General features: G+C 44.4%; 1 protein-coding gene across 2 annotated transcripts; it reads left to right on the top strand.

Annotated features, from left to right (window-relative positions):
• The first annotated feature begins 36,045 nt into the window (after window positions 1–36,045).
• Window positions 36,046–112,231, top strand: GASK1A (golgi associated kinase 1A). 2 transcript variants are annotated; one of them, XM_024244858.3, is made up of 5 exons: window positions 36,046–36,404; window positions 85,861–87,147; window positions 106,270–106,392; window positions 108,182–108,285; window positions 108,928–111,610. In XM_024244858.3, the coding sequence occupies exons 1-5, from the start codon at window positions 36,402–36,404 to the stop codon at window positions 109,136–109,138; spliced, it is 1,728 nt and encodes a 575-aa protein (XP_024100626.3). In that variant the 5' UTR covers window positions 36,046–36,401; the 3' UTR covers window positions 109,139–111,610. The 2 variants fall into 2 exon arrangements, with proteins under 2 accessions (XP_024100626.3, XP_054408175.2); XM_054552200.2 differs by lacking the exon at window positions 36,046–36,404 and adding an exon at window positions 53,792–54,880 and having other exon boundaries at window positions 108,928–112,231.
• Window positions 112,232–123,584: the final 11,353 nt, after the last annotated feature.

Here is a 123,584-nt window from a genome sequence, read left to right as displayed (position 1 = left end):
ACATAATGTTTTCAAGGTTAATCCATTTTGTAACATGTATCAGTATAGTAGTATACAAGTTATAATGCAAATATGTTTTTTCATGGGTACATACTCTAGATAGATACTTGTTGGGTCTTACAGTAACTCTTTGTATAACATTTCAAGGAATGCCAAAACTTTTTCTGAAGTGGCTATACCAATTTACATTCCCTCCAGCAATGTATGAGGGATCCTAATTCTTCACATCCTCACCAACACTTAATATTGTCTACCTTTTTGGCTGTAGGCATCCTGGTGATGTGAAGTGCTGTCTCATTGTAGTTTTTATTTGCATTTCTCCAGTGGCTAATGATACTGAGAGTTTTTCAATGTGCTTACTGGCCATTTATGTATCCTCTTTGGAGAAATGTCTTTTCCAACTCTGCACATTTTAAAATTGGTAACTTTTCCTTTTATTTTTGTGTTTTAAGAGTTCTGACATCTGGATACTAAACCCATATCAGATACATGGTTTACAAATATTTCATCCCATTTTGTGAATTGTCTTTTCACTTTCCTAATACTGTCCTTTGAAGCACAACAGTTTTGAATTTTGATGAATTTCTTTATATATTCTATATACAAGATTATGTCATCTGCAAATAGAGTTTTACAAAGTCTTCCTTTCTAATCTGAATGCCTTTTACTTTTTTTCTTGCCTAATTACTCTGGCTAGAACCTTTAGCACAATGTTGGATACAAGTTGCAAGAGTGGACATTCTTGTCTTATTCTTAATCTTACGGGGAAAGCATTCAGTCTTTTACCAGTAAGTATGATGTTAGCTATGATTTTCTTATAAATGCTCTTTATCAAGTTGCCAATTTGTTGAGTTTTTGTCGTGGAAGAGTGTTAAAGTTTATGAAATGATATTCTGTGACTGATAAATTTGGTTCTTCCCCGTATTAATATGGTATACATTACATTGATTGATTTTGGCGTGTTGAACCCCACCCTCCATTCCTTGGATAAATCATAGTCAGTGATGTACAATCCTTATACTGCTGGATTTCATTGGCTAGTCTTTGGCAAAGACTTAGTGACATTATGATTCATGAGTGAAGTTATTTTGGGTGGTGGGTTAGAAATGCATTCTCCAAATCCAATACTATTTTCTCTAACTATTGTATGTATATTATCTTTCCCAAGTAAGTTACAGGCTTTCTGACAGCAGGAATAATATAATACTTTTCTCATTTATGCCATAACACTTTATACAGAGTTATTTGATATTTTTTGTTGTTTTTCACTTAATTAAGAGATTCTCTCCTAACTTTATGCCTCCCAATTATGTCTCCATTCTTTCCCTACTGTATATGAGCCCTCTGTTTCATGTTCCCATCCTTATTTGTTGTCGGTATTTTTACACTACTACTCATTCCCGTGGCCCATGACCTTCCCTTTTTGATTCCTCCTATCTTCTTAGCTGCCTTTTCATCTTGAACTCTCTTTGGACTTCTAAACTCTGATAAAGCTTTCTCTTCCCTCTTGGGATTCAGGACTTTTCTTTATCTCACTTTATTCCCTAAATGCTCTAAAGGCATTTCAGGTGTGGTGGCTCACATCCATAACCCCTGCTACTTGGAAGGCTGTGGTGGGAGGATTGCTTGAAGGTAGGAGTTTGAGACCAGACTGGGCAACATAGTAAGACCCCCATCTCTGAAAACATACCATTAGCCAGGTGTGGTGTTACATGCCTGTAGTTCCAGCTACTCAGGAGGCTAAGGCAGGAGGATTGCTTGAGCCCAGGAGTTCAAGGCTTCAGTGGGCTGTGATCACCCTACTATACTCAGTCCTGGGTGACAGAGTGAGACCTTGTCTCTTTAAAGAAGAGCATTTTATAAGGACGCGAAAGCTGTGTAATAATAGGACATATTAATCTCACTTGCTGATTAGTTCAGGCAAACTATGGCCCATGGGCCAAAATCTGACCTACCACCAGTCTTTTTGTGTATGGCCTGTGAAATCAGAATGGTTGAATTTTTTAGTGGCTGAAGGAAATCAAAAGAAGAAGAATATTTTGTAACACATGAAAATTATTTGAAATTCAAATTTCAGTATCTATAAGTGAAGTTTTATTGAAATACAGTTATGTTCATTTGTTATGTATTATCTATGGCTGCATTCACATTACAATGATAGGGTTGAGTACTTGCAACAGAAATTATATGGCCTGAAGAGCCTAAAACATTTACTATCTAGTTGTTTACAAGAAATGTTTGCTAACTTCTGGTATACTTCTCTGGCATTGCTGAGAGGTGGTATTTGTATGTATTTCTTCTTCTCTAATCAGGTGGAAAAACCTCTGCTGAGAATGAGTATCTGACATCAAAACAAATAATTTATGATAAACACAAATCTTGTGGCATGGTATCAGGTGAATATCTGAGAGAGGGACCTGATATTAAAGATAATTTGCAGATCAGAGGGTAAGTTAGACATAAAAGAAATTTCACAAGGGATGAAATGAATAAAAATGAGAAAGATTCTGTGAAGGAGATAATCAGTAATGAGAAACTTCATATAGAAAATACAAGCCATTAACAGAAGAAATCAGAAAGAAATATTAGTGTTAGTTCTCAGCATGAAACACATCTGCAAGGACCAGGTATACAGATTTTCTATAAATTTGATGTGTGGGACAAACATTGCAGTCACAGTTCAGACTTTTTTCAACGTCAGGAAAACTACACTAGAGTTCCCCCAAATGCCGTCTCCACTTCTCTCCTCCTTTCTGTGATCTTTCCTGGACTTACATAGGCCCTTTGCCCTTTGTAAATTTCATACTGCCTTTTACATTCAGTCTTAAATGAACCCTCCTCCACTTTGCATTGTTACCTTTCTGTAGATGGCCACAGCACATTTGCTGCTCAATTTTACACGCTGTGGTGGACGTAGGTTTCTGTTTTTGTCTGTTGTAGCAAGGGCAAGAAGCAACGATTAGGTGAAAACAGGTCAGGAAATATGAATATATTTCCACTGTAAATGAATATAGAGCGTGACCATTTGAGTACATTATAAGAATGACAGAAATGAGTGATTTCACTCAACTCAGGAAGAGAAGGATTCAAATAGAAACTGAAGATATTGCTGCCAGAAATGGACTTTTTAGAGAGGTGTTTATGCCTTGACCTCATAGGAGGCTGTAACATAGTAGTAAATGGGAACTGGTCCTCAGTTTTACTTTTTCAGGGTTGATTTCATCTGGGGTGCCACATTGAAAGAATACTAGCCACTGAGTTCATTTGACATTTCACAGGAGACTGAATTGTTAAACAAAAAGTCAGTTTATGGCTGGGCATGGTGGCTCAGACCTGTAATCCCAGCACTTTGGGAGGCTGAGGCAGGAGGATCACTGGAGACCAGGAGTTCAAGACCAGCTTGGGCAACATAGTAAGACCCCCATCTCTACAAAAAATTAAAAAATGAGATGGGTGTGGTGGTGCACACCTGTAGTCCTAGCTACTCAGGAGGCTGAGGCAAGAGTAGCACTTGAGCCCAGGGGTTTGAGGCTGCACTGAGCCGTCGTCGTCATGCCATTGCTCTCTAGCTTAGGTGACAGAGCAAGACCTTGTCTCCAAAAAGTCAGTTTGTTATTTTCCATATGGGAACTTCTTTTCTAGGTCCAAAGGAATAATTTGCTGTCTACTTTTCATGTGTCTGTCTTTTCTTCCCTCCATAACTGGGTCAAGCAGTGTTATTTATGAAAAAGGTGTATAAGCTTATGTAGGTTGACTGCTTCCAGATGACATTTTCAGGAATAGGGTGATGAATTACCTCCATTTCCCTTGTCTCCCCTTTGCAAATGTTACCCTTTGTTGTAGGCAAAGGTTATGCTTTGCAAAGGTTACCCTTTGTTACAGTCAAAGGTTACCCTTTGTTACAGTCAAAGGCTATGCTTGGCCAGAAGCTACAGTTTAGAAAAATGTAAGCGAGCTAGATGTTGATGACTTTGAGCCAGAATAGTCACAACCTATTTAGAGACCGTTTTATCCAAGGTTAGAAAGTATGAACTCAGAACAAGGTCTTGTAGCTGAAAGCAGCATTGTCACTTAGAGAAATGGTCTAGAGGAGACATACTGTGAGCTGAGAAAAGAAAGAACCTCAGTTAATGGAGTCCACAGATTTATTTAAACAGCAAAGAGGTTTGGGAACCCCAGGATGAGGAGCATCAATCCAGAGAGCAAGAAGAAACATCCCTGGAGGGCCAGGCTGTGGTATTTATGGCCTGAGTGCATTATTGGTAACTACATTGCAGATGATGGATGATGGGTAATGCATCTATGGACTGTTTCTAGATATCTGGCAAAAAGGAAACTTGTCCTTGAGATCTGTTCATAAGATTGAGAGGTTACCAGGCCAAGAAGAAGATAAAGGAGACTGAGTACTCACATGAAACAGTCTCACCCACCTGTATATTAAGCTCAGACCAACTGGATTATGTTAATCTCATTTATTTGTAATTACCAGCCTGCATGGAACTCCTTGTGTCTGGGGCATATTGGGCCATCCAGACATAGTAGGGAGCTGAAAATATTTAGCATGACGTCAATTGAGGGTTACTCTAAGAATTAATGTTGAAGAGGTGAACAGCATTTAAATTACTAAGAAGCTGGTATGCCATGCTAATGAGATTGACTTTATTCTTGCCAGGGGAAGCTGATCAGGAGTTTAAAGCAGGGCTATACATATAGTCGATCTGCTTTCTAGCAAGGTCATTGACGGCATGGGAAGAATTAAGGGTTGGTAAAATAGGAGCCAGGCAAAATAGATAGACCAGCAGTTCCGAGTTCCGACCAGCAGTTGCAAAATGGGAGTCTGTGGACTAGGGAAAGTCCATGATAAAATTTCCACTAATTTGAAGTTAGAAAATGAAGGAAATGTGGTAGAAATCTATGTATATATGAGGTGTATATGTATACATAAGATGACCCACAGTTCTTGGAAACTTACACATTGTCATTATTTCTCTTTTTGGCATAAAAATTATCTTTTATGAAGTAATCATGAGCCTTGTATGCTTTTGTTATAGTTATGCATTGGTTTTTGATGCCCTTTATTGGAAAATAAGATGATGGCCATGCCATATTTCTGTTCCTTCTGTCCACCGTTCATGTTTTAAAAACTGTTTTGTGAAATAAAAAAGATAGCTAACCAGTCTTGTATTAGTCAGGATTCTCCAGAGGGACAGAACTAATAGGATATATGTATACTTGAAAGGGAGTTTATTAGGGAGAATTGGCTCACACAATCACAAAGCAAAGTCTCATAGTAGGCAGTCTGCCAGCTGGAGAAGAAAGAAGCCAGTAGTGGCTTAGTCTGAGTCTGAAAACCTCAAAAGCAGAGAAATCGACAGTGCAGCCTTCATTCTGTGGCCAAAGGCCCAAGAGCCCCCAGCAAACCACTGGTGTAAGTCCAAGAGTCTAAAGGCCAAAGAACCTAGAGTCTGATGTTCAAGGGCAGGAGGAACAGAGGGAAGCATCTAGCACAGGAGAAAGAAGAAAGCCAGAAGACTCAGCAAGCAAAGATCCCACCTTCTCCCGCCTGGTTTGTTTTAGCTGTGCTGGCAGCCAGTTGGATGGTGCTCACCCACATTGAGAGTGGGTCTTCCTGTCCCAGTCTACTGACTCAAATGTCAGACTCCGCTGGCAACACCTTCACAGACACACCCAGAAACAATACTTTACCAGCTGTGTAGGCATCCTTCAATCCAATCAAGTTGACACCTAATATTAGCTATCACAAGTCTGCTAAGTTTTTCTGGATCATCTTTGGAAAATTGAGTGGGGGTTAAACCAGGATTTTCCATACTGCCTCTGGTTAAGGATTAGTCTCCCACTCCCCCTACCAATCTTTCAGAGATAAATAAATGCTTCTGTTGCACATGACTAACACATAGCTCATGCCTCATGTAACTCATTGAATGGGTCCCAAACTGGTGTAGACCTTGTGTGAAATGAGATCACTGATCATATGCTTGGATGTCCTGGCAATGTAAAATGCTATATAAATTTTTAAACATTTATTCTCAATTCCTGTAGTTAGAGACCAGTGAGAAAGAGTCCACAGATGGACATTAGCCCACAAACCACCGTTTGAATTGTAGGGCATTACACTGTCTTATGGATCATATCAGGAGTCTGTCAGGTTAGCGGGTTGAACAATTGAAAAGAATTTGTTGGCCCTACAGTCAGAGTACGTTGGGGCAAAAGGCACTGCTTTTCCTGGGATCTTGGGAGCTAAAGGGAACTCCATTAAGCCCTGGAGAGATAAGTAGTGTGATTGGACAAGAACTTGGGAGTGTAAAATTCTCAGAGGGATGACTGGAACCATCAAGAACCCTTCTTAAATAACGTGGTGTTGTTTTTTTTTCTTTTTTTGTTTTGATACTGAGTCTTGCTTTGTCGCCCAGGCTGGAGTACGGTGGCGCAATCTCCGCTCACTGCAACCTCTGCCTCCTGGGTTCAAGCGATTCTCCTGCCTCAGCCTTCCAAGTAGCTGGGATTACAGGCGCCCGCCATCATGTCCCACTAATTATTGTATTTTTAGTAGAGATAGGGTTTTACCATGTTGGCCAGGCTGGTCTTGAACTCCTGACCTCAGGTGATCCACCCACCTCAGCCTCCCAAAGTGCAGGGATTACAGGTGTGAGCCACCGCACCCAGCCTTAAATAAGGGTTTTTATCGTATAATTGTGTTTTATGTCAACTATAATTTGTATTTCCCAGGTTGTTGCACTATAGTAAAGATAGGCTCTTAAATGAATTTGGAACATGTTGTGTAGGGGCTGCTGTGAAAAAAGTCTACAGAGTGAATTAAGGCAAAGTTGGCTAGGAGTCAAGCTTAGAAATCTCCAGTTTGGGACCCCTGCTCTCCGCTGGAGTGTCCAATTTGGTTTCATGGCAAAATCTTGATGTCTAGTTGTGATAGCATCAGTAGCTCTGCCTGCTGCTGGCAACCTTGAGTATCCTTAATGGGGTAGAGTGCACAATAGGCAAATGGTGGTGGGAAGCAGGTTGTAGAGAATGTTCAGAGTAAATTGTTGGCATGGCCTGCCGTTTGCTACTGAGACCCAGATGTTTTGACACCTCCCTTATGTGAGCAGTGGGCCTGTTATAAGGAACAGGGCTGTCCAGAAAGTCCTCTTCTCAATAATAGAAATAACACATAGTTACACTACCATTAATTACATTCTTACCATGAACCAGGTCCTGCGATATAGACTTTATATGCTTTATCTCAGTCCTACAATAAGTGTGAGGTAAGGGGTTATTATTGTCAGCATTTTACAGATGCATACTGAGTATGAGTGGTCAGAATTCAAACCCAGAGAGTGATGCCAGGATCCACATGCTATTGTGATTGCACCACCTTTCTCACTCAGGTGCCCCTATTGGTGCTTTGTAACCTAAGCTAGGATCTTTGAGGTCAGGGATCCCTAGCTTCTCTTTCCTACTTCTGTCCCTGCAGCGCTGAAAGATATCCCAAGATCCTGCTCCCACAGATGTACGGGCTGTAGCCAGCTACAGTCTCTGTCTATCTTCCCATGCTCAGGGTTGGAAGTGGCTGAAGGTCTTGCTCCTGAGCCTCGCTGGTGAGAGGTCAGAAACTGAAAGAAAAAATGGGGGTGAGAGAGAGAGGGCTTGGGGAGAACAATTGCAGCCTTGATCACAGCTTGAGGTGGGGAAGAGGGTTAGCGTCCAGCCATGTTCGTTGGGAATGGATGGTACATAAATGAATGTATGTGTGAGGATCACATTGTATATGTAGCAGAGTCAACTGTTGAGATACGCAGGTGTGCGAAGTAGGTGGTAACCACTTGGACTTGCTAAAACTTGAATTAATTTTAAGCAATACACTTGGATCTCAGTTTCATTTGATTATGACACTGGTATTTTGTAGGCTGAGACTACATAATTCATAGTGTGTTCATGTATTATGAATTTTTTTTTTTTGAGACAGAGTCTCACTCTGTCGCCCAGGCTGGAGTGCAGTGGCCTAATCTTGGCTCACTGCAAACTCCGCCTCCTGGGTTCACGCCATTCTCCTGCCTCAGCCTCCCGACTAGCTGGGACTACAGGCGCCCGCCACCACGCCCGGCTAATTTTTTATATTTTTAGTAGAGACGGGGTTTCACCGTGTTAGCCAGGATGGTCTCAATCTCCTGACCTCGTGGTCGGCCCGCCTTAGCCTCCCAAAGTGCTGGGATTACAGGCGTGAGCCACTGTGCCCGGCCCTCATGTATTATGAATCTTATAGGACAATGAAAAATTTATCACAGTATTGTACCAATAAATTATAACTACTTTAAGCAAAATTTAAAGAAAAATATACCTCCATACCTCCAATTCTGATACTCCAGTAGATCCCCATTTTTATTTCTCTATGTCCATTGCTGACCCTTGTTCATATGTATACATAATTGAATCATAACAGATAAAATGTTATGTGTCGTTTTCTTTTTATTACTATTATCTTAAGCATCCTCCCTTTCCCCCAATTCTGTATACCCTCTAATTACTGTTTGTGATGACCCTTCTTTATTACTCTTGTGAGTACGCTTCTTTATTCCCTTTCCAAATTGTGAATTGTTTTAGGGTAGAAACTGTGTCCTTTTTTTTGTTGTTTTTTTAGACAGAGTCTCGCTCTTTCGCCCAGGCTGGAGTTGGAGTGCAGTGGCGTGATCTCGGCTCACTGCAGCCTCGACCTCCCAGGCTCAAGCAGTCATCCCACTTCAGCCTCTCCAGTAGCTGGGACTACAGGCATGCACCACCACACCTGGCTTAATTTTTGTATTTTTTGCAGAGATGAGATTTTGCCTTGTTGCCCAGGCTGGTCTTGAACTCCTGAGCTCAAGCAATCCACCCATCTTGACTTCCAAGGTACTGGGATTGCAGGCATGAGCCACTGTGCCCAGGCAAGACTGTGTCTTAATCACATTCCCCACCCTGATATCCATCCAGTTGGTGTTAGTTCATTTTTATTAAAATGCATTGATGGGCATTAGGACGTTTCTGTCTGTGAGCTGTTGTAAATAGTGTTGTGGTTAACAATGTCATGAATATGCTGTTTTTTCCCTTTCTTTTGAATGATTTGCTTGAAATAAATTCCCAGGAATGAGATTAACCAAATCCAAAAATATAATTATTTTAAGTTTTAAAAACATGCTGCAATATTGCCTTTTTAAAAGATTGTACCAATTTACTCTGCTATTAGAAATGTATGAATACAGTACTTAATTTCAATCTTATGAACAGTAAATATTGTAATTTAAAATTAAAAAATTTAATTGGTATAATTGTTTTTATTTCTATTTCTTTACTGTAATTAGTGAGGTTGAATTTTTTGTTAGTTTACTAATTTTAATTCCACTGTGAAAAATTTCTCTTTGTGTCATGTGCCTTTTAATATAGTAAATTCTTAATGTTACTCCTGAGAATTTGAGATCTTTAATGCAATATATAAAAACCCATTGTTGGCCAGGTGTGGTGGCTCACGCCTGTAATCCCAGCACTTTGGAAGGCCAAGGTGGGTTGATCACCTGAGGTCAGGAGTTCAAGACCAGCCTGGCCAACATGGTGAAACCCTGTCTCTACTAATAATACACACACACACACACACACACACACAATTAGCTGGGCCTGTAACCCCAGCTACTTAGGAGGCCAAGGCAGGAGAATCGTTTGAACCAAGAGGCGGAGGTGGCCATGAGCCGAGATTGCGCCACTGCACTCCAGCCTGGGTGACAGAGCAAGACTCCATCTAAAAACAAAACAAAACAAAACAAAACACCCATTGTTAATCAATCTTCAGAAAAGTGATACCTACTCATTTCTACTTTATGCTATATTTAGTAAATATAACTTGATTTAAAAGCATCTAACCACCTGGAATTTTTTTTAAATACCTAAACGTATTCCCATAAGTAAATAAGTATTCTGAGACCCATTGATTTATGATGGCCCTCATAATCATGTGTTTAAATTCTAACATAAAATAGGATTGATTTCCAGGCTTTCTATTTTGCTCCATTAATCACTGAATCTTTTTTTTTTTTCTTCACAGCAGTATGTTAAACTATTATTAGTTGCTTAGAGATTCTTTTAGTTTCTGGTGGACTATTTTCCATTCGTTGAGTATATTTCAAGTACATTTGTTTCAACATTCTCTGTAGTTTCTTAAATATTTAAAATACTTCATAATTTTAAAGTATAGGAATACATACCATGTAACTATCACCCAGATTTAAAAAATGTTAATCTGGTATGCACTTATTTATTTTTCCACACTCTTTTTCTTTTTTCCAAATACTTAAACATTTTTAGAGGACTTTTAGGTTCACAGCAAAATGGAGAGGAAAATACAGAAATTTTCTATATACCTGTTACTCCAATGCATGCATAGCTTCCCCAGTTATTAACATCTCTTACCCGAGGATACACTTACTACAATTGATGACCCTACATTGACACATCATTATCACCCAATGTCTATAGTTTACCTTAGTGTTCGCTCAGCTCTGTTGCCCCACCTGGAGTGCAGTGGCACGATCTCGGCTCACTGCAACCTCCGCCTCCTGGGTTCAAGTGATTCTTCCGCTTCAGCCTCCCCAGGAGCTGGGACTACAGGCATGCACCACCATGCCTGGCGAATTTTTTGTATTTTAGTAGAGATGGGGTTTCACCAAGTTGCCCAGGCTGGTCTTGAACTCCTGAGCTCAGGCAATCCACCCACCTCAGCACCCCAAAGTGCTGGGATTACAGGTGTGAGCCATCGCGTCCAGCCTTGTTATAATTATTACTATTATATATATGTATAAATTTTAGTACCATACAGAATATTTTCACTACCCTAAAAAAAATCCTCTGTCCATACACATTTCTCATGGTTATATTGAGCTCATCAAATCTTAACATTGAAAAAGTGAGAGGGAACATTTTGTAAAAGCATGAATATGAAGCATTATTGCGAAGTTCTTTTTCTCCCAATTTTACTGACTGACTTCTCCTTTACTTCATCTTTTGTTGAAGCCAAGAATCATGTTGATTACTGTGGGGATAGATCTTCACTGAGGAAAGAGCACAAAGACCCTGCCTCACCATTATGAAGCTCAAAGAGCACTTGCCAGTTGTGAGGTCAAATTTGTGACCCGAAAAAACTAGTGTCTTCTTCCTTCCAAATAGAGGTAGATTTATAAAGTAGGTTGGAGGGAGAGTTTGGGGAAAGTGATCCCTGCTACCTCTCTCCCTTGCTGGATAATTCAGGGGAAGAAGTGAGATGGGAGACCTAATCCTATGAGGTCCTCAGGTGAGGTGACTGAACTGAGGGCCAAGTTCCCACATCTCTGGAGTTTGCTTATTATGAGCATCAGAACCAACAGGCTATGCTTCTGCAAAGATGTTGGGAAAGAATGGCAGGAGAGGCCATTTTTTTCTTTTTAGTGGTTGTTGTTGTTGTTGTTTGAGATGGAGTCTTGCTCAGTCGCAAGGCTGGAGTGCAGTGGCACGATCTCGGCTCATTGCAACCTCCGCCTCTCAGGTTCAAGTGATTCTCCTGCCTCAGCCTCCTGAACAGCTGGGATTACAGGCACCCGCCATCACGCCTAGCTAATTTCTGTATTTTTTGTAGAGACGGAGTTTCACCATGTTGGCCAGGCTGGTCTCGAGCTCCTGACCTCAGGTGATCCACCCGCCTCAGCCTCCCAAAGTGCTGGGATTACAGGCATGAACTACCGTGCCCAGCTATGAGAGACCATTCTTTGCCTGCCATGTCTTAGCCATGATTGTTTCTGCTAAGTGGAGTTTGGCATGGTGGGGGGTTATGGTGTTTCCAGTAGGCATAAGGTAGGCTATGGAAATGGGATCCTAAAGTGGTTTGGAAGACCCACAGACTTCTCTGTAGTGAGAGGAATCTATTAGAGCTGTTGGGGTAGTGAGAACAAGTGGCTTGCCTCAGTAGGATTGCCTATGCCAAGAAACCGCTCAGATCTGATTGGGACATGAGTCTAATAAGCCACACCATGAAAGAATCTGCATTGCAGGCTATATTAGTCTGTTTTCACACTGCTGATAAAGACATACCTGAGACTGAGTAATTTATAAAGAAAAGAGGTTTAGTGGAGTCACAGTTACATGTGGCTGGGGAGGCCTCACAATCATGGCAGAAGGCTAAAGGAACATCTTACATGGCAGCAGGCAAGAGAAAATGAGGACCAAGCAAAAGGGTTTTCCCCTTATAACACCATGAGATCTTGTGAGACTTATTCACTACAATGAGAACAGTATGGGAAAAACTGCCCCCATAATTAAATTATCTCCCACTGGGTCCCTCCCATAACACGTGGGAATTATGGGAGCTACAATTCAAGACGAGATTTGGGTGGGGACACAGCCAAATCATATCACAGGCCATCTATGTGAAGGAGCCAGCCACCAGACCAACAACTTGAAGGAAGGGGAAGCCCTGGAATACAGTTTGAGCTGGAGAGTTATTGAGATGATACATAAAACAATTTCTTGACAGCAACATATTTACTGGATTAGACTTTAATAAAGTTTTTTTTTTGCTCCAGGCAGACTGAGATCTCAGAAGTGTCTGTGCGGTTATAACAAAAATGGTAGTATACTTTTACTGAGTTTTGTAGCACAATGGGAACTGAAACAACATTAATAGCAATGCTAGGAAGTGAGTTACGTTTTTATGAACTTCACCCCCAAAGTTGCAGCTAATAGAGATGTAATAGACCAGTTCTGTGTTTTAAAATACCATTTAGAATGTTTCAGCTTAAGATGATGAGTTGAGCACAGACATCCAACTCTCTAACTCCCCACCCTTGTGGCCTGATGTTGACCTGAAAGAATAAAAGACTACATAAAGAGAAGAGAGTGAATCTCAACATACCACTTGTCTGAATCTGTTAATGCTGCTATAACCTGAGACTGGGTAATTTATAAAGAACAGAAATTTTATTTCTCATAATCATGGAGGCTGGGAAGTCCAATTAAGGCACTGGAAGGTTTGGTATCTGGTGAGGGTGTGCTCTTTGCTTCAAAGATAGCACCTTGAACACTGCATCCTCTGGAGGGGAGAAATGCTGTGTACTCAGAAGGTGGAAGGGCAAAAGGGAACCAAACTTCTTCCATCAAGCCTCTTTGTAATAGCATTAATCAATTCCCTCATGACCTGCACACCTCTCAAAAGACGCCACCCCAACATTGTTGCTTTGGGGGTTAAATTTCCAACACGTGAATTTGTGGGACACATTCAGACCATAGCACCACCTTATTGCTTCTAATTGATGACTTTCTTCAGGCTGGTGTAGATGGGTCTGACTGAAGTCTTTGAGAAAGACTCAAGACCTTTACTGAGAAAGCTTACAGTAATTAGAGTATATCCACACAAGATTTTACTAATGTCCCTGAGTTTGGAGGCACTAGATAGGGCATGCTAAGTGACTGTGGAGGAATCAAATGAGAATGTCAATATTTGTTGCAAAAGCCCAGTAGCAATAGAAGCTCTGCTGAACAAAGCCTAAGAAGGATAGGTCTTTTCTCTAACATGGAGGAATAGTAAAAGGAAAGAAACTACATACAACAAGGCCTAAGGTCAGTATGTGGTGGATCAGTGGCATCAAATATAAGAGAAACCACTGTGCTTCCTCAGTGATAGTTTTTGCCAAATTCTTTTTTTCCTGGGAGTGGGCCAGATTTCTTTGTATGCTTTGTAATCTTTTGTTGTTGTTGAGAACAAGACATTCTGAATATTAACTCCAGAGTGGTAACTCTGGAAATTTGATTCTTTTACTACTTAAGAATTGTTTATTTTTGCTTGTTGAGTGCTGCAGCCATCCATTTGTGACTTTTCTGAACTATTTTTGCAAGATGTGTATTCCGTATTTGTGGTCACTGAAGTTTCTCATCCATTATCGGTGGTCAGCCAGTCACCAAAACAAGACTGCCCACGCCCCCCGACCCCCGGGCAGTCTGTCCCTTCATTGAGCACTAACCTGGTTGTTTTAAGTATCTGATCAGGTTCCAGATTTCTGAATTAGTTGATTCCAATTGCTCTTTCCAGCCCAGTGGTTGCTTTGGTGGAGAGACCAACTCCTAGAGCTTCCTATGCCGCCATTTGGTGTGGTCACTTGTCCTCAATAATGTTTTACAGTTTTATGTGTTGCATTTTAAAGACCTTTTGATGGATTTATTCCTAGATAATTGACATTTTAATGCTATTATAAATTGCATTGTGATAGGAAGGATAATGCCTCCCCCTAAATATATCCATGCCCTAATCTCTAGAACCCATGGATATATTGCCTTATACATATTATACATGGCAAAATAGACTTTGCAGATGTGGTTAAGGTTGAGAATCTCGAGATGGGCAGATTATCCTGGATTATCTGCATGGGCCCAATCTAATCACCTGAGACCTTAAAACTTGAAATCCTTTCCTGACTATAGTCAGAAGGGTATGTGACTTCAGAAGAAGATGAAAGTGATGCAATGTTACTGGCTCTAAGAACGAAGGAAGGGAACCATAAGCCGGAAAAGGTAAGAAAATAGATCCTCCACTAGAGGCTCCAGAGATCAATACAGCCCTGCTGATACCTTGATTTTAGCCTGATGATATCTGTGTCAGACTTCTGATTTATTGAACTGTAAGATGATAAATTTGTCTATACATTTAAAAAAATTTTAAAGCAGTAAGTTTGTTATAATTTGTTATGGCAGTGACAGAAAATAAATACAAGTGGATTTTTAAAAATTTAATTTGGCCAATGTTACTGTTATGTAGAAATATAATTGGCATTTTTATATTGAGTTTATATCCATCTATCTTACTAAACTACTAATTCTCATAATTAATTTGTAGATTACTTTAGACTTATATCATTTTAAATAATCACAGTTTTGTTTCTGTCTTTGAAGTCCTCATACTTTTTATTTATTTCTCTTATTAAACTAGCTAGAACCTCTGTTACCATGCTGAATAGCAGTGATGATAGTGGGCTTTCTTGCCTTATTCCCAATCTCAATAATTTCATTATTAAGTATGATCTTTACTGTAACTTTTTATTATTATTATACTTTAAGTTCTAGGATACATGTGCACAACATGCAGGTTTGATACATAGGTATACATGTGCCATGTTGGTTTGCTGCACCCATCAACTCGTCATTTACATTAGGAATTTCTCCTAATGCTCTCCCTCCCCCCACCCTACTATAACTTTTGATAGATATTCTTTACAAGATGAAGGGGAATCCCTCTGTTTCTAGTTTTAGCAAGGTTTTTTCCTTTCTTTTCCTTCCTTCCTTCCTTCTCTTTTCTCTTTTCTTTCTTTTTTTTGAGACAGAGTCTTATTCTGTAGCCCAGGCTGGAGTGCAGTGGTACAATCACAGCTCACTGCAGCTTCAGTCTCCCAGGCTTCAGTCTCCCAGGCTCAAGCAGTCCTCCTGCCCCAGTCTCCCAAAAGTTGGAACTATAGATACGTGTCACCATGACCAGCTAATTTTTTTTTTTATTTTTAGTAGAGATGAAGTCTCACTGTGTTTGTTGTCCAGGTTGGTCTTGAACTCCTGAGCCCAAGCGATCCTTCCTCCTTGGCCTCCCAAAGTGCTGGGATTAGAGGTGTGATCCACTGTGCCCAGCCAGTAAGGTTTTTTCCTTAATTTATAATTAGGAAAGAGAAGAAGGCTGAATTTTATCAAATGCTCTTTTGAAATCTATTGCGATGAACATAGGATTTTTATCCTTTAATCTATTAATGTAGCCAATTACATTGATTGATTTGTTATGTTAAATCTTTCATCCTTGAAATAAACTAATATTTGTAATGATATATTAGCTCCCTCTCCCCTTTTTAAAATTTGATGTTTGATTTACTATTTGTAAATATGTATACTATATAGTATTATATAGCAAACTTCCCTGTATTTACTACTTTACCTGCATCTCCAAATTTTGTTGCCTGCATAACAAATATGTATACTATATTGTATACTGTAGAATATTTTGGCATCCATGCTCACGAATGATATTGGGCTCTAAATTTTCTTTTTATACTGTCCTCATTGGGTTTTGTGCTATCAAGATTGTGATAGCCTCATACAGTGAGTTGGGGAGGATATACCTTTTTCTTTCATTCTCTGGAAGACTTTATATAACATTAGCATTGTTTTTTCCATATTAATTTTGTGGAAGCCCACAAAATTGAATGCTTCTGGGCGTGGAGATTTCTTTGTAGGAAGATTTTAATTACAGATGCAGTCTACTTCATAGGATGATTTCAGATTTAAAAAATTTTTTTTCTGTTGTATTTTTTCTGAAAAAATTTTCATTTCCTGTTAAAATTGTAAATGTAGTGGCATAAAGTTATTCGTATCATCTTATTTTATTTTTAATTATTATAGAATCTGCACTTATGTCTTTTTCATTGATGAAAAAGAGGTTATTTGTGACCTCTCATTTTTCTTGATCAGTTCTCATTAGAAGTTTATCCATGTTATTAGTCTTTTCAAAGGACTTTAAATTTAACTTTAATCTTCTTTATTGTGTGTTTGTTTTCCCTTTTGTTAATTTTTGCTCTCATCTTTACTGACTTCTTCCTTCTATCCTTTGTTTTTGCTTTTCTTTTTCTAACTTCTTGGGCTAGTGTTTAACTCTTTAGTTTTCCACCTTTTTATTTTTTAATATATGAGTTTAGGCTGTAAACTTCTCTGTATTTACTACTTTGCATCTCCAACTGTTATCTTCATTTTCATTCAGTTCCAAAAATTTTCTAATTTATATTATGAATATATTCTTTGATCCATTTGTTATTTAAAAGTGTATTTCTTAATTTCAAAATACATGAGGATTTTCTAGTTATTTTTTGTAACTGATTTCTAGCTTGGCTGAATACTTTTTAAATAGTATACTCTTATGATTTCAGTCTTTTGAAATATGTTGAGACTGTACAATGGACACTTAATTTTAAGAAATGTTCCATACTTTAAAACAACATATATATTTTGCAATTTTTGGTTGCAGTATTCTATAAAGATCCATCAGGCCAACTTTGTTTTGTATTCTTCAGATCTCTTATACCTTGATTAATATTTGTCTGGTTGTTCTATCTGTTATTTTAACTTCTCCTATTGCCTCTGGATGTGTCCGTGTTTCCTTGTTTGCTTGAACTTGGAGGCCATGTTTTCAAGTCTGCAGAGGGCCTAATGAGTTGGAGCTGGCATGACTGAAATGTCAGTGGAAGGGTAGGCTTCATGCACTGTCTGTGGTCCTGAAATGTGCTCAAGATCCATTTTTAATTTTTTCTCTTAACCTGGGGCAGCAGTGCTTCCTATGGATTCTTGCAGGAATTCTCAGACTGGTTAGGGGAAAGGTAACAAGTTGGGGAGAAAGGAGAGAGGAGAGAAACAGACAAGGGATCAGGAAAGCAGAGTTGCCAAAGGATTACCAGGGAGAAAAAAGAGAGGTTGTTATTTTGAAATGTTTTCAAATATTCCTGGTTGTCAAAAAGGAAATTATTACTTTTGTGGACAAAGTTTTGAGGGCTTTCCCCTATTGCTTCCCACAGTGCCCTCAAATGCTACCCTTGTGAAGATGGGTATTTTGTATCCCTCAAACACAACAGAAAGCTCAGCTTCTTGCTCTTTGAAGTCCAGAGGTGACCCTGCTCAGACTCCATGCACAGCATCCTGTTCTCTTTGACTAGAATTCCTCTCCCCAACCCCCCATTTATAGTCCATCTGGAGAACTACCCATCCTAAACACTCTTTTGGCTCAGAAGCCCTGGAGGCCTTAGCTCATCAACTCAGGCAAGTTGAATTCCTCTTTCTCCTCCAGGTATCAAGAGAAGCCTGCTAATTCCTTTCTCATAGCTCTGGTTATATTATTCATGTTCATAACTGTCTGTTGCCCACCTAGAGATACTTGCGGGCAGAGGACTGGTGTTCTAGTCATTTTTGTCACCCTAGCCCCATACGCAATTATTGGCACATAGGAGGTACTTAATACGTGTTGAATCAAGGAGTGAGTGAAATGATTTCTGAAGTCAGTGGATACATCATATATTGTACAGTTGAATCACTTTTATATTAGTTTGCTCAAAAACATTTATTAAGCTCGTTCTCCATGCCAAGCATCATGATTGGTGCTAAGATTACATCTTTGAATAAACTGTAGTCATATTGTTCAGGAAAACCCATAAGTAGATAGGCAGCCATATATGGTAGAAGACAGGAACTGTGGCAAGAAATATATTTTTATAAATCCCACACTGAGAGTTCAGCTGGCAGTAAATAAGAGTGGGGTGGGGTTTGTACAGGTTAAAGTCTATGAAATGCCATGGCAAGAGGTTGAATTAGAGCCTGATTATGAAGTTAGGAGGCCCAAAACACAGTGGGCACATATCCACAGATCTTGTTGAGGAACAGATGGAGGGATCAACTGTGTTCACTGTCCTTTATTTATCTTATTTCTCTCTCCACCCCTGTGAAGCCAAGACATAATACAGTAGCTAGGAAAGACTCACGGCTGAATCTGGGCATAGAACAACTTCCATATGGAATGCTGGCCACTTGGTGGTGCTATTTGCTTCTTCAAATTCTCGTTATTTAAAATATTTCTTTCTTGTACCATTGATTCTGGGATCAGCCTGGATGTGTCAAACCCTGCTTAGAGCTCAGTGCATTTCTTCCCTTTTATTCCTGCTGACGGGATTGCTGGCCATGACTGGTGAGAGGACTCAAGGAACCCATTACTATGAGTTCTCAGGATTCATCTTCAAATCTCAAATGACGTGGTCAGTTAAACCAAATTAAAAACAAACTCTTGTTAAAAGCAAGTTAAAAACAAGCTCTTGACCTCGAGAAGAAATGATTGGTATTAGGAAGACTGTTGAGCTGATACTGCCCTTCATTCATTCTCTACCCTGGTGCTTGGATACAGGAGCAAAGTAAGAAAATAATCACAGCTTTATTGAAGGCTCTGTGAGCAAGGCTTGGTGAGGATGGAAGAGAAAGGAGCTATCAGTTGATGAGAACCTACTAGGTGTTGAGCTCCTTACATTCATTGCCTATTTAAAACTTTCTAACGACTTCATGTGTAGGCATTGTCCTGATTTAAAAAAAAAATAGATGTGGAAACTGAATCTGGAGAAGGTGTGTAATTGTCCAAGGTTGCGCAGGCAAAGGGGCAAAATTCAGCTTTAAACCCAGGACTATTTCCACAGCTCCAAGTTCCCTTTCCTCATGGGATTTGTAAGATGGAGCCCCTGCCACTGTAGCATTTATAATTTACTTTGGAGAACAAGATTCCTGAAAGTATGTTTAATAAAAAAAAAGATGTCCAGCTATGTGCGGCGGCTCACACCTGTAATCCCAGCATTTTGAGAGGCAAAGGCGGGAGGATAGCTTGAGGCTGGGAGTTCGAGACTAACCTGGGCAACATGGCAAGACCCTGTCTCTAAAAAACAAAATTAGCCTGGTGTGGTGGCATGCACCTGTAGTCCAAGCTACTCAGGAGGCTAAGGTGGGAGGATCACTTGAGCCCAGGAGTTTGAGGCTGCAGTGAGCCATGATGACACCACTGCACTCCAGTGCAGAATGCAGGCTGCAGAATGAGACCCTGTCACAAAAAAAGAAAAGAAAAAAGACGCCAACAACTTAATATTAATGAAAGAGATATCTTTGCTGACATGTAAATGGTCACAATATATTGTTAAGTGAGAAAAAGCAAGCTTGAGACTAGCAAGGTAGTCTTTAGCGGAGGCAAATAGTGAGATTTATTGTACCCTCCACCCAGATCAAGGTAGCATAGAAGTCTTCCTCAAGTTTTCTTACAGTCAATCTCCTCCCAAGGGTTAGTTATCATTATGATTTATATTACTATAGGTTAGTGTTATCTATTCTACATATAAATAAAATCATTTAATATGTACTCTTTTATGTTTAGATGCTTTCACCACAATATATCTGTGAGATTTATCCATGTTGTGGTATGTAGCAGAGGCTTTTTAAAATTGCTGAATACTCTTCCATTGACTGAATATACCACAAGTTGATGGATATTTGGTTGGTTTTAGGTTTGGGATTATTGTGAATAAAGCTAGTATGGACATCCTTTTATATGCCTTTGGGATAACTTATTCAGTACTCCTTTTTGGAGAGAGATATATATGTATATGTAAATATATACATATACATTATATATATATGTATGCTAAACATATGTCTACGCTATAATAAAACAATTCCATTCACATATATATGTATTTGTGTATATGTAAATATATAGCCTGTATGAAAAAGCAAACTTGAGACTAGCATAATTAATTTGGTCATAATACACACTTTTTTTGGTCATAATATACACATACATAATATACACATACATATATATGGGAGTGGAACTGTTATAGGGTAGGCAATTGCATTTTTTACATACTGAAGTTTTATGACAACCCTGCATTGAGCAAGCCTATCAGCGCCATTTTTCCAGCATCATGTTCTCACTTTGTATCTCTGTATCACATTTTGGTAATTCTTGCAATACTTTAAAGTCCTTCATTGTTATTACATCTGTTATTGCAATCTGTGATCAATGATCTTAGTTGTTAGTATTGTAATAGTTTTGGAGCACCATGACCCTCATCCATATAAGACGGCAAACTTATTCAATAAATGTTGGGTGTGTTCTGACTGCTCCAGCAAGCAGCCATTTTCTCCATCACCCTCCCACTCCTCAGACCTTAATAATATTTAAATTAGGCCAACTAATAACTATACAATGGCCTCTAAATGTTCAGGTGAAAGGAAGAGTCACACATCTCTTACTTTTAATTAAAAGCTAGAAATGATTAAGCTTAGTGAAGATGGCATGTGAAAAGTCAAGACAGGCCAAAAGTTGGGCCCCTTGCCCCAAACAGCCAATTTGTGAATGCAAAGGAAAAGTTCTTGAAGGAAATTAGAAATGCTACCCTGGTGAATTCACGGAAGTGAAATAACTAAGTTTTAGTGGTCTGGATAGAGGATTAAACGAGACACAACATTCCCTTAAGCCAAAGCTGAATCCAGAGCAAGGTCCTAACTCTCTTCAGTTCTATGAAGGCTGAGAGATGAGGAAGCTGCAAAAGAACAGTTTAAAGCTAGCAGAGGTTGGTTTGTGAGATTTAAGGAACAAAACTGTCTTCATAACATAAAAGAGCAAGATGAAGCAGCAAGTGCTGACAGAGAAGCTGCAGTAAGTTATCCAGATCTAGCTGAGATAATTGATGAAGATGTCTACACTAAACAACAGATTTTCAATTCAGATGATACACCCTTATGTTGGAAGAAGAGGACTTTCATAGCTAGAAAGGAGAAATCAATGTCTAGCTTCAAAGCTTCAAAGTGCAGGCTGACTCTCTTAATGAGCTGATACAACAGATAACTTTAAGTTGAAACCAATGCTCATTTACCATTCAAAAAAAATCCTAGGGCCCTTCAGAATTAAGCAAAATCTGCTCTGCCTGTGCTCTATAAATGGAACAACAGCTAGATGACAGTAATCTGTTTACTGAATATTGTTTTACTGAATATTTTAAGCCGGTTTTGATATCTATTACTCAGAAAAAAAAGATTTCTTTCAAAATATTATTGCTCATTGACAATGAACCTAGTCACCCAGGAGCTCTGATGGAGATGCACAAGAAGATGAATTCATGTTGTTTTCATGCCTGCTGACAAAACGTCCATTCTGCAGCCCATGGACCAAGGAGTAATTTCAACTTTCAAGTCTTATTATTTCAGACATACATTTTGTAGGACCATAGCTGCCATAACGGTGATTCCTCTGATGGATTTGGACAAAGTAAATTGAAAACCTCCTGGAAAGGATTCACCATTCTAGATGCCATTAAGAACATTCGTGATTCATGGGAGGAGGTCAAAATATCAACATTAAGAAGAGTTTGGAAGAAGTTGATTCCAGCCCTCATGGATGATTTTGCAGGGGCTCAAGCCTTCAATGGAGGGAGTCACTGCAGATGTGGAGGAAATGGAGAAATAGAAGTAGACTCTGAAGATGTGACTGAATTGCTACAATCTCATGATTGAATTTGAATAGATAAGAAGTAGCTTCTTATGGATGAGCAAAGAAAGTGGTTTCTTGAAACAGAATCTCCTCCAATTTTGAAAAAGTTCTACTGTGGGTAAAATGTTATCCAACAGCATTGCATGCTACAGAGAAACCTTTTATGAAAGGAAGAATCAGTCAATGTGGCAAACTTCATAGTTGTCTTATTTTAAGAAATTGCTACAGCCATGCCAACCTCAGCAACCACCACCCTGATCAGTCAGCAGCCATCAACATTGAGGCAAGACCTTCCACCAGCAAAAAGATTATGACTCGTTGGAGTCTCAGATGATCATTAGTGTTTTTATCCATAAAGCATTTTACAATTAAGGTTATACATTGTTATTAGGTTGGTGCAAAAGTAATTCCAGTTTTTGTCATTACTTTTAGTGGTGCCAACCTATAATATTTTAGACATAATACTATTGCACATTTAATAAACTACACTGTGGTATAAACATAACTGCATTGTGCTGTTCGCTTTATTGCAGTGGTCTGGAACTGAAACTGCAGTATTTCTGAGGTAGGCCTGTTGTTTTAATGATTTATACTGTCCCTCGCAATGTTTGAGAGTTTTTAATTGCTCCACATTCTCCTTCTCATTAGTCATTTTAGTATCAACCATTCTGGTAGGGATAGAGTGGTAACTCATTTTAGTTTTCATTTATATTTGCCTAATGACTAATGATGTTGAGTACTGTTTTTTAATGCTTATTGGCCATTTGGATATTCTATATATGACATGCCTGTTCAAATTTTTGGCACCCCTTTTTCCCCCATGGAGCTGATTGTCTTTAAAAAAAAATGATTTGAACTTTTTAACATATTCTGGATAAAATCCTTCATCAGATATACATACTGTGAATATCCCAGTCTGTGGCTTGCCTCTTCGCTCTCCTAATTGTGTCTTTTGATGCAGAAAAAAACTATTTATTTTAATGAAGTTTAATTTAGCAATTTTTTCTTTCTGTTTCCTTTTTTTTTTTTTTTTGTTGGTACAGAGTTTCTCTGTGTCGCCCAGGCTTGAGTGCAGTGGCGCCATCTGGGCTCACTACAACCTCTGCCTCCTGGGTTCAAGTGATTTTCGTCCCTCAGCCTTCCGTGTAGCTGGGACTACAGGCACCCTCCACCATGCCTGGCTAATTTTTGTATTTTTAGTAGAGGCTAGTTGCGAACTCCTGAACTCAGGTGATCCGCCTCAGTTTCCCAAAGTGCTGGAATTACAGGCGTGGGCCACCATGCTTGGCCAAATTTAGCAGTCTTTTCTGATTAGTGCTTTTTGTGTCCTATTTAAGAAACCTTTGCCTACAGCAGGGTCATAAAGCTGTTTGCCTGTGTTTTCTTCTATAAGCACTATCATTTTACTTTTTACACTTAGGTCTATGGTTTGCCTCAATTTAATTTTTATTTATGGTGCTAAGGGGTGGACAAAGTTCATATTTTTCCCATTGGTCTATCGTAATTTTTGAAAGATTATAATTTTCCCATTGACTATATATATGCTGGCCTATTTCTGGACTTTCTATTATCTTTTTTGGTCTCTTTATTCTGTTGTCAATAGTACACTCGCTTTGTTTGTTTGAGACAGGGTCCCACTCTGTCACGCAGGCTGGAGTGCAGTGGTGTGTGATCTTGGCTCACTGCACCCTCTGCCTCCCTGGCTCAAGCAATCCTCCTGCCTCAGCCCCTGGAATAGCTGGTATTACAGATCCGTGCCACCACGCTCAGCTAATTTATATGTGTTTTTTGTTGAGATGGGGTTTTGCCATGTTTTCCAGGCTGGTCTCAAACTCCTGCACTCAAGCGATCTGCCTGCCTTGGCCTCCCAAAGTGCTGGGATTACAGGCGTGGGCCACCACACTTGGCCCACACTCTTAATTACAGAAGCTTTATAAGTCTTGATATTATAGGTCCTCCAAATTTGCTATTCCTCAAGATTATCTTAGATATTCTAGGTCATTTTCATTTTGATGTAAAATTTTGGAATCATTTTGTTAATTTTGATGTAAACTTATTGGGATTGAATTTACAGATCAGTTTGACAGACAATTGATATCTTTTTAATACGGAGTCTTCCTATCCATACATTTGCTATATAACTTCATTTATTTAGACCTTCTTTAATTTGTCAGAAAGCTTTTTTAATTTTCGGTGTAGAGATCTTGAACATATTTCACTATTTCTGAATATTTGATGTTAATATTATTGTACTGATACTTTTTACATTTTATTTTCAAATTTTTATTGCTAGTATATAGAAATACAATAGATTTTGTATATTGACTTTGTATCCAGTGACCTTGATAACTTCATTTATTTTTTCTGTTAGCTTATAGGTAATTTTGCATTTTTATGTAGAAAATAATATTTATATGAATAATGATATATTTATTTTTCCTTACTGACTTCTATATCTTTTATTTTTTGTTCTTACTTTTACATTGACTAAGCTCTTCAGTAAAACCTTGAGTAGAAGTGATACTGGATTCTTGTCTTAGCCCCAAACTCAAGAGAAAGAGTTCAATATTTCACCATTAAGTATAATGCTAGCTGTAGGTTCTTTATAGAAACTCTATAGCAGATTAAGGTGGTGCCCTCTTGTTTTTAGTCTGAGGAGAATTTTTTCTTTTTTATTGTGAATGGGTTTTGAATTTTATCGAAATCTATTAAAAGCGTATTTTTCTCTTTTATTCTATTAATATGGTGAATTACATTGATGATACTTTTATTCTTGGAATAAACTCTGCTTGTTAATGATTATATTACATTATATATAATATCTACATATATGTGTGTGTATACATATTGCTGGATTTATTTGTTCATATTTTAAGACTTTTGTGTCTATGTTCCTGAGAGATAAGGACTTATAATTTTTCCTCCTTGTAATGTTATTGTTAGGTTTTGGTATCAGGGTCTCATCAAATGAATTGGGAAGTGTTCCTACTTTTCTTTAGTCCTCTGATAAGGTTTGTATTATTTTTTTTCTTAAATATTTGGAAGAATTAACCAGAGAAACCACCTGGGACTAGAGTTTTCTTTGTGGGAAGGCTTTTAATTATGAATTCAATATCTTTAATTATATTCAAATTTTCTATTATTCTTTTGCTACTTTTGGTAAGTTGTGTTTTTCAAAGAATTTGTTCATTTCACCTAAATATCAAATTTATTGGCGTGAAGTTGTTCATAATATCTTTTTATGTTTTTAATGTCTGTTGTAATCACTCTGCCAGGTGGGAGGCACCATCTACCCACCCATGCATCCAAAATTGGATTGGGTATCAAAACTGATGGTGCCACACATGTACAAAGAGGATATGAGGGAATTTTTACTTGAATATTCTTTCTGGGGAGGGCAGGGCAGGCACCCAAGCCAGTCTGAAAGTAGGTTAAGAGAACAAGGTGGGGAGAGTGGCTTGAAGTTTAATTGTGATTATGGGGTGAGGGTTCCCACTGTGCCTGCAGGGGCTTACGTGGTTTCAACTTGCTGCTAGCACCAAGGGAGGAAGCCCACAGGTGTTCTAATAGGCTTGTCCAGGTGTGGGCAAGAGGGTAAGAGGGAGGGAGAGGTGGGAATCAAAAGTGTTGGCTGTCAAACGTCAATAGTGGAGTTAGACTATTACAGTGTCTGTAAGATCTGTAGTGGTGAGGAGATAATAAATCTATATTCACGGAAATAATACTTACCTAGTTGCCTGCACTTGGAACACAAGATAAATAGGTATGAAAATGAGATACTAATAACTCTTTGGGCTTGGCCAGCGAATTAGTCTTTAAATGTGATATATCTTTTCTGGTTATGCTGTGACTGTTTTGCAAGTGAGAACTAGTGTTAGAATTCCAGAAAAAATACAATTATTTATACTCTTCAGTTATAAATAAGTAATAAGCTTAAATAATATGTTTTATCTAAATTCTTATTGCTTGAAAAAGTGGAGAGAGAAATTTTGTATTTTCTTTGATAAGAGGCTTATAAATGGTAAATGGCTTGCCCACAGTACAGCTTTCTGAAACAGTAATTTTAGACCTAAGATTTTGAAACACAATGTCAGAAATGTATTTAAAACATTTAAATAATAATTTAATTATTTTAACATTAATTACACATGTATATAGTGGATTGGGGTGAAAAAATTTCATGCTAGCTGTGAGATAATGGTCATGTGCCTTGGGATCTGAATTTTCTCTGGTTTGTCAACAGGAAAAGAGTTTAAGAGCAACTGCATAAGGGATGCAATTTTTTTTTTTTTTTTTTTTTTGATGGAGTCTTTTATGCTGTCTCTTGGGCTGGAGTGCAATGGTGCAGTCTCGGCTCATTACAACTTCTGCTCCGCCTCCCAGGTTCAAGCGAGTCTCCTGCCTCAGCCTCCTGAGTAGCTGGGATTACAGGCACCTGCCACTGTGCCCAGCTAATTTTTGTATTTTTCAGTAGAGACAGGGTTTCGCCATGTTGGCCAGGCTGATTTCGAACTCCTGACCTCAGGAGATCCACCCACCTTGGCCTCCCAAAGTGCTGGGATTACACTCGCAAGCCACCACGCCTGGCCAGGGATGCAACTCTTTTTTTTTTTTTTTTTTTTTTTTGACAGAGTTTCGCTCTGTTGCCCAGGCTGGAGTGCAGTGGTGCGATCTTGCTCACTGCAACCTCCACTTTCCAGGTTCAAGCGATTCTCCTGCTTCAGCCTCCTGAGTAGCTGGGATTACAGGCGCCCGCCAGCACGCTTGGCTAATTTTTGTATTTTTAGTAGAGACAGGGTTTCACCATATTGGCCAGGCTGGTCTCGAACTCCTGACGTTGTGATCCGCCCGCCTTGGCAACTCTTAATCAAACAAGGTCCCAATCTTCCAGGAACAAAATAAGTGCCCAGGAGGCAGTAAAGAATAGTGGGATTAGCAGGCCCTAATTCATCCCCCTATAATTTGCTCTCTTTTCCTTAGAGTTCTCCAGTTTGCTCCTCCTTGCCAGTGTGTCTGATCTTTGGTTGACTCAGATATAATTCCTCTCTAGCCAAGGGAAGGACAAAAATCCATTTTCCTCTTTCCCCAAGTCCATAAGTAATGAAGTCTATATTTTTAGCCTCAGTTTATCTATCTATAAAAGGGAGAATATAATAAAACAGAAAATATAATAGCTACTTCATGGGGCTGTTATAAATATTTAAAAAAATTAAATGTACATGAAAATACCTTGCACTATACTTGGTACATTGTGGATGCTCAGTAAATGTATCAGTTGCTAGTTGAATCCATCTGTTCTGAAAGTGGATATGACTGATATATCCAGTGGGCTTCCTTTAATCTAGGGTGACCAACTGTCCTGGTTTGCTCAGTACTGTTCCAATTTAGCATTGAAAGTTCCACATCCCAGGAACCCCTGCTTGGGACATGAAAAGTTCCAGCTTTTGGTGCTGGTTGGGGAAGATTGGGGGAAAAGTAGATAAACCACATTGCTGCCCAAAAAATAGGGGCTGAAAGCAATACTAGTTTTAGTGTCAAATGGATAAGGTATAGATTATCTGCGTTTTGTAGTTGCTCTGGCTTATTTTTCCCTTGACCACTGATGTTGACAACCATGATTTGTGGTTCACAATAATGGAATATTCATTATAGCTTCACTCCAAGTGATGTGATTTAAGGGTCCATCTTAAGTGTGTTGCAATTGTGAGTGTTAACAGTCTGTTTTTTTATTTTGACTGTGGATCAGCTGTTGAACTTTGTATTGAGATAGTGCTGGATTAATTTTTAACATTGTGAATATTATGACCATGTTTTCTAAGAGTTCAGATATTGAAAATAAGAACTATTATTATACTATTGCAAGCATGACCCAGATATCACTGCAAAAAAAAAGACTAAATAATGTATTTTAATGATAGATGGAAGGACACATCCAACCAGATCAGGGAGGTGAATAACGGAAACAAAGCATACTGCACCCTATTATGAAAAGAATTTGGGATTGGGCATGGTGGAGAAGGAGATATGAAAATGCAGAGGAGACTGAATCTCACAAATCTAGGATAAGAAATTCAAATACTTCTAAATCAGTCAAAAGTATTTTATCCCTTCTCTTGCCCAAAAGACATCAATGCTCAGTGGAACATAGAGGCCACTGAATTAGCTTGGGCTTACCACATGAATGAACAAACATGCATTATTTTATTGTTCCTTTGATTGCTCCATGAAACTGAGTAAGGTTTTATTTCCTGATTATAGAAGTTGCAACTAAAAAGCCCTGTGGGAAAAAGAGGGGGAAACTCCTGTGTTAGCCCCCTAGAGTGTAGAGCTGATTTTGTCGAATCTTACCAATGATCATACTTTCTACCATACATTAAGTGATGTGTCAAATCATAGCAACAAAACATGTCCCTAGCTGTTAGGTACTTTGATTTGAAAAATGAGGTTTCAAATCATTTTCTTTATTTTTATTAAGATCTTAATAAAACTACAGAAAACACAAAAGATAATTGGTATTGTGTTCAAATACAAACTAGACTTTACTCAGCAATCTGCCTGTTCAGCAGACAGTGCAAATACAAATTTTGGCAAATTCCATTCAGTCTATAAATTTCTTAGCAAAAAAAGAAAGAAAGAAAACACCTTACCCACTAAATAACCTGCATATCTTATATACAATACTGCTAAAAAGGCATATAATTTGCTTACCTGACATTGAGCCTTTTATAATGAAAATTTTTGGCCTCTTAAAAGTTCCTCAAAACCTGCAGAAGCACTTAATAAGATTTTTGACTTTATAAAAGTGGAAAACACCTCTTTAGACGTGGCTGTCATTGTTGTCAGCCATAGAAAAGATATTAAAATGTTGGCCTGCCAAAAAATAATATTTTCCAAGTGTGGGACAAAAGGATTCCTGTTTTGGGCTGCCTTAACAAAATACCATAGACTGGATGGCTTAAAAAGAGAAGACTGGAAAGCAAAAGAGAAGCAGATAAGCTATAAGCCTGCCTTTCTTCATGGTCCAGGACATGTAACCCTCTTGCGCCCAAGGATCACCAAACACCTGCAAGTTAGCTCACTGCAACCTTGGTGTTATCAGTACTGCACAAAGCCCTCTTCAGCATAAACACTATTCTATAAAATCTCCAGCAAGTCCTTTTTCTTTGCAGGCAGCTCTTCTCATGTTGATTTGCTCATTGCTTTCTTGGAATGTATTTTCATACTTTGTCTAACAAATCTGCCTTTCTTTATTTACAACTGTCTTGGTGAATTCTTTTCCCCCTCCATGCCACGGGCCCAGCTAATCATTGCCCACCCATGACACAAGGGAAATTTATTTTCTCGTGGTTCTGGAGAATGGAAGTCCAAAATCAAGGTGACCGCAGGGGTAGTGTCTTGATGAGGGCTCCCCGGGGTTGCAGTCCATAACAATGTTCTTCTTCAATTTGGAAATATATTGAGGTTGAGAATGGAGAAAAGATTATAGAAACACATTTCTATGCTGTTTCTCCAAAACTGTTTGATGCTCTTTGAAGAGGCCAACAAGGAGCCTGACAAAGGATGAACTGACTACACTTGAGTCGTTCGATGGTTATGCATAGGTTGTTTCAAAAACTTATGCAGCAAAAAATGACTTCAGTTTTAGAAGATAATTTCAGAATTTCAAAAACTGTCACCAGCAAAGGGCAGCCAAGATGAACAGAATTTTTTTTTCAATTTCTTTATTAAAGACTGTAACTTATTTAGAATACAACTTTAATTTCAAAAGATCAAATTACCTTTGTGCTTGTTCTTCACATGATGCATTATTAGAATGCAAAGCCAAGCAATACTGCACAAGCACACACAATACTTCTGTTTGCTCACGTCTTATTGGTCAGAGTTAGTCCATGGCTAACCCCAACAACAGTGCAGTAAAGATATATGCTCTGCTCGCAGCAGGGGAAAGGGGAGTAAAATGGTTTGGCTGTGTCCCCACTCAAATCTCATCTGGAATTCCCACATGTTGTGGGAGGGACCCTGTGGAAGATAATTGAATCATGGGGGCAGGTCTTTCCCATGCTGTCTTCATGATAGTGAATAGTCTCACGAGATCTGATGGTTTTATCAGGGGGTTCCACTTTTGCATCCTTCTCATTTTCTCTTGCCACCATCATGTAAGAAGTGCCTTTCACCTCCCGCCATAATTCTGAGGCCTCCCCAGCCATGTGGAACTGTAAGTCCAATTAAACCTCTTTTTCTTCCCAGTCTCGGGTATGTCTTTATCAGCAGTATGAAAATGGACTAATACATTAAATTGGTACCAGTAGTGTGGGGTGCTGCTGAAAAGATACCTGAAAATGTGGAAGTGACTTTGGAACTGGGTAACAGGAAGAGGTTGGAACAGTTTAGAGGGCTCAGAAGAAGATAGGAAAATGTGGGAAAGTTTGGAACTTCCTAGAGATTTGTTGAATGGCTTTGCCCAAAGTGCTGATAGAGATATGGACAATAAGGTCCAGGCTGAGGTGGTCTCAGATGGAGATGAGGAACTTCTTGGGAACTGGAGCAAAGGTAACTTTTGTTATGTTTTAGCAAAGAGACTGGCAGCATTTTGCCCCTGCCCTAGAGATTTGTGGAACTTTGAACTTGAGAGAGATGATTTAGGGTATCTGGCAGAAGAAATTTCTAAGCAGCAAAGCATTCAAGAGGTGACTTGGGTGCTATTAAAGGCAGTTTCATAAGGGATGCAGAGCATAAAAGTTTGGAAAATTTGCAGCCTGATAATGGGAGAGAAAAGAAAATCCCATTTTCTGAGGAGAAACTCAAGCCAGCTGCAGAAATTTGCACAAGCAATGAGGAGCTGAATGTTAACCCCCAAGACAATGAAGAAAATGTCACCAGGGCATGTCAGAGGTCTTCACAGCAGCCCCTCCCATCACAGGCCCAGAGGCTTAGGAGGCAAAAGTGGTTTCGTGGGCTGGGCCCAGGGTCCCCATACTGTGTGCAGCCTAGGGACTCAGTGCACTGCATCCCAGTTGTTCCAGCCATGGCTGAAAGGGTCCAATGTAGAGCTTCGGCTGTGGCTTCTGAGGGTGCAAGCCCCAAGACTTGGCAGCTTCCATGTGGTGTTGAGCCTACAAGTGCACAGAAGTCACAAATTGGTGTTCAGGAACCTCCTCCTAGATTTCAGAGGATGTATGGAAATGCCTGGATGTCCAGGCAGAAGTTTGCTGCAGGGGTGGGGCCCTCTTGGAGAATCTCTGCTAGGGCAGTGTGGAAGGGAAATGTGGAGTGTGAACCCCCACCCAGAACCCCTACTAGGGCACTGCCTAATGGAGCTGTGAGAAGAGGGCCACCATCCTCCAGATCCCAGAATGGTAGATTCACCAACAGCTTGCATTGTGAACCTGGAAAAGCTGCAGACCACCCTATGCCAGCCTGTGAAAGCAGCCAGGAAGGGGGCTATACCCTGCAAAGCCACAGGGATGGAGCTGCCCAAGGCCATGGGAGCCCACCTCTTGCATCAACATGACCTGGATGTGAGACATGGAGTCAAGGAGATAATTTTGGAACTTCAAGATTTGACTTCCCTGCTGCATTTCAGATTTACATGGGGCCTGTAGCCCCTTTGTTTTGGCCAATTTCTCCCATTTGGAATGGCTGTATTTACCCAATTCCTGTACCCCCCTTGTATCTAGGAAATAACTAACTTGCTTTTGATTTTACAGGCTAATAGGTGGAAGGGACTTGTTTTGTCTCAGATGAGACATTGGACTGTGGACTTTTGAGTTAATGCTGAAATGAGTTAAGACTTTGGGGGGACTGTTGGAAAGGCATGATTGGTTTTGAAGTACTTTGAGGACATGACCTTTGGGAGGGGCCAGGGCAGAATAATATGGTTTGGCTGTGTCCCCACCCAAATCTCATCTTGAATTCCCACATGTTGTGGGAGGGACCCTATGGGAGGTAATTGAATAATGGGAACATATCTTTCCCGTGCTGTTTTCATGATAGTGAATAAGTCTCATGAGATCTGATGGCTTTATAAGGCAGAGTTTCCCTGCACAAGCTCTCTCTCTCTTTGCCTGCTGCCATCCATGTAAGATGTGACTTGCTGTTCCTTGCCTTCTGCCACGATTGTGAGGCCTCCCCAGCCATGTGGAATTCTAGGTCCATTAAACCTCTTTCTTTGGTAAATTGCCCAGTCTTGGGTATGTCTTTATCAACAGCATGAAAACAGACTAATACAGGGAGTGAATATTTGCTGAACAATAATGTAAGTTACCTCAGCCCCCTTCAAATGCTTCTGTGGGCCCCACCAATGACTTCCATTTGTTTCTTATTGGCTGTTCCTTTTTGCAAGGGAGGTTGTGAAATATATAATTTTTTGCCCAAGTATACTGCTGCTCCTTGAAATATAGGAGTTAAGTGAATGAAAAAAAAGAGAGAATGTAAACTGGATGCTAACATTCTCTGCTGCAAAAGAAGTTTTTTTCTCATTCGTCATTCTTGGATTCAATAAATGTTTTTGAAAGTTTACAATGAGAAAAGTCCTGACTTGGATGTTGTAACTTATATGAACACATTACATGGTTGCAGGAATCCAGGGAGTTAGGCTGGGCTGGGATGATGCTTCTTATCTGTTAGATGAGGAACCTGAAGCCAGTGGAGAGGAAGTGGCTTTGCTGAGGACCCATGCTTTGTGAGTGGTAGATTCAGTTTTGAACCTCAGTCTTCTCTGTCTCGTTCCTTTATTCAGAAGCATTTATCAAGTATCTACTTGGTACCAGGAAGGTGGAGACAGAAGGCCCAAGAATGGTCCTTTCCTCTAGGAAGTGAGAGTCACAGGAGATAATATTTGCAACAGAGAAACTTCAGGGGACATGCTGTGCTGGACCTTCAGGATGGAGAGGACTGGTGCAGGGAGGTATGTCAGGTTGGAAATAGGACTGTGTCAAGAAAAGGCTTTGAGATGGAGGAAACTGCCCTGAAGGAGGTTTATGAGTGTGTAAAAGGCTTGAAGAGGTAATAAGAGATCAAACCTTGAAGGAGCCTGAAAGCTAGGCTGCTGAGGAATTTGCACTTAATCCTGAGAGTTATGTGGAACAGGTCAGTGGCAGGCCCATGTTTACGTTTTGGCAGTAATGTGCAGGATGGATTGGAAAGAGCAAAAGTAGAGCCTGAGATGCTAGTTGAGTTTCTGAGAGTACTGTAAGTGATGACATAAGTTTGAGCCAAAGAACTGGCCGTGAGGAGGAGAAAGATTCCACAATCATTTAGAAAGGGCATTTGGATATGGGAGCCAAGGAAGAGGAATTGCTTAGTTCAGCAGTTCTCAGCCCTGGCTATGCTTAAAAAATATAAAGACACTCAAGCCTTGGAAATTTTGATTCGGTAAGTCTGGAATGGAGCTAGACATGGAATCTTATTAGAGAGTGGGCCTGCTGGGCAGCTGCCTGGGGTACCAGTTTGTAAGAAACCCTAAAACGTCCTTAGAGCAAGTTGGAAATCTCCTGCTAACTGGCGAAAGATAGACTCACTCCTAATGAACCTGGAGCACCCTGTCATGAAAATAATAAAATATTCCTCTCTAGCACCAACCTGTCCCAGTGGAGTGAGTTGAGTATTTCCTACCTGCAAGGTCTGCAGTGTAACCAGAGGTTCTGCCAACAACCTGGGAGCAGCCAACCACCAGTCAACAAAAATTTGGAAAGTAACAAAACATGAAGTGTTGTTTCCTAGAAGGGAGGGATTTACTGGTTATCTAAATTTAAAACCCTTTAATATAGCTTCCAAGAAGTTGCCTAGTTCAGAAAAAAAAAATTACAAGGTGGAACTGAAGAGGAATGGAGTGTGCAATCTTAAATAGAGTGGAAGGGAAGGCTTCACTAAAGAGGTGACACTTGGGCAAAGACCTGAAGGAGATGAGGGATATCTGGGGCATTCTAGGGAGAGGGATAACAAGTGCAAAGGTCATGAGGTGGGATCGTGCCTGTAATATGCAAGGAACAATAAGAAGGTGAGTGTGTCCTGGAGCACAGTGAGAGAGAGTGTGCAGAGATAATGTTAGAGAAGCAATGAGGGCCAAAGTGTGAAAGGACTTGTAGGCCCCTGTAAGATGTGGCATGTTACACTGCAGGAGATGTGAAGCCTCTGGTAGGTTTTGAGCAAAGCAATGACAAAAATCTGATTTATGACTCTTTTCAAGTAATTATTCTTAAAGGTAATTTTATTCATGTTATTAGGATGGACGAGGATATGCTATAACAACAAACAATTCTTTACAGCTTAGCCATGTTCTTGTGTGACATTTTATTTGGCTGTACTAGATCCTGCAGCAGCTTTTCCCAAGTGTGTTCCATGAGTCATTGGAGCTGCTTCTTTTGAAAAACAGTTCTGCCTCCAGTAATTCTGGAAATACTGGGCAGTCTCTTCCTGTCTAAGTTAGTGATTTGAGACCATCATTAAAAATATATAAAATTGGAATAGAATAGAAAATTTCAGAGTGCATCACATGAAGTAATGTTTTATAAAACATTCTTTTAGTTACATTTATACATATATGTTTAATATACATCTTGTGTGGAGTCACAGTCAGGAAATGAGACTCAAAAGATCACAGCATCTCTCTAAACATCTAAATAAAACCTTGAATGGTTTGTACTGTCCTCCTCCCTCTTCCCTCATTTCCCAACCAGGGCTCAAACTCTCTGTCCTTTCAGTACTCCATATGCACAGACAAGCTGCAGTTTGCAGTGCTACATCCTGCCTCCTGTTCCTGCCATATCAAGTCTTTCTCTTTGTTTCATGTTCTGGCAAATAGATTTGGATTTGCTAAACTCTTTACTGGCTATCTGGTCTCAGGAAAGTTACTTCACCTCCCTAATCCTGACTTTCCTCATTTGCAAAAGTTTTCCTTTTAGGATCGTTTGTGGTTATGAAATGAAATAATGTACAGAAAGCATCTGGAATGTTAAGGACTGAATACTTTCCCTTCATCTGTTCCTCCTGCCCATACACACATACACAATTTAAGGGGACTCTCTGGATCTTTGCTTCCCTTTAGAAGCACTGCCATCAGTGATAACCTCAGATCATTCTGGGGCAGGTGACTGCTGGGAAGATGCCTGTCTTCATCTAGCTAATGATGCTTCCTGTTAGTTTCAGTATTGGAGGCTAATTTTTCAGCCTGGCCCCCAAATTCTCTCAGGGCACCCTACTGCTGACTCTGCCTCGCCTCCATCCATTGTCTACAGGCTCTTAAGAATCCTGGGGTCCAAACATTGGGCCACTGGGGGACACAAGTCATAAAGACGTCTGGGGACTGGTCGGTGGTCACCCAGCTGTTAATAGTGGGGCTAGCCCTGATTTTGGGACTACAGAACCCCTAAGACCAGGACATTCCCCAACGAGGAACGGATAGACTCTCAGGTCTTGCTCTGACTGTGTCTTTGTTGGCAGTAGGTGACTCAGAGGACACAAAGGCACTGTCTGTGCATCCAAAGCAGAGAGGTATCAGCCACTTACTTCAGTGACTTTAACAGTGATTAGTTCTCAAGGACAAAAACTCTTCATTGTTAATTAACTTAGTGGTCAACGGATTTTCCTTCCAAATCTTCTTGGGGACTGAACCCAAACAAAGCGAAGAAGTGACAGTAAAAAAAGACTTGTCCTTCTGACAAGCGACAGTAAAGAAAAAGACTTGTCCTGCTTGGCAGGAGAGGGTGGCAGTTTGGGCAACACTCAGCCATATTGCCGAGTTGCAGCGAACTCACCAAGCACCCTCACACCTTAGAGGCGTCCCTCACCGTCCAGCCTTGGCGCATCACCCGTCAGGCGGGCAGGCAGGGCGTAGACCTTTCCTTCCTAGCACCTGGGCCCATACTCCAGAAGACTGCGGCTGGCCGAGCCCCCGGCAGGGCTTTTATTGTGAAGGGAGCTCCCCCCTCCCGCGCTTTCGGGGGAATGGGGAAGCTGGGCCGGGACGCGCGGCAGGGACTTTGCAAACTCTGCAAAAGTCCCCAGTAGACCGCAGAGGCTCGCGGCCTCGGGTAGGCTCCCGCAGATCGCCGTAGATCTCAGTAGATCCGGCGTGTATTCCCCACCCGCGGAGTATCCCGGTGTGCAGCGATCTCCCGAGAGTTGGCGCGAGGCCACTTGGCTGCAGGGAAGGTGTGCACCTTCAGTCCGGGAAACCCGCCCCAGCCGAGTAGCCGCGCATCCTGGGAAGCCTGGCGAGCCACGGCGCCGGGGGCGGCCAAGGGGAGGCGGGATGAGTCTGCCAGCCGGCTGAGCGCGCTGAGGAGCCGGCCGGGTCACCGCCGGGGACATGGTAGGACTCGCGGGAAGGAACGCGCAAGCGGAGGGCGCGGCGATCACCCGGACAGGTGGCTGCAGGCAGCGCTCAGCGGCCCTGGGCGAGCGCAGCCTGCGCGGCCGCCGGAGGCCAGAGTTGTTCCCCGAAAGTTGCATGGGGCGGCGGCGGCTTTCATTTCTGCACCAGAGCTGGGGGCAATCGGCTTTCCTGCCGCTCTTGGTGGGGCGGGCCGTAATAAGGGGGCTTTTATTACGGATCTGCACACCTTGACCGAACCGTAACCCACTCGCAACTCTGTGCAATCTTCATGCAATCCACAGGGCAGGGAGAGGGGAGCGTTCCCTGGGGAACACACGGCAGCCTCTGATGAGATGCTTTTGAAGTCATTTTAATACTCTCCAGAGTTCGTGTGAATTTTATACTATCTTCTCTAATTTAGCTATGTATTGATATTAAAAATAATGTCCTAACGTTTATTAACATTGAGTTAAATTGGCTCTAGTAAGGTTCCAATCCGCCTCCCTCTACCTCCCCGACAGGAGGACTGTTGGGCAGATGTGGATGCACTAGTCGGTCTGGGATGCCACGATGAAACCAGGGTCTTGTGGACGTGGCCCTTCCATTGATCAACCTCACAGACACTAACAGGCAGAAAAGAAAAACCCATTGAGAATGTGGCCCAGGCGGCTTAGCTAAAGGACACATGCAACCCCAGGAAAGGGGCGTCCCTCAGGCCCGGCCGCTGGTTAGTTGCTCTGCTTCTCCTGCAGCAGAAAACCCCTGCAACCCCAACTGGGCTCCTGCAGTTCACTGGGCTCCCCTGTCTGCTTCTGTGCCTGCTCGCCTCTTCCCTTCCCTTCCAAGCTCACAGAGGGCAGATCGGAACCCACTGGAAATGCTTCGTGGGGAGTTTTGCTGGGCCTGGAGTTTAGAAGGCCGTCTAGAGACTGTGCTGTAGGATGGAGGGTCTCTGTGAGAACAGCTCCTTTGTGTGCAGGGGGGCCTGGCAGGTGGCTGGAACAGAGGTGGAGGGCTGGTCATCAGGAGCTGGGGGCTCAGGGAAGGGTACCTTTAAGGCTAGGGGGTGTGTGTATGTTTCACCCCTCCTAACGCCTATCCAGCTTCAGGTTTTTTTCTCAAAGCTGCTAAGAGAAGGAAATAGTGGAATCTTAAGCTTCAAAAGGGGGAATGATTGGGGGTACAGGATGTGAAATGAAAAGTGTGGAGATATCCTATTACAAATTCCCTGTTTAGGAGCAAGAGTGTTGCCAGAACTCAGGCCACAGCCATCCACTCTGAGGGGCATTAGCATGCTGGAGTCTCCTGGCTTTAAAGGCAAATGTAGCAGAGGCTCTGTGGTCTGAGGCTGAAGCAGAGTGCCTGGAGGAGAGATGGTACCTGCCTTCTGCTCAGGCTGCCTAGGGGAACATTGGTGTGTTTGCCCCACTGCCAGCGCAAGCTTCCCGTTCTGTGAGTCATTGCAGCTTCCTGGTTTCACGTCCCTGGCTCTGGGTTCTGGTATTGTGTTAGGAAGAGGACTTGTGTCAACATTTCACTGTCTCAGGTTCACTTGCAGAGAGAGGGGCCTGATGGGCATCCTCTGGCAGTGAAATGGCCTTGGAGATCTGAAGGCTCTCCTTTGCTTCTCCATCTGAATGAAGGGTCTTGAGGTCCAGAGACCACAGGGCAGCCTGGCACTGGCTAGAAGCAGCATGGGAGGAGACAGGGGGCTAGGAATCTTTTGAGGACCTTAGTTTCCTCTTCTGTAAAATGAGAGATTGGACTAGATGTTATTCAAGGTGCCATTTAGCTCCAAAAATGGGTGATATGTGAATAATTTTGAGATTGGATCTCAATTCTAGTGTTGAGCTATGCTTAGCATGAACAACTAAAAAGGTGTGGGGAAGAAGTGGTTCTCAGCCCTGACTCAGGCTGCCCCCATCCCCCAGCCCAAATCCAGATGAGACCCAGACCAAGGGATGTTTTCAGGCTCTGCAAGTCAGCCCAGTGTGCTGCCAGGGCTGAGAACCACAGGGCAAGAAGGCTGAGAGAACGGGGGAAAGCTGGGGCTCAAAGCTGCACTTCCCAAGATATCCCTATGTCCATAGAGTGGTCATTCCTTGAGATAGTCCTAAAATAGTTTCTGGGAAATGATAGATGCTATATCATTTCCCATTATATGATATCGCATATATCATATGCTATATCTCTTTGAGGGTCCTTCCATAGAGTATCATCTTTTAATTCATTACACTGAGATTTGAACTTGCCCAGCTTGTTTGAATACGGTATCCTTTATTCAGTATTTCCCTAATGCCATCCTATTATTGATCCAAGGTACGTATGATGGGAAACTCTGGGTTAGCAGTATACAAATAAAAGTCTAGAATCCTTAAATGTCTTTTTGAAAAAAAGAAAAAAGAAAGAAAAGAGCATTGAGCTGCAGTATCTGTGGGGGCATTTTTGATTATCCTGAGGGGTCAGGGGTCATTGCCATGGCTTGGTGTGTATTTTTCTAAAGCTAAGATTGGAACACTTGTCAGTTTCTTTCCTTGCAGTGGTGGTGGGAGATTTGGTGTTTGCCAAGGACTCTGTACTTGATGAAAAATATTGATAGAATCAGATATATATGTGTCGGGTTAAAAATTAAAAAAGAAAAATATTGATAGAGAAAGTTGAAACTATTACTGCCAATTAAAAAATGTTTTCCTCCTGATTTTTGAGAAAAAATACACAACTTCTACAGGAACCACGATTATCATTTTGGCATGTTTCCTATTCTCTTTGAGTATTATTTTAAAGAGCTGAGATTTCACTACACATGCAATTTTGCAGTCTGATTTGTTTTACTTCAGTTTATATCAAAGCACATTTCCATGTCTACATCTCTAGAAAAATCTTTTATAACCATACATTTAATGCTCAGTACCGTGATTTTGATAATCATCTCCCCGTTTTTGGACATTTAGGTCACTTCAGGATTGGGGCTGATTTCAGTGGCATGTGGCCAGCTTCTCATTATCCATGGAAATGAGGACCTGAGTGCCCAGCTAAGTGGATATCAAAGACACATGCACACGTATGTTTATTGTGGCATTATTCACAATAGCAGAGACTTGGAACCAACCCAAATGTCCAACAATGATAGACTGGATTAAGAAAATGTGGCACATATACACCATGGAATACTATGCAGCCATAAAAAATGATGAGTTCATGTCCTTTGTAGGGACATGGATGAAATTGGAAATCATCATTCTCAGTAAACTATTGCAAGAACAAAAAACCAAACACCGCATATTCTCACTCATAGGTGGGAATTGAACAATGAGAACACATGGACACAGGAAGGGGAACATCACACTCTGGGGACTGTTGTGGGGTGGGGGGAGTGGGGAGGGATAGCACTGGGAGATATACCTAACGCTAGATGACGAGTTAGTGGGTGCAGCACACCAGCATGGCACATGTATACATATGTAACTAACCTGCACATTGTGCACATGTACCCTAAAACTTAAAGTATAATAATAATAAATAAATAAATAAATAAAAGAAAAAGAAAAATTCACAAGAACGAATTGCTCCGGCCTCTTTCTCTATCCAAGCTTTTACTGTAACTACCCTCCCAGGGCCCAGTGTGCTGTGGGAGGAGTTTCCTCTTGCCTGTCTTCACTCTGTGCTGTGGGCAGGTCATCAGGCAGGCAGCAGTGGGGGAAATGGAGTCCCAGGGGAGCCCACACGGGCCAGTCCTCCTTGGGAGAACCAAGAGCTAAAATCCCTGGAGGTTAAGACTCAGAGGAGAAGGAGCTGAGGCTGGAAAAAGGATGTAGCCTCTTTAGGGTCACTTAGAGCCGGGCTAGAGCCCGGGTCTCCTAGTTCTTCCCCCTCCACTCCCCATGTAGGTCCTGTCACAGTCACTACAGCCCCATCATAGACTTGAGGGATGTGATGTGGCTTGGAATGGCAGAGGAAAGTCCCGGGGTTTGCAATCAGAATGGGGTTTGTGCTGGGCTAGGTCACCGTGTGGTTCTGGGTAAGCGCTGCCTTGCTCTGAACCTCAGCCCCTTATCTGTAAAATGAGTCATTTGTGAGGAGCAAATGGAGTCATGGAGGTGAAAATACTTGGTGTCTCAAAGGTGCTGTAAGATTGGGGGCTTTACAAAGGACCCACAAAAATAGGTTTGCTTTTTGTTAGGGTCTAAAACAAATGGTAAGGAAGTCACAGGTGCCTTTCATTCAAAACCAGTCAAGGAGATGCTTCTGGGACTCTTCTCTAAGTAAGGATCTAGTATAGACGGAATTTATCCTCAAGTAGTTTTCTTGCTTCTTTAAGTCTCTCTTTTCATCGGGCAGGAAAACCCAGCCTGCAGATGTTCGTCCAGTCTGTCTCCCACGCACCTCCTTGCAGAACGCTGCTGACTGGATGAGAATGTAGCTCCCCAAACAGCTGCAGGTCCTTGGAATCTACTGCTGGGGTCCCCTCATTAAGTCCCTCTGCACTGAATGAGTCCCAGAAGTTATCAGGCTTAGCTGAAGAAGAGGTTAAACTGGTATTGGAACCTTGAAATGCAGCCCATGGAGCCTGTGGAAATTTGATCCCCTCTCTCTTCTGGGGTACAGCCCTCACTTGCAGCTCCTGCTGCATACCTGACCCAGGCTTTGTGCAGGGCTGGGCAGGGAGCAGAGTGTTTTAAAGAATCCACTGGCCCCAACCATACCAAACAGGGGTTGGTCTAAAAAACAGGGATGTAGGAGGTGGTGGGAACAGGCCTCCCAAAGAAATGAGTTCCTTAGTTGTTTCAGGGACTAGTGAGAGAAACATGCTTCAGCTTGGCCTCAAAGATGCGGACAAATCCCTCCAATATGTCTGGGAGGCCCAATATCCGCTCCCTACCTAAGGTACTAGTAGAGACACAGAGTGCATCAGTTTTCTTTGAGGCATGGTTGCTGTGAGTCACCTGGGGTTGTCTTTGCTTGGATCATCTTGTGATGTGACTGCTAAAGTGCTTCTGCCTAGGGAGTTTAGGGTGTGATCCCTTCATTTTCTGGACGTGTCTGCACAGGCCTGTGTGTGAAGGACCACTTGGCCTGGGATTGAGGATGAGAGGGAGCCATGATTGTGGGAAAACTCCAGGCCGCCCTTCATGTGGATTTCACTTTCTATCTCTCTCTCTCTCTCTCTTTCTCTCTCTCTCTCACACACACACGCTCACTCTCACATATCACACATATACTCATACACACACACGTGCATGCACACACACACTCACGCATGCACACATACTCTTGAGAGTGGCCTGGGATCTGGTCCTATTCCCCAGAGTCCAGCCTGTGGCTCCAGAACTGCCAGCTGAGTGGAAGACGGAAAGTGCTTTATAATAGCATCTGGTGAATCCTGGGGTCAAGGAGGCTAAGAGTGGAAGGGAAGCAGGATGAGGGCTGATGTGAAGGGTGAGGAAACAGAAGGAGTGTAACTGAAATGCAGATTCAGTCACTCACCACTTGTAGAGTCCAATTAACAAGAGCGAGATCTAGTATAAAGAAAGTGACTTTATTCTGAAGCTTAGTTTAGGGGAAGAGGTACAGGCTGCTGCCTTTAAGGGTACTGCTTTGCTTTAGAGCAGAAAGCATGGTCCTTTAAATGAATACTTGGCGTGAATGGCATGCAAGGGAGTGAGCAAGCACGTGGGGGTCTCCGTGACTTGCTTTGGTGCCTTATCTACCAGGGAGTTGAGCTAGCACCATCACAGGCAGAGCTAGGTTGTAAGGTCATCGTTGTCTTGAGATACTCTCCAGGTGGGAGAGAGTTTTGGAGTGGGCATACTTTAGGTTGTAAATTGACTGTTATCTCTCGAGGCAAGCTCCTGGTGGAAGGTAGCTCAGGCTCTGGAGCTTCTAAGTAAGCACATAGTTAGATAAGCTTTTCATGTAGGGAGTGTTTGGTGAAGGGAAGGTAGAGCTTCTAACTGCATTTCTAAAGAGCTAAGTAGGAAGCAAGGATTGAGGGAAAAGGAGGAAGAGAGAAGAAAAAATAATTAAATAACTTATTCTCTTTGTCTTAGAAAAATGGGGGTACTCGGTTATAGGGGCCTCACTCTGATTTCTAGGCCTTCACGAGTTCTGAAGGAACGGGTGTCTTCATGGGCAGGGACTGAGTCTTACTCCCAAGTGACTTTGGAATTCCTGAGTGGCATATCAAGAAGGCCACAAATGGAGGATTCACATTCAATGTGTAAATGTGTGTTAATGCTCCCTCTATCTCCCTGCCGTCTTGTCATTCATTCATTCATCCATTCATTTATAAAATGTCTGCTTTAAGCCAGACATTGTGTAGGGCAGAAAATAGAAAAATCAAAAATACATACCCTGCTTCTGAGGAGTACACAGTTTATTGAGGCTGCCTGTACATATGTGTGTGTGTGTGTGTGTGTGCGCGTGCGCGTGGAGGCAGGGGAGCAGGTGGTAGGTGGTAGGTTCAGGGGAGAGGGAAGCACGAGGAAATGCTTCAGCCCTGTGGGCCAGATATTCTGCTGAAGATACAGAGAAAGGATAGACCCAACCTGAGGAGTGAGTGGGGCAGAGGGAGGCTCCAGGACAGGGAGTATCTGAGGAGGATCTGGATTCTGTCAAGGGAAGAAAGGAGAAGCCACTGTACATCTGTTAGAATAGTTAAAAAGTGAAGCAAAACACCCTGACAACCTCAAGTATTGGTCAGCATGCCAGCAACAGGAACTCTCATACATGAAAGTGGGAAACACAGTAGAAAGCAGTTTGTTAGTTTTTTATAAAGTTAAACATACACTTACCATATATCCCAGCAATCCCATTCCTGTGTATTTATGCAGGAGGAATGAAAACACATGTCTACAAAAAAATCTGATGCAAATGTTTATAATAGCTTTACTTATAATTGCCCCAAACTGGAAACAACCCAAATGTTGCTCAACTGTAATTTGATAAACTGTGGTATGTCCATACGGTGGACTACTCCTCAGCAATAGAAAAGAACCATAGATCCATGCAACAACGTGGAGGGATGTCAAAGGCATTATGCTGAGTGGGAGAAACCAATCCTACTGGGTTACATACTGTGGTATTCCTTTTATATGATATTCTAGAAAGGGCAAAACTATAGGGATGGAAAACATCAGCAGTTGCAGGGGTTAGGGGTGGAGAGGCTGTGATTACAAAGTGGCAGCACAAAGGAGAATTCTGGAGTGATGGAACTGTTGTGTCCTGACTGTGGTGGTGGACATGCAAATCTAATACATGTGTTAAAACTCATAGAATGATACAGAAAAGTTTCAGTTTTACTGTATGTAAATTAAAATATATATATAACAAAAAGAAGAGGGAAAGGCATTCTAGCAGAAGGAATAGCACATGCAAAACCCCTGGAGGCAAAAATGAGCTGTTAAAAGTTGGCTGGGAAGGAGCTGGGCTGGGACCACAGGGAAACCTCCTGGAGATGGGCCTGGGGCCAGGGCCTTGCTCTTGGATGTGGGTGCTCTCCCCACCAGCTAGGGGTGTGTTATTGTCCCTAGGGCAGAGAGGGCAATGGAAGGGCTTTTGAGCTTGGAGAGGTGGGATTGTGTTTGCATTTTAGAGAGCAGTTTTGGAGGCTGAGAAGAAGCAGTGTGATCCAGGGGGCCAGGATAGAGGTATGGATTCTGTAGCAGGCCAGAGGAGCAGGTAGGAGGATGTTTGGGCAGGAGAACCTCCAGCCCTTGGTAATCTCAGATGTGGAGGCTGAGAGCAGGTCAGGAGTGACTCCAGGTTCTTGTTCAGGCATCTGGATGTATGGGTCTCTGTCGGCCTTCCTCCTTTCTCTTCATTTTCATTTAAATTTAGCTTTTGGTGTTTCTCTTCTAGTCACACTTAGAAATTGTTAGGAATAATGCTCAAAATCCTAAAGAAATTGAACACTCAAAGAAAGGATTCTTAACAAAGCAATTTTACTTCTGCACAGAGGGGTGCCTCCTTGGCCAGTTGCCATGAGAGCACACCTGAACAAAGGGGCATGAGAGCCTTTATTCCTGACACAAGTCCTGCCCCTGTACCCTTTCCTCATTGGCCGGGGTTGGGTCGTACAATCTAAACTAATCCTGGTTGGCTAAACATTCGATTTTTTTTTTAGATAGGGTGGGCACATAAAAGAAAGTGGAGAGGAAGGGGAAGGGGTGTCTGTAATAAGCTAGAAAGTTAGTCCTCTTTCCAAATAAGGAGACGAACATGAGCTGGTACTGATAAAGCCTGGTACTGTGGCATGCCTGGGCATCTAACAAAGGCAAAAAGGAAAAAAAAAGGAGAAAAAAGCAGGGGGAGGGGGTACTATGAATTAAAGAATAAAAGATTGATCAGATTATTTGAAGAGAAATATCATCATATCCCACAAAATGATCATATATAGAAGTAACTTAACAATGACAGTAATCATTTTAATTCTATAAAATCCTTATTATGTTATATTCTTAAGAGCAATGGTGAAATGTTGGATACTTCTCCTTTAATCCTTTGAATTGATTTTGTACATATTGCCTTGATAATCACAAGAGTAGGATAGAGAGAGGCTGGGTGTGGTGGCTCACACCTGTAATCCCAGCACTTTGGAAGGCTGAGGTGGATGGATCACCTGAGGTCAGGAGTTTGAGACCAGCCTGGCCAACATGGTGAAACCCCACCTCTACTAAAAATACAAAAATTAGCTGGGCATGGTGGTGGGCGCCTGTAGTCCCAGCTGCTCGGGAGGCTGAGGCAGGAGAGTCCCTTGAATCCAGGAGGCAGAGGCTGCAGTGAGCTGAGATTGAGCCACTGCACTCCAGCCTCGGCGACAGAGCGAGACTCTAGCTCAAAAAAAAAAAAAAAAAAAAAAGGGATGGGGGTAGGATAGAGAGAATTCCAACAATAATTGTGTGTACAGGTTTATTTATGTCTCCCAAGCCACCTTGCCTGTGGTCCCTGATGCTCTCCTCCAGCCGGTGTAGACACCTGGCTCCCTTCCTTCTGGCCTCCAGCCCAGCTGACCACTACTGCTGGAGAGTGGGTAGGGGCTGTGGCCGCTGCATCCTTCCTAGCCCAACTTCTCCGTCTGCCATGGGCTTGGATTTCTGCTAAGTGGCCGTGGGAAGGGGCTGTATCACGTGCTGTTTACTTGTGGGCAGTTTTTGTTTGGCTTTTGAGGGTGTTTGCTTGCAATGAGCAAACAGCCTCTTCCAGAACCAGCTGGAGGATTCAAATCTTCCCATCTTGGGGCAGCAGGTTCATGGTTCTATAAGAGCCAGCTTGGGTAGGGATTTTTCCAGAAATGCCATCAGCCAAAGAACCGGTCAAAGACAGCAGAGGGGATAAGACTAGAAGAGAGAAAGGGAGAGAAAAACGAGAAGAGTCAGACCCATAGACGCAGGGATGCGAGATGAAGAGAGTAAGGCACAGAGACAAATGAGACCAGCTCTGTGGAGAACCCTTCACGTCTAGGCATGGTGCTGAGCCAGGCAGGTGCCCCTTTCAGCTTGTGAGCATGCCATGCAGCGGGGCTCCTGGGCTGCATGGGGCACACTCTTCTGAGCTGGGTTTCGTCAATGTTGTTGCCCTTTGGCAGAGCGGTGCTGTTTCTGCTGGCCTGGATGGACTGAGGGCTGACTGCCACTGCCTCTCTGTGCTTCACATGCTCCAGGGCTGTCCCTAATGTCAGCTCTGTGCTCCTGCTGGGGAGGCATTATCAGCAGGACAAACCCAATTGTTCCACTGGCCAGTTTTGCTTCTAGCCAGACTGGCTTTGCAGCAGTGTTGTGAGGTGACTTCCAATGCACTGGGCACTAGGAAATTCTCAAGATATTCTGGCAAGGATTTAAAAAGTAACTGTAGTGTTGTTAAATGCTTGGTGATATCTTTGAGATGGGAAGGGAAGACCCAAATACAGTCAAACCATAACATTAGCGGGCCATAATTTCAAAAAGTGCAGGAGCCGCAGTCCCTTTCATTGTTATCTACAAAGGAGATGAATGAACTGCAGCCCAGGGATAATGTGATAACTCTTACTGGCCAGGTGGAAGGAAAGGGGGAGATGTCGATAGGGGGAGAGGGTTGCAGGGAGGAGCAAGGAACACATCTCCTACAGAGCCTGGGAAAAGGTGCATTAATGGATGGGGTTGGTCCTCACATTTGCTTTCTGTCTCCAGGTCTGTGCAATCTCTTTCTTCTAGGTGTCCCATTCTGTCTGTCTGGACTTCCCTTTTAGGGTTCACAATGCCGTTGATCTTTCTTTTTGGTGAATGTGGAGTTGAGGTAGGATTCTTAGAAACTTGTTCTTTTGAATATTGTCACTGCTTCTTTTCCTGACCTAATTGTAGGGGAATGTTTTCCTCAATTTTCCTTTTGGGCCTGTTAGGGTTTTGCAACTCTCTTGTTTTATCTCTGTCTTTTGTAAATTGTAAGAGCAATACCTGCTTATCATGGAAAATCCTACCTGCTTTCTTTTGGGTCTCTTTGGAGGAGTCTCTGTGTGGTGCTCCCAGCATTAGACTCACAGCATAGACAGGTGCACCTGCTGGGAGGTCTGCATGGTCAAGAGTCCCTGTGCAGGGCCAGGTGTGGTGACTCATGCTTGTAATTCCAGCACTTTGGGAGGCTGAGGAGGGAGGATCCCTTGAGTTCAGGAGTTCAAGACCAGCCCGGCCAACATAGGGAGACCGTGTCTCTACAAAAGTTTAAAAAGGTGTGTGCCTATAGTCCCAGGTACTTAAAAGGCTGAGGTGGGAGAATTGCTTGGGCCCAGGAGGTTGAGGGTGCAGTGAGCTATGATCATGCCACTGCACTCCAGCCTGGGTGACAGAGTGAGACCCCGTCTCAAAAAAAAAAAAAAATGGGTCTCTATGCGTACACCCTTGGGGATAACTCCTAACCATCTTCTCAGAGTGCTGCTCTCTGCCTGCTTCTGGGACAGCAGTGGTGGTTGTCTGTGGTGGAAGAAGGGAGGACAAAGGAAACCCACATTTACTAAGTTTTTTTATCAGAGAGGCATCTGCCTGCCATGTGCCCGGCCTCCATTTGAGCATTGAGATGAGAATGAGCATGCTCTATACCCTAGGCCCCTCGGGAATTCCGAGTCTTGGGGAGGATGGGGAGCAGCCTGCTTATCTACTTAATGACAGTTCATTGACTGCATCCCAGGTGTGAAGCTCTGAGTCTCAGGTGTGATGTTCTGAGAGTCACAGGTGTGATGTTCTGAGTCCTGGCAGTGTTGTTCTGTATTCCAGGCATGTTGTTCTGCAGGCCAGGTGTGTTGCTCTGTCAGCTAGGTGTCACTCTTTTTTATTAATGAGGAAACTAAGGCTCAGAGGAACCAAATGCTTTGCCTGAGCTCTTGTGGCTGGGAAATGGTGGGGTAAGGGGCTGGACCGAAACCTGAATGAGCTCGAGGCCTGTGCCTGGGGGAACTATGGACAAGTATGCAAATGAGGGGTGCGGTTATCTCACTCTTTTCACCCCAGCTGGTTGGGAGGAGATCTGGGGACCCCTGAAGTCCCTTGGACCTGTCTAGGTGGAAGCAGTGGGGGTGGAGTTCAGGCAAGGCCACTGGCTGGGGCAAGTTCTTTTAAGGATGTCATCTGAGGTCTTGGGAGTCTCCTGGGGGCTTCTCTTCTATAAGTCTCCTTTTCCTTCTTTCTTTTTTTTCTTTCTTATTTTTAGTAGAGACAAGGTCTCACTTTGTTGTCCAGGCTGGTCTCAAACTCCTGGCCTCAAGTGATTCTTCCCCTTCAGCCCCCTAAAGTGTTGGGATTACAGGCATGAGCCACTGCGCCTGGCCAATCAGTCTTTTTCTTGCTGTTGTCTCTGCTATTCATACCCTCTACAGAGTCACGCAGATATACACACACACGCATCTACCCACTCCATGCACTTAGATACATTATTCACACACTCACACATAAACCACATGCTTACATTGACATTCACAGTGTCACAGTGAAATACACACCCACACACTGGTAATCTTGCATACACACTCACACACCCTCACACACTTGCATAGCCATAGAGCAGCTGCAGAGGTGCTGCCTGGGCTCTGAAGCAGAGGTGTTTGATGGAGTACAGGGGCTGGAGCCAGGCTCAAGCTGTGTCCAGACTATGGTGGGGGCTGCGGTCATGCTGCCTGGGTGCCTGGGCCCAGCGGAGGTGAAGGCTGCAGGCAGTTTGAGGGCTGGAGGCTGTAACAGCCAGTGAATGGGCCATTTGGATGTCTGTGCCTGTGCTGGAAGGAGAGTGAGTGGGACACACAGGGTTCTTTCTCAAGGACAGAGTGGCTCTGTTGTCTGTCCACATAGAGGCTCAGTGTGTGCCTCCTGGGGGACCTGGACCCCAGCTCAGGGACTGGCTGCTGGCAGGGTTGCTTCCTGGATAGCACGGGTACTCATTCCCAGCCTCCCTGCATGCCTGGCCAGTCTGCAGGCTCTGGACCTAGTTGGCTCTTACAGTTACTTACCACATTCTGGCCTCCCACCACCACCCCTCTGCCCAAGATCCTGTTGCAACTACAAAGATGCTATTGTATTCCTTTCTTTCAGAACATTCTACCCCGAAATTCTAGTTAAAATCCCCTCATCTCCCTTTAGGCTGACTGGGCAGGGATGCCTTGTGTAGTCACTTCGCTGGGAGTCTGGAGAGGCTCCTGGCTCCTGGTTCACACTCACTTCCCTCCCTGGCGGTGGCTGAGTTTAGACTGTAATTGTCGTAATATCTTACTCGGTGTGGTTTTAAAGCATGAAGGGTTCAGAGGGTGAGTTGTAATCAGAACTGAATTCAAAGCCTGCTCACCACCTTGGGCATTTCAGTGAACCTTTAACCTCTTAGCCTCTGTTTCCCTTGGCAATACCAGGGCCTCCTTGTGGGAATGTACGCTCAGTGCTTTAATGAGCATAAGGCACCTTGCGTAACAGTCAGCACATAGTCAGTGCTCAGTTAATGGGAGCTGTGATTACATTGTCCTTGGACAACAGACAGGCCTGGACCCACAGCAAGGCCTGGGCTTCTAGAACTGTCAGGAGGATCCTTCAGTGCAACAAGAGGATTAGGAGTGGGGGATACCTTAGACTCTGGCTCCCCTCAGAAGGAGTTTGGGGTGTATGCCAAAGAGGGGCTGCCTGTGCCTCATCCCTGGGGATCCATCCCTCTGACGGTGAACTGGAGTCAGAGGAAGGGGAAAGGGGCGCCTAGTTCAAGAGTTCTTGATCTGGGGTCCAAGCATATGATGAAAACTTCAGCCGAATTAAATTTAAAAGGGTTTAATTGAGCAATGAATAATTCGCAAATCGGGCAGTTGCCAGAATCACAGCAGATTCACAAAGACTCCAGGGGTGCCTCGTGGTCAGAACAAATTTATAGACAAAAAAGGTAAAGTGACGTACAGGAATCGGAAGTAAGTACAGAAACAGTGAGATTGGTTACAGCTTGGCGTTTGCCTTATTTGAGCAGTTTGAACATTCAGCAGTCTATGAGTGGTTGAAGTATGGCCGCTGGGATTGGCGAACACTCAGCCATTGTTACTGCCGCATGCTATTAAGTTAGGTTTTTAATTTTGTCTGACTATTAAGCTAGGTTACAGTTCATCCACAAGGACTCAAATATAGAAGTACAGAGTCCTTCTCAGGCCATATTTAGTTTGCTTTAATGCATGGAATTCAGGGGAGCACTAGGTTAAAGAAAGTTACATCTTTATTTTCACTCATCTCTAACAGGAATTCATTGTTTCTTCTATAATGAATGTAGGCACCAGCCACAGTAGTGTTGGCAGGACCTGTGACTTTGTCACCAAGAGAAGTCACAGATATTTTATGTAATGACAGTAGAAGCGGACACTTTGAAATATAGTTTTTATTCATCACTGCTTTGAAAGTGCATTTGTTATTAGGTATACTGATAGATATTGGTTTTTAATGTGTTAATAAAGAAGCACGTGTAGGATTATATCACACATTTGTTTTTTAGAAGATCTGGATAATTATTTCAATGTAGTTGATTATCTTGGTAACCCTGTATTTTTCATTTTATACAATAAAAAGCGCATCTTGAGAAGGATCTTCAGCTTCACCAGGTGGCCAGAAGGGTCTTTGGTGTTAAAAAGATTCAGAACCCCTGCCTCTGTGTAGATATTCTTCAATGTGATCTGTTTCTGGGGGAGTGACAGAAGCCTTCTTTGCCTAAAAGCATCCTTCCCCAACCTCTACTCCATGACCATTAAAAAATAATCTTTTAAAAAATTAAAACCTGATGTGTGCCAGGCACTGTGCTGGGTTTTGGAAGATAATTTCCCCTCAGTAATAATAACATATTGTATTTACAACATATTGTATTATGTCATTGTAGCATAACAACACAATAACAACAATGCCCAAAGCATTGGACTTTGTAACTTTCTCATTCATTATCTCCTGGAATCCTCATCCTTTAAATGTTAAGACTATTGTATGAGACCCGTTTTAGAGATCCATAAATAAAGGTTCAGTGAATCTGAGTCATGGCCAAGTTATGCAGTTCATAAACATGAAGGACTTCCAGGTGGGCCCTCCAGCCACAAATGTGATGCTTTTTCCACTCAATCAACCTGAAAATTCTCACACTTGGACGTAGCCCTTGCATTTTGATATCTAGTCTTTGGAAATTTTTTGCTAAAAATAAATATCCTTGGAAATTAGTTTGTTGCATCAAGCATGGTCCCAAGGGTCTGGGTCTCAGGGGCGTCTTGTATAGATAGAGGAGAAGAAAGGGCAATACTAGAGAAGGGGCCCTGGGAGGGAACTAGGTCTGGATTTGGGGAGGCCTGGGCAGAGGACAACCCCAGGGGAGGCATGGAGGCAGGAGCCGGGCCTAGGGAGATGGGGAAGGCCAATGCTGGGGAGGAAGCACTGATAGGGAGGGCAAGCTCTGAAGCCCAATTTGACTGTCTTAGTGTATTTTGCTTGGAGAGCCTCCAAGACACATGCATGGAGGCTCAGCCTCAGTCTTCTAAGCAGCATCTCCATGAGAGGGCTGAGGGAACCTCCATTTCTGGAGGCCTCCAATGCAGTTTTCTGCTTGGGACTGGGCCAAGAGGGCGTGCGGTAGACAAGCAGAGCATTTTCTTTGTGCCATGGACACAGAGACCTGTTCCTCTTCTCTGAATCCAAGACGGTCCATCAGACACTGCCAGGCACTTCTCTTGTCTTTGACTGAGAAGTCAGAGACTTGCTAATTAGGCTTTCTCCCTAATTCTTGGAAGGCAGCAGCCCTGATGCATATCATTTCCCTCGACAGCATCCAGCACAGTGTAGATGTGGAGGATGTGGGCAACAGATGTTTCAATTGGTTGTTAGCCTCCTACATCTTATATTTAAATATCTCCAGAGTTGTCCAACAGAACTTTCTGAGATGATGGAAATGTTCTATCCTGTGCTGTCTAACATAGTAGCCACTACTTGCAGGTGGCAATTGAACACCTGAAATGTGGCCAGTACAACCAGGAATGGACATTTTTAAATTTTAATTAATTCAAATGTAAATAGTCACATGTGGCTAGTGGCTCTTATATTGGACATTGTAGTCCTGGACCAAGAGATATAAATTGAAGTGCAGATGGAGGCCAGGCTGCTAGCATAAGTGAAGGAAGTGGGCTGGGTGTAACGAAAACAAATCCGCCTATGTTTTGTTTTTTCAGGTTTAACTGAGCTGTAGTCAGAGAAGTGTTCATCTTCTATAAGAAAAACAATAAGGCAAATGAAATGCCAAAGGCAACTGTCCTTCTTCCTTGGTGTTGGGAGACAATAGGGAGCAGTGAGGCCTGTGGTGAACTTAAGGGAGCATGTCATTGAGAGAGAGTGCCATACTCTACGCCAGCCATGTAGGGACCTGGGCCCAAAGTATAACTAGAACTTCCCTTTTTTCAAGGGAAGCCAGAAATCTGAATTTTTATGTGAAATATCCTGGATTTTAAATATTGGTTCAAATTTATTTAAAACACTACAAGCGAAACAAAACACATCTGCAGGCCAGATTTGGCCTGTGGGTCCCGGTTTATAAACTCTCCACTAGGTCTAATCCTGTATGAATCTCTACCACCTCCTGGAGACTGGGGTGGATGTCCAGTGAAGAGCGAGGTGGATTCTGTCCTGAAGTGTTCCTAATTGGCTCAGCCTCCCCTGTTGTCATGTGTTTGATCAAAAGAGAGGAGACGTGCACAGGGAAGGCACAGACATGCTCCCCTCCCCTTCTTCTCTGAGGTTGCATCTTGGCCTCTGAGCAGCCAGGGAGCAGAAATCTCTGGAAGGTTGGAAAGGTATAGCCCAGAAAGAAACTTATTTTTCAGCAGCAATCTCCACCCCCTCTTGATCCCAGCCCCACTCCCAGATCTGAGAGCAAAATGTGTGGCTGTTAATACAAAGGGAGCCAGAGAAAATTTCCAACAAATGACAGGGTCTCCAAAATTCCATCTGGCCTGTGGTGTTCCCACACTGGCGCTCTTGTGAGCTGGAACAAAATGCTAATTCAGCTGTGGATGTGGAGAGGGCTCCTGGGGCCAGCAGGGCTGCAAAGCCCCAACGTATAATCAACGTGGAGACTGGACCAGGGCAACCAGCAAACGGGGGGACATAAGAGACACTCCGTTGACATTCCTGCCTATGGGGCTCTTGCTCTCAGCACAGTGCCAGGATCCCTGCCATGGAGTTGATCCCATGGGCATTGCTAGGAAATTACCATCATGGTAATAGCAACAATCTTAATGACAGCTAACACTGACTGAACTTAACTGTGTGTCAGGCTCTGTTTTGAATGCTTTATCTACAACACTTCATGTAACTCTCATAGTGTTTAGTAGAGTGATTTTATTTTTATGATTGACAAGTCACATTCTTTTCCCATCAGAATGTCACCACCATAAGAGGGCTTTTGTCTCTTTTGTTCATGATGTTTCTCTTCTGCCTGGAGCAGTGCTTGGCTCAGGAAATACCTACTTAATGAACGAATGAATGGACCACCCTATGAAGGAGGTACTAGGTACTATTATGACCCCCATTGTACAGATGAGGAAATCAAGGCCCAAGGTCACACAGCAAGAACACAGTGGAGTTGAGATCAATGCCCACAGTGGAGTTGGGATCAATAGCCCATGTGTTATTTGCAGCTATGCTAGGCTGGTGATGGCAGGAGGCCATGGGGACCTGGCCATCTCACCTCTAGGCCCAGAGATGAAACTTGTCAAATAGTTTGGCAACTGGAGAAAGGTCACGGGACTGTGGTCAGGGACTGAGGGGTGCTTCCTGTGACCATTTGGGTATAGGATACTCAGTTCCTGGCTCAGCCTGTGCCCCGTGGGCTGTGGGTCATCTACACTGAGCCTCAGGACTTGTGGTCTCCTTGGAGAAAGTGCACAAACTCTGAGAGGCCATTTGTCTTTCTGATGACAAGTAGGTCACTCTGTCCCTGGAGCAGAGAGCTGGCAGCTGCGTGTGCTAAGGGCCCTGTGCAGAACTGCACATCCCACACTCCCTTCATAGGCTGAGCAGTTTCAGAGCTGAGACTGGAACCTGGGCTGGAATCATGTCCAGGCCAAGGGGCCCTGTGATGAGCAACCCCACCAGCCAGTGCTCCTCATTTGTGACAGGAGATGAATAATTTTTTCTTCCTGCCCACCCTCTACCCTCTGCTACCTGCACCTTGGGTGACATCTGCAACTCCCTTTCAGAGAGTCAGATAACATAGTTTAGTGTGTGAAGTGTCTGGGGTTGAGTTGCTGGGTCTGAGGGAGAGAAGGCCCTCAATAAGTCTTGCTGATCTCACCTCTGGCTTCTGCTCCCTGCTCTTCAGAGCTCGCTTTTGGCCTGACTTTCCATGTTTCAAGTGTGAGGTATTACATGTTCAAGCTACCACTTTCACACGCATGAGAGAGAGACAGAGAGAGAGAGAGAGAGAGAGAGAGATCTGGGATCCTTAGAGATGGGGATAATCATATTCAGATTGGAGAACAACACATGTACATTCTTTTTCAAAGGTGTATCTCCCAGGGGCCTCTCCTCCATGGGCTGTTCTGGCCCTCACTGGGTGCAGATTCTTCCCTCCTCAGCTGTACCTGGAATAACAGCTGCACGATGGAGGAGTTCTCCTCCTCTTCTTCCCCCTCATAGCTTATGTTTATTGAGCATCTATTGTGGGTCTAGAATAATTGTAAGCATTTGACAGTTATCTCATTTAATTAGCATGATGGCCCTATAAGGTTGTGTCTTAGGTTGGCTTCCTCCAGAAGGAGACCTTGAGACCAGGATTCCAGTGCAAACAGTTTATCTGGAAGACGTCACCAGAAGACAGCAGTAGGGAGGGAGGAAGTGAGACAGGGAAGGCAGCCAGTGCAGGGTGCATGAGAGGGCAGGTTCCTGCTGGGGACTTCTGGGGCTTGGTCCTGCTGGGAACTTCTGAGAGACCATGAGGAACGTGTCACTCCTAGGAGTTGTCCTCCTCCACAGGTAAAGAGGATGGAGTCTTTATTTGCCAATTCCTGTCTGCCATAGGTTGAAGGCTGCTCCTGGGGGTATTAGCGTCCCAGCAGGCACACTGCTGCTGACCACTTCTGAAGTCCTTTAAGTGGTCTGGGACATCACCTCGCTGTCCACTGTATGGAGGACACTGGTTGTGATGAGCTCCAACACTGCAGAAGACGCAGCCGGGAGAACTCCTAATGGAAGGGTTCTCCACCCAAGAGCTGGTTGGATGAAGGGTCAGCTTTTGTGGAATATTCTGGGGGCCTCATATCCGAGAACCAGGAGAGGCTGAAGGAGAAGAGGTGGTGGGGGCAGGGCAAGCAATGGAGACGCACTCGGGACTGGACCACCTGGCAGAGTTCATGGCTGGTGGGTGAGTCTAGGGCGGACCTGGAGCTCAGCTCCTTAGCCCAGTTTGCCCTTTGCTGTAGCTTGTTCTTAGCAGGGTAATGTTAATAATGGGAGCGACCACCTTTTGAACAGTTATTATGTCCCTGCGACTTTTATAGAATTGTATACACATTAACTCATTAAACACTCATATCAACCCTAGGAGGCGGGTGCTAAACCTTCCACCATTTTAGAAATGAGTGAAGAGCTAGGACACCCAGGACAGGTGTCTCAGCAGGAGTGTGCAGCGGGCAGGGGAGGGGGTCTCTGTCTCTGCCTCCTGCTATGACAGACAGCCCTGTGTGGGTGGCCCTGTCCTCCCACCTGCTCACTCCCACTCCCTGTGACCTTAGGTGCTAACCTGGGGTTTTCTGGTGCCAGTTCACCTGATATCACTTCTCTGGTTATAACTGGTGCTGACTTGTTCCTCCGTGGCTACTAGTGATGCCTAGATTTGGTTGAAGGGACCCTCTAATCAGTGTCAGCTTCCCTAGGATTCACAGGGTGAGAAAAGCCTCTTTGTTGCTTACTGCCATAACTACGTCATTTTATCTATTGGCTTTTGGACTTTTTTTTTTTAACCTAATATGTGTGTGTGTGTGTGTGTGTGTGTGTGTGTGTGTGCACGTGTACATATCAGTGTGTATAGCTGAAATTAAAGTCTCATGAAATAATATACCCTTATGACTTATTTTTTTCTTCTCTTCTTTTTCTTTTTGCTTCCTTTTCTTTCTCTTGTACTAATGGGTTCTAATCACAGTGTGACAATCTGATTGAACTACTCTCTCGTTTTAATGGAGCTGTCCCCCTTCTTGAACTTGGTTGAGGTTGGTGGGAATGAAGCCAATTTGGAAGGCAGTGCGTGCATTGTTGCATTTCCAAATCACCACTCCTCCCTGCCAATATATTCTCCACATTCTGGACGGAGCTGGTGCACACTGGTGCTTCTCCTCCACAGGCAGGCACCTTCCACATGCAGCAAACCCCAGGGTCCAGGTGCTCAGCAACCTCTGTCCTGGGTCTAGCTGTCAGCCCCAAGCCTGTCTCCCTGCTGTTCCTCCCAGGACAGGGCTGTGGGGAGGAGAGGAGCTTGTCTACTGGGGCTTCAGTGGCTGGCTCTCTCGCAGCCCAACCTGGTGTACTCAGATTCCTAAGGTGGGCATGATGGGCCTGGCCCTCTTGGCCCCCCTTGTTACCCAGGGACTCCTACAGTAGAAAGGCATCTTAAAGAGGCCATGCCGCCAATCTCTGCAGCAGCCAGTGCAGGGGTTGTGTTCATTTCCCATTGTTGCTGTAACAAATTAACGCACATTGAGTGGCTCAAAACAACACAAATTTGTTCTCTGTGACTCTGGTCAGAAGTCCAAAACAAGTTTCACTGGACTAAACTCAAGTTGTCAGAAGGGCTGGTTTTCTTTGGAGGTTCTAGGGGAGAATCCTTTTTCTTGCCTTTTCTGGCTTCTAGCAGCTGCCTGTGTTACTAGCTTCTGCCAGGAATTCCTTTATTTTCAGAGACCATCATTCTGGTCTCTGCTTTCATCATCACTTTGCTGTCCCCTCTTCTGTATTCATTTATTCCTCCACCTGCCTCTAATACGGACACTTTGACCACATTTAGTACCCACCCAGCTAATCTAAGACAGTCTCTTCCTCTCAAGAACCTTAACTTTATCACATATGCAAAGGTTCCAGATCCCAGAGATTAGGGCCTGGACATCTTTGGAGTCAGTATTCAGTTTACTACAGGGGTTGTCCAGGCTCTGCCTTGAGGACCACGTGTTCTTACCCATCATCAGTTGGCCCAGTCCTGTGAGAGCGGTCAGGCTGGAGCTGTGTGCTCCTGGGGCTGAGTGAGACCAATGTGGCCTTTCCAATGCTTTCTGACTCCCATCTACCAAACCAAGAAAAATCAGTAGTTACTAGATATTTAACAAGCAACTGCTGTGTTCTACCACTTCCAGAGGTAGGGTTTTGCTCTTCAGTCAGATTCCTCTTTGAGTTTGTGGACAGACAGCCACAGAGTCTCAAAAGCAGGAGATCGCATAAACATGGGACTCAAACTGGAGGCCCCTGGGCCAAATCAGCAAGATTCTCCAGGCTTCGCCCTTGATGCTAAAGAGGGAGATGAAGGAATCTAGGAAATCTTCTCTCAAGACAGCAGCCATGCCTACAAGACCATGCATTTCCATATAATTCTATTTCACACATCAGAAGGCGAACATTCCCTTGGCCCACATTGCATATTATCTTTGTAACATTCCTCTGTCACATTTCCCAGTAGGTGAATAAGGTCAAGCTCAGGTTCTCAGAAAAGCAAACAGGAAAATCACATTAATACTTTGTAAAGAATATCCTTCTCACTTTAGTTGTTGTAGAGTGCTGCTCCCAAGAAATTAACTGTACAGTCATTCAACACATGGATGAGGTGACGGACCATTTCATTTAGTTGTATTTTGGGGCAAGGTGGGGCATGGAGGACAGTGAAGACTAATTTCTCTTGCTTGCTAGTTTTGTCTTTGAAAATCTGGCCCTGGACTCATTTCCTCAACTAAATTTTACGTTTTCATGAAGACAAGACAAATTTTGTTCTTTTGAGACCCTATGGCACCATCATGAACTGGTGGAGATGCCTGGGTGCCTGTCACAGAAAGGAAGAGGGGGTTGAGTCCACATTTTCCTGCCTAGGAGGAGAGCTCTCTCCTTGGCTCCTCTTCCCCTCCTCCACCCTGCCCCTCCCTGTCCACCAGATACATCATTCCAGATGCCTCAGTGTTGGGAACACCCAGTGCCAGATCTTCACCTTGGCAGAACCCTGAGCAGGGCGCAGACATTGTGGGCCTAGTCCAGAAAGCTGACCCTGGGTCATGTGCTGTAAGAAGTTCCACGTCATGACACAAGGGAAGGAGTGAAACCCTTCCAGCTGCAGCTTTTCTTGGTGGAACTTGATGATTTGCAGTCCGGGAAAGCGATCATTCCTTCTAACTCTGGATACAGCTAAATCCAAACAGCACGTGGCCGCATCTAGCCTGCAATGGACTTGGCCTGGCCAGAGCAGGGCAGGAGGCCAGAACAAAGAAAAGGAGCCAGATACTATGAAATATTGGTCTGTGCTCAGCAGGCTCATGCAGCCTCTAGCAAGTATGTGGACAAGAATGCAGAGCTTGCCTATTTGTTTGTGAACATGAAGCTGCAGACAGGGAGCTGAGGGGAAATACTGATTAATTTGATCCCTTTCAAAAGAGGAGAGCTGAAATCCAAGGTGAGGGGCTATGGCTACTTACTTCCAGGGACACTTTGTCTTTCCAGGAGCCTCAATGAGACATGAGAGGAGGTGAGGAAGGTAAAGGTGAAGGTGGGGACAGGTGGGCCTCTGCGGGTGTAATTGGACTACTGGCATTGCCGGCCTCTGGAGGCAGTCAAGTTTGCTTTGGAGGAAGAATTTCTGAGGGGTAGGGAGGCTTCCTGTGAGGTGGGTCCTTGCCTCGCTCCTTCCCCTTCTCCTGCAGGCTCCAGAGGTCTGACTGATTGCCTGTCTCTCTTCAGCCACCCTCTTTCCCACCCGCAGTTGTGGCTCCTCAAGGCTTCCTGGGTGCCCTGCCCTTTCTACTGTCATGTATGCCCTCCCTTCCCTTTGGGATGCTTTTTATTACTAAACGCTACACAGCATAGAAAGCTTGCTGATTGGAAATCAGCTTACTATTCTGGTGTTAATCATCACTGGTCTCCTTTTAAATGTGAGTGGAGCCAGGTAGGTCCGCATTCAAACATTCTTCTTCCCAGAATCCTCCTTGTTAGATGGTCTAATTTGTTTCTCAAGACAAACCGACAGTCCCAGAGGCTGAGTACGTGACATAATTTTCCAACTCTGCGGTTTTATTTTGTTGAGACAAAAGACTCAGCATGTGTCCTAAGGCTGGAGGAAAAACTGATGGCATAACAATTTCTTTCTTAAGGGATTTTCAAGGGTGATTCTGATCTGGACTTAATTTTTGCCTGATTTGCTGCATTCAGAATCTGATCTCTCGTAAGTTGGGACTCTACTGTACCACAATTTTTATGCTTACTTTTGTGTTTTTATTGGTCCGAGTGATCTGCTGCTGTTTATCCTTTAGTATAGCATTTCTCAAGCATTCTGTGGGCTCCTGGGGCTCCAAGGACCTCTGCTTTGGTTTAGAGCTGTGCTGTTCAATATTGCAGTCACCAGCCACATACTGAAATGTAGCTGGTCTGAATTGAGATGTGCTGTTTGTGTGAAATACACATTGGATATCAAAGATGTTACAAAAAAACTAAAATATCTCATTAATAGTTTTTATATTGATAACATGTTGAACTGATATTTTTTATATATCACGTTAAATAAAATATATTATTAAAATGAGTTTCAATTGTTTCTTTTTCTTTTTTTAAAAATGTGGCCACTAGAAACTTTGAAATTTCCTATGTGATTCACATTGTATTTCTATTGGTTGGCTCTGAGTGAGGAAAACATTGGTTTACAGCCACCTCATTCTTCAGTTCTTTTATGCTTGAAAATGAAGCTCAACAATTCCCACCTTCCTTGTTTCCAGACCTTTTTCTCTGATTTTCATTTCTGACCTGTTTGAGGATGACAGGTGTTCATTATGCCTTAATTTTCTTATTCAAATGTGCCTGGACTCCATTTGATTAATTTATTTCTGCAGTGAATCTTTAGAGCATTGATCTCAATCTTGGTGATCCTCCTGACTTACACAGGAAAATAGCTACTTTACTTGGTCCCATAATCCCTTCAGATTATGTCTAGTACATTGTGAATAAATATGCATTTTTAAAAGAGACTAGATGTGTTAAAAGTAAAACCTTAGAGGCCGGACGCAGTGGCTCACACCTGTAATCCCAGCACTTTGGGAGGCCAAGGCAGGCAGATCACCTGAGGTCAGGAGTTCAAGACCAGACTGGCCAACATAGTGAAACTGTGTCTCTACTAAAAATACAAAAATTAGCCAGGCGTGGTGGCAGGCTCCTGTAATCCCAGCTACTCAGGAGGGTGAAGTTGGAGAATTGCTTGAACCAGGGAGACAGACGTTGCAATGAGCCAAGATCGCACCACTGCACTCCAGCCTGGGTGACAGAGTGAGACTCTGTCTCAAAAAAAAAAGAATAGATGATAGACAGAATCAAACTCAAGTCACTCCCTGCCAGAGTCATCTGGCAGCAGAGTGGTAGCACACTGGTAGCAGAGTGAAGGCAGCCTGCTACCAGATAAAAGGTCTCAAAATGGGGCTCAGCCACTTCCGTGGGTACACTAGACAATCCACCAGGTGCAGCAAGAAAATATCAGAACTGCTGTTTACGTTTATTTTATCTAATTCTTTTATGATTTTAAATTTCTTGTCCATGTTTTATAATGAACGTATTTATGTGGTATTACATACTTCTAATTTGTAAATAGTGGAAAAAGTGGTTTGTAAATATTGGAAGGATGTGCTCAGATTTTTTACCAGTAAAGGTATATGAACAAAAGTTTTGGGACTACTGACCCAGAGAAGGTGATTTTGCCCCCTAGTGATAATTGAAACCCACTACTGTATCAGTGACTCTTTTGAATATATGCACTTCATTCATTCATTCATTCATTCGTTTAGGATCTATGAGGCTGTCGTTGTTTTGGTAACATTTACCTGCCCTCTGACAGCCTGGATTCTGACTGTTATTTTCCTGCCTGCCTCATGGTTGGAGAACTTTGGCAGGTTTCAGGTGTTTGGGAGTGGCAGAATGAGTGAGGAAGGCCTTTTTTCTTAGGCTTCCCAAGGTGAGTTTTTAGTATTTAGCATGTCTTCAATGGGGAGAGATGTCTGGGTCAGGCCATGGAAAATAAAACCAGTTGACTTCAGGTGAAAGCTATTTCATTGGCCAAGGAGACGTTTAGCTGCTCAGAGTGAAGGCTAATGAATGACTTCTCACCTAGCAGTTGAGACTGCAGATGTCAGATCTTGCCAATACTTCCCCCAGGTTAACTGGGGGATGACTAGGTTAACCGATCAGCTGTTTTATTGTTTAAGACACAAAACATAAACTAGCTTATGAGTGATCGTCACACAAGAGCCCATACCCACCCACCCTCTTCTCTGGAGAAGATGACTCACTGGATAGCTCAACCACAGCTTCTCTGGAGTTCCTTTTCATCATTTATCAAAAATGAGGGTGGAAAACTGGAACAGTGCTTCCCAAACTGTTCTCAGTTTTGACCATTATTTATTCACTCTCCTCTATGGAAGATGAGGATTTGGGCCTTTCACCACGTTTCCCCACCTCCAGTACAGACACATTATTCTCATCCATCCATTCCCCCAATATAATTAGGTGATAATTTTGGTGAGATCAGTGTTTACATTATGACTGCTTAAAACCTATTCACAGCTGTATTAGCTTCATATTGGTGCTGTAACAAATTACTAGGAACTTGCTGGTTTAAAACGACACGAATTAATTTTCTTACAGTTCTGGAGACTAGAAGTCCAAAGTGAGTCTTATTTGGCTAAAATCAAGGTGTTGGCAGGGCCAGTTCTTTCTGGAGGCTCTGGGGGAGAATCCGTTTCCTTGCCACCTCTATCCTTTAGAGGCCACCTGCATTCCTTGGCTCGTGGTCTCCACTTCCATCTTCAAAGCCACCAGTGCAGCATCTTCTCTCTCACTGACTCTGATTCCCTCTGTTTCAGTCATCACATGGCCGCCTTCTTGCTTCCCTCTTAAAAGGATACTTGTGATTACATTGGGCCCATCAGGTGATCCAGGATAATCTCCCCATTTCAAGACCCTTAATTTAATCACACCATCCAAATCCCTCTAACCACATAAGGTTGTTCGCAGGTTTGGGGATTAGGACATGGATATCTTAATGGCTGAGCGGTATCCAGTAGTACCCTTGGTTTCACTTTCCACAGTTTCAGTTACCCAAGGTTACCTGCAGTCTGAAAATCTTAAATGGAAAATTCCAGAAATACACAATTTATGTTTTCATTTGTGTGTTGTACTGAGTAGTGTGATGAAATCTTGTGGCATCTCGCTCTGTCCTACCTGGGACATGAGTCATCCCTTTGTCTAGTATATTCACACTGCAGATGCTCTCTGCCCATTAGTAACTTAGTAGTTGTCTCAGTTATCAGATAACTATTGGAGTACTGCATTGCCCATGTTCAAGTAAACCTTATTTTACTTCATCATGGCCTAAAGTGCAAGAGTAGTGATCCTGCAATTGGAGTGTGACAAAGAGACGCTGAAAGTGCTTCATTTAAGTGAGAAGATGAAAGTTTCTCGACTTAAGAAAAAAAAATTGTAGGCTGGGGTTGCTAAGATCTGCAGTAAGAATGAATCTGCTATCTGTGAAATTGTCTTCTGAAGAAAGAAAGAGAAATTCATGCTAGTTTTGCTGCTGCACCTCAAACTGTGGCAAAAGTTACAGCCACAGTGTGTGTGATAAGTGCTTCATTAAGATGGACAAGGCATTCAATTTGTGGGTGGAAGACATGAACTTCTAGAAATGTGTTCCGATTTATGGCAATGGGATTTGGTACTGTCCAAGCTTTCAGGCATCCGCTGGGGGGCTTGGAACGTATCTTCCAAGGATAAGGGGTGGGGACTGCTGTATTATATTATGATCACCTTTCCTTTCCTGGGCACCTTTCTGTTTCTCTCTAGTTAGTAATCGTCTTTTTTGTTTCCTTAGTTTTTTTCATGTACTTATCACAAGCCAACTTCCTCTTAATAGACTCAAGCACACATCCATTTCACCTTCTTTGGAAACCCCCTGCCCAGAGCCTTTTGACCTGCCCCTTCTCAGCTGGTTGCTTTCTTGGTCACTGCATAGCCATTGGCTTAGGATGCTCCTTTCCCAGCATCCCACGAGTCTCTTTGCCTCTCTTGTGTTGCATTTTTGTTTCCTGCATCCCATGTCCTCCTCTTTCTTGGTTTACCTCCTGGTTTTAGTAGAGTAATTTATCCAATAGCTTGTTAAAAGTGACTACAGAAGGGGTAAACCATGTTGAAATGTTATATGCCTGAAATTGCCTTCATTCTACCCTCATATTTGATTGATAGTTTGGCTTGACTATAGAATTATAAGAAATAATTTTCTGTCAGATTTTGAAGGCTTTGCTCAATGGTGCTCTAGCCTCGGGTATTGTAGTAAAGAAGTCCACAGCCATTCTGATTCTTGATTACTTGGTATAAAACTTGTTTTATTTTTTTCTCCCTTTCTCTCTGGAAACTTGGAGGATATTTTCCCCGGTGTTCTGAAGCTTTACAATGATGTGCCTTGGTTTGTCTTAACCTGGTTTTCTAATAACAGAGCCCGAGACTGGAGGCTTATGTGCTGTTATTTGGGAGTACAATCTCAGGAAACACCCAAAGAGAAGCAGGGAAACAGGAGAGATGATATGGCGATGTATTATCAAGCTGGCTGCTGCTACAGGCAATTGATTGTGTGATCCTATGGATCTATCCAAGAAGCTGCATAAATTGAATTCAGGACCACTTGAATTTACCCACTGCCTTCAGTCTCCCAATGATCAAAGCTTTGCTCCACTCGACATAAGTTTCCCTGTACTTCCAGGTTGTGTACCCCTCAGTATCACACACCTGATAGTCATAGGGGAGCAGGTGAGAGGCACAGCACTGCCAAGTGGTGAAGCTCAGGATAGGTGACCCCAAGCAGCCATTGCTATGGAAGCTTTTGCTTTTAATGGCTGCAGCAAAAAACTGTCTCCATGACCATGGAAACAGGACATACTGTTGCTAGGGGGTGATCTCATCAAAATGCAAGTGTGTGGGGCAATTGCAAATATCTGAATTCCATACCACTAAGGTCTCACTCTTTAGCCATTGTGTCGGATACTTGGGGGGCCCTTGCAATATTTCAATGTTCAGCATGTAAATGTTCTCTTAAAACTCCTATTTTCAGTATAGTCCCCACTGCCCTCAACTGTCCCAGGTGTCTCCCAGCATGCAGATTCCCTAGCTTTCTCTCTCCATAGAACAAACCTTCAGTCTTTTGCTGGGTGCAGGAGGGGCAGCTGCCTGACTTCACAGTATGGAGATCTGGGTGTCTAGCTTCTTCTTAAGTCGACTTTCAGCCAATCCTTTTGTTTTTTATTCATCTTCAATGCCTCCTCTGGAGGCACCCGGCAGCACCAGTCCTTGACCTGTTGCGGGCTCCCTTGGTGTAAATCATGTTGACTTTTGACCTGCCTTCTAGTATAGGATTCAGCTTTCATGAGTCTGCTCAGGGCATTGCTACTCATTCACCTGCTTTCCAGCTTCCTGAATTTTGCTTTTATGGTTGACTGCTTTCCTGTTCTCTTTATCCTTAGGAGTTTATTCTTTAAAAATAAGAACACTTTACTGTTATTTTCATATTTCAGGAGGAAAGAAAGAGAATAGCAGGTGCTTAATCTACCATTTTTAGCTGAACAACAGCATCACTTTTCTAAATCAAATTGTCTGGCTCCAAGCCTGTCCTCACCTAGGTGACCTGATATCAGTCAGACAGCCCAGCTCAATTTACCTCAAGGAGCCTTGGTTGGCTTTTAAAGCAAAGGCCTTTTTATTCTATCCTGGGGCAGGAAGATGATGGCTTCCAGCTCTCTGGGTTTGCTTGCTTGCTTGCTTGCTTGGAGAAGGGAGGCACGTGGAGAAACAACTCTTTTTCTTTTAGGCTTCTATAATAGCAGGGTCAAAACTCCTGCTAATAAACTGATGGAGTTAGCTAGACCTGGGTTTGAATCTAACTCTGCCACTTAGCTATGAGGCTGTAAGAAACTGACATAAGCTGTCTATGCCTCAGTTTCCTCAGCTTCCCAATGTGAGGAACGATACCTCCCTTCCAGAGAGGTTGCAGGAAATAGAGGAACTGTCTTATCAGGTACCTGGCACAGGGTCTGGCGTGGGAGATGCTCAACAATGCTGGCTACAGTTGGTGTTCTGGAGTCTCTCAAGGGAGGACCTCCACGCCTCCATGGTGCCACGTGTGCCCCCCCACGTGGCTGCCTGCTTCCTTCCTAGTCCTCTGAAGCCGGAGGTCACCTGGCTGGAAGGAGCTCTATGCCCATGGTTGTCAGGAAATGCCTCATGAGCATCCCCACTGCAAGGCCTCTTTATTTCCCATTCAGTGTACAGGCTTCCTATCTGATAGACTCACTGAAGGAAAAAGGAAAGATTTAATTTTTCCATCTCAGATTTCAACTATAGCTTTGTTTTAACCTTCTCAAGTGCCAATTTTCTAAGAGGTATTTTGTGTCTGAGCCCTGCTTTCCTGCTGCCAGGCATCTGCCCAAGAATGCTTTCACCCTCACCAGGACTCTACAAGTGTGTACAGAGCAGCCATGCTTTAGCAGTCAACTGCACTTGGGAGCAGCAGAGCAGGGAGTCAGAGGTTACTCTTTTGGTCACTTGAGCAAGTGGTGGCTCTGAGGAGGCACCTTGGCATCAGTCCCTGAAACCTCTTCACACGCTTTCCTCTAGTCGTGGCTTACCAGTTCAGAATGCTGTGACTCTAACTGTTACCAGCCCATCCACAGATGGAGAGAGTGCGGCATGGGGCAGTAACTTAAAGGAGGTGCTGGAGTTACCAAGTACCTCGGAGATTTAATAATCATGAGATTTAATGATAATGCTAAGTAATAACTATAAAAATGTATGCAAGGCTCTGTTCTCAGCACTTTATATACATTAAAATGTGTTGAATCCTCACAGCAACTCTTTGAGGGAGGAACCATTTTCATACTCATTTTTCAGATGGAGAAATTGATGTGAAGTTATATGCTCGTTAGTGGCAAAGCTGGGGGTTGGACCTAGAGAGTCCAGCTCCTGTGTATCCTTCAGCGCATCCTTCCAGATGCTGCCTTTCTGAAGTGAGTGTAAATATTTGTTGAAAGATAACACAATTCATCATCTCCCGTGTCTCAGCTGGTGTCAGGAACTCCAGCCCATGTAATGAAGAGACAGATCCAGGTATTTCTCAGGTCTTTAAAATCCTTCTGCTAGCACTGCTTCCCCCAGGTTATCTGGGAGCATTGAAAATGCTTCTGGATAAACCCCTGATGGCCTGACCTAATTCTTTCCCCAACATGCTCTGAAGTCCCCAGGGCCAGAACTGGCTCCTGTGTGTTGGGAAGAGCTTGGTCTCTGCAGGCTGGAGGCCAGAGTTGGAATCCCAGCGCTTCTTCTTAGATGGTGTGTCACCTTGAGCAAATTTCAAAGTCTCTTTTTCGAGTTCCTCAGCCGTAAAATGGTATGATATTTCCTTCCTTCCTGCTAGAGTCATTGTGAGAATATCTGGAGGCAACATCCTTCTAGCCATAACAGTGAAAAACATGTAACAAACTCATAGTGTCATCAGACATTTGTGGAGTCCTCAGGTGGTGGCACCCAGAGCTGCTGTCCAGCGTTCCATGCTTCATCAGCCCTGTCCCACAAGTTTGGAAAGATAAGTTGCCTGAATGTAGGCAAGGCTAGATTTGCCAGAATTTGCATGAGGGAAATTATTATATCATTACCTTTTTACTTGAGACAGTGAGTTGCTGGAGGGCAGGGGCCAAGCCTTCTTCACACTGGTGTCCTTATTTCTTGGTCCAGTGCTTGGCATTAGGGGAGGTCAGAATAGAAGGATAAAATTGTAATGCAGCACAATTTGTCTGGGGAGCAACCTCACCCCTACACTGTTCCTTTGGAGGAAGCTGCCTCCTGCCCCAGGGTGCTCTGGATTCCCACACTGGTTCCCTGAGGGTCTCCAAAGTACGTGCCTAACATCATATGCCTTTCCCAGTATCCTTCACTCCCTATTGTCTACCAGTCACATGTTGGGTTCCAGGCAGTTATAGATAGCAGCTCAATACCTACAATAACAGAAACCACTCTGGTGAAAGAGGGAGTCTGAAAAGGTGAGCTCATACTCAGATATTACCCAGCCAGAGCCTTCTTCCTGCTAGGCCATACTCTTCAGTAGAACCCTAATGCTTTCAAGGCTTCTCAAGAAAGCCTACTTCTTGAGGCTTTCTCAAATCCCCGAATTTGAGAAACACCATTATAGCATTTTATGTTCTCCCATGAAATGCAGTAGAGTGGGCTGCAAAAATTAAATTTTCAATCTCTGTCACTGTTCTTGAAAAATAATTTTTACCTTGGCTGAGGCCTTTGCTGAAACAATTTTTTGAATTGCTTTTCGTATTTCATGAGGGTGGAGAATTCATTTGGATTACAGATTTCTGCCATCTCTAAGTCTGACATTCCTTTCTTGCTTTAAAAGCTAATATTTTCTGGGTCTTGTCTCCCTGTGTACCACTCCCTCCTCACGCCCATCCCAACTGAGAACCATCATTTTGTAAGGCTTCTTTTGGTTTTCATTCCTTCACCAGCACTAGCTATTGCCATTTGTTCACCAAGGAAGTTCCATCACATAATAAGATTACAATATCCCTGATGTTATTCTATGGAAGCTAAGCAGCAGAACCTGGGCAGACAGCCATGGACACATGGCTGGCTCCTCCTACCATATTTGCTTGAAGTAAATGAGATTCACATCTGAGCCTCAGAGGAATTTCAAATTACACCCTGCCATGGACCTTTAGCCTCTTACCTTCCCCAACTCTCCCCTCTCCACCCAACAAATCCATTAAGGTAAAATATCTACAATGTTTTTAACTGTTCAAAATAGTTTTCTTCAAATATGCCAAGAGGGCATTTGCTTAGGCAGATTAAGAAATGGGCCAGGCATGGTGACTCACGCCTGTAATCCCAACACTTTGGGAGTCGAAGGTGGGCAGATCACGAGGTCAGGAGATCAAAATCATCCTGGCCAACATGGTGAAACCCCGTCTCTACTAAAAATATAAAAATTAGCTGGGTGTGGTGGCACGCGCCTGTAGTCCCAGCTACTTGAGAGGCTGAGGCAGGAGAATCACTTGAACCCGGAGGGCAGAGGTTGCAGTGAGCCGAGATCGCACCACTGCACTCCAGCCTGGTGCCAGAGTGAGACTCCGTCTCAAAAAAAAAAAAAAAAAAAAATGGTTAGGAGGAGATCACAGGAGATTTTTATTGCAAATAGGAACCTTTTTCTGTATGTAAGAACCCACTGTGTGGGCTGTCATTTACAAGGCAGGGCTGGCTTCTAGGATTTAGCACACACTGAATTGCAGCAAGTCAAGGCTGTGTGAAGCCATGGGAAATAGCTGTGTGAAGTCACAGAAAGGGACAATGTGAACTTACAGGAAGAAGCAGAGTGAAGTCACAGGAAGGAGCAGTGTGAAACAATAGGAAGGGCTGGAAGATGTCATAAGAGGAAATTATGTGAAGTCACAGGAAGGGGCTGTGTGAAGCCAGAGAAAGGGGCTATGTGACATCACAGGAAGGAACTGTGTGAAGCCAAGGGAAGGGGCTGTGTGAAGTCACAGGGTCAGTATGAAGCCACAGGAAGAGGCAGTATGAAGTCACAGAAGGGGCTGTGTGAAGCCACAGGAGGGGGCATGGGAAATCACGGGAATGGGCTGTGGGAAGTCACAGGGAGGGGCAGTGGAAAGTTACAGGAAGGGGTATGTGAAGCCACCGGAAGGGGCTGTGTGAAGTCACAGGAAGAGGCAGTATGAGGTCACAGGAAGGGGCTGTGTGAAGTCACAGGAAGAGGCAGTATGAGGTCACAGGAAGGGGCTGTGTGAAGTCACAGGAAGAGGCAGTATGAGGTCACAGGAAGGGGCTGTGTGAAGTCACTGGAAGGGGCTGTGTGAAGTCACAGGAAGGGGCTGTGTGAAGTCACAGGAAGGGGCAGTGTGAGGTCACAGGAAGGGGCTGTGTGAAGTCACAGGAAGAGGCAGTATGAGGTCACAGGAAGGGGCTGTGTGAAGTCACTGGAAGGGGCTGTGTGAAGTCACAGGAAGGGGCAGTATGAGGTCACAGGAAGGGGCTGTGTGAAGTCACAGGAAGAGGCAGTATGAGGTCACAGGAAGGGGCTGTGTGAAGTCACAGGAAGAGGCAGTATGAGGTCACAGGAAGGGGCTGTGTGAAGTCACAGGAAGAGGCAGTATGAGGTCACAGGAAGGGGCTGTGTGAAGTCACTGGAAGGGGCTGTGTGAAGTCACAGGAAGGGGCTGTGTGAAGTCACAGGAAGGGGCTGTGTGAAGTCACTGGAAGGGGCTGTGTGAAGTCACTGGAAGGGGCAGTGAGAAGTCACAGGGAGTGGCTGTGGGAAGTCACAGGAAGAGGCAACATGAAGCCACAGGACTGGGCAGTGTGAAATCGCAGGTAGAGGCTCTGTGAATCCACAGGAAAGGGCAGTGAGAAGTCACAGAGGCAGTGTGAAGTCAAAGGAAGGCGCATGTGAAGCCACAGCAAGGGGTGCTGTGAAGTCACAGGAAGGGGCGGTGTGAAGTCACAGGAAGGGGCGGTGTGATGCCACAGGAAGGGGCAGTGTGAAGTCACAGGAAGGGGCAGTGTAAAGCCACAGGAAGGGGCTGTGTGAAGCCACAGGATGCAGTTTGGGAAGTCACATGGAGGGGCTCTGTGAGGTCACAGAAAGGGGCTGTGTGAGGGCAGAAGTGGCAATGTGAGGTCACAGGAAGGGGCTGTGTGAAGCCATGGGAAGGGGCATAGGAAGTCACAGGAAGTGGCTGTGTGATGTCACAGGAAGAGGCAGTGTGAAGTCATAGGAAGGGGCAGTGTGAAGTCGCAGGTAGAGGCTTTGTGAAGCCACAAGAAGGGGCAGTGTGAGGTCACAGGAAGGGGCTGTGATGACAGGGAAACAGGCTGTGTGAAGCCACAGGTAGGGGCTGTGACGACAGGGAAATACTGTCAGTATTTCCCTACCCACAGGTAGGGGCAGTGTGAACATGCCAGAAGTGGCCCTGTGAAGACACAGGTAGAAGCTGTGTGAAGCCACAGGAAGGAGCAGTGTGACGTGACAGGAAGGGCGGTGTAAAGTCACAGGAAGGGGTGATGTGAAGCCCCAGGAAGGGCTTGTGAAGCCACTAGAAGGGGTTTGTGAAGCCCCAGGAAGGGGCTATGTGAAGCGTCAGGAAGGGGCTGTGTGAGGTCACAGAGAAGGGCTGTGTGAAGCCACTGGAAGGGGCCGTGAGAGTTCACAGGAAGGGGCTGTGTGAGGTCCCAGGAAGGGGCTATTTGAAACCACTGGAATGGACTTCCACTGTGGGAAGTCACAGGAAAGGGAAGTGGGAAGCCACAGCAAGTGGCTGAGTGAAGTCACAGGAACTGGCTATGCGAAGTCACAGGAAGAGTCTATGTGAAGCCACAGGAAGGGGCAGTGGGAAGTTACAAGAAGGGGCAGTGAAATGTCACAGGAAGGGGCCATAGGAAGTCACAGGAAGGGGCAGTGGGAAGTCACAGGAAGGTGCAGTGTAAAATCCCCTGAAGGGGCTGTGTGATTTCACAGGAAGGGGCTGTGTGAAGTCCCAAAAAGGGGCTGTGTGATTTCACAGGAAGGGTCTGTGTGAAGCCACTGGAAGGGGCTGTGTTAGGTCACAGGACAGGGCCATGTAAAGTCACAGGAAGGGTTGTGTGAAGCCACAGGAAGGGGCATTGTGAAGTCACAGGAAGTGGCATTGTGAGGTCTCAGGAAGGGGCAGTGTGAAATCACAGATAGAGGCAGTATGAAGTCACAGGAAGGGGCAGTGTTAGGTCACAGGAAGGGTAGTGTGAGGTCACAGGGAGGGACAATGTGAAATCACAGGAATTGGCAGTGTGAGGTCACAGGAAGGGGCAATGTGAAGTCACAGGTAGAGGCAGTGGGAAGTCACAGAAGGGGCAGTGTGAAGTCATAGGAAGGGGCTGTGTGAAGTCACAGGAAAGGGCTGTCTGAGTTCACAGTAAGGGGCAGTGTGGGATCACAGATAGGGGCTGTGTCAAGCTACAGGAAGGGGCCCTGTGAAGCCACAGGAAGGGGCAGTAGGAAGTCACAGGAAGGGGTAGTGGGAAATCACAGGGAGGAGCAGTGTGAAGTCACAGGGAGGGGCAGTGTGAAGTCACAGGGAGGGGCAGTGTGAAGTCGCAGAAAGAGGCAGTGTGAAGTCACAGGATGAGGCTGTGTGAAGTCACAAGAAGGGGCAGTGTGAAGCCACAGGAAGGGGCAGTGTGAAGCCACAGGATGGGGCAAGGAGAAGTCTCAGGGAGGGACAGTGTGAAGTCACGGGAAGGGGCAGTGTGAAGTCACAGGAAGTGGCAGTGTGAAGTCACAGGAAGAGGCTGTGTGAAGTCACAGGAAGGGCCAGGGTGAAGCCACAGGAAGATTCGGTGGGAATTCACGGGAAGAGGTAGTGTTAAGCCACAGGAAGATTCAGTGTGATATCACAGGAAGGGCTGTGTGAAGTCACTGGAAGTGGCCGTATGAAGTCACAGGAAGGGCTGCTTGAGGTCACGGAAGTGGCTGTATTTAGTCATATGGAAGGGCCATGTGAAGTTACAGGAAGTTGTTGAACGAGACAGCAAAAATCGCAGCAAAATCCCAGGTTTCTTCCCCATGCTTAGCACCCTCCTATACTCACATCTTTATCCCAAGATTGTGGATTCTTCCCTCTCCCTTGTGTGTGAAGTGAAAAGTACATGGGCTATTGGAAAAATTTAAAACTTGCCTGCCTGTAATATGAATTTCTACCATTGTAATGTTATCATATTAGCACACATGTTGTAGGATTTTCAGAGTTCCTGGCACATGGTATGTGCTCAATAAGTGGTCATTTTTATTGGGATCTGCTATAGTCACCTCACAAGTCAGATGTTTTCAACTTCCTGGCTGATAGTCTGGATCATTCTTGACATGGAACTGGGACACCATCTGGTTCTGGAATGAGCAGGAGGCATAGAACCTGCCTGGTTTAGACATCAAGCCCTAGACTAATTTAAGGATAACAGATTATTAGTAAGCTGCTTCTGATGCTACCTTTCAAATATGCCCAGATTGGAGTATATCAAATGGTGGAATTTTTCTCATTGATATTCTTCTATTTCTCAAATAAAGAATAAAGGAGGACAAGAGACATAGCAAAGCTGTTTTCATTTTGAATGAAAAACACTTAGCTTAAAAATATTTTTATTTTTCTTCAATTTTCCTTATAGAAAAAGGTTGCAACCTGCCTTTGACCTCATTCAAGCCTCACTTGTGGATGAACTGGTCAGTCCTGAACAGATAAGCCCCCTTTGAGAGAAGGCCCACACCTAAGACCCAGTGCAGTCTTTCGGAATTAGGGCTGAAGTAGGGGCTTTATGTGGCAGCTTCTTCCTAGGGTGGCACAGCAACTAGGTCAGCTAGCTCTGAAGCCAGACTGCCTGGGTCCGTGCCCTGGTGCTGCCCTTGTCAGCAGTGTGAGCCTTGGGCCTTTCTGATTCTTTATGCATTGCTTTCTTCACCTGTAAAATAAGGATGATAACAGTAGTACATATCTCATAAGACGGGCATGAGGATTAAATTATAATAAGTAAGGTTTTCAAGCAGTCTCAGACATGTAGCGAATGCTGAATCAATGTCAGTTATCATTCCTTTGGTTTTCTTTCTTTTTCCTGGAATTGGCTGAGCCAGAAATTACAGGGGCAAAAGTCCACTCTTGTCTTGAAGTTGCTGATGTGTAAGGAAAAATCAAAGCCCTCTGATGGAGCTGAGCAAGGGAGCCTGGCCTGGTGGTAGCTTTGGAGACAGGCTGCCTGTTATTCTGCCCACAGTGGAGCAAACAGCCCAGCCTCTCAGGACCCAGCATATCTGACTGGAGAGGGAGGTTGTGCCTGTTGCCTTTGCCCTAGAGGCCGGTTCAGCTCTGCCTGCCTGGGGTCTGACTTTGGGAAATCAAGGAAAGCAGGGTTGCCTGCTGAGTCCATCCTAGGACTGGGACATGTGGTTTTAATCCAGCCCTCTGAAAGTCTGCTCATATATTCCCTTTCACCCCAGCCATAGTTTTGTTATGACAAACTGCACTTTAAGAAATGGAACAGAAACTCCAAATTCCCAAATCTTTGCCAGTTTAACTCAGAGCCTAAGTAGTGATGAATCAGGCAGGATGGCTGTTTAGAAGGGGGCAAAGGTCGGGGAACAGAAACTAAGGGGTTGTCACACCTTTAGTGATGACTCCAGAGTTAGACCCAAATTCCGTTTTTAACATACACACGCACACACACACACACACACACACACACACCCCATCACATGGCTTCCCTCTACCCCCTCTCCTACCCAGAAAACCCTTAAAAAACACTTTACAAGTGCTTTGTGATTTTGTCTGTTTGGGTGGGGAGAAGAGCATGTGATCTGTCTTCTCTCCATCTTCCCTGCCCAGCATGTTATCCCATTGTCCATGGCAGTTTGGTGGAGGACCAGATTTTTGTCATCCTTTTTTGATGTCTGGTAGTTGAGGAAAGATGACTTAGCCTCTGTCTTTGCCAGCTGGTCCCTGTGCAGCCAGCCAACTGCAGTCATATTTGTAAGCAGTGGAGGTGTCAGGGTGTAGAGTGGTGCAGGGCATAGAGGAAGTTTGGGGAGTGGAGATCTAGTGCCAAACTGTCAGGCAAGATCCTGACTGGATTTCCCCAAAGAAAACCATTCCTTTCCCTACAGAAATGAGGAAAATCTCCTGCTGTCTATTACAGTACAAACTGCAAACTCTAAGTATGGTCCTTTCCTCCAAGCGTCCCTGTTTCTCAAGCTGTCTCTGTGCAAAGTCCATTTGTATTCAACGTTTTCAGAAAAGTCCTTCTTAAAAGACCTCCATTTGACAGAAGGCTCCCTCCATACCATCTTACTGAGGAAACTGGTTCAAGAGATATATCTGTGACTGGGTTGCACCATCATCCTCATCACAGCCTAAGCCCCATTTGTAGAGACAGCACTACACTCTTATTAACTGAGGGAGGGGTGCTAGGCTTCATTGCCAACCTGCCTGCCTGTTATCTGACCGAGGGCACACATTGAGCCCAAGAGATGCCACCAAAAGGTGTGTATTAGTTGGGTTTTGCTGCAATAATGTTGCATAACAGATAGCCCCAGTCTCAATAGCTAACCAAAACATATGCCTATATTTTGGTAACAGGAGTTGGGTAGGCTGGGCCTGGTGAGCATGGCTGGGTTGGCTCCAGGCTGGAGGTTGAGTTCAGGTTTATCCCAGATGCTTCACCTGGGGCAAGCTCTTCTCACGGTGAGGACAGATTTGCAAGGAGGCAAGCCAAACCACACAAACACATTTAAAGCCTCCAGTGCAACCACGGTAAGGTGGGGAACCCAGAATTGTGAACAAATAATGCTATTAAGGACACTGCCCTTGATGGTTAGAACTTCATGGCTGAGAGCTGCACTTCCCGGTTGAGAGCTGCACTTCCTGGTTGAGAGCTGTTTCTACCCTCGTGGAGGCAATGGCAGGGAGTTTGGTGGTGGTTCCTGTCCCCTGCCCCGCACAGTTCCTCAGCTTCTCAGTGGGCTGGGCTCCTTCAGGCAGAACTCTCCTGGCTTCCCTTCCCACAATTGCTAGGCAGCCCCAACCCCGTTCTTGTCAGAATCTGTCTTCTCCTTTAACTCCCTGACATACCTCCCCTCTGGCTCCCACCCTTTCCCTCCTCACCTTTCCACGTGATTTTAAAAGGCCAAGAAATTCTTTCCTATTTTATCCTGGTTATCTTGGGAGGCAGCTTCAGCAGACAGTGAGAACTTTCTCACTGCCCAAGTGGCTTCCTCCTGGCTGACACTTGTGGTTTTACAATGAAAGAGCTTCTCTTTCTGTCTCTACCTTCCGTTATGCTCCCAAATATCCCCATTTTTACTTTGACTTTACAATGAGCCAAAACCCAGGAAGAGGAGTATTTTCAGACCCCTGAAAGGTAGACTGTATCCAGAAGTGGGGACAGAAAATCCTGGATCCCACCACTCATGTAAATATACCCAACCATGTAGTGGGCCTTTTACATACTTTGACTCATTTATTTATTGTGCCAACTCCTGGAGGGAGAAGATATCTCATTCTCCCCATTTTATAGCTGAGGAAACAGGGCAGAGAGGTTGTGTGACCTGCCTATTGTAACACAGCTCAGAAGGGCAAAAGCAGAACTCAGAGGTGTCTTCCACAAAACCTGTGTGTCCATTTCTCTGGCTACCCCCCTGTTTTCACTGCTCCTCCTCTGCAACTGTGGGTGGATGGGACTGTTAAGCCCATGGGCATCTTCTCTGAGGAATTAAGGAGGGGTATTTGTGAAGGGGTGGGAGGTAGGTGCTTGACAAGGAAGGAGAAAGAGAGTAGCTGTAGAACCACACAGTGAAGGTAACTCCATTTCTCTTTCCCTCCTGCCATGATCATTGCAGGGCAGAAAAGACAGGGTGTGTAATTTGGATGGTTAGAATTGAGGGGAGGAGGTGGGGCTGTCCCCCGGCATGTCTGCAATGGCAGGGTCAGTTTGGGTCTCACCGGCAAACTTTGTAGTAGATTCTGCATCATCCCCCTTATGTTTTCTCTAATGTACTGTATTATTCAGCTGAATATTTCTCTTCAGATGATGTTTTTTTTCAGTCTGATCAAAGCTGCTTTTCTTTTCCCAAAGCTTTACTTGGGTGGCCCTCTCTGGGACATCTGCTCATGGCCGTTTTGAACTTTTCTCTCTGCACAACTGCACAACTGCCAACTTTCCCCAGGTTTTCTGAAGCCAAGTGAGGCTGAAAGAAGGATCAAAACAGCCTGTCTTCTTGAAACATTTTTAAAAGATGATTTATTTTTCCTTGGTGGTATCCAATACTTTGAGAATACAGATTAGGAATTCAATACATTTTTCACTGTAGAAGAAAAAAAAAAAAAACCAAGCCAACTTGTCCACGGCCATTTCCCCTTTTAGTGTTAGTTTAAAATGTTGGTATTCTTGCCAGCTATATGGCCCTGGGCAAACACTGGCACTCTGTACCTTTCTGTTTTCTCAGCTGTAAAATAGGAATTATATAATTCTCATTTCTCTAGGTTGTTGTGAGGATTAAAGGAGATAGTAACTTACATATGGTGAAAGGGTAAGGGCAATGAGAAGGAGTGGGCCCAACAACTTCCTCTCTTGGCATCTCCTCTATAGAAATTTTTAGATTCTTTCCAAGAGCTGCATGTATTGGATATTCAGTGCAATATTGTTGTTATAATAAAAAGGATGAAGGATGAGTAAAGAAATCATGGCACATTTCCATTGTGAAATATTATGCAGCAGTTAAAAAGAGTAAAGTACCTCTATATGGATAAATATGGAAAAAGCTTCAGGGCCTCTGATGTCAATCAAAGCAAGTTGTGGCATAGTCATTTCCTTTATGCTGAAAATAATTACCACGTGTAGTAGGCTGAAAAATTATCCCCAAATGCTGTGCGTGTTATCTCATTTAGAAAAAGGATCTTTGCAGATCTGATTTAGGATCTTGAGATGGGGAACTTATTCTAGATTACCCAGGTGGACCCTAAATGCCATCACAAATATGCATATAAGTAAGAGGCAGAGGGAGATTTGACACAAACAAAAGAGGAGACTGTGGAGGCGGAGACTGGAGTGATGTGACTACAAGACAAGGAATGCCGACAGCCACCAAAAGCTGGAAGAGGCAAGGAACAGATTCTCCCCTAGAGCCTTTGGAGGTAGCACGGCCCTGCTGACACCTTGATTTTGACCCGGTGAAACTGATGTGGAACTTCTGGCCTCCAGAACTGTGAGTGAATACATTTATGTTGTTTTAAGCCAGCAAGTCAGTGGTGGTCTGTTATGGCAGCTACAGGAAACTAATACACTGTGACATATGCATATGTTACAATGCAAAGAAAAGCAACAGCCTGAGAAGACGCACACCCTAATTGCTAACTGTGGCTTCCTCTGGGGAGGGGAAGGAGATGTTCGATTTTGCCCTGATTTATTTGGTATATGGGTTTTTAACAGTGCATATCTATGCATGTAGTACCTGTGTGTTTTTAAAAATAGCAATATAGACCAAATTAAAAGCATATTTAACTGGGACAGAAATTTAGGATCTCACTTCAGAAAAATCATCAGATAAAGGTATCTTAGGGGGTGACAAGGCATCATTTGTTTTATAGAAAAGAGGCTCAGACCTACTTAGCACCATTAGTTGCAACCATATTGAATGCCTCTCAGGAGGGAGGTTGGCTTATTTACCCACTGACTTTTGTCCCTTATTGCTAGAGGGCTGTCACCAGAGGTGTTAATCTCCCCTGAGCTTCCTGGCACAGCGGGCAAAAAAGCAGGAGTGATCAGGTCCTTGAGGTGGGGACTGGCAGTGCACAGGAGGATTGTCTGCTGTGGGGGCAGCTGGAGTCAATCGGGGCACACGGGGACATAACGTGGGTGTGTTCACTATATTCTCTTATTTTCTGTTTTTTTATGCTCTGGTGTCTGGTGCCTTGTGGACTTAGGGAAGGACTGCCTCTCCCAGGGTTAGCTAATTCTTAAGAAGATAGAGTAATCAACTGGCCTGTGAGCATATCTTTCATGTGCAAACCAACCAATTATGAGTCTATATCACCCGTCTTCTTTTATCAGGTTTCTTTCTGTCCTCTGCTGTATCACCTATAGCCCAGAGCCTGCTGAAATTATTCAATTTCAGTTTGCTTAACTTTCTTTGCTCATTCCGTACTGTGAAAACCACAGTAAAGGCTTCAGCTGCGTTTGCTCTTGCAATTTGCCTGCCCATCTCAGCTCCTGTGGCCCTGTGTGGCCCTGTGTGGCATGCCGTACCTCCTGTTTCTAGGGGACTGTGAATATAACAAAAACTTATTTCATGGCAATTATTTTTGTGTCTCTTGTGTCTTACCAAACACTGCAGGTGCAGTGTTTGCTTGAAACAAATTCTGGGTACATTTTAAAATAATGGGGCACAAAAAGCATCTGCTGTGTTGGGTAGTGGGTGGGGGTGGCTGGCTTTCCAAACAGAAAAGAGCCTTGGAGATTGGAGGAGCCCTCTTCACCAGCAGACGTGCAGTGCCACAGGCCAGGGAACAGTGTTTCCACCTCCCTGATAACTCCTCTTATCTGACAGCTCATTTTGCAGAGAGCTTCTCACGTGCCAGGCACTGTGGTAGTCCAGAGATGCAATTGTCAGCCCATGTCCTGCTTGCGTGGAACAACCCATCCATTGAGAGACAGATATTAAATGATCAAATCCAGTACAGAGTGAAAAGGGGTGTGCTTGGTGAGGAACAGTGTGTTATGGGAGCACATGGCAAGGACATCCAATTCATTGAGGAGTCTCAGGGGAAGGCTTCCTGGGGGAGGTGGTGTCTAAGCTGAGACCTGAGCAATGGAAACAGGAGGAGGGGTCTATTCCAGGCAGAAGGATCAACACGTATAAAGGTCTGGAGACAGAGTGGGTCTGGCACTGTCCAGAATTGAAAGAAGTTTAGCATGGCTAGAGCACTTCTGGCATTTAGGTGTTCTCTAAGGAGACTTTGAAGGTATGATCCAGTTTGTGGCAAGTGGCCTGCAGAGGAGCAGGAGTAGGAGCAAAGGGGGCTGTTGCACGTGTCCTGGTAAAGAAGAGGGTGCCTGGGCTCAGTCACAGAGGGTCTAATGAGAAATGGACTGGTTCAAGAGCTGTTTAGGAGGAAAAATTTGCAAGACTTAGATGTATGGGGCAGAGGAAAGGTGGAATGAAGGTCAGGCCCAGATTTCTGGCTTGGGTATCTGGGTGGACAGTGCTACCTTTTAGCCAGATTGGAAACAGGAGGATGGGAGTCCATAAGAGAGGGGATGAGATGGTGAATAAATTATGAAGTGGAGAACTGCTAGGTGACCCTGTGGTCCCTCCCTCTCTCCTTGACTCTTAGAAGTCTAACTGGGATGGGTGGATCACCTCACTTCCTGGTCCGTGTCACTCCAAAGGGCGTCAAGGGGGGTCTTTCCAGAAGAATGCGGTGAAGTGATCAGCCTCAATTCACACAAAGTGCACTCAATTCACACAAAGCTGGTGAATAGATCTTGTGGAAATGTGCAGCAGGAACAAAATTCTTGGAATTCTCAGGGCTGTTTGGGTGCTGTGGCTCCTGAGCACGGAAGTTGGAAAAAGGTCATTGCTCTGAGGGCCGATTAGTCACTGCATTCGGTAAGGGCACACTCCTTTCTTCTTAAAAAAGTGCCATTGAGAACTGCTGGTGTAAACACGGCAGCATAAACTCTGCATCCTCACCTTACGCTGGAAACTAGCAGAAAGCAACAAAGAAGATGGAAGACAAAATGCAAATTCCTTTTTCAGATAAATTAGGAGGCAGCCACCAAAATACTTGGGAACAGTGTAAGAAGCAGCCAGTTTCATGCAGGTGCAGTGTTGGAGGAAGTGAGAAAGAGTGGAAGAGAGAGCCCAAGTTGGCAGATCTCAGAAAGCACCAATGAAATATACCTGAAGGTAAGTGACACACCTGAGGAGCAGAATCACTATCCCCTCCTTGTCTGCAAAAGAGGGTGTGGAAATGGGATGGGGGCAAGTTTAGTGGCTCAGAGGATCCAGCTGGACTATTGGGATTAGAAAAGCAGAGGACACTGTGATACATAAAGAGCCATGCCAACGAGCCATATTTGCAGGATGCAGCCTGGTCATGGGGTAGATGAGAAGAAGAAAGCATCTGCATTATGAAAACCGGTTGATTTCAAATTCCACCGGGGTTCTACAGGAACCTCTTTCAATTGACTGGTCCAACTCATACAATAAAAACAGTCCAGCATCTATACAGAGACACTGTGAGAAAAAAGGAGACAAAGAACAGCAATGTTTCTTAACAGATGAGGGCTGGCCACCTGAAAATATTACCTGGAAACAGTCGAATTTTGAGCAATCTTATCACAATGAATTTTTAAAACTTAAAATACCCTCTGTGAATAAATACCACAAAGCAGAAATGCAAGAACTCAAGAAAAAATGGTAAGATGGAAAGATGTGAAATATGAGCTGGAAAGAAGTAGGGAAAAGTGGAAAATAACAGAAAGGGCGAACAAATATTAGGTAAAACACAATAAGTCAAATAGAGTATAAAAACAAGAACAGTGAACAAAATGAAATGAAAATAGTTAGAAAGGATTAAAGAGAAGGTAAGAAACATATAAGGAAGATAAAGGAGAGCCACCATGTATGTAATTGAAGCACCTACAGAAAAAAGTAAAAATAAAGTCATGGAATGGAAGAAATATTTAATATTTAGCTCAAGAAAATTCTGATGAAATAAAAAGACTTGTGTTTACCTTTTCTAATAGGGCATATTGCATGCCAAGAAAAGCTGACCTGAAACAGTCAACACTGATAGATCTTAGGAATGTTACTGAATGTTAAAGAAAAAGAAAGAATTCTTAGGGCAGCCAGGCAGGGTAAAAAATCAGTTTAATCTTAGATTTCCCTTAACCTTACAAACAGTGGAGCAGAACCCATAAGCTATTTTCAAAGAAAGAAACTGTGAGCCAAGTATTTTCTATCTAGGCAACTTTACTTCATATAGGAATGCTGTAGAAAACAGTTTGAACATGCAAGAAATCAGAGAATATTGTTCCCGTGTGAACTTCAGTCAACCAAGAAATAATGGGAAACTGGGGCCAAAGGGGCAAGAGTGTGCATAGAATATATTTAACTGAATAACTAAGACCTGAACAAATGTGGGTATTAGAGTGATGGAATCAAATGTATATGCTTCCTATTGTACCAATGCAGAAATGACACAAATATAAACAATTGGAAGGGGGATGAAGGCAAAAGGTGGGAGAAAGAATTAATATGCTGTTTATTTCATTACTAATAGCAGGGAACTGAAGAATATCATTTAAAGCTGAGAAATATATAGAAATGTAAACATATTTAATTGTACAAAGATAAACATTTAAAAAGATAATACTAGTTATGGAAATTGAATGGTAGAGGAAAGGGAGGGGAAGGAGGAGGAAGAGGAATTAATTTTAATATTGTTCTTCTTAGGGGATTAAGAGCTACAGTCTAAAGAACCAGACAACTAAGGGCATACAATAATAAAGGTAATAATTAGGACCCAAATCAAAATTTCCTAAATATTATAAGAAATATACACCAAAAGACAAAGTAAAAGTAAGTGAAAAGAAAACATAGTATAAGACTTCAAATATTATAAATATTATTGATGAAAAGATCAAACTATAAAACATTTGAAGAGATTCTGAGCCAAATATGAGTGACCAATGGCCTGTAACACAGCCCTCAGGAGATCCTGAGAACAGGTGATCAGACTACAACTTGGTTTTATACATTTTAAGGAGACATAAGACATCAATCAATACATTTAAGATGTACATTGCTTTGATCCAGAAAGGAAGGACAACTGGAAGCAGGGGTTCCTGGGTCATAGGTAGATTCAAAGATTCTCTGATTGGTAATTGATTGAAAGAGTTAAGTTATTGTCTAAAGACTTAGAATCAATAGAAAGGAATGTCTGGGTTAAGATAAGGGCTTGTGGAGACCAAGGCTTTATCATGCAATTGGAGCCTCTAGGTAGCTGGCTTGAGGGAATAGACTGTAAATGTTTCTTATCAGACATAAAGAGGCTGTTCTAACAGTCTTAAGGTCTGTGTTGATGTCAATGCTTGTCAGCTGGGCCTAAATTTCAAAAGGGAGGAGGGTATAATGAGGCATGTCTGGCTTCCTCTTCCCATCATGGCCTGAACCAGTTTTTCAGGTTAACTTTGGAAGGCCCTTGGGCAAAAGGAGGGGTCCATTCAGATGGTCAGGGGGCTTAGAGTTTTATTTTGAGTTTACAATACAGAAAATATACCATAAAATATTACAATAGAACTAAGACTAAACATGTATGGCATATCAAGTAATGTAAATTAGCTAAACCCACCTAATGAAAGAACACAGAGCTCTCTTGGTGGAAGTGTATGTGTGTGTGGGTGGGGGTGGCAAGTGCAGAGCACACAGAGTCATCTCCTAACCCCCCACCCCATGGTAGAACATGAAGGAATCCCCAGAGCAAGTTTAAGAACCATTGTTCTGTCCCATCTCTGGTAAGCAGGCGAGAGATTCCAGATGCAATCCAGGTTTGGTTAGCACAGGTTGTCTAGAGGACCACACAACTTACAAGGAAAATATTCTCTAGGCTTTGTCTCCCTGCCCTGTGGCCCTGGAGGCCCTGGCTGAAGTGAGGGGGACATCAGAAGCATGACCTCACCTGATTTCCCCACTGTTTATTTAGCTTGCTGGTCCCCACCCCACCCCTTCTTAAGCAGGGTGTCCAAGCAGGGCTTTGTGGCCCTGGGACATATAGGCTCACCTGCTGGCTTCACAGAAGCATGAATGCATGGGGTGTCAGGTGAGGGGGGAAGATATTTTAGCACTTGGGTGCCAGAGGCCAGAGGGAATTTTCTCTACTGTCTCCTCCCCTCCAGGTATGGGGGAGGGAAGGAGAGCTTAAGTGGTCCCTCCGGCAGCAGCTTCAGGTGGATGGAAAGTATCCATTGGCCCTGAGTCACCTTGTATTGGCATGTCCCACTGAGTCTTGGGGGATCAGCTCAGAGCTGCAAGGGAGGCTTTGGTTATCATGGTCTCACTGTTCAGGCCAAGGAGGGTGATTGCGTCTCCTGGTGGTGACTGGGCAGAGGCAGAAAACCCTCATTTCAACCCTCTTCTCTGAAAGCCACCCTCAAGGGCCTACAGTGACTTACTGGGCAATGGTGGTGTGTGGGTCCTCTTGTGCAGCTTTGTTCTGCTACAGGTGCTTGTCATGGACAGGAGGAGGAGGTTCAGGGGAGCCCACAGCTGAGTCAGTGCACCTCCACTGTCCACCAAGAGCTAGAATCACTGGGTATTTGGGAAAGTGAGGCCTCAAAGGCTATTTCATCCAACCCAACCCCTTGTAGATGAGGAAGCTGCTCCAGAGAGTGGGGTCCACACACTGGCTTCCTGCAGCTGAGGTGTTTGGCAAAAGTGGGGCCAAGAGACATCAGTGCACCACTCATGGAGGCGCTAAGAGGGAGATGCTGGCCTCATATCCAGGAGGCAGAAGGGGTTAGGACAGGGAGAGAACCAGTGTGGAGGAACTGGAGGTAGGAGGCAGCCATGGGCACTTTTTATGGCTGGGCTGTAACTGAGATTTCCCACTTCCACTTCCTTTTGATTATTTTCTGATGTTCACAGTGCTGAGAAATGTGTTCGGTTCCTGCAGAAACTGCCACTGACTTAGAAGGGACTGAAAACACAGACAAATTAGGAAATTCATGAGGGGCGGCATTCCTCCAGGCCATGCCATTGGAAGGAAGGGGAAGATCAAATGGGTACTGAAGGAGGAAAGGATCTTTTGTGATTTTTTTTTTTTTTTTTTGAGATGGAGTTTTGCGGCTGTCACCCAGGCTGGAGTGCAATGGTGCAATTTCGGCTCACTGCCATCTCCACCTCCCAGGTTCAAGCGGTTCTCCTGCCAGGTTCAAGTGATTCTCCCAAGTAGCTAGGATTACAGGCACGCGCCACCACGCCCAGCTACTTTTTGTATTTTTAGTAGAGACAAAGTTTCGCCATGTTGGCCAGGCTTGTCTCAAACTCCTGGCCTCAAGTGATCCACTCACCTTGGCCTCCCAAAGTGCTGGGATTACAGGCATGAGCCACCGAGCCCGGCCAGGAAATGCTCTTTTAATTGTAGAGGAAAGGGAACTCAGAGATGACCTGAATTAGGCCTTTTTGGCTGCATGTAGCAGGAGTACCCACGATCCACAGCTCAAGTGTAGAGGGAGAATGGGTTTCGTGGATGCTGCTCAGTCCCGAAGAGCCCCAGGCGGTGGCTACTGCTGTTCCTGGGCCAGGCTCAGAATTGGAACTGCAGCGCAGGATGCTGGGCAAGGCCTTTCCTCCTGTTTTCATCTCTGGTTTGTCTATGCAACTGTTTCCTTCTCTCTCCCTGCAGACTGGCTCTCAACAGGGTATGGCCCACTGCTGTCATCTTTGGCTGGGTGGCAATGGGCCCCTGCTCTGTATTTCATGAGGAGGACAAGTCAGCCTTGCTGATTTATCACAAGCCCATGCTCCCAGGGCTAGGGTTGGGGGTGAGAATCTGTTGGCCCAGCATGGGTCAGGATCCAGGATGGCCTCATCAGCTTAGGTCATGGGTCGGGGTCCCTGGATAGATATGGCTCAGGTGGATTGTGGGGGATAGAGGTGGTACTTTTGAAAGAAAGCAGGGGTCTACTGAGGATGGACTTCACCTACATGTCCACTGCAGATCCCGGATAATCCCCTTTTGACACCCACAGGGGAGCTTCTCAGAAGAGCAAGCACATGCGTGGAAAAAAAGTGGGATCTGGTTTGTTTTGTGGGTGTTGTTTCTTTGACACCTTTAAAATTCTGTTTACCTGTGTGCCTTTTCTGTGCATTCCAGCAAATTGCCTCACACTGCATATAGTATCAAAAATCTCTAAGGAATATCTGGTGGATTTAGTAAGTAAACTTAATTTGGGGAGTTTTTTTGTGATTTGGACTAGATTTTCCATTCATTTTGTCAGTCACGTATCTGTTGATTCCCATTATGTACCAGGGCTCTGCCTGTAGGTCTGTCACATAAAGGCTCACAGGTACAGAGGCTCCCAACTGCAGGCTTGCACTGCTTCAGACACTGCGTTCCTTCCCTCTTGTGGCTCATGATGCCCTAGAGCAGTGGCTCTCAAGCTTAAGCCCACATTAGAATTACCCAGAGTACTTCTAAAAACACAGGCTGCCCAGCCCCTGTTTCCGATTCCGTAGTTCTGGGGTGGGGCCCTGAGAATTTGCATTTCTGACAAGTCCCCAGGTGATACTGATATTGCTGGTCCCGTGTGAACTTCAGTCAACCAAGAAATAATGGGAAACTGGGGCCAAGGGGACAGGAGTGTGCATAGAATATATTTAACTGAATAACTAAGACCTGAATGTAGTCCAAGGACTACGTGTTGAGAAATCACTGCCCCTAGGGTGTGTCCTTGCTAACATGTGCAGAGCTGTTGCTGCCACATCTGTGTGCAACCGGCAGGAACGGCGAGAGAGAAAGGCCAGGGTGGCCAACTTCCTTTTAAGCATGTGGGGCTGGCAAAAGTGGTTGGCTCTCATGACATAGTCAGGGACTTGGTCACGTGGTCACACCCTGTTGCTAAGGAGGCTGGCAAAGTCATCTCTAACTGGGTGGCCATGTGCCCTGGAAAAGGGTAAGGGCATGTGTGTGGGGACATCAAGAGACCTGCCAGAACGGGCCCATGGGATCACATGGAGACAAAAAGAGAAGGTCAGCTCTTGGTGATGGGGACAGACGTGAGAAAAGCCCCTTATGGTGCATGGTGATGGCGTTGTAATGGCAGTTTATTCAAAGGGAGAATAAGGCAGAAGAGCATGGGTCTGCAGGCCTCAGCAGAGGCTGCCCTAGAAGGAAAAGCAAGCCAAGCTTGGAAACAGAAGTGCAGTTGGCTGGAGTTGACATTTCCTTTCTTGAAGGCAGCCAGCTGTCCCTCCACTTGGGCTGTGCTCTTCTCTTTCATGAACTGAGTGCCTCCTTTGCTTAGCATCCCCATTGTTTTGTGGGTTGAGCTGATGTATTTCCCAGATCTCAAGCTTTTTTTTCTACCCTGTCTCCCAGGCGTCTTGGCTCTGGAGAAGGCTGCGTGGCAAGAGGCGGCCAGTGATAGCATTCTGCCTCTTGATGACCCTATCTGCGATGGCTGTCACCCGCGTTCCCCCACAGCATCCATCCGTCGGCCCAGACCCTGGTCCCATGGAGCCTCACAGGGTAACTGGCGCCCCTGCAACCCGTATCCGGCAGGCTTTGAGCTCCAGCCGGAGGCAGCGGGCAAGAAACATGGGCTTCTGGAGAAGCCGCGCTTTGCCCAGGAACTCCATCTTGGTCTGTGCTGAGGAGCAAGGCCATAGAGCAAGAGTGGACAGAAGCAGGGAGTCCCCAGGAGGGGACCTCAGGCATCCAGGGAGGGTGAGGAGGGACATTACTTTGTCAGGACATCCAAGACTCAGTACTCAGCATGTTGTGCTCCTGAGGGAGGATGAGGTCGGAGATCCAGGAGCCAAAGACCTGGGCCACCCCCAGCAGGGCGGTCCCATCCAGGAGACGCAGAGTGAGATGGTCACCCTGGTCAGCCCACTCCCAGGGAGCGACGTGGCAGCTTTACCGGCTTGGAGAGCTACTTCTGGGCTGACACTCTGGCCCCATACAGCAGAAGGCAGGGATCTGCTGGGAGATGAGAACAGAGCCTTGACTGGTGGGCAACAAGCAGAGGATCCCACCTTGGCCTCAGGGGCTCATCAGTGGCCTGGCTCTGTTGAGAAGCTGCAAGGGTCAGTATGGTGTGACGCTGAGACGCTGTTGAGCAGCTCAAGGACTGGTGGGCAGGCTCCCCCATGGCTGACAGACCACGATGTGCAGATGCTCCGGCTGTTGGCGCAGGGGGAGGTGGTGGACAAAGCCAGGGTCCCCGCCCATGGGCAGGTGCTACAGGTTGGCTTCCCTGCTGAGGCTGCCCTTCAGGATCTGTCCTCTCCCAGGCTCAGCCAACTCTGCTCCCAAGGGCTCTGTGGCCTGATCAAGAGGCCTGGGGACCTGCCTGAGGTCCTGTCCTTCCACCTAGATCGTGTGCTGGGGCTGCGCCGGAGCCTACCTGCTGTGGCCCGCCGCTTCCATAGCCCCCTCCTGCCCTACCGCTACACAGACGGCGGAGCAAGGCCTGTCATCTGGTGGGCGCCCGATGTGCAGCACCTGAGCGACCCAGATGAGGATCAGAACTCTCTGGCCTTGGGCTGGCTGCAGTATCAGGCCCTGCTGGCACACGGCTGCAACTGGCCAGGCCAGGCCCCATGCCTGGGTATCCACCATACCGAGTGGGCACGCCTGGCACTCTTCGACTTCCTGTTGCAGGTAGGTGGGGTTGGGCAGTGGGGGTAGAGAGCTGTGGAGGTAGGGGGTTCTGGGTGGAGAGGCCTGAATTGCCCACCTGAGGTTAGATGGTGGCTCTCCCCCAAGTCCTGGTTTTTTGACCACTGAGCACCTGTTTTTATAATTTTCCTGCCTCTGTTTGTTTATCCAGTGGTTACTGGAGCCAGCTCATCAGCTCACAAGAACTGATGGCTAAAATTTTCAGGAATTTTGTGACCTAGTTGTGAAACACAGGCATTATTAAAAAATTAAGTTGTAGAAACAATAAATTATATTAGAAACAAAGGTAATAACTACTCAGAATGCATTATTTCCTAATTATTTTACTATCATCTGTGCTTTTGCAGCTTCGTGTCTATATAATAAACGCTAGCTAATGGTGTGCCACTGCACATCTCTTGACAACTCCACATTTGGTCATGTTGGTAGCTTGAAACCCGTCAGGGTGTGAATATCTGCTTACACCATGGAAAGCAGCAAATGCTACAAATCAGGACTCCCCTCTACTCCTGGAGAGCTGATTGTTGAACATTTATCAGCACACCACTGTTTATAACTTTACATCTTTGACTCAACAAGGATTCAAGATGGTTGTATAATTTTTAAAAAAGTGAGAGAGGGAGAGGTGGAGATAGCGATGGAGAGAATGGGAGAGGGAGGGAGAAAGGGAGGATGCTTGGGCACTGAAGAATGAGAAGGAACAGTGCTGGCTGAGGTCCCTGACCGTCAGGAGTTAACCCTGGAGTTGCTGGATCAAGGGGTAGTGTGGGAATCCCAGGGAAGGGGTTGGGTTGTCAGGGTACACGGGCTGACTGGGGGACTACAGGCACCAGCTATTTACTAACTGGTCTGTTAACAACCAGTGTGGCTGTTCTGGTGCCCATGAGCTGGATCTCAGCCATAGATACACATGTGTGGAAACATGACCAGACAGAAACAAAGACAAAAACCAGATAAAGCTCAGTGAGGGTGGATGTGTGCACCAAATGCACGTGGAACCAGCCCCTATTTCTATAGAGACTCCTGTTGAAGAAAAGGGTCCTCAATGTCAGCCCTTAGGGTTACCTGCAGAGGTGAGTGGATCAATATGTGGTGTTTTGTCCACATGGGGTTGGGTTTCTATTTTAGAAAATTCTTAGATAATATGTAATACTTCAGAGATTTACCATAAAAATCCAGCTTCCCTTGAAAAATTGGATGGTTTAGTAATACTGGTCGTTCATTCCCATACAGCAGGAAGCAGCCTGAGCTGAGCATCTGCTGCCCCCTTTGGAGGCTGCCATACTCTCCTTTTGGCCACAGGCTCTACCTCTTTATTGCCCAACGCTCACCTACTGTCCTCCTGGCCTCTTGAATGTTACCCCAGTCTGCCTGCAGATAAGTCTGTTTCCAGTCATGGGACTAGCTGATCTCCTGTCGTCCTCCCAGCTCCTCCAATCTATGTCCCCGTGGCTGCTTTGTGGAAGGAGGAGCTATGGACCCTGATGGTCAAGAGCATGGGCCTTGGCATCAGACCAACCTGGGTTTGAACCCCCACCCCCAGGCCACTTCCCACTGTGTACCCCTGGGCAGATTACCTAGCCTCTTTTAGCTCTACTTTTCTCACCCCAAAATGGGGTTGTGTACCCCAACCTCATCCCCTTGAGCCTGACCATTTAGTACATGGTAGCTCCTGGCTGCTGGCACCTGCATCTGCAGGCTTGCTCTGCTTGCTGCACTGGAAGTGCTGGGGAAATGAGTACCCTCCAGGTAGTGTGGCCAACCATGCAGGTTGGGAAGGAGGGGTTTCCCAGATCATAGGACTTTCAGTGCTGAAGCTGGGACAGTTGTGGGCAAACAAGGAAGGTTGGTCATGCTGCCCTCAGGAGCAGCCTCCAACCTTGACTGAGGACAGTAGGTGTATAGATGCCCTGTATGCGTATTCTACACACCTCTCAGTTAAATTAGCAGGATTGGAGCCCAGTTATTCACAGTGGTAATTGCTGTCTCTCTTCCCCGACTCTACTTGTGTTTCTTGGAGTTAGCACACAAGTAAACTGCTCTCAGTTGAATTCTGGTCTGTCCTCTGGGGATCCCAGCCTTCGTCAGATAATAACATTGATCACGCATAGTTTCTGGATGCAAGGTCATTCATGTAATATACTTAGTACAGTGCCTGGCGGGTGGCACATACTCAGTAAGAAGCAGGTACCATCCCACTTTACAGGAATTAACTCATCCACTCTTCATGGCAACCTATGAGTGAGTTACTACATTTAATCCTATTTTAAAGTTGAGAAATTGAGGCCCAGAGAAATGAGGTTACTTGCCCAAGGTGGCAGCTGGTGGGCTGAGAAGCAGCCTGGATGGTCTGACTCTAGAGCTCACTCTGAATCACAGTCATTCAGCTGTCCATGAACGAGGGCAGGAAAAGGGGATGCTTGTAGGGGTGTCCTGGGGCCTTGATTTCTGAGGCACAGCTCCTTGCAAAGCCCCAGTCCAGCTGATGTACTTGCAGCTGCTCTCTGCTCCACACAGAGCCCCTCTGTTCACCTCTCAGGGTTGCAGCGTGGGACTCTTCCTCAGCTGCCAAGCCCTGCTGTGGGGACAAGTCTCTGTAGCCAAAGCACACACAACTTGGTTATATGGGCAGACATGACTCGGCTGGGTTCGTGCCACCTCTTCCCTGGTTTGCTGAATGCCAGTCAAGTCAAGCACCCCCCATCTGGCTAATGCCACCTTCTTAGAAACCATTGGCAAGGCAGAGAGAGGCAGGGCTGTAGAATGTGGGTTTTCCTGCACAGGAACCTTCTGACCAGGGGCTGGGTACAAACTGCATACAGCCCACTCTTGAGTAGGTCTGCTTGCTCCTTTGTTTGGTTTTATCCTGTATAAACCTTTGTTTTTCTGTGTACCTCACCACATCCCATTTACATAGGCACAAAACACAAGCACTGCACACATACACATCTCTTATACACCCCATAAAGCATACCTATGCTTCACAAATCCCATATAACACTCTGTATTAGTTAGTGATTGCTGAAATAACACTGTGTAACAAACCTCCAAAACTCAATGGCTTAAAACGCCAGCTCTTTATTCTTGCTCCAGGATCTGTGGGTCAGTTGGATTCAACTGAGCTGGGAAAAAAGGAAAAAAGTAAACAGCCACGTTATGAACTGCCTATGGGGAGAGGAGACATCTAGGAGAACCCTGGCAACCCTGAGGACCTCAGTCCTCCGACTGCAAGCGATGGTGTCAGCTGGCAACCTGAATAGCTTAAGAGAGGACCCTGAGCTAGAGTGAGATCCAGCCCTGGTCCATACCTTGATTGTAGCCTGGGGAAACCCTGAGCTGAGAACCTAGCGAAAATGTAATAGGCTCCTGACCCACAGAAACTATGAAATCATAGATATGTTCTTTTAAGCCACTGAGCTCATGGTAATTTATTACTCGGCAATAGAAGACTAACACATGAGGCAAGGGAGGTTTCCAAGGTACAAAAAATTAAGAGCATGCTCACTCTTGGGTGCTGACCCTGCGATTGCACAACACTGAAAGTCAGTACCTCAAACCAGGCAGCGATTCAGGGCAGACCTCCTTATGCTGCTTCAGCAGAAGAAGTGGCCAAAGAACCTAAGTCAAAATCTGGGGAATCGAAGTCCTCTGCTATGTCTTCAGACAAGACCCTGGCTGAAAATGGAGTGATGGCCAAGGAGAAGCCGGCTCCCCAGATGAACGGGACCCCAGGTGATGCCAGGGCCCCCAGCCACTCTGAAAGTGCCTTGAATAATGACTCTAAAATGTGCAATACAAATCCTCATTCAAATGCACTAAGTACAGAGACCTTGCCACACAGAAGCTGCTCTGGAGGCAGCTGTCTTAAATAAAGAAGAGTAAACTTACTTTTTGTAGAGAGTGAAGGATGCTGGAAGGGTAAGGTATTTAGGAATATCTGCAGAGAAAGAACCTGCAGTTATGTACATTTTGTCCTTTCTGTAAGAGAAAAATGGGGACTTTGGAAATTCAGATCCCTCTTTGATATCAGAGATTTAAATGATACATTTTTAATTTTAACCAGTTATAGTCAAAATGCTACAATAAAACAAAAAAGAGAAAGAAAATGAAGAGCATTTGACTCCCACTCTTAAAATGAAGTACACATTAAGTTTAAACTGGTTATGACAAGAGCCTATAGTTGTGTCTCTTGAAGTATAAAGAAAACAAATTTTGGCAGTCTTTAAGTATATATAGCTTAAAATATAATTTTTAGCATTTGGCACCACATGTATGCCATTATATTTGATTTTGCATTACTGTTTCACAATGAAGCTGTCTTTAAGACTTTGATTTTTATGATTATGAAAGAAGTAAGGCACAACCACAGTTTTTCTTTCTTAAATTTCATTACTGTTGATGTGGTTCTTTTGTGTTAAAAAAAAGTGCAACTATCAAAACTAAAAAATTATAGAGTAATATTGCCATTCTGCTGATTTTAAATATACATCATACATACTTTACGAGCGAGTTAAATGGAGATAAAGTTGAAATCATAGAAGATGCAAATGACCTTTCAAAATCAACACAACGTGTTCTGAAACTTTTCGTGACTCCCACCATGCATCTGTGATCAATGAACTATGTGGTTTTGAATCAGATGTAGACCTTTAATACTACTACTTGAGCTAAACTTCTGCATGGTTCGTAATTTTTGAAGTGTGTGGTTAATATTGTGCATGTTATCATTCTTTCTTCCATTCTTATCAGTATGTGCCCATTTGCAAAACAAAAATACTAATAATCAGTAATAGCCCTAGAAAAGATGTTAATTCTGTTTAGTCATTGACTGATATTGCGCTAACCTTGAAATTTTATGATTACTGACCTCTGTTGCATTTATTCTAAAGCCCCCCAAAAATTATCTAGCCATTTCGAATATCAACATTACACTGGTGTATTCACTGCTGTATGCATTATTGTTCTTTGCTGCTGTTTTATGCTTTCATATTAGCAAATATGAAATTCTGTGAAAAAAACTCTTTGATCTTTAAAAAAAAAAAATCCCCCATTCTGTAGCAGGAAACAAATTGCTTGTTCTTGAGAATTTTCCCATCAAGAATTTAGTAGAAGCAGGTATACTTCTATCATTTTGATGTTTTTGTTAATGTTTCCAAACAATGTACTTTGAAATCAGAATCACTTCTTATCATTTTTATATACTTCTGATGCTCTTCATCACATTAGTGATCAGAAATGAGGTGTAATTTCCCAACCCCTGCCCACAAGGACCAAGTAGGATCTCACTGTAAGTTGAAGGGAGTTCGGCCCTGACAATGGATTGTGCAAGAATGAACTGCTGTTGGGTTTGATTGACTGTCGATGGATTGTGGTGTGCTGTATCTGAAGGCTATTGAATGCAACTTACAATGCTTAATAAACATCTTTTAGTATAAAAAAAAAGAAAGTGAGTACCTCTTTTGATTTTTTTTTTTGGTCTCATCTTAGTCCTGCCTCTGTTTAAAAGCGTTTTAAAACAAAAGACAAAAATACTATCCATAGTCTTTGCCCCATTTTCTTCTCTTTTTTTAAACATCTATTTTTCTTGCTACCAGCACAATCTGCCACCAGTTTTTTTTTTTTTTTTTTTTTTGAGATGGAGTCTGACTCTGTCACCCAGGCTGGAGTACAATGGTGCAATCTTGGCTCATTGCAACCTACACCTCCCGGGTTCAAGTGATTCTCCTGCCTCAGCCTTCTGAGTAGCTGTGATTACAGGTGCCCACCACCACACATGGCTCATTTTTGTATTTTTAGTAGAGACAGGGTTTTGCCATTTTGGCCAGGCTGGTCTTGAACTCCTGACCACAGGTGATCTGCCTGCTTCGGCCTCCCAAAGTGCTGGAATTACAGGCATGAGCCACTGCGCCTTGCCTAGGTAGGTTTTATTTATTTATTTTTTAAACTTGTATGTTCAGGGGTACATGTGCAGGTTTGTTATACAGGTAAATTTTGTGTCATGGGTGTCTAGTGTACAGATGACTTTGTCACCCAGGTTATAAGCATAGTACTCGATAGGTAGTTTTTCGATTCTCTCCCTCCACCTTCAAGTAGGCCCCTGTGACTGTTGTTCCCTTCTTTGTGTGGCCCCTGTGATTCCTTTCTTTGTGTCCATGTGTATTCAATGTTTAGCTCCCACTTGTAAGTGAGAACATGTGGTATTTGGTTTTCTGTTCCTGAGTTAGTTTGCTTAGGATTATGGCCTCCAGCTCCATCCATGTTCTTTGCCCTATTTTCTGTTGGGTTGTTGGTCTTTTTCTTAATGATTTTAAGAGCTTTTTATAGATTAAGGAACTTAGCCCTTTGTTTTCCATTGTAGTATATAATATTTCCCTTAGATTCAATTGTCATTAAGCTTTGTTTGTAGTCTTTTTGCAGTGCAAAAAGTTTTAAAAATGTACATTGTTAAAATGACCAGGATTTTCTCTGATTTTTAGGTTCATGTGTTATATTTTAAAAGGCTATTCTCATTTCAGCGTTATTTTTAAAATTCTCTCATGTTTTTGATATATCTTTGATCCATCTGGAAGTTATTTTGGAGTAAGGGATAAGGTATAAAACAACTATTTTTTTTTCAGATGGCAACCCAAATGTCTCAGTGACATTTGTTGAATAATCAATCTTTCCCTCAACGTGAAAGGCTACCTTTACCATAGAGCCAATTTCCATAAGTATATAGGTCTATTTCTGGACTCTTTTCTGTTCCAGGAAAGGGTCTATTTATATGCCAGAGTCACACTGTTTGAATTACTGAGCTTTATATTTTATGTTAATAACTAGTAGGACTTGGTCCTTCTCACTGCTCTTTTTTAGAATTTTCTTGATATTCTTGCGTACTTTTGTGCTTGTTCCTTCCCCTTCCCAGATCCTTTTGGGATTTTCTTGAAATCAAATCAAGTTTTTGTGGATTAATATAGAGAGCATTGACATCCTGAAATACAGTCACTCTAGCTGAGAACAGGTTATGCCTCTCCATCTGTTCACGTTCCTCAGAAGCATTTTGATGTTTTCTTCAGCTGGGTCTTCACTTTCAGGTTGGGTTATTCCTTGGTATTTTATCTTCTTGTGGCTATTGGAAATGGGATCTTTTATTTCATTACGTGTTCTGGCTGGTAGCTCTTTGCCCATATGAAGGCTATTTCTTCTGCATATTAACTTTGCCACCATCCACCTTCTGACTTCATCTTGCTTTTAACAGTTGCTCAGTTTATCCTCTTGGGCTTCCCCTGCATACCATCATTTCATCTGTAACAAATGGGATTCTGTCTTTTCATTTCCTCTTTCTTACTCTTACCTCACTACATTTGCTGGTAGTGAGCAATGGTAAATATTAATGAAATGATAGACATGACATGTTTCTTACAGATTTGTGATGAACTTTTCATTATTCTTGCTTTATTAGGAGTTTTTCAGGCCAGGTGCAGGGGCTCACGCCTGTAATCCCAGCACTTTCCATCCTGAAGGCCCCAGGCCTGTGACTGTTCCCAGTCTGGGGAAGTGTCTCTGCGCTGGGGGAATGGGCCACCAGGCACAGCAGGTTGCTCTTCTGGACTCTACGAGACCCAGATCAGGCACTGCTTGAGGAACCCATCTTGGCCCCAACGACATGACATGTTTCTTACAGATTCGGGACAATTTCTAGTGTCTCACCATTAAACACCATGCTGGCTTTTGACTGAAGATATGATGAATTATTCATTATTCCTACTTTATTAAGAGTTTTCAGGCCAGGCGCAGTGGCTCACAACTGTAATCCCAGCAGTCTGAGTGGGCCAAGTGGGAGGATTGCTTGAGCCCAGGAGCTCAAGACCAGCCTGGGCAACATAGGGAGACCTTGTCCCTACAAAAAAAAAAAAAAATTAAAACTTAGCCAAGCAAGTTGGCATGCACCTGTAGTCCCAGCTCCTCAGGAGGCTGAGGGGGAAGGATCTCTTGGACTCAGGAGGTGGAGGTTGCAGTGAGCTGTGATCATGCCACTGCACTCCAGCCTGGCGACAGAGCCAGACCCCGTCTCAAAAGAAAACAAAAGCAAAGAAGAGTTTCATTGTCAGGAATGGATGTGTAATTTTTTCGAATGCCTTTTGGGTATCTGTGGAAGAAGTCACCATATTTTCCCCCCTAATTATTAAAGTGGGGACATTTTGTGATAGTGTTCCAATGATGATTCATCTTAGCTTTCTTGGCCAGAACCTACTTTGCTGTGGTGGATTCATCTTTTAATGGCTGCTGGGTTTTGCGTTGATGTTTAAAATTTAGGAGGCTCCACAGATGGTCTTTTTAGATAAGCTATAGTCCTTCTCAATCCAGCTCCTCAAAGCCCATCAGCTGGTCTATTCACCAGCTTCCAAAGATGGTGCTGAGGCTTCTGGCCTTGGGCTTGGGGCAGATGAAGCAGTCTAGGTGTTCCCTCCCTGGAGCTTCCAGGGAAGATGCCGTGTATGTGGAAAGGCAAGAAGCACAGCAAGGTGAGTCCTCAGAGAAGAGTGAGAGTCAGTGCCAAGTAATTCCCTCCTCTTTCACACTCTGACCTCCCCAAAGCCTCACCAAATTCTTCAACAGCCAGCCAGCCAGTATGGGAGCAGCCTGCCACCCTCCTTGGAGAGAGGTGTTGGAGTATGGGAAGGGGAGTTGGCTCTCCTCCTGCTTCCAACTATGCTGCAACTCTCTGACCCCCAGGCAGTGAGTCTGCCTAGCCAGCAGCCACCCTTTCCACCATGAAGGTCCCAGGCCTGTGACTGCTCCCAGTCTGGGGAAGTGTCTCTGCGCTGGGGGCATGGGACACCAGAGACAGCAGGTGGCTCTTCTGGACTCTACCAGACCCAGATCAGGCACTGCTTGAGGAGTCTTGGCCCCAGAGCCTTCACCCTGGACCTTCCCACCCCCACAGCTGGACCTGGTATCCCTTCTTGGCAGACTGCAGTATCTTGTCCCATCCAGATGTCCTGTTTGGGAAGTCACAGAGGCAGTGACCCTACTATATCCTTCATGCTGGCAGCCAGTCATGCACTTCAATTTGTTCTTGCATCCAAAAACCTTCAACTAAGTCTCTGGTTATGATAAACATGTTCTGGGAGCTGGATCACATTACTCAGCCTCTGTGACTCATTATTGAGCCTCATCTTTGAAATGGGAACAATAACAGTATCTATCTCTTGGCTGCTAGCAGGGGTCAAATGACTTGTGATATGTAAAGCACTAAGGATAATACCTGGCACAGAGTAAGGGCATTACAATGGCTTAACTAAAATTAAACAAAAACTTCAGTCCACACGATTATGTAACACTGCCAGAAAACCCAAACTCTAAAGGATTATCATTTTTTCTTGGTATCTCTTCATTTTTTCAAAAAGGGGAAAAAAATCAAATCTTGAAGGAATATGGGAATGAAAGTTAAGCTTGGTCTTGTTTGGCTGCTAGTGTGCTACTGTTTAAACCTAATTTCTCTTCTGTAGAAAAAACCAACCAGACAGCGTGGCAGAATAATCACATTGGCAAGTGTGCCATCCAAGCCCTCACTGTGAAACATTCAAATGGGTGTAGATTCTGGGAAACCAGCACTGCACGCATCATATGGGCCAGTATTTCTTGTAGCTTCCTCTGGAAATAAATGCTGCTGCAAGTTTAAATCTGCACAGAATGGCCTTGAGACGGGAGCAGGGAGGGTTTGGTGGGAGCAAGGGGGTTTGGCTGTCCATGCAGTGGGTGTGAAGCAAAATCCAGAGCAGTTATTGCATTTTGGGCTTGCTAGAGCTGCCCTGACATTTGCTCTCCTGGCCCAAGAGAATTCAGCTGGTGGGTTTCTGTCTCACAGATAGGTCGCACTCCAAACACTAGGCTTGTGCATGGAAGAGATGCTAGACCATCATATCTTACTTTACGTCAGACTCTGGTTCTCAGGCCTGTAGTGCTGGGTGAGTGGGGGGTGAGGCCAGCGCTTTTTAGGAGGGAACCACTGGACTGTCCCCTTCAGGGCCAGAGACTTCTGGAAACTCTCCATAACAACCACTTCCTGCTTTACATTCTGTGTTGTCCTCAACATGGCCCCACGGGAGTATCACCTCCCCATTTTGTTGATGAGAAAACTGAGGCACAGCAAGATTAGTAATTTCCTCAATTCGCATAGCCAGGACATAGTGGAGGCAGGATTCATCCCCAGATTCATCCCCAGATTCATCTGGACTTCAAACTGGGGGTCACAAACATGGCCCACAATGCAGCCAAATTCACTCCTCGCCTTTTTGTAGAATGGTTTAGAATGATTTTAGCACTTTTAAGTGGTTGAAAAAATTGAAAGAATAATATTGTGGGACATCTAAATTTATATGAAATTCAATTTCAGTGCACATAAGGTTTTACTGGTGTTGGGGTGATCACACCCAACACCAGGCCGTGGGGGCTACAAAGTCCGGCGGAGTCAAAGGAACGAGAAAAGACAAGTTAAGAGTGCATAAGGTGGGTCCAGGGGGCCAATGCTAGTATGGAGGCTGCGAAGGCCCCAAGCTCTGGGAGCCCACATTATTTATTGGTGATCAAACAAAGAAGCAGGAGGTGAGGACATTGAGGATGTGGTGGTAAACAGGTGAGGGTGTGAGGATGTGGGGGTAGAAAGGTAGCGGTGCATCAAGTGTAGCTGTGATGGTTTAGCATTTTCTTTGACACATATAGAATATGCTCTGCTGCTTGAGATAATGGGGAGCATGTTTACTAGCCTGGGAGAGCAACCAACAAATCTGTGCACATTCCAGAGGCTATGGGGGTTTTATGCCCTGGGCCCTGGATTCTATCCAAGCCACAAGGGGTTTTATGCCCTGAGCTTAGATTTGTGGTGCGGCAGGGCAGCCTTCCACCCTTTGGCACAGAGCTTGGTGTTCCAAAGGCCATGAGGGGTTTTAGACCCTGGACCCTGGACATCTTCCAAAACTCTTTTATATTATGATAGACAAGCCAGTCCTGCCTCAGCTCTTCTACCAACATATTGGAATATAGCCATGCCTATTTGTTTATGTATTATCTATAATATAGAAGATATGCACTACAGTAGCAGACTTAAGTAGTTATGACAGAGACTGTATGGCCTCCAAAGCCTAAAATATTTACTCTCTGGTCCTTTATAGAGAAGTTTTCTGATCTCTGCACTAAACCACTGTGTTGGTAGCCTCTGGTGGCTCTTGCTAAGGATGGGGTGCATATGAAAGCATGGAGTAGGCTCATATATGGGTGGTGATATGGTTTGACTGTGTCCCCACCCAAAATCTCATCTTGAATTGTAATCCCCATAATCCCCATAATCCCTACGTGTCAAGGAAGAGACCAGGTGGAGGTAATTGAATCATGGGGGTTGGTTTCCTCAGTGCTATTCTCATGATAGTGAGTTCTCATGAGATCTGATGGTTTTATAAGGGCCTGGTAGTTCCTCCTGCATTCATTCTCCTTCCTGCCACCTTGTGAAGAAGGTTCCTTGCTTTCCCTTCACCTTCTGCATAATTGTAAATTTCCTGAGGGCTCCTCAGCCATGCAGAACAGTGAGTCAATTAAATCTCTTTCCTTATGAATTACTCAGTCTCGGGCAGCTGTTTATAGCAGTATGAAAATGGACTAATACAGTAAATTGGTACCACAAAGAGTGGGGTGCTACTATAAAGGTACCTAAAAATGTGGAATTGACTTTGGAACTGGGAAACAGGCAGACATTGGAACAGTTTGGAGGGCTCAGAAGAAGACAGGGAGATGTGGGAAAGTTTGGAACTTCCCAGAAACTTGTTGAATCGCTTTGAACAAAATGTTGATAGTGATATGGACAATGAAGTCCAGACTGAAGTGGACTCAGATGGAGATCAGAACTTGTTGGGAACTGGAATAAAGGTGATTATTGCTATGCTTTAGCAAAGAAACTGACAGCATTTTGTCCCTGCCCTAGAGATCTGTGGAACTTTGAACTTGAGAGAGATGATTTAAGGTATCTGGCAGAAGAAATTTCCAAGCAGCAAAGCATTCAAGATGTGACCTAGATACTCTTAGAAACATTCAGTTTTATGCATTCACAGAGATGGTTTGGAATTGGAACTTATAATTAAGATGGAATCAGAGCACAAAAGTTTGGAAAATTTGCATCCTGATGATGTGGTAGAAATGAAAAACCCATTTTCTGGAGGGAAATTCAAGCTGGCTGCAGAAATTTGCTTAAGTAATGAGGAGCCAAATGTCAATGCCAAGACAATGGAGAAAATGTTTCCAGGGCATGTCAGAGGTCTTCATGGCAACCATCCCATCACAGGTCCAAAGGCCTGGGAGGAGGAAATGGTTGTGTGGGCCGGGCCCAGGATCTTGCTGCTTTGTGCAGTCTTAGGACTTGGTGCCCTCCATCCCAGCTGCACCAAAAAGGGGCCAAAGTACAGCTCAAGCCATTGCTTCAGAGGGTATAAGCCCCAAACCTCCTTGGCCTCCACGTGGTGTTGCACCTGTGGCTGCACAGAAGACAAGAAGTGAGCTTTGGAAACCTTCACCTGTATTTCAGAGGATGTATGGAAACACCTGGATGTCCAGGCAGAAGTCTGCTGAAGGGGTGGAACCCTTATGGAAAGCATTTGCTAGGGCAATGTGGAAGGAAAATGTGGAGTCAGAGCCTCCACACAGAGTCCCCAGTGGGGCTGCCTCATGGAGCTGTGAGAAGAGGGCCATCGTCCTCCAGACCCCAGAATGGTAGACACACTGACAACTTGCACTGTGCACCTGGAAAAGCTGCAGACACTCAATGCCAGCCGGTGAGAGCAGTTGGGAGGGGGTCTCTACCCTGCAAAGCTACAGAGCCAGAGCTGCCCAAGACTGTGGGAGCCCATCTTTTGCATCAGCCTGAGAATGGACTAATACAGGTGGTATGATACTAGCTTTAGTGATTTAAAATGAACTCTCTAACCCTGTCCTAGCCAACATTTTTATTAGTAGCCTGAATGAGGACAGCTGGGCTGTAGGGGACCCAGCCAGTCTCTCTGTAGTTGTTCCTCACAGAGCCCTGATTTGATTCACCTTCCACCTATTCCTGGATTCAGAGGTAATGGGTTCAAGGATCAGTGCATTAACATCTTCCACTGATTGCTATTGGTCCAAGAATGTGTGCCTCTTAATTTGGCTGAAGGGAAGACCTTCTATTCCATGGTTGTTGAGGGGAGAGGTTCCTTCTCTCTCTCCCCTTCTCTCATACTCTTCTTCTCTCTTTCCTGCTGGACAGGAACAAGGAAACATATTCCTACAGCAACTACCTGCAGGCATCCTAAGACAACACTGGGATGCTGTTAACATTGTGGTTGGTAACGTGGAGGGCAGAAAGCAACCCAAGTCCTTATCATGACAATATGGAGCTGCTAAATCCACCCAATCTGCCCTTCCTCAAGACTTCCTTCTGTAGATAATCTCAATCTTCCTATGGTTTAAGCCATTTTGAGTCAGGTTTTTCTGATACTTGTGGCTGAAAACACTCCCATTGGTATAGTAGCTTACTGGTCTGGCTGGCACATACCCTAAATTTGGCAGGGGAAGGAAAAGCAAATGAATGTGACAGCAAAACCATCCAAAAAAGATTCAATGGTTTGCAATGAAAGATTAAAGGAGGAAATGGAATAGTGTTAAATGCAAAGTCTACTGAGGGCCTGTGAGTCAGTGGTATAAAGGCAGGTTAATGAAGCCCTGGCTGAATGGACACATATGAGACAGAGACTTGTTAGTTTTGGACATGCACAATAGGTGTCAACAATATGATAAGATTGGTGAAGATGCTAATTCAGTCTTAGCATCTGGAATCAGGGAGGCGATGTTTCTGTGCTACTCCATAACTTGATTCTCAGCTGTTGTGTCCAGTGCTAGGTACTAAAGTATGAAGAATATTGACCAACAAGAGCCTGGACATGTGACAGCAATAGAGACCGTGAGGGGTTTCTATCTAGGTTTGAGTTCCCCAAAAAGGGACTCTGAGACTAGAATTTGAATAGAGCAATTTATCTGGGAGGTGGTCCTAGGAAACCTGGTGAGCAAATGGGGAAGTGAAGCAGGGAAGGAAGAAAAGCTAATGAAGGGTACAGTAAAGAGCAGGCTGCCACCATGGGCAAGTGAGGCTGAACCCAGATGAGGGCCCTTGACAGACTGTGTAGAACACTGCTGTAGGGTATCATTCCCCTGGGAGGTAAGGGGCTATGATATTTGTACACTAACTGCCATAAGTCATTGTTTGAAGCTTGCTCCTGGGGGCATTGATTTTCCAGCACATTTGCCTGCTGCGTGGGTGGGTCAAGCCTGTTGTGGGCAAGAGCACCTCTACATATGGGGACTGTATGGTTGGGACCTTCTGTAGGTGAGCCCTAGGTTCAGGGATGGAGAGCATCAAAAGCATCTACCATAGTTTCAGAACCCAAGTGTGTTTAACCTGGATGAAGGAAAATTCAGGAGGCGCATCACTTGGAGGGAGTTTGATTCCAAGCAACATAGACTAACTCTGGTTAACATAAGCAAGAAAAGAATCTACATTTGGTAAGACATTAAGGGCTTCAAGGAATGGAATAAAAAGGCCTGGGAAGCCTGAAGAGTCAGGGGAAGGATGGAGGGTATATGGCTAGGGGAGCTTGGACCCCATCCTCACTTCATGGCTGGGTGTGCAGGGTACTTGGATTGTTGATGTTACCAGACTGTATCTAGCAAGGAAGATTGATTCTCTTATAGGAAAACCAGGAACTCTAATGAGTGGTGTGCATGCCAATGTGTTTAGAGGGAAATTTCTAATGTCTGCAACTTACTTTGAAATGCATAAAAAATAAGAAATAAGATGACTTAATGGATAGATATACAGATGTATCAATAGTTAGATATGTCATAAAGTAAGTATAATAAAATAGTCACGGTAGAATTTTAGTAGTGGGTATGTGGATATTCACCATAAAATTATTTCAAATTTGCTGTATGTTTGAAATTTTTTATAATAGGGTATTAGAGGAAAGAAGGAAAATTGGATATTGGTTACCCAAAGTTCAGGAGGCCAAAGCAGTAAAGAGGGTCCTCCTCAGGAAGTCTTGCTAATTGGCTCATTGCATGAACAGGGCTGTGGTTCTTTGCCAAGCTGGACCAATCTTCTGGGCTTTGTGCTTTGGCCTCTGGGCTAAACTTGTTTTTTTACTAGAATCAGTGGATATATTTAATCCATTTGGTCTACTGCCCTCAGCCTGTCTAGACCTGAGGTGTGCTTTCTCCATGTTTAACTGTATGAAACAGAGAAAATAATGTTTGGGGACAGTACTTGGGACTATTGAATGCTGTCTCATTTCTTAACATCTGGTTTTGTGAGATTGGTTGGTGACTAGAACTGTAGTTATTTTCTTGGTAGTTGCACTGGGATTACCATTAACATCTTGATTTATAACAATCTAGGTCAGATTACCAGCAATTTAATTTCAATAGTGTAAAAAGACTTTCTTTCTATATAAATCTGTCCCCCCCATGTAATTCTTGTCACAGATGACATATTTATACATTTTCTGCTCGTCAGTATAGATTATAATTATTGCTTTAAGCAGTTGTTTTTTAAAATCAGAGGGGAAAAAAGAAGTCCAGACCAAAAAAAATACATTTATACTGTCTTTTATGGTTATCTATGTAGTTACCTTGAACAGAGCTTTTTAGTTCTTGATATTAATTCAAGTTACTACTTAGTGTCCTTTCGTTCAACCTGAAGGCCTCCTTTTAGTATTTCTTGTAGAAGAAGCCTGCTGACAATAAACTCTGTTTTTGTTGTTCTGTTAATGTCTTCATTTCTCCTTAATTTTTGAAGGATAGTTTTGCTGTATGTAAAATTCTTGGTTGACAGACTCTCTTTTTTTCAATTTAATTTCAACACTTTGAATGTTATTCCTCTGCCTTTTGGCCTCCATGGTTTTTGATAAATTTGATATCAAATTACTCTTTGAAAGAATCCTTTTTATGTGATGAGTGACTTCTGTCTTGCTGCTTTTAAGATTCTCTCTCTGTCTTTGGCTTTTGACAGTTTTATTCTATGTGTAGGTCTCTTTCAGTTTATATTAATGGAGTTCACTGGACTTCTTGGATGTGTAGATCAATGCTCTTCACCAAATTTGGGGAGGTTTTGGACATTAATTCTTCTAATATTATTTTCACATCCTCCTCTCTTCCTTTTAAAATTTCTCTTATATATATGTTGGTACACTTGACGGTGTTACATGGGTCTCTGAGGCACTGTTTATTTTTCTTCATTTTTTTCTTCTTATTCCTCATACTTGATAATCTCAGTTGACCTATCTTCAGGTTTTCTGATTCATTCTTCTGCCTGCTCATAACTGCTGTTCGATCCTCTCAGTGAATTTTTAAAAGTTGTTGTACTTTTCAACTCCATAATTTATATTTGGTTTCTCTTTATAATTTCTATCTCATTATTCATGTAGTCTTTATGGTGAGGTATCGTTCTCATACTTTGCTTCTCTAGGCCTGGTTTCCTTTAGTTCTTTGAACATATGTAAAATAGCTAATTTAAATTTTTTGTCTAACATCTGGGCTTCCTCAGGAAAAATTTTGATTGATTGACTTTTTTCATGCATATTGGCCATACTTTGTTTCTTTGACTGTCTCACATTTTTTTGTTGAAAACTGAGTATTTAAATAATATAAGGTGGCCACTCTGAAAATCAGATTCTTCTTTTCCCCAGGGTTTTTGTCGTTGCTGTTTGTTGTAGTTGTTTTTGTTTGTAGTGATTTTCTTTATTTGCTTGTTTTATTTTTATGAACAAATTCTATATTCATCTGTATTCTTTATTGTATATGGCCACTGAAATTTCTGCTCAGTTAGTTCAGTATCAGCTGATGATTGAGCAGGAACTTTTCATGAATTTCTGGAGCCAGTAAGTCTCCTAGTCTTTGCCAAAGGACTCTGTGTGTGTGTATTGAGACATCTCCAACACGTATGTATGCAATTGACAAATCTGCTTTTGCCTTCACTCATGCTTGTATAGTCTCAAGGTCAACCAGAGGTGAGAGCTTAGGGTATTTTCAGTTTTTTCCTGAACAAGTGCACAGTCCTACACAAGTGCATGTGGCCTTCTAGATTTCCAGGAACATGTTGGAGCTTTTCACAGCTCCTTGGACATTTCTTATCTTTTCCTTTTAAAGCTTTTTGGTTAATCTATTGTTTGTCCCAACTGTTATCCACTGTCTCAGACAGCCATGCTTTTGAAACATTTGCCAGTAAATGTTATCAACAAATGTCCTCTACCCTTCCAGGAGAAGGCTTTTAGTACCGGGCAACCAAAAAAGCCATGCCTTTTAGTGGAGTTTACCAGGGAATCACCAGACACGTCAGATAATGATAATTTTCTTGAAATGAGGTCTGCTCTGCTCCCTTCATACTGAGTTTCCAGGTTCTCAGGCTGATGTCTTCCTCTCCAGGGGTGTTCCCAGGCTTTATAATTCAGATTAGCCCTTCTGCAAAGATGGGATCAGAGTGTCCAATCTAGGTCTTCCCCACACCAGGCTCTTTTAGGAACTTAGTACATTTTGCAGCCTGACAGTTAGATACCTATGTGATTCATTGTCCTGACTGGTAGATCCCAGAGGTCCTCAAGGCCTCCCCACTGACTTTCACCATCACCTGGGAGATTTAAGAAAATGCCTAAAACCCCTAGTCCCATAACCTGTGGGGTCTGGAGCCCTTCCTAGGATTTGGACAAATCCCAAGGAGTAGATGGACTCTTTCTGTTTCATGTGCCATGAGCACTACCTTGACTTGCCCCATACCAAACCTGAACTCAAAGCTCAGCATCCACCAAACATTTTACAAGGGCGGCAGCTTCACTGAAGGATGGAGAACTTACGGGAGGGCACATCTCAGCCCCAGCCTCCTGCTGCTCCCTGCTTCCCTTCACCTTCTCTATTCCTCTGTCCTCCTCCTTCCACAGCAAGAAACTAACTTTTCTTCTTGTCCCATGCAAAGCAAGTCCTCCCACACCCAGACCTCCTGGGATTTCACCTCCTACCCTAAGCACTCATCGAGGTATTGCTTCAAACCAAGTTTCCTTCATAAAAGGAAAATACAGTGAGTTTTCCCCGGCTTGCCCATCCTGTGTGTGATGATGATTCCCTACTGCTCAGCCGCCCTCGCTTCATCTTTCATCCACTTCCTAGCATCTCCCAAGCCTTCTCCAAACCAACTCCTCACTTCACTTCGACTTTTCTCCTTTTCCTGTCTTTCTCCCCACAGCAAGCCCTCCCCTAACCATCCTCAGAGGACTCTACCACTTCTGCTTGTATGCCTCTCCATCCTCAACCTCTTTGTCCTAGATACTTACAGCTGATACTATCCTCATGTAGGTCAGGGCTGGGATAGACCCACAATTCTTCCTATTGCTGACTTGCAGGCTGCGCCTTTCCTTCTGAAGAAAGCATCCCGGAAGCAAGTGAGTGGGAAGTGTGATTCTGGGAATCCTCTGATCCACTCTAAAATGCTGTGGGTGTCATCTGTATGTGTCTATTCAGGGTAAGGGTGGCAAACCTCCTCAGAACTGACTGCACACCACATTGAGGATGCCCTCCTCTTTCCCTGGCTTGATTCAGGCCTGCTGCAGGGTGAAAGAGCTGTCCAGTTGGAGCTGTTGAGATGATCATTGAAGGACTTGCACCTCTAAAGAAAGGAGGAATCCCTGATGTAGCATTTGCTGCTTGAAGAAAAAATGGAGTGATGTGGAATCTCCCTAGGTAGACAGGCAGACGGTCAGCATTCAGAGCCCCAGAGGTGCCAGGCTAGAGCTCAAGAGCAACAGTGTAGGTTAAGCTCTGGGCACTGGGTGAAAATCCCCACTGGCCTGAGGCATGAGCAAACAGCTCCTGGTGTGCAGAGTGATCTGGCCAGAGGAGGAAAGCGGTAGCCCCATTTAGTAATGACCAGCACAGAGAACCACTGAGGGTCACCCCTGCTGTGGCCCCAGGGTCATGTAGGAAACGGCAGGTCAGGTGGCCTCCGTGCTGTGCCTGGTGGAGGCAGGCCCCCTGCTGCACCCCACCAAAGTCTGGGTGTCTCCACAGGTCCACGACCGCTTGGATCGCTACTGCTGTGGCTTCGAGCCTGAGCCCTCAGACCCCTGTGTGGAAGAGAGGCTCCGAGAGAAATGCCGGAACCCAGCCGAGCTGCGGCTGGTCCACATCCTGGTACGTCTCCTCCACACCATCCCCTTGTCACCCCAGACCCAGGTCTTCCTGTGTCCTTCAGAAGATGCTGTTAACAAGTTTCAGAGATCAGTTGATGCTGGGGTTTCCCAGTCTTGTTCTTTTCAGCAGCAGAACCAGTTGTTTGAATATTTCCAGGAGTCTGCAATATATAAAGCTGACAAAATGGAGCTTTAAGAATGTGCCTGAGGAGGAGTGTGGGGTGGGGGCTGGAGCCCTGTTTTCACTGTCTCCACTGCCCCTGAGAGACTCCAGGGAACAACTAGGGCTCCTGGAAGTAGAGTTTGAGAATGGTGTGTCTAGTCAAATCCTTGCTGTGCCAGTCAATGAGGAATTGCAGTCTGGAGGGAAAGGAATCTCCAAGGCCATACGGTAGCAGCATTAGGGCATGAACCCAAGACCACAGTGGCTCACAGGCTGGTGCTGCTCCTGTCAAAACTAGAGTCCAGGGTGGGAAGCAATGTGCTGAGGCCATTGGATACAGCAGAATAGCCACTTCTTCTGCATAAGAAACAAGGTGCTTCCCCCGGGGAAGGGCTTCTCTATCTTCTCCTGCAGTGAGGCATAGTGTCCTCACAGCCTCCGTTTGCTCTTGGAAGGTAGCTGTCAGCATGGTGTCCAGGGATGGGCTTCAGGGAGGCCACATCACCTGAAGGCCAGGATTGCTTAGTGGTGGTGCTGGGAATTCTCCTCCCCTACCCCCAGAGCCATCTCTCCTTTTCCCTGGTCAAAGGTAAATATCCATGGGAGAGACAAAGTTTTAATAGCCATTGTTTACCCCTGGTGAGCAGGCATTTCACAGATCTTTTAGGACAGCAGTTTCCAGAGGGAAGAGTCACCCGGCTTTGAGCAAAAGGTGATCCTGATATGTGGAATGGGGTGAGAAAGGAGAAGAGGCAGAGAGAAGGGAAGCTGGAGTCCTGGAAACAGAAGCTCATAGCTTAAGCCTAGGCCGCTGGAGAGGATTGTGGGAAATGCCCATGGGCTTTTGGAGGCTATGTGGGAAAGGAGCGCGTGCATGGGAGTGGGGACCAGAAGAGATGGCCTCCCATTCGCAACCACACCATATTCTTTAAGGTACTAAAGAATTTTCTGGTGCTGATTTTGGTTTTGAAAAGGTTTAGGAGCTGCTAAACTCTTCTGTAGAAACAGAGTATGGTCAGTGCTTTTTGAGGATAAAGGACATCTCTGTGTGATCTCAGTGATGCTCAGGGGGATGCCCAGGTGCACAGGCACAGGTGGCACAAAGGGGTGACTGAGTGTGTGTACACATGTGAGCAGCACATGTGTGATGCCCCTCACAGCCAGTGGCCCTGAGGAGCAGGCTACCTCGGCACCTGCTGATTCCCACCCTTGCTCCTCATCCCTTCAGCCACCAAAACAGGATCAGTCCTTTGGCCTTGCAATTTAGCAGATGGTGCTGTGGCTTAGCCCTATGGGTCCGGATTTGAAACAGCCCAGCTACTTACTAGCTGTGTGATTTTGTGCAAATTGCTTAACTTAAAGAAGGTGCCACCATTTCTGTAAAATAGGGCTAACACTAGTGCCTGCTTCCTAAGGTTACTGGGAGAATTAATTGACAGGATGCCTGGAAGCACTTAGCACAGTGCCCAGCATAGAGTAAGCACTCAGCGGTGAGGACTGTTTGTTAGGATGGACTGTGGGACTGACAGCTCAGGGCTCTCAACCCCTTAATCTTGACCAAGTCCATAGGTGCCAGCCATAGCTGCACCCTTACCCACCTCTGTCTCTGTCCACCCTCTTCCCTGAGGTCCGGAGCAGCGATCCATCTCACCTGGTCTACATCGATAACGCTGGCAACCTTCAGCACCCTGAGGACAAGCTGAACTTTCGGCTGCTGGAGGGCATAGATGGGTGAGGGTCAAAAGGGTTGGGTGGAAGTTCATGGGACTGAGACCTGATGGCCTTGCTGCAAACCTTGGGACCTTCAACTGTGGCCCTGAGAAGCTCACAGTCCATCAGACAGAAGCTGTTGGATCAGAACTTTAGGCGGTGGTGGGGAGCCCTGGGAAAGCTGAGAGGGGATACAGTTGGCAGGGCATACCCCAATATCCAGAGGGCCTCCTGTGCCTGCAGAATACTAGCTGTATTGCTGGGGTGTGGGAAGGCTAGTCCTTCCCTTGTTCTGGGTGGGAGAGCTAGGCCGGAGAGTCTATCCCTCCCAGCTCACTCTTGGCAGGCAGCTCTGCCTTCCCAGGATTCTTTCTGGCCCTGCATTTGCCAAGTGGAGCCTGGGATAGCAGAATTTATTCACGTGGCTTCTCTGTAGGATGGGACCCATCTGAAAGGTCTGTCCCCTGCCTTCACAGCAAAGCCAGGCAAAGGGTCCTCTGTTAATGAGATAGCAGGTACAGGTCTGGAGAGTTTGCCGGGTGACTTTGCCAGAGTTCCTCAGCTATGCAAGCTCTGGCCATCTGGCATCACTTGTTATTGAAATTCTCTGAGATTGCTGTTGCTTTTTCTTTCTGTTATGGGGCTCTGGGGCCTTTGCTCCAGGTTTCCTGAGTCTGCCGTGAAGGTTCTCACATCAGGGTGTCTACAGAACATGCTGCTGAAGTCGCTGCAGATGGACCCAGTGTTCTGGGAAAGCCAAGGCGGGGCCCAGGGGCTGAAGCAGGTCCTTCAGACCCTGGAGCGGCGAGGACAGGTGCTGCTGGGACACATCCGAAAGCACAACCTCACACTCTTCAGGGACGAGGACCTGTAAGCCGCACACAGCCCTGAGTCAATGAGCATCCATCCTGATGGCCACATTTTCTTGGGCTCACTCATCCTGAGGACAAATGGGAAAAGCCAGAAGCCAGAGGGGCACAAGGATGTCACGGGATATTTCACCTGCCTGGGATGGTGGAGGTAGCATGGGGTTTTCAATCTCAATGCGTCCCTTTCTGCCTTCTCGGCTCTGGCTATTTATTCCCTTGCACCAACAAATACATTCGAAAATGTTCTGTGAGCTGCTCAAGAAACTGTAAAATGTGTGATGCACGTGCATATGCAGAGTGGGAGAACTTTGTGTGTGTGTGGAGGTGTGTGGGTGTGGGTGGCACGTGTGCACGCCTGCATGCAATACATGAGACAAACCTAATAAAGGTACAATCTTCATAGAATTGCACTTGCAGCCTAGAGTTGCTCTGGCTGAAAGTAGACTCAGGCCTAAGAAATGAAACATAATGCGTTCGTCTTTATAGACTTTAAATTTTCAATTATTACTCAGTTATGTTTTTGGTTTAAAAAATTATAAAAGTCTAAAAGTAATACATGCGCAGTAAAAACAAGTCCATAAAAAATAGAAGCATATGACGAAAAGCATAAGTCCCACAAACTCCCTAGCGGTGTGTATGTGTGTGTGTGTTATTCATGGTCACACTACATGCAAATTAAAAAATGAAAGTGTGGTCATGCTTTGTCAACTCACTATATTTTTACTTTATTAACTATATTCTGTATCAGCCATCTGAACTGACCCAATCTTTATTGGTGACTGCGTGAAATTCCAAGGCAGGGATGTGTCATATTTTCTTTAGCTGGTCCCATAATCATGAACATTTAAGTAGCTCCAATTTTTCATCAGTTACAGACATTGCTGCCATGAACATGATCACATGGCATGCAAGTATTTCTGCGAGCTAGATTTCCATAAGGGATTTCTGGGGCAAAGGGTATGGGCATTCAGTATTCTGAGAGAAACTGCCAAATTGCTCTCTGAAATGGTGGTGTCAATTTACATTTCTCCCAAGAGAGTAGGAGACTGATTATTTTTCTACACCCTCACCAACACTTGACATTCTCAGACTTTTGGGGTTTTTTTTGGTCTATTTAGGAGGAAAACCTATTTTAAAAGCTGCATTTCCTTAATCATGAATGAAGTCATCTTTCCACTTATTTGCCAGACATTTGTATTTTCTTTTCTGCATTGTCTTTTTCTTTTAAGATGTTTGCCCTTTGCTTGTTAATTTGTTGGAAATCTTTGACTCTAATGAGTGTGATCAGTCTTTTCTCTGCTGACTTGGTGTAAATGTTTTCTTCCAGCCTGTCATTTGTCTCTTAACTTTGTTTATCGTCTTTTGCCAAGTGTAAAATGTTAATTTCCACGTAGTCAAATTTGTTTATCCTTCCCTTTAAGTCTTTTGAGTTTCATGCCTTCTTAGAAAGGCTGTCACTACTTCAAGATTATTGAAATAATCTGTTTTATTCTAGTATTATACAGTATTTCTTATATATTGTATAGTATTTCTTATATATTTTCATGTATTTCTTATATATTCCCTCTAAATTAATATATAAAACCTATATTTTATATGGATTTAAGCAGAGAATGGTGTGAGTTAGGGATCTAACAAGTTTCATTTCCCTTCAAATCGATAGTTAGTTGCTGTAACATTATTTCATAGTCCATTCTTTCTTTACTGCTGTGAAAGTATACTTTTATCAGATATTAGGTTCCCACATGCACAGAGGTCCATTTGTGAACTCTGTTCTGATATTATTTTTCAGTTCCTGCATTAGTATGACAGTGTTTTCATTAAAGTTACTTTATTCTTTTTTTGCTGTCTGGTAGGCTGAGTTCCCATATTTTTATTCTACTTTAGTTTTTTCCTTTGCTATTTTTGTGCATTTGTCTTTCATGTGATAATGTCAGTCTATGAAGCATGCCACCCCTCTCCTTTTATCCTCAAAATCCCATTGGTGTTTTGATTGTGATTATATTGAATTTATAATTGGTGGGAATCTGACTTATTTGAATATTGATGCTCTCATTCAGGTTTTTCAATCCACCTATTCTTTGATAATCTCTAGCAACATTTTTTTGTTTATTGAGACAGGGTCTCACTCTGTCACCCAGGCTGGAGTACAGTGGCAAGATCTCAGCTCACTGCAGCTTCAACCTCCTGGGCTCAAGTGATCCTCTCACCTCAGCCTCCTGAGTAGCTGGGAAGGCAAGTGTACACCACCGCGACCAGCTAATGTTTGTATTGTTTTGTAGAGATGGGATTTTGCCATATTGCCCAGGCTGGTCTTGAACTCTTGAGCTCAAAGCATCTGCCCATCCCAACCTCCAAAGTGCTGGGATTACAGGCATGAGCCACCGAACCCGGCCTCTAGTAATATTTTGAAGTTTTCTTCAACAAATAAGCTCATTTTAAAGATAGTTTGTAATTTCTACTCCTATTGAGAATGAGTTCTTTTTCTTGATTAGATTTTTCTAGATAGAATTTTAGGTGCATATCTTATAGTTTTTAAGTAGAAAATAACGTTTTCAAATAATGATAATTTTACATTTATATTTCATAAGTGTGTGTGTGTGTACTCCTCTCATTTATTTCTATTGTCTTATTACTTAGGTTGGGAGCTTTCTGGAGGAAAATTGAGTAATAATAGCAACAATAGTAGGCATCCACATCATATTCTGGACTTTAATGGGAACACCTCTGAGATTTCTATTATGTTTTGTCAGGTTTAAAGAAATCATTTCTGATAAATATCTTTCATTAAGTTAAGGAAGTTTCTTTTTATTCTTAGCTTACTAAAATAATTTTTCAAAAATCAAGAATGGGGATTGAATTTTATTAAATGCCCTTTTCAATATCTATTGAGCATATAGTTTTTCTCCTTTATTTTCTAATGCCGAATAATCTTTACATTCTCAGAATAAACCTATTAGGCTGAGGTATGTTAGTATTTTGGGAACTGCAGAATTTAACTTGCCAATATTTTACTTAGAATCTTTGCATATACATTCATAAGGTTTTCCTTTTTGGGCACTCCATGGCTGTCTTACTATTAAATTTAAACATACCTCATAAAATAAATTCAGAATTTTATTTTATCTTTTTAATGCTTTGTAAGAGTTTAAATAAGAACCATTTATTCTTCAAAAGTTTTATAGCACTCTCCCATAAAACCATCTGGGCCCTGTGCCTTTTGCTAGATCTTTTACAACCTAATGTAGGAGATAGGTAGCAGGGGCCTGCAATAAACCAACAAGCCTGGCATATTCAGTAGGCGTGGAAATGTAGAAGTGTCCTGGGCAAGACTCAGGCCCTTGGAAAAGGGAGTTTGGATTTAGAGAGTTCAGGCATTTCTCTTAAGGTCACCAATGTTTATTTGACTTTGACTTTTTGTCTTTTCTCCTCTCTTCTTCCTGTGTTCTCAGTTCTTTCCAAGGATACCCTTATCAAGTGATGCTGTTCCTCCAGGCCTCAACCAGTTTCTGTTTAACAGTCTCTGCTTTGCCTTCTGCCTGGTAGACCTACACTCAGCCAGAGGTGGGAGTGAGACACTTGTCATCCTAGAAAATGGCAAGGAGAAAGGAATACAAAGAAACATTTCATTGCAAAACATAATGTGGAGCTCTCACATTAGGATGAGGCTCATTCTACTTTGTGACTTAACCAGCCCCTTTGAAATAAAACAGATCTAATCCTCTCTCACCACTGAGAGACTGAACGTGCAAGTGGACAATGCCCAAACTACATATAATAATAAAACTCTATCCACCACCTCTGTAGCAACCAGCTCAGAGAACCAACCACAATGTCTGTAGCATCTGCTTGGTAGGGTAAGGACCTAGTCAGTGACTGCCAGCTCCCTTATTTTTGTCCCTACTTCCAACTCAGGATCAATCAGAGAAAGCCAAATATGCTTCCCTAACCAATCAGTTAGGATGCCCACCTCTAGTTTGCCCACCTCCAGTGTCTCTCATGCCAGCAGCCTCCAATCAGGATGTACCTGGAGCCTTCCCTTTCTTTTTCACTATAAAGCTTTCCCAGTCCCTGCCTGTCTTGGAGTCCCTGCCAAATGCAAGTGATGGTGCTGACCCCCTTGCCATAGCAAGCCTCTGTCTGTTCTCCCTTTGGTGGTCTTTGTTGATTTCCGTACTGCCTGGCTGTAAGAATTAAACAAAGTTAGCTGGTAATCCAGGTGAAGGCAGTGGCCCGGCACCTGGAAGGGTAGGCAAACTGAGCCACATCCTGAGAGCAGGTTTCCTTTACACTGAAATGGGGCAGAGGTGGCCGCCTAAGAAAGGAGGGGAAATCTGCCTGGCAGGGTTGCCTGGTTGTGTGTGTGTGTGTGTGTGTGTGTGTGTGTGTGTGTTTCTCTTTGAAATGACCAAGCCAGACTCTTCCTGTCAGTGAGCAAGGCCCCAGCTTGCAGCAAGCCCTTTTGTGTGCTGATGTGAACAGGTCTGCTCAGCATAGACAGTGGGGGCACATGGGCAGATACGGAGTGGCCCCTCTCAGTCTGTCCAGTGCACAGCAGCCACTTGTAGCACTGTGGCATAGGGCCCAGCTCTCCCTCCTTGGCTTATCTGGCAAGGACACCATTTCTGGGCACTCCCATAAACACTGACCTCTTCCTCCCTGGAGCAGGGAGAAGGGCAGGCTCCCTAGGATAGGTGGTTTACATGGATCAAAGCTTTTAACCTCACAGCAACCACATGGGGAGGTGTGATTGTTACTATTTCCATTTTACAGATGAGGCACAGAGGGGTTAAATAACGTACCTAAGGTCACCCAGCTTGTAGGTAGAAGGGTGGGACTTCAAACCCAGCAGGAACTATGCTAGCAAGTCTCGCTTCCAAGACCACCGCTTTTCCCACCACACTCCCCAGCCCAGCCACCCTGACAGTTCCTCTTCTGCTAATCCCTTTGGATTCAGAAGGATTAGCAGGGGAAGAACTTTCTGTTAATGATGTGGCAGGGCTGGTTCTCTAGTCCAGGGAGCCGCAAGCTGCAACTCCTGGCCAAGCACATTCACGTGCATTTGGCTCTTGGCTTGTTAAAGTCTGCCTAATCTATTAGCTGTGTCTTTCCTGCAAACTGGAAACTTCATCCACTTTTATCCTTTTCAAGAAAGCCTCTTTGCCTCAGTGCTTGCTGTTCACCCAGCCATTCCCTCTGGAATGAGAAGCATGTGCCAAGTGAAGCAAACAGCTGGGAATCAGGATGTTCCCACTAAGCTTAGGAGAGTCTGTAGGGTTGGTGCTGCCATGGGTCTGCAGTGGGTGGGGTGGGGTGGGGGTTCTGCTCCGATTCAGGCAGATGAGCCTCAGAGGCTCTGCTGAGGCAATCACAATTGCCAGCGTCCATGCTGCCAGATAGGCCTCACCCCAGGTCCAACCTGCTCCTCCTGCATCCCCAGCTGAATGGGCTGCTCCAAGAAAAATGATGATTTCCAAGCCGGAGGAGCTGAAGATAGTAACACAGGTTCACAACCTTCTAGATGCAATTCCAACAATTCCCCAGAGCATAAAAATCAAAAGCTTTTTTGTATGTTTGGTGCTAAAACTCATGTCCCACTCAGTGTGAACATTTATACAACTTACTGCAGAAATAGCCATGTGTTTGATTATTGGGTGTACCCTCAGACTCTGCTGAGGGCACTGCATAATGCACGGCATGTGAACCATATTACCTTTCTAAATCTGAGAGATTCAGAATTCTGAATCACATCTGGGCCCCAGGGTTTGAGTATGGGATTCTGGACAGACCTGTAATAACTCATGCTAAGGGCTTTACACAGATTATCTCATCAATGACTAACAACAATCCCAATTTGATTATGATTACCCTACAGATAAGGAACGAATGGCAGAGGTAGTGGGGAGGGAAAAAAGAGAGGTGGCTTGCCTGAGGCCACACAGATGGGAGCAGCAGATTTTTACCTGCGATGCTGGACAGATGCTTCAGGGATCCTGAGATCTTTGACTTAAGAAGTTTCCAAGGTGGAGGCCCTGGGTGTGGTGCATCTTGGCGATGTGGCCAAAGCAGCATTTGAAGGCTCTGTGGTCCTGAGGCCAGAGCCCTGTTCAGTGCAGCCCTTCCTAAACTTATTTTGTCAAACAGCCCTTCCTTTGGTTTTTTTGTGGCCTTTGTGTGGCTGTTATCTCCGTTTTACAGATGAGGCACAGAGGCGTTAAGTAACGTCTGTCAGCATTCCTCAAGATGCACTTTGAGCCATCCTGACTTGGCTGAAACCCCTCTGTTCTGCAGACAAGGATCCTGAAGTCCACGAAGGCCTGGCCAAGGATGCAGGCGATGGCTTTTCCCTGGAGGAGTGAATGCGATGCTCCTCCTTCCCTAGCCACGGCCCCCACCCTGAGTGGAATGTCAGATGTGGATTCCCTGAGTTGGGTTGGGAGCCTGGAGATTGGAAGGAAGCCAAGCAGCCCCTTGGCCTGTTCATCCCCCATGAGGCTGGAGGGATGTGAGGAGCCAGCCCACATGCCTCGGTGGTCTGAGGTTTAACTGACTTCTGCCATACTGTAGGCCCGTGCTGGGCAGACTCTTATCAACTGAGTGGAAGTAGGAAGCATGAGTGCTTATCCTCCTCTGTCCGCACCTCCAGGCACTCTGTGTTTCAAGGCACCAGAAAGGTTGTGGCTGATCCAGAGAGTGAGTGCTCTGAAGGATGAGAGTGGCGGTCGGAAGAATGGGCAGAAGTTCCCATAGCCTGAGCCATCTGGACGGCAGGGCTCCACCCAGCCTGGAGGGGCTGCCCCTCCTGGCAGGAGCTGCTGTCTTCCTTGTGCTCTGATTCCTGTAGTGTGCAGCTCACATGCTTGGAGCCCTGAGCAACCTCCTCAGTGCAGGAGCTCTGGGCTAGCCCCACCCCACCTCTCAGACATCATCCCGGGTTCCCTGGCCTGCTGCTGAGTCTGAGAGCCTAAGCAGACTCTGAAACCATCCATTTGTGGCTGCAGCTGCGAACTTGAGCCAGCATCAGAATCATGTGGAGATCTTGTTGAAACACAGATTGCTGGGCCCCACCCTCAGAATTTCTGACTCAGTGGGCCTGGGGTGTGGCCTGAGAATCTGCATTTCTATCAAGTTCCAGGTACTACTGGCACTGCTGGTCCAGGGACAACATTTTTCAAGTCTTTGCTGTTAAGGAAAAGGTGGAGCCTCTCCGGAGTTTATGAAAATGCCAGGCAATTTGGAAATTGTGATGGAATCATTCTACAATGTATTTGAGAACTAAGCAAACAGCTTATTCTAGTAAAATCTGAACTATGTAAGTCCTTCCAAAAGGGGAGTTTGGAGACTGATAGGAAGACTCAAGAAGGGTAGGAGATTTAACCCAGCTTTTAATCCAAAGGAAGACATCTCTGCAAAGAAGGCAGCCATTGGTTTTGGTTTGCTTAAGGACAAGACAAATATCTGAGGTCCATGTGAGAAGAAGCGTCGGGCCCATAACCATTTCCTCAGGCTGCCGTGACAATCTTCCACCAATGGGGTGGTTCAAAACCATAGTTCTGGGGGTAAGTCGAAATCAAGGTATTGGCAAGTTCATGCTGCCACCTGAGGCTCCGGAGAGAATCTGTTGTGTGCTTCTTCTAGCATGTGCTGGCTGCCTCGCATTCCTCCTGTTTTGTTTGTTTGTTTGTTAGCTAGTTTGTTTGTTTTGAGATGGAGTTTCACTCTTATTGCCCAGGCTGGAGTGCAATGGAGAGATCTCGGCTCACTGCAACCTCCATCTCCCGGGTTCAAGTGATTCTCCTGCCTCAGCCTCCCAAGTAGCTGGGACTACAGGCATATGCCACCACACCTGGCTAATTTTGTATTTTTAGTAGAGATGGGGTTTCTCCATGTTGGTCAGGCTGGTCTCGAACTCGTGACCTCAGGTGATCCACCCGCCTTGGCCCCCCAAAGTGCTAGGATTACAGGTGTGGGCCACCGCACCCGGTCTTGTTTTGTTTTTTGGTTTGTGGCTGCATCGCTCCAATCCCTACCTCTGTTTTCACACTGCCTTCTCCACTCCATGTGTGTCTGTGTCGAATCTCCCGCTGCCTTGGTAGTACAAGGATACTTCGCTTGTTATTAGATCTAGGGCCCACCTGGATAATCTAGGGTAAGAGTCTCCTCTCAGGATTTTTAGATATCACTTTCACCAAATAAAATACTATTCAGTCTTTTACATTTAAGGTAATATTCATAGATTCTGGGGACTAGGAAGTGAATATTTCTTTGGAGGGCCATTCTTTCAGCCTGCCACAGTGAAATACTGTAGTCTGTTCATATTGGCTTGCAAGAGCTTATGTTGTAAAGCACAGCCATTATTAAAAAATTAAACTATATGCTGGGTGTGGTAGCACATGCCTGTAATCCCAGCTACTCGGGAGGCTGAGGTAGGAGGATCACTTGAGCTCAGTAGTTCAAGACTGGGCAATATAGTGAGACCCCACCTCATTATTTTTTTAAAAAAAGCATATCCCAATTGAAGGGTATTAAAAAAGAGGAAAAAACTATATATCGTTACCATTAAATAAATTACATTGAAACAAAAGTAATAAGTATTCAAAATATAACACTTACAATTATTTTACTACATTTTACTATCATCTGTGATCTCGAGGTTATTTACATCTATTATATATCTGTATGGTGGAAACCCCATGTAATTGTGCGCTACTATGCATTTCTTTCCAACTCTGCATTCAGTGATGTCACACTGGTGGCCTGGAATCTGCCACGGTAAAAGTATTTATACCATGGAAATCGGTAAATGCTACAATTCAGGACTCTTTGCTTTGGAGAGCCACTGGAAAGGATGGTCCCACTGAGGAATGCCAGAGGGGGTCTCCAGATTTCAGGTCCACTTAGGGAAGACAGCTGGGTGGGGAAGCCACACCTGCTCCTCACAGGAATCCCAGGCAGAAAATGCTGCCCCCTGTTGGTGGAGAGAAATATGGTCATTGTTTCTCAACAGGAGAGCCTGGGTGACTCCAGGGAGGCAGCCACCAGGAGCTGTAGCTTATCCCAAAGGGGCTGGCGGCGGAAGCAGGTGGTGTGGGATGAGGGGATGCCCAGGCCACATGATGTTTCAAAGGGCATGACAGGAACGATAAACCACTCTGCTTATGAGAATCCTGTCCCTCCGTCCCTGACTGGAACATGTCACCCTTGCATTGCCTTGTGAATGGGCAGCATTGAGCTTGTCTGAGGGAGGAGGCTCACTCTAAGACAGCCATAAGCACCACCTGGCATGTTCTAAACATTTACAGTGGTCTCACGCTATTCCAAGAGCTTTAGATACTTCCTCATCTCAAACTCTCACAACTCCACAAGGTAGGCATTATTGTTCCCATTTGACAGATAAGGAAACCAATGCTCAAAGAGGTTGGGTCACTTGCCCAAGGTCACAGAGCAGGTAACTAGTGGAGCTGGGATTTGAACCCAGGTCTGTTTGACTCCAGAGCCCTTGGTCCCAACCACTATAGCATCGTTCCTTCCTTCTTATATTCATTCATTCATTCACTTGTTCAACAATTATTATCAAGCAAATTTCTCACATAGAATGTAGAATTTGGAAGGAGTAAGAGGCCATGCTGTGGTGGCCCCACGTTCCAGATGTTTGGAGACAGGCCCAGTTTTCCATATTCTGTCTGGCTGTCAGAGCGTGTGTCTTGGTGTGTTTGATAACCACATCTCCTGTAACTGAGGATCCAGAAAGCCTGGGAGAGTAGACAAAACACTGTTGGCAAAAGGGGGTCAAAGGAAGATCTCTGCCTACACAGAAATGCAGGAGAGACCTCTGTAAATATCTGGAGATATTTCCCCTTGGCCTGGGCTTGTGGGTGAGTAAACAGCCACTGCCTGGCCCTCTGAGGCATGCTGGCCAGTTCAGGCAGACTTCCTCCATCTCACTCCTGGACTACCCATTTTCCTTTTGCCCAGGCAGGAGGTTTTGGCTCTGAAGGCTGCCTTGCTACGGACACTGGTCTTTCCTCTCCTCACACATGCATCTACTCTGCCCCAAGGCCTCTTCAATGGGGAGGAGGCCCAAGGGGATTTCTTGTGATCTGTCCGAGGAACTGAGGAGTTCTTCCTCCTCTGTTGCCTCTTCCTCCCAACCCTGGACCAGCAAAAGTGCTGCCTGAGGCCTCTCCTGACCTATCTTGGGTTCTGGTTAGCATTGCTCAGGGGTGCTCATTTGGGGGGTCTGGAGATATGGCATTTGGGTATAGGGACTGAAGACTTTTGGGGTGGCTGGGAGCTCAGCCTCTGGGACCTCTGGGCAGGGCACATTGGGTGGTTTTGTCCAAGCAACCAGGGAAGAATCACTGAGTCTCCAAAGCAATGTAACCAGAGAGGAAAGTGTCTCTAGGTGGAAACTCGGGGTTCGACACATCTCACACAGCAGCAGAGGTAGCACTCAGTTTGTGCAGGAAAATATCAGTAGGGGTCATGGGTCCAGTGGACTTGGAAGAGGCTGGGTAGGGGAGAGGGCTGGACTGCAGGACTGCCCACCCTGGGAGGCTGTGGGGCAGAGGAGGAAGCACCTCTTGGGGAGATGGTGGAGTGAGGCCCAGGGAACCCCAGAGGTGGTGTTGGTTAGAGGGGTGTTGGCGATGGGAGGGGCTTGGCCTGCAAGAAAGAAGCATGCTTACTTACATATGTGAGGTGTGATCTGAGAAATGCTAGGAAAGTCTAACTTGGCCCCGCTGACCTACTGCTAGTGTCCGAAATTCCACTGTAGGACCTAGCTCCTCGTAAGGATTCCTAGGAACATCTGGCCTTTTGAGGCAGGTGCAGGGAGAGAGTAGAAGGTGGAGTGATAGGTCCACCACAGGCATGTCCCCTGACCCAGAGCAGGCTAAGGTGGGTGAGCTCTAGAAGGCCCCTAGTGCACCAGGGAATGGAGGTCCAGGGCCCCTCAAGGTGTAGATATAGGTAAAGTCACTTAGCTGATGGATATGAGGATATGGATTTTTACAGTCTCCTGTGTGTGTCTTCCCAGCAACATTCGCTATGGGATCATTGTATACCACAGACTCTGCATAACAACAGGAAACAGGGCTTTGCCCTCCCTGTGTCCATGTGTCAGGTGAGTGGCGCACTGGGCATCACCTTGGGTATGAGGAGCATGACCCGGGAAGCCATGCTTAAAGGGAATGGTAAGGGTGCCCTGCTTCTTGGACACCTGATTGCCTGGTTCTCATGACTGCTGCTTCATTTAAAACATGCTCACACACACAACAGTGGGGTAGGCTCCCAGGCATCTTGGATGATTTTCACATCAGGAATGAATGGATGCATCCTTTCTCTGCCCTGCCCACATGGAAGTTCTGCAGCCCACATGAAGGCACATCTAGTTCTGGTGGGTGACCATGGTGAATGTCAGGGATTGGGCTGCCCAACCTCCACCCACCCTCCTTCTACGGAGCCTCCTGCGCTGCTGAGGCTGAAAAGCTGCACACTCCATTACCCAGGCTCCCTTGCAGCTGGGCTCTGGATGCAAATTAGATTCTACCATTCAGATGCCCTCCTGGGAGGGCCGTCCTCCTGTGTAGACGTCCTCCTGTACCTTTTAGCTATTTTCAGTTCACAGGCAAAGTGGTGGAGATGAGAGGTGTTCTAGAGCAGGCTTCAGTATCCACTTGCCAGCTTTCTGGGTCCCAAGGGAGGGAGGCTGGCAGAGTGGGGCTGGACTGATTCCAGTGCCCAGTCACCAGCTTTGTGATGGTTGAGAGGTGGTTGTGACACTGGTGACAGCAACCTGATCCCTACATCTCAGCTCCATTTGTGGTTCTTGAACTCACAGCCCCAGCAGCAGCCTCTGGGGTTGTGGTGTTTGCAGAATTGTTCCTTGAGGCCCACCCTGGAGCACGCTCCCCCAGCCCTTCTAAGGATTTCTTAAACACTTTCTGTTTTGGAAAAAATTATAAATTCACAGAAGTTGCAAAAATAGTACAGGGAGGTCCTGTGTACCCTTCACCCAGTTTCCCCTGTAGTTACATCTTCCTTAATTGTAGTGTGATATCAAAACCAAGAACTTGACATTGGTACAATATGTGTGATTCCACAGTCTTTATCACTTGTACACTCATCAAACACCACGGCAATCAAGATAAAGAACTGTTTCATCACCACAAAGATCTCCTGCACTCCAGACCTCAGCTCTGTCTTGTGCTCTTGCCTTCACCTGACTCTTTGATGGTTAAGATGCAGATTTATAATAAACAGGATAGAGAAATGTAAATGCCCTTAATGTTACGTAAGCTCTTATCACTCCTGTATGTGTATATGTGTGTGTGTGTGTCTGTGTGTGTATACAGAAGTCATAAGAGATTATTTATACATTCATCCCCCTATGAATATGAGGATGATGGAGATGGTCTCTATCGTGTAGGGATGTGTGTGTTACATGGATGTATGTATTTGTCAAAACTCATGTAACTCTACACTGAAGATCTGTGTATTTCACCATAAACACCAATAAATGGTTTTTTTAAAAAAAGCCGCAGCAGCAAAAGAAAAAAATGCTGCTACTACTCAGTGCTGTCAAGGGGTGGCCTGGGCTGCTGGGCATGGATCCAGCTCCTCCATGGAGCCTGGGGGAAGGAGGCTAATTTCCTAGTGATTGTACACAACATTCTCTAGCTAACCAAAGTCTTGTTTCCAAAGAATAGTCATCAGTGACATGGCAGTGTTCATGTCCTAATGTTAAAGAGGAAAAAAAAGAGGGGGGCAAAGTTTCACATAAAGCAGATTCCCAATTTGTAAAAAAGTTTGGACAAAGGCAGAGATACATATATTCATTGAGGCAAGGAACCATTCATTGAGCTTTTGCTTGGCTGTGACCCACATGACACAAACCCTCATTGAGCTCCCAGCCTGTGAGCAATGCCTTGCGGAGAGGTAAGTGCTTCCTAGGAAACAGTGGCAGGGCCAGCAGGGTTAAGGCTTTGTGGTGTGACAAACTGGGTTTTCAGGAGAGCTGGCCCTTGGGCTAAGTCGTCTTCCTTTTAAATCAAGGTGTGCCGTACAGAAAGCACAGAGGTGAGTGCACTAATGTACCGTGTAAGCAGGATGATGGCTTTCCTCAATGTCCACGGTGCAACCACCATCCAGACCACAAAATGTTGCCAACCCACAACCCCCTTGTGTCCATCCCAGTCTTTACCTCCCTTCCCGGTAACCACCATTCTGACTTCCATCGCCATAAGTTTGTATTCCTGTTCTAGGACTTCATACAAATGGAATAATACAGTTAAGTATTATTTTGGGTCTGCCTTCTTTTACTCAATGTTGTCTGAGATTCACTTCATTCTTTTTAAAATTGTCATGTCCATTGTATGAATATACCTGTTGATGGACACTTGAATTGTTTATGGTGTTTGGCCATTAAGAGTAGAACCATGGACATTTTAAGACATGTCTTTTTGCTGACATAAGCACTCATTTCTCTTGGGTATATCTCAAGAAGTGGAATTGCTGAGAGATAGGGCAACTAAGTGCTCAGCTTTAGTAAAAACTGCCAAATGGTTTTCCAAGTGGGTGTACCATTTCACTCCCCCAGCCCCAGCAGTGTATGAGATCTCTGGCTTTGAGCTGAGTCTTGATGTGTGGATTCTCATGGCAGTTTATGGTGGTGGCAGATGGAAGCTACAGTTAGGGAGAAAGATATTCTGGGTAAAAGGAATGTCATAAAGATCCATGGCGACCATGAAAATGCACCATTCAGATCTCCTGCAGCAGAGAACATGGGATGGCCCAGCTGCCATGCTGAATCCACCAAGGTACTGATGCTGAGGCCACACTTCCCACTGTGGCTCCCAGGTGATGACTAGCACCGGGGGGTGGGGGGAATACTTATCTAATGGACACCTTTGGCTCAAGAACTCCCTGATGAGCCTGCTGAGAGGTTCTCGGCACTGAGCTACAGCCTGAGGCTCTACCTCCTCTCCCCAGCTTCTTTCCCTCTCCCCCTTACAGGAGTCAGACCTGCAGCAGGTCTCCCCAACAATAAAAGGCCAAAACTCCTCTTTCTTCAGGACAGATTTTATCTTGAGCTAACTTTCTAGCTCTGCTCCCATGGAAGCCAGACAAGCCAGTTAGCTGAATGTCAGGTACGGTATTAGGCCAAACTGCCCATGGGAGTTTTTGACCTGATTGATAAGCTACACCTGGGCTGGAAGGACAAAGGAAAAGCTACACCATCTGGTAAGAAACCATGGCCTTAGGCTTCCCTAAGTGCAGAAACTCATTACTGGGCATGTCCCTTGAGGGACCCTGGGAACTCTGATTGTGGGTTGTTGAAAACAGGTTGACTCCTATGGGGCATGGGCTTCTGAACCAAGGTGGCCCTCAGGACTACTGATGTGAGGACTGCTCCTGTGGAAGGGAACTGCTGACACGGCCCTGCTGGCA

This window comes from Pongo abelii, chromosome 2 (genome assembly GCF_028885655.2).
Source record: "Pongo abelii isolate AG06213 chromosome 2, NHGRI_mPonAbe1-v2.0_pri, whole genome shotgun sequence".
Classification (NCBI taxonomy): Eukaryota; Metazoa; Chordata; class Mammalia; order Primates; family Hominidae; genus Pongo; species Pongo abelii.
The sequence above is the reverse complement of the archived record's forward strand: the minus strand, read 5'-3'. Positions and strand labels throughout refer to the sequence as shown.

Coding starts and splice junctions, on each gene's coding strand:
- GASK1A (XM_024244858.3), top strand. Junction 87,148..106,269: donor TCTTCGACTTCCTGTTGCAG/GTAGGTGGGGTT, acceptor GTGTCTCCACAG/GTCCACGACCGCTTGGATCG. Junction 108,286..108,927: donor CTGCTGGAGGGCATAGATGG/GTGAGGGTCAAA, acceptor CCTTTGCTCCAG/GTTTCCTGAGTCTGCCGTGA.